The 131,391-nt window shown below is 56.2% G+C and overlaps 4 protein-coding genes across 9 annotated transcripts; 3 read left to right on the forward strand and 1 right to left on the reverse strand.

The window, feature by feature from the left end:
- The first annotated feature begins 3,710 nt into the window (after positions 1–3,710).
- TFDP1 (transcription factor Dp-1) lies at positions 3,711–44,202 on the forward strand. 6 transcript variants are annotated; one of them, XM_042930798.1, is made up of 12 exons: positions 3,711–3,735; positions 4,516–4,587; positions 23,180–23,246; positions 31,552–31,658; positions 34,393–34,514; positions 35,689–35,854; positions 36,206–36,349; positions 36,907–36,975; positions 38,626–38,777; positions 39,467–39,633; positions 40,308–40,383; positions 43,094–44,202. In XM_042930798.1, the coding sequence occupies exons 2-12, from the start codon at positions 4,576–4,578 to the stop codon at positions 43,239–43,241; spliced, it is 1,230 nt and encodes a 409-aa protein (XP_042786732.1). In that variant the 5' UTR covers positions 3,711–3,735; positions 4,516–4,575; the 3' UTR covers positions 43,242–44,202. The 6 variants fall into 6 exon arrangements, with proteins under 6 accessions (XP_042786732.1, XP_042786723.1, XP_042786742.1 ...); XM_042930789.1 differs by lacking the exon at positions 3,711–3,735 and adding an exon at positions 3,742–3,830; XM_042930808.1 differs by lacking the exon at positions 3,711–3,735 and adding an exon at positions 4,214–4,268.
- A 96-nt stretch (positions 44,203–44,298) lies between these two features.
- Positions 44,299–51,486, reverse strand: ATP4B (ATPase H+/K+ transporting subunit beta). The gene is made up of 7 exons (XM_042954647.1): positions 51,380–51,486; positions 50,551–50,708; positions 48,633–48,746; positions 48,322–48,521; positions 47,391–47,447; positions 46,059–46,157; positions 44,299–45,505 (listed from the first exon to the last, which is right to left on the reverse strand). Exons 1-7 carry the CDS (start codon positions 51,484–51,486, stop codon positions 45,344–45,346), a joined length of 897 nt encoding a protein of 298 aa, XP_042810581.1. The 3' UTR covers positions 44,299–45,343.
- Positions 51,487–58,958: 7,472 nt separating this feature from the next.
- On the forward strand, positions 58,959–72,067 carry GRK1 (G protein-coupled receptor kinase 1). Its single transcript, XM_042904884.1, has 7 exons — positions 58,959–59,657; positions 60,956–61,083; positions 63,863–64,020; positions 64,733–64,816; positions 67,559–67,683; positions 69,576–69,777; positions 70,833–72,067. The coding sequence occupies exons 1-7, from the start codon at positions 58,959–58,961 to the stop codon at positions 71,129–71,131; spliced, it is 1,695 nt and encodes a 564-aa protein (XP_042760818.1). The 3' UTR covers positions 71,132–72,067.
- A 13,271-nt stretch (positions 72,068–85,338) lies between these two features.
- On the forward strand, positions 85,339–125,073 carry TMEM255B (transmembrane protein 255B). The gene is made up of 9 exons (XM_042904897.1): positions 85,339–85,384; positions 89,845–89,984; positions 92,587–92,649; positions 104,980–105,069; positions 113,394–113,474; positions 115,730–115,815; positions 116,931–117,090; positions 119,699–119,842; positions 124,270–125,073. Exons 1-9 carry the CDS (start codon positions 85,339–85,341, stop codon positions 124,402–124,404), a joined length of 945 nt encoding a protein of 314 aa, XP_042760831.1. The 3' UTR covers positions 124,405–125,073.
- Positions 125,074–131,391: the final 6,318 nt, after the last annotated feature.

Consider the following 131,391-nt stretch of genomic DNA (forward strand, 5'->3'; position numbering starts at 1 on the left):
CAGCTAGAGGCATCTGAGCATCAGAGGGGCTGAAGATTATCTGAGGCTGTCTGACTCTTCCTGTCAGCTTCGTTGTGGCAGGTGGGCTGGGGGCCCCTCTCTGACCTGGGAGGTAAGCAGATAGGTAGCAGGGAAGTGCCTGGAGGCACTCAGTGGCACATAAGGTCAAGTTTCCCCAAACCGCCATATTCTCTGGTGCTTTCATGCCCCATGACAGTATCTGGATTCTATGGAGGAAGGAAATGACATAGGGGGACATGGGTATTTCCACCTCACATTGTAGGAGTCCATAGAAAAGAATCTTGTTGACATCTTTTTTTTTTTTTTAAGTTTTTAAAATTTATTTTGAGAGAGAGAGAGAGAGAGAGACAGAGAGCAAGTGGGGGAGGGGCAGAGAGAGAGGGAGAGAGGGAATCCCAAGCAGCCTCTATGCTATCAGTGCAGAGATCTGCACAAATCGTGAGATCCTGACCTGAGCCAAAATCAAGAGTCGGACACTTAACCGACTGGGCCCCCCAGGCACCCCGAATCTTGTCGACTTCGGAGCCAGGGTAGTGTGAAGTCTCACAGAACGAACTCTCTAGAAGGACTGTGTAGTTAAAAGGCGAAGACGGATGGGGATTTCTCTCACCGCAGAAGCCAGAGAACATTGCAGGGGAGGAGTAAAGGACATGTGTCCAAGCAGTAAATAGGCTGGGGAGATAATCGGAGTGAGTTAGATGCCTTGGTCTAGAATCTGTCAGATCTGAGGACTTCTTGCCAAAGGGCTGGGGCTTCAGCCTGCAAACAAGTGCAAGTCTTTTAAGATGTGAGTAAGTGCTGGGAGCATCGTACCCAAGAGGGTCCAGGACTGGCCCTCCTCCCAAGAGGGGGACTTTGAATTTGACCAGACATTTTCAAAATGAATCATGACATAGGACGAGTTGGGTGCCTCCATGTGTGGGGGTGGAGGGGTGGCGGCTACAGAATCTGTCACTGGGGCTTGGAAGCAGTGACCTCTCTGGAGAGGGCCAGAGATGTCCCTCCAGGTGAAGTAAGCACACTGATTTACTTCTGTTTTATGAAACACACAATGAGCAGACAAAGTTTTCTAAAGATGTCCGTATGTTTTACCAAAGAATGAGAAAATGTCACTTGTCCATATTGGGAACATTCTCCTACATACCTCCCATGAGCCTCTGTCTTCCCACCTCTTGATGTCACCATGGCCACAGTGACCCAAGAAGGTGGAAAACAGGAAACTGAAGACAGGACCAGTGTCATCAAGGAGGGAACCAAAGGCAAATCAGGTATTTAACAAACACAGCATTACAATTTTCCAGGGATTAGAAACTGTTCTGTCCGTAAAGGACAGTTTAATGGGGGTAAGGGTGCAGGGGTAAGGGTTTGTACCATGCCCTGAGACTCAACAGGGCAGGTACACAGAGAAAAAGGGAGCTTTCTGGGAGAGGAGGACTTCTGGGAAGGATCTAATCATTTTGTTCTCATGAACCCGGAACAGAACCACTTTCACGCGGTAGCCTGCATGACAATCACGGCTGAATGCCAGCTACTTGAGGTGGGGGTAAGTCAACGCCTGAATGAAAGCATCGCTAAAAGTCATGCTTCCCGAACAACCCCTGCCCCAGATAGAGAGTGGACACTGGGGGGTCAGGTGGACGCAGGCAGTCACAGGCTCACTGCTCATCAGGAAGGAGGCATTTCTGCAATCTAGTCTAGAGACTTCAAGGCAGGGCAGTGGCCACAAACATTTGGATCTTCAACCAAAAATTTTAGGAATTATGCTACCTTGGAACACAGAAATAGGTGTTCAGCGAGAGGCAAAAAACAACTCCAATTTTTTGCTCTTTCCCCGAGGAAACCAGGGCCTCTCGAGCTGTCTCACTGCCATGGTAGCTCTTGCGAGTTCGGCATTGTCTCACTCACTACCGTGATTTCTCTACAGACATCACTTAGAGTACTGGGGGTGGCTGTCTTGTGTGAATATTGTGGAATGACCAGAATCTTGAATTCGTGGGGGGATTAAGATTCTGATCCTGTCTCTTTCTGAGCCCCCAGCTCTCACCAAGAGGCTTGATGCCCCATGTACAGGGTCTAAGGGCTGAAGTGGGGCCTCTAGCCTGTGGGCAAATACTCAAATACAGCAAAAAATAAAGACATACTGTGCAAGGAGAATGGAGCTAGGACATGTGACCACTGGAGGGACAACACGGAGGTTGCGGGTTCGGATACCCCAGGGACCTGCTAAGGGGCCAAGAACTGTATAAGCTGCACCAGCAGAGAAGTACGACGTCCTCCAGGCAGGAACTTACAGGACTGCCTCTCCCCATCACCTCCACCATCCACGTTTCTTTGGTGCCCATTGTGTGCTAATCAGAACAAAGAAGGTGCAGCATTCTGCTGTCTTCCAGAAGAAACCAATGCTGAGTGTGGTGTTAACAGGTGAGGTGGCTGGTCAGGCAGCAGGCAGGGAAGCAGGACTAGACGTGAAACGGAACCACGGCTGCCCCCACAGGGCAGAGAGGCCTTTGCGCTGTGCTCCTCACCGCACACTATGCTGCAGCCCTGAACTTTGGACTCCAGCCGGCCCTCTGCTGGGTCTCTAGACCCTGGGGGCCCTGGCCCTGCCGGTGGTGGGCTCCAGGGAGAAGTCTCCAGAGCCTGGGGTGCACCAGGCCCACCCAGCGATGAGAAAACTGGCTGCCTGATTTTCCTCCTGAGCACCCCACCAGGATGTGGGGACTCGGGCTCAGGCTGGGTGTGGGCATGATCGCTGGCCCGGCAGGGACAGGTGGACACCAGGTGGTCAGGGCCCTCTGGACTGTGGGCACGCACCCCCAATCTTCTCTGTGCACCTACACACGCACATGCGCAAATACAGTCACGGCACAAACCCAGCTGGCCTTTCTCTTCCACAAGCACGCGTACACACGTGTACACATACACTGCCCACCTCTTCTCCACGTGAGCACACACCCGGCCTTTCTTCCTCTGTGTGCAATCACACATGCACACAGCTGGCCTCTATCAAAACGTCCACACACCTCCGCCTCTCTCCTCCAAGGGCATGCACGCCTGCACGTGCACACTCCAACCCCCCTCTCCACGTAAACGCCTGTGCGCACAAAATCTACCCTCCTTCCGCCTGCATGAACACACACCCACAAATACACTCATGTGCACGTGCACACACCTGGCCTCCTCTCTCCCTGGCGTATACCCGTGGACCCTCTCTCTCCTCCACCCCTGCACACACCTGGCCCCTCTCCAAGTCTGTGCGCACACTGGCGTGTGCACACTCCCGGCCCTTCCCTAGGTGTGCGCCCACCTCCGACCCCTCTCTGAGCGTGCACGCACACCGGCACGTACACCGGCACGTACACTCCGCCGACTCTTCTCCCAGTGTGCGCGCACACCGGCACGTGCACACCTCCGGCTCCGATCCAGGTGTGCGCACACCTCCATCCCCTCTCCAAGAGCGCGCGCACCGCGGCGTCTCCGCGCCAGGCTCTGCGTCTCCGTCCCCGCCCGGCGCGCACGCGCACACTCACCCGCACCCGCCCGCGCTGAGCCCATCCCCCTCGGAGCGCGCGCGGGCCGCACCGGCGGGAGGAGGAGGAGGAGGAGGGCGGCGAAGGCGCGAAAAGGCGCGCAGGCGCGCTGCGGGAGCCGGCCCGCCGCCCACGTCACGTCGCCGCGCCGCGCACGTCACGCCGCCCGACGCCCGCTCGCAGGGTGAGCCCCGCGCGCCGGCGCCTCGCAGGGCAGGGACCCCGGGGCCGAGCGCGCCGCCGGGACCCCGCCCGTGCCCGCGCGCCGGAGCGAGCCAGGTGCGGCGGGCCGGGGTCCCGCGGGGGGCGCAGGCGCGCGGGGCGCCCGCCCCGGTCCTGCCGCCGTCCCGCCGCGTGTGCGCGCCGGCTCCGCGGCTCCCGCGCCTTGGGCCCCGGGCGCCCCGCTCCCGCGCCGCCGTCGGGGACTCCGGGGTGGCCCGGCGGGGTCGCGGTCGGGTCGGGGGTCGGGGTCCCGGGCGGGGCCTGCGGGCGGGCGTCCCGCGGAGCAGCGGCGCGAGCGCCCGGCGGGGTCGGGGGCCAGGGTCGGCCCGAGCGCGGGGTCGGGGCCCCCGCGGGCGCGGCGCGGGGTGGGGGCGGTGCTGACCCGACTGCCGGTTCCGGCGCGGGAGGCGCGCGCGCGCGCGGCGGCGGCGGCTGCGGCGGCGGCCGGGTGACAGGCCCGCTGGGCCGGAAGACCACCTGTCACGGTGGCGGGGGGTGCGGGGGGGACCGGGGGTGGCAGGGTCTTTGTGTGGGCCGGGCGGGGTGTAGGGGGGGCTGTATTTGCTCTCGGGCGGCGCCGGCGGGCAGCTGCCCCCAGGGTGGGCTGCGGGTCTGGAAAGCAGGGCTCCTGCCACCCGGAGGGTCCCTTGGGGGTGGCGGTTCCGGGGGGCCAGGCGTGAATGATTTATTCACTTGGTTTTCGGTTCTTACTCATTTCTTGGTTTGTGTTCCTTCTTACCAGGAAAATTAGTCTTCTCTGGAGGGTGAACGTTTATAGCATCGACTTCACGGATCTGGTAACATGGCAAAAGATGTAAGTATATCTGCTTCGTGCTACAGACACGTTTCCCTGGCACCACGTCCTTCGTACTTTCCCCACCTGGTTCGGCGCCATGACGCACAAGCTGCGGTGCAGTTTCTGTTCAGACCTTGGAGCAGGTGAAACGGGTTCAAGGTGGAAGGATGTACGGAACCCGGTGGGCTCTGTGGACGTGCGTGTCTCGCTTCTGCGGCGCCTGAGTGACACCACGGACTTTCTTAGTCTTTGCAGGCAGCGTGAATTCTAGTTCCATTGCTATGTAGAATGACACCCTTAGGTGAGGTCAGGTGCCCAGACTGGGGCTGGCCATGTGTGCAGTGACCCTGAGCACCTGTTCTGTGTGGGGTGTAGGCAGTTAATTCACCTTTCATCCGTAAAGCGGTAAGCACTTGCTTTGGCCGCCCCTCCCCCCCTTTTTTTTTCTCAGAAAAATGAAATTTGGTGAGTCATGAAAAGTGAAAAATTCTACTTTAGGTTTTTCTGGATTTGTCACAAAACTGTAGAATACACTGAATAATTTTTTGAAACTTTTTCCAAAAAACTGGCTTTTAGGTTCAAAAATAGTGTGTTTTATTGATCCCGTAGCTCTTTGCTGCGCTTTCTTTCGCCCAGGCCTACCTTCCGTGCCTCTGGGGATGTGCTGTCTTGTCAGCATCAGGAGAAGGGGGCTGCGTGTCTCTTACCTGTTGCACAGGTTGCAGGTATGGTCCAGATGAGTTGCGTCTGCCCGGAACATGAGATGTAGAGAAAATGTGTCTCACGTCTGTGGAACCAAATCATAGGTGTAAGCCTTACCTTTAGTTCAGAGGTTTTAACGTTCTCCAGAAAGCCTAAGTGAACATGTGGCTTGCTCTCAGTGACGGTCGGGCACGCACTCATGTTAGGCTCCCACTCTCCAGCGCTGGGGTTAGTCCGGCAGAGAGTGTGTGAATACATACTGCATCCTGTGCGCTGTGGCTGAGGTTCAAGTCATGATCCATACACGACTCAAGGCTGAGGTTATCGCCTCTGGTTACATTTGTTGGTGGCCATGCCCTTTTCTCTGGGAATTATCCCCCAAAGGTGCCCGGCAGTGGTATGTGCTCAGGGGCAGGTGATGTCGGTGTGTCGGAGGGAGCCTGTGCCAGAGTGCGGATTGTGCGTTATGGGAACCACGTTTCTTTATTAACTGAGTGACTCTTTGGAGTTCGTGGTGGCCTCTGGGGATGCAAAGACAGTCAAGGCCACTGCCATCTCCTCTGACGGTCACAGAAGTAGCCTCTGCACCGTCCTTTGTTGCAGCACGAGGGGTGGCGCGGTGGAGGCTTGGGGGCCATGAGCATAGTGGAGCCGTTTGGGCTGACAGGTGGTGTGAGGAGAAGCAGAAATGAAGTGCTTTACCAGTCCCGACAGCTGGGGACGTCAGGTGTGGCTGGAACCAGGTCTCAGCAGGGCTGGTGGACTGGACTGGAATGGGGTCGTGGTCCAGGGAAAGGCATTTAGCCTTTTCTCAGCTGCCTTACGTGGGGTGTGATGTCTAAGTTTGGGCAGGTGACTCTGGCAGCCAGGGGTGGGGAGTAGTGGGCAGTGTCAGCAGTTGGAGCTCAATGTAGGGTCAAAGCCTAAGCACAGGCGGGAGCCCAGCCCCTCGGGTTGGAGAGCGTGGGTTGGGACCCCGGCTTTACAGAGTTCTGGGGTCTCTGGAAGGCTGGAGGGGGCTGGAGTTAGGTCCTAGGGGTCACCGTGAAGGAGAACAAGTTCAGGAGACGGGCGAGGGCTCAGCCAAGCAGACTTGGTGCGGAGGATGAGGGAAGGTGGCATGGCAGCTTCCTCCCTCCAGTGGAGGCCCAGGAGCCCCTGCAGGTTTTGGGGGTGCTGCCCAGGAAATAGGCAGACGGCTTGAGCCTGTTGACTTGGGGTGGTGGGCGTGGGGCCAGCGACAGTGATGGTCGTCCTGACAGGTGAGCCGTGGGCCACGCTGTGGCCTGGATGGGCATCTAGGCACGCAGACTACTGTTGCAGGCTAACCCTGCAACCTGCGTCTCTGGTGGAGGGGCTTGATGCCGGAAAGACTTGTATCTTTTCACTCGTATAGTAGGTGTGTCTCAATTTGGAGTTGACAGGAGCCAGGCCCCCTGGTTTCTGTGTGCCATGTGCCTGCCTCACTTCTTGGCCTGTGGGCACAAGGTGGAAATGCCCGAGTCGAGGGTGGCCTGCTTGTTTTGTTGACGTGTCCATCCTGTCCGTCCTTTGCTATTTGTGGAGTGCCTGTGCCCAGCGGGGAGCACGGTGTGCTGTTCTGCTCTCCTGAAGCTCCTGGTGGTGGGAGATGGCAGACGAGTTGGGGTGCTTGGGGCATGGGTGAAGGGCGGAGTTGGGGGCATGGGGAGGCCTGAGGGCAAGGGGTCCGGAGGGGGACTAAGGACATGGAGGGGACCCAGGGGGATTATGCGGGGGCCCTGGGGACAGGAGGTCTAGAGGCAGGGGTCTAGGGGCAGTGGGGAGGTATGGGAGGCTGGGGCACGGAGGGGCCAGGAGTAGGGCATGGGGGGGGGGGCGCTCTGGGACAGGAGGGCATGGGGAGGGACCTGGGGGCGGGTCACTGGGCTGGGGCATGGGAAGGCAGGGCAGGGGTGACTGGGGGCCGGGGCCCATGAGGAAACAGTGCTGTTTCATGGAGATGGGAGGTCAGGAAGAGCTTGGAGGTGGGTGTGTGGGGCTCCAAGAGCCTGGACCTGGAGCCTAGGTGTTCTGGCACCGACTGCACTTTGTGTCTTCTGTCTCTAGAACAAATAAAGATTTGCATGTGTTTAAAAAGGAAATCAAGACACAACACTGTAATTCCTCTGCTTAAAAAAGCCTTGCGTTTTCTAGCAACATGTGAAAATCAGCCTGATTCCCTGGTAATTAGTAGCTGGCCTTTTATCTTGCAAGCGTGTCTCTTCACCTGGAGGGGTGCATGGCTGAAGTGAGTGGGCTGCAGTTGGGTATCCTTGTGGCAAGGCCCCTTCTCCCTCCCGCGTCCCCAGCTTTACTCTCTGGCCGGGGCAGCGTGTGAGGGTGGAGACCTGCCACTTGTCTCCAAGGAGCCAGCTGGGAAGCAACGACCAAGTGGGCCCGAGGTCTTTGACGTTCATTTATTCTGATTATGTCGGTATGTGCTGGCGATGAAGAATTCAGATAGTAAAAATCCAAAGTCAGTATTTGTACCTGGTGCAGAGGTGAGAAAACTCAGCTGGTGCAGAAGCATGCAGTGAGCTGGGGTCTGGTCACTCCCAGAAGTGGTCACAAGCAACGGTTTTGGGGGCTGCTTCCAGAATTTCGTAGAGTACTGGCCGGTCCTGGGATCTGGGGCGGAAGCTCCCTGGCCATAGAGGCTGGCTGCACAGTGACGGCAGTTCCTCCTGTGGTCCCGACAGCCTTCAAGGCCGACACCTGGCTGTCAGTGCCGACAGAGACTGGCCTCGGGGCCTCCTACCAGCGTTCACGCAAGACCCCCTCACCGCACGCAGGCTGCCTCCTGCTGTCAGCCCTGAAGCTTTGGGACCCTCCTTAGATGTGCATCATGGGCGATGTTTCTGCTCAGAGTCCCAGCTGGGCAGGGCCCACAGTGGCTTGCATTTCAGTTACACCCTGGGACCGTGTGGGTCTCTGCTCACAGCCGTGGGCCTGTCCCTCTATCATAGGGTCTCCTCATTTGGGGAGGAGGGAAATGTAATTGCTGTACTCATTTATGAAACTAGCTATCTGAATTCAATTTTGTGCCAGCCACAGCTCCCGTGAACACAGGTCACGGTTGGGAAAGTTGGCCAGGCTGAGAAGACAGTCATTTTCAGCACCAAGAAAGCCTCCTGAAGGAAATGGCAACTTCAGAGAAGATCCAGAAACTGTAATTGTTTAATACATGCTCATTGTAGGAGAAACTGCCATTGTGTGAAGTCAGGGGAGGACCTCTGCCATGAACACATGCCCGTGTGCGAGCTGCATGTGCGCAGCATGGCCCCGTGGGTGTTTCACAGGCAGAGCATGAGCTCCCCGTGGGCCCCAGACCCTGCAGGTCCGTGAGGAATGGGGAGCCAGCTGGTCGGTCTGTAAGGTCGCGGAGGCGCTTTGTGGGCCACTGTTAGGAGGTGGCTGCAGGTGTGGGAGCGGTGGGGGACCAGTCCTGGGCTGGGGCGGTGTATTGCCAGCTCCTGGTGGGGGAGCTGGTCCGCCTGTGTGCAAGCTGGTGTGAGTCCGCTTTGTGTTCTGTGATAGAAGATTCTCTACAGGTGTTCTGGAGAGCCGCAGAAGGCGTCCCATGTAGGCTTTGGGGGGATGATACCGAGGCCTGGTTCAATACCGCTAGGAGACCAAGAGCTTATCTACAAATACATGTACTGGGTATGGTTTTCAGCCCCAGACCTCGAGGGTAAAATGAGGGCTGGAGACATAAATGTGGTGACGCAGCACCGAGCCGTCTCCCTCGGTGTTGGTTGGAGTGCATTGTGGGACCAGGTGCTAACTCCCAGAGCGCCAGCCTGTCCTGTCCTGGCAGTGACACCCCGGTGGGCATGGGGAGGGGGGTGTAGCCCACACGGGTCCCTGTGGTGGTGTGCTCACTCTTACACGGGCTCTGCGTGGGCCAGAGTGGGGTGGGGAGCAGAAAGCTGCAGCTTGATGAGGAGACGCCCTGGGTGTGTTGCTGTGGAACAGGTGTATGAATGAAGGCGTGCTGTCAAATTCACAAGGGACACGAAAGGGACATCCTTCTCCTAGAGGCAGTTCTGTGCCTTGGGCTTGTCACGAAGCCGCTAGGAAACGGCCCTGGCTTGTAGTGTGGCTTGTGGGTGATGCTTCCCTCACAGAACTGCCTTTCTGGAAAGCTGTGCTCTTGAGAACGTTCTCGTGTGGAGTCAGTGCCAGCTTCCTGTGTGTTGGGCTTTGCAGGGTCTGTTAGGAGGGACAGGGCTTGGGTCAGCCAGGGAGGTGCTTGGTGAGGGCACACAAGTGGGGTGTGGCCGCATCAGGGGTGATGCCCCTTCAGGCACCCACCGGTGGCCCCCAACCACCCCCTAGTACCCCCAGGCATCCCCCCCCAGGGCCCCCAGGCCAACCCCCAGACCCCCTTAGGAGCCCCCAGCCACCTCCAGGCCCCACCCAGCCACCCCCCAGGTGCCCTGTGCCTCAGTGTCCCGTGACTTGGTGTCATGCCCCAGGCAGGTCTTGCCGGGACACTGTGCTCCTTGGGGCCGTGCCTGGAGTAGCAGCTGTGCATGTATGCAGCATGTTGGGCTGTGGTAGGTGGTCAGCTATTGAAACAGGTGAATTGGGAGATGAAAACGGCTACAGACCTAAACATGTCATTGTAAATTCAAACGAACATTTACTCCCCAATCCTTTGCTGTAGGTGCGAGCCTTTTCTCCATGAATGGCCCGCTTGCTTGAGTCGCTTGTCCATGATGCCATGTTCGGGGAGGGGACAAAGGACACAAAGACATCAAGAGATACTGAATGTGGCCTTTCAGAGAGTTTGCAGGTTTTCCAGGGTTTTAATGATGCATGGCAGGGCATAAATGGTGCTTAGGGACCACACAGCAGAGTCCTACTGCACTCTGCCCAGATTTCTGGAGCGTGGAGAGCCCATCCCACTGCGTGGACGCACCCTAGGTCTCCGTCCTCCAGCGCCAGGGCTTTCGGGGCTTTCTGGCCACATCTCCACATTGTGTGGACCCATCATAATGTCCAGGGAGGAGTTCTTGGACGTGCAACTGCGCGGGCACACGCATGAGTGTGTGCAGGCGAGTGTGTGCATGGGTGTGGGCGGGCGTGTGTGGACACAAGCGGGTGGGCATAGGCGGGCACGAATGGACGCGGGCGGGCAGATACATGTGCTGTGTCTTTAAGATGTCAGGTAACTTGTCAGAATGATTGTGCCAGTTTATACTTTTATCGTTATTGTGGGGGGAACTCATTGTAACGACCCCTTTTTGAAATTCAGTTGGATCACAATTTAAAAGCCCACAAAACTTGGTCGATTTGCAGGTAAAATTTTAAATTGTGTTTTTAGCTTGCATTTCTGGATATAGAAGTTGAATCTTTTCCTTTTAGAACATGTTACTTTGTGAGTTGAAAAGCATCTCCTGTGTTCGCTTTCTGTCCTGGTGTTTATTTCCTGTTGACTTGTATCCGCGCTGTATAAATTAACGATGTTCAGCCTTCGTTGGTGATTTCATGGCAGAATGTTAACATTAGGTTTGCTTTTGTCGTTTTAGTAAGGGTTGTGAATATAAAATGATTTCGACATAAACGTGCAGGAAATACACCTTGAATTTGCAGTTTGAATTTTAACGTTAGGTACAGACAGTTCTTAGGTAGTTTAAGCGAGTTTCCTGCATTTGATTGGTGAGTGTGTATATGTTCATCCTCATTCAGTGAGATCACCAGGACTTTCTGAGGCCCAAGTTGAGGTTAGTGGTCAGTACTCTTGTAACTTCCTGGGCACATGACTGTGCAGCGTAAGTATAGCCCACTAGATCTTTTCAGCCTTACACAATGTCTTCCTTCCTCTGCTGGGAAGTGTTAATAACTGGGATTACTTTGAAGGGGTCTTATGTTTCTCTTGTTTTACTTGCTTTTCAGAAAAGTGAGGATTTGAGTGAAAGATATCTTATTCTACCTGTATTGACAGGACCTCAATCCTGGTCTGCAAATTTGCCCCAAGGCTGAGTGTGGGCATCAGTCATGAAGTCATACACGGCCATGGCTTTGATCTGGTGCACTTCGAAATTAAGCCAGCTCGTCTAGAAGGTGTTTATTGTTCCTTCATTAGTATCAGTTCTGAAACATGTTCTTTTTTTAAAATTCAGGTGCCGTGTTAGGAATGATGTGCAGCTTATAAAAGACAGATATTTGCCTTAATGTCATCTGAGAAAGTAGTTCATGAGTTAGGATAGCTATGGGTTATGAGGTGTCTCATCCTTATTTCAGGGTGCCCTTGGTGTGCCCTCCCCCAGCACAAGCACAGCTCCAGCAGAAGGGAAGTCACAAAATTAAACAATGTCATGGGGTTTTGCAACCGCAGAGAGCTTTGAAAGCCTGGCCTGTAGACCTAGGTGCCAGCAGAGCACCTCCCAGCCGGAAGTGGAGGCTCCCGGGGGTGCCTCCCTCCTGTGGATGTGCCCCCTCTTCCCTTGACACATTGGACAGTGGCCCTCATGGAGCTGCATGACCACGTCTCACTCTGGGGGCAGGAGGGCTGAGCATTTGGTGAGTGTGCAGGTCAGTTTCTTGGATCCTGGACACTCTGACCTCTCATGCATCCTGGGTCACTGTGTATGGCTCGCGTGTGGACGGTGGTCCGAGAAATGGTGCTCACTCTGTTTTTGAGCTCTCCTTCCCCTGGGAAGGAAAAGGCTGGTGGTAGGGGATGAGGCTGTCCTGTCTGTCCATCCCTGCGGCTGTGGCCCACCTGGGCCCTTGGAGGTTGTGAAGGACAGTGGTACTTGTTCGAGCTCCTGGCCTCTGTGACTTGGTTTTTGTTAAAAGGAAAGTTGGGTTCTTTCTGAAAGGGAGAAATAATTTTTCCAGAAGAGAAGTCAGATCAGTGTGTTGTTAATTTTTAAATTAGCCAATAAAATAAGGCTACTCTACGAACAGAAAACGTCTCTACCTCTGGCTGTGTTAGTCCTCTGCTTTCCATGGGATGGCGGGTGTGTCCGAGTGCACATGAAGCCACGGGACCATGGGTATTTCCTGGAACCGGTTTCTGTGTCGGGACAGACGCAGCGATTCCGAGTGGATCCGCGCTGTGTGCTCTGAGCCCAGCTCTCCCTCGTGCTTGTGGGGCAGCCTCAGGCAGAGTCTTCTCTGGGGGTTGGGGACTCATCTGCGGAACGAAGGTGACAAGCATACCTTCCTCTCAGGGCAGTGAAGGTGGAAGTGCCAGCCGCATCCTACGTGTGGTCCAGCCTGGCAGCACTGGGTGGGTCCTGAGAACAGGCCAGTGGCTCTGAAGGACTTGGGAGCTCACCGCGGGCCTGGGTCTCTCCTCCGTTCGCACACACACTTCTGTTCTAACCAGAGCTCCGGGGAGAACCCCACTCCTAGTGTGGCTGAGGGGACCAGCTCCTCCTTAGGGCCTGAGCTTGGGAATGAGTTGGGGTGCAGGGGGTCGGCAGGCTCCCAGAGACGGGGTGTCTGGGGGTGCTCCTTTACCGTTGAGCGCCCAGGTTCCCTTGGTGTGTTTTAGCTCCTGACCTTGGTCCCCGTCTCTCTGCTGACGGCTCCCTGCCTCCTCCAGCTTGCCCCGACCACGGTTTGGACAAGTGGAGTGGAAGGTGGGCAGCAGGAATTGGTCCTGGGTGGATGAGTCCCCGACTCCGGGGGCTCCCCCTTCACGGGGCTGAGGCTGGGGCACGGCCGTCCAGAGGGTGGGTGTGCGGGAGTTAAATAGCAGGGACTTTGGTTAAGGAGAAAAGCTCTTGGTGTGGCCATCTGGTTGGGTCAGACTTTGCTATTATACAGAAGGCAGAATCCTGTTCTCCTGGGCAATAACTTACTGATAAATCACATCCCAGCCTGCTATTAGTGTCCCTGTCAGGCCCAGAATGGTCTCCCGCCACCACTCAGCAGGTGTGAAAATGCAGTACGCACCACCCAGAGCTACCTCAGCGTAGACCTGCTGTAGAAACACCAGAAAGCAGGTGGAGGCAAATATTTAAAAATTGTGTTGGAGTCATGTTACATTGTCTTCCAGGCAATCTCGCATTTGTTTGTGTGTGCCCAAGAGTAAATTTGACGTTTCTCTGGCAAAAAGGCAGAGGGTGAAGTGCAGAGTGCAGATACGGAAGAAAGCCGATGTCGTGGTTCCCGCTGCGTCTGTCTAGGAAGGGCTGTGACCGCGGGGAGCGAGGGAGATGATTCAGGGAGAAACCCAGCAGTGGGCTGGGGGTGGTAGTGCCACGATTCTGCACTCAGTTGACATTCCGGTTTGGAGCGGTGGTGGGGTCAGGCAGAGGTGGACGGGGACGCTGATTTCTGCCGGCGTCTCTGGTGGCGCTCACGGGAGCCAGAGAGCGCGGGCATTTCTGCACTGGGAGAGACATCCTGGAGTGCAGGTAACGAGAGCGCGGGAGAGGCCCACCTGGGAGGGGGCGGGGCAGCAAGGACAGCTGTAACTTGTGTGTCACTTGCGGGGTCGTGGCCCCTGACAGAGGAAGCCAAGTTCTCACCTAAATTTCAGATCCTGGTGGCAGTACTGCTCCATCTGCCACACCCACTTGCTCCCCTCCCCCCTACCTGTTGGAAGTTGCAAATTTGACTCCTGCCTCCTGCATCACCCCTCACTGGTGGACTCTCTCTTGAGGATGTGTGTCTCCCGTGGCCGCTCCCTGGAGTGTGCACTCTTGGTGTGAGTGTGCGTTTCTTCCGCAGGTGTGCTCTCTGCTCTCCAGCTGCCACTGCCCTGCCTGTGGCTCAGGGCCAGCGCTCAGTGACCCTCTGTGACCTTGTGTCCTGTTCTGTCCAGTCTGTGGATGTGGACCTCTTCTCCATTCGCTCCTGCTGCCGTCTTGGTTTCTCTTCTGTGGTTGCCCCTCAGGGTCCTGACCTCAGACGTGCGGCCTAGCCTGTTCCTTACCTATCCCTTGTCATGTCTAGATCTCATTGTCCTGCGGTTCTGTGTCCTTTGTTCAGAAAATAACAGCAGCCTTATGCATATCCACTTATAGAACACAGTCTTTCGTTAAGAATTCAAATGTCAGGGGTGTGTGGCTGGCTCAGTCACTTGATTGTCTGACTCCTGATTTTGGCTCAGGTCACGATCTCACAGATCATGAGTTTGAGCCTCACATCGGGCTCTGCACTGACAGTGTGGAGCCTGCTTGGGATTCTGTCTGTCTGTCTCTCTCTCTGCTCTTCCCTTGCTCTCTCTCAAAAAATAAATAAACTAAAAAAAAAAATTCAAATGTTAGAAAGCTGACAGTTGTTGAAAATCATAGTCCAGGTGATTCTCTGGTCCAAATCTGGTGATTTTGGAGTTGACTCTCTAGGTACCTGTGTTTGAACGTGCACATCTGTCACACAGCTTTACGTAAAAGGACTCCCACACTGTTCTCCGCTCTTTTACTCCACAACTTGGCCCTAAACAAACTGGTAACTGTAAACATAGATCATTACAAAGACACTTTTTTTTTTTGAGAGAGGAAGGAGGGAGAGGGAGGGAGAGGGAGGGAGGGAGAGGGAGGATACACTTGCCTCACGAGTTGGGGAGGAGCAGAGGGGAGAGAGAATCTTAAGCAGACTCCACGCTCGGCGTGGAGGCCCAATCCCACGACCCTGGGATCACGACCTGAGTCGAAATCAAGAGTTGGATGCTTAATGGACTGAGCGTCCAGGTGTTCCTCTGAAGACACTTTGGTGGGACATTTGAGACGAATGCAAGCGTAGGCAGAGAGGATGTGGTGGTGACGCCTTGAACCCTGTCACTGTCCTGAGTGATGGCTGGCTGGCTGGCTGTGCACACTTGTCCGCCCGCTGGGTGGTTGTGAAGCTGGTTACAGACATGTTGTCCTGTCATTCACTATTCTAGTATTATCTCTGAAAGATGAGAACTCTCTAAAAGTGCCCCAAATAGCGAATAATCGTTTGTTAGTATCGTCAGAGAGCTAGTAGCTGGAATTCGGAAGGTTTGTGTCAGTGTAGAGCTGGTGGGTTGGATGTGCCCTTGTTTATGTAGGCCTGCTGATGGGCTTTTAGGTTGTTTCCGGAACCTGCCTTCACAGCAGAACTGCGACTACTACGCTGGCTGGTGGGCCCTCACAGCAGTGCCACGGTGTGGGTGATGTTGCGGCTCGGCAGCACCCTCCCTGCTGGAAGCGCTGGTGCCCTGGTGTCGGCCCGTAGGTCAGGTGGAGGCAGAGGCACCATCCGAAGCCCTGTTCTTCCACTGCCAGACCCAGCGTTCCTTCTTAGGTTGTTTCTACCTGGTTCTCTTGTCTGCGTGGCTACTTGGAACTGGTTTTTATGTGACGAACCGTAGCTCTACCTGAGACACGTTTGTGTAACATGCCACCTCCGATGGCTTTGTGGTGTCACTGTGGTGCCCTCTCTGGCGGGTGGGTAAGGCGGGAAAGTGCCCCACTTGGTGTCATCACGGGCTGCCCAAAACAGTGGCCTGGGACCGTGGTTTTGTTACCCACGGCTTCCGTGGCTTGCGAGTTTGGCTGCAGCTGTGCTGGCTCGCAGCCCAGGACCTGAGAGTGTCACACACCAACACGTACCCTCAGGTCCCTGTGGCAGGACCATGTCCACTAACTCACCTGGTCCTTGGTGGGCTTTGTTCACTTCTGGGCTTTTGGCCGGAGAGTGCCCCCAGCTCTGGCCTCGTGGGCCCTCTGCCAGGTAGCTTCCATTGCCAGAGCGCGGGAGGGAGGGGCTGGAGCGAGGTCCATGCACACACAGGGAGAGAGACGAGCCAGCCGGACCCCAGCCTCCGGCTCCTGAGACCGGACGTGGCCTGTGCAGATCCGGTCACCAGGGCAGGCCATGCTCGGGGAGGGGATTGGGTGGGGCCGTGAAGTGCCCCCTCACCTACTGTGCTGGGCGTGCCCACAGGCTGTGTCCTTGTGGTGGTGCTCGGGGCCTGGGGTCCGTTTGCTCTGGAGACGAGGGAGGGTCTCTGCGGGAGCCACAGGGTGGGGTGAAGGGCCAGGCCTTCAAAGTATATCTGGACTCCGCTCCTTCCTTTGATCACCCTTGCAGCTCACGGTATTGATGAGCGCTCTGTTACACGGTATGCTTGCAGCGCTGATGTCTTCTGGTGGGTGCCGGTGCACTGTGCCCCTTGGCGAGGCCCTGTGTGCTTCCGTGATGGGTGGTCCGGGATTGCCCCTCAGGTAGGTGCTGTTTGTATGGCTGCCGTGCAAGGGCTCTGCCTCTAGTGGTTATACCGGGTCCCTTCGGGCACGGGAGAGCTGGGCCTCACTGTTCTTCCCATCCCTTCGTCTCACCTGCTCGAGGCAGGTGCCAGCCAGCAGCCACAATGCACTTGGTGCCCCCGCAGGCCCAGATGTGCTGCTGTGGTCAGGACGCTGGCTCCCGGTGCGTGTGGGGACTCAGAAGGGGCCGCTGTGATGGGAAAGGTCAGGAGGGTTGCCGAGGCGCGAACAAAGGTTCCCTTGGACTTCCCCCCAGGTGCCTGGCCGATCACACATGCTGCTGTTTTGTGTAACTGTCGTTAGGGAGCCGGGCCTGTGGTTGCTTTCCTGGGTCTCCAGGTCCTTCCTCTGCTGCCTGAGGCCTCTGCTCTTTGCCCCTTCCTGACCCTGTCTTGCTGATTTTTGTGTCTGTCTTTGAATCAGCGGAATTGCTGGCCCACTGCCTCTCCGTGTAGGTACAGTTTCATTGGAGCACAGGCTTGCCCTTTGTTTGGTACTGACTGTGGCTGCTTTGGTGCCACTGGGCACTCTTCAGCTGTCCCCGGGCCGGGAGCTGCTTCGGTCTGGACGTGGCTCTGGTTTTCTTTCCAGGCACGTGTCCTGCCCTCACTGGCGTTTCTGTTCTAGTGGGCCCATGGGGGCGGCAAGGTAGGACTTGTATAGAAAGTAGGCAGCCACCAGAGTGGTGGTGGTCTCCCAGTGGCTGGCCCTCCCTCCCCCCTGCCCTGAGCGGCCGGGGCAGCGCCTCTGATGGGCCCCTCAAAGGTTGTGGGCGGGCACTCAGCCCTGGGTGTCTGTCCTGCCGAGGGGTCCGCACCCTATCCTGCGGTGACCAGAGGGGTCTTGGGGAGGGTGTTCTAGAGAGAGAAGGAGGGGGATCAGGGTGTCAGGGTGTGCAGCAGGAGTGGGGGGTCCCGGCCACGCCCTCTGCGGCTTGTGAGGGACGCAGGGCACAGAGATGGGTGGCATGGGTGAAGCTGGAATGTGGTCATTACTACTTTGGTTTGGTAAGTAAAGACCCTAGTTGGTGTTTCAGCGTCCACTTCTAATTGGCTCAGCTTCCTGTGTAGCAGCTGAGTTTTACTGCTTTGAGTGGATCATTGTATCCAACGTCAGAAAATACACAGTAACTGGGTTTACTTACCTTAAGTACAAACCCAAAAAGCTGAGTAACGAGTGTTGTAAGAAAAACTCAGGTTAGGGGCGCCTGGGTGGCTCAGTTGGTTAAGCAGCCGACTTCGGCTCAGGTCATGATCTCACGGTCCGTGAGTTCGAGCCCCGCGTCGGGCTCTGTGCTGACAGCTCAGAGCCTGGAGCCTGCTTCGGATTCTGTGTCTCCCTCTCTCTGACCCTCCCCCGTTCATGCTCTGTCTCTCTCTGTCTCAAAAATAAATAAACGTTAAAAAAAATTAAAAAAAAAAAAAAAAAAAAAAAAGAAAAACTCAGGTTAGTTGTGACAAATGAGTGCCTTCGCCGTTGGTTTACATGTTCATTCGTTCAGCGTCTTGGTGTTTCTTCCTGGAGGGAGGTTTGCATCTTAAGTATAAAGAGCATGCAGGGGAAGGAGTTCTGTGCACTTAACTTAAAACTACGTGCAGTATAGGAATACCGTTTATAGCATCCCAGCAGCCTGGTTCCGGTGCTGGTCCCGGCGTCCCTGCGGGCTTTGCCCCAGGCACAAGAGGGAAGGGGCGTGGGAGGTGTGGTAATGTTTTCCTGGGTCCCAGTTTGTAGTTGTAAACTAAGGTCCTGTGGTGTTGACTGTGAAGCCCCTGAGGACGGGATGGTGAAAATCACAAGGAGGCTGTAATGAACACGTTAGTATTTCCCTGTGCTCCCGACGGTTGTGTGCTGTGTGGCCTCAGACTGTCCTCCCTAAAGAACTGCAGGAGCCAGGAGCAGGGCGCCCCGGGGGTCCCTGGGCTCCAAGGGAAGGAGGTGAGCACCTCGGTGTGGTCCATGTGCTCAGGCCTGCTGCGTGTGCCCGGCCTCGGGGCCTCTCCCTCTTCACGGGGTCACAGGCTCTTGGGGCCACGGGCTCTTGAGCCCACGCAGACAAGAAGCAAGTGTGAGATTACAAAGTGGGAAAGAGCAAACTCCATCACGGGACCATTTCCAGGGCCCACTGCAAATTTAACACAAACGTCAGTGTTGACGGACTCCGTCCCGTGTGATCTGAGCTCGCTTTAAGTTCATACTCAGATGGGGGTCTCACTTCATGCACAGAGTGGACCGTGTGCCTGGTCTGCACCTGTCAGGCTCATACACCAGAACCAGCGGGCGGCTCCGTGGAGGTGTTGCTGACTCACGAGGGCCACCTTGCAGCTAGCCTAGGGCTTCCTGCCTTGAGCCCTGGCAGTCCTGTGCCCCAGGGGCTTCCCAGAACCCCGTGGTCCCAGGCAGACGGAGATGAGGGTCACCGGCTGCAGGTGTTTAAAGGTTTGCCCGTTGTGAGGCTGCGAGTGAGGTGGGCTGGCACTCCTGTCCTGCGGGTTGCGGGGACTTGCCTGGGGTCCCACAAGGGCCTAGGGCTGGCATCTGGGAGGGGAGGGAGCAGAGCTCCGAGTGGGCATGGCTGCGGGTGGATGCTGGCGGGCCAGGTATTGTAGCACTGGCCACAAGGCAGGGCAGCACCTGTGGCAGTAATACCCTGCTGTGCTGCTTGTCACTGTCATCCAGAGACGTCTCCTTAGGGTGTTCAGTGTCCTTTGGGGTTCACACCCACGAAGGTGGTGTTTTAGAAAAGCTCTATTGTGGGAAGGCGAGGCTGGGACCCCGGGGGTGGATTGGGTTATGGGTGACAGCACCAGTGACCTTCCTATACGCCCCTGAGTAAGTTTGTGTGGTTCAGACAGACCTGCTTCTCTCTTGAACTCCACGCTGTCCGCGTGCTTCTGCCCAGTGCCGCCCAGTGCCATGCTGGCCCCTGCGCCTCAGACGAGGTGGACACACGCAGCTGGACCAGACGAGTGTGTCTCTCTGAGTTGGTCATTAGGCTCTGAAACGAGTTCCGTCACCTTTACAGAGAGCACGGTTGGGGGGACGAGCTGGGTGTGGCCTGGATTCAGGCTTGATTTGGGGGCTGTGTCGTGCACTGTGTCTGCACAGTAGGGCAGGATAAACCAGCTCTGGAACCGGTTTAGGTCAGTCGTATGTGGAAGCTGGTTGACCTCGAGAGTCTGTCCTGCTCTGGTATCGCTGGCTGCCAGGCCTCTGCTGGCCGGCTGTCCGCTTTTCCGCAGCTGCCTTGCCTGCGTGCCCCCAGAGCTCTAGCTCCTTCCAGGCGGACTTATGGAGCGCTGCTGTCGGCCTTCGAGGTCAGGAACCCTAGATGCGTCATTTTGGTCCTGACCGATTGTCTTTGGTCATTGGCAGTCAGTCATGTGGCTCCAGGAAATTTGGGCCAAATCTGCATGCAGCTGTTAAAGTATGCTTCAAAAATACATTCAGTGGCTTCCCAGATGAAAAGAAGGACTTTTTATGTTCTAGAGAAAAATCGGTCACCACTGTCTCACTGCAGAACAATGACCTCAGAGTTCAGGGGTTAAAGCGACAGTAACCCTTTATCCTCCCGAATGGTTTCCGTGTTTTGGAATTTGGGCGTGGCCAGGTGGCAGTGTGTCCGGCGGCAGCCCCCAGGGAGGAGAGGGTGGCAGGAAGGCAGGCCCCCACCCTCTCCAAAGCCTGACTTCCCAGCCCCAGCTTTCTAATTTCCTTTGTGAAAACCGAGCTTGCGCCACTTGTGATTCCGACACACGTTGTGTTGCGAGATAGAATTCCTGTGCCCGTGAGACTTGCTATGGGGTACCTAGTCACGGTCCCACATACGGACAGTGTGGGCGTCAACGAGCTGCCAGCCGCCAGCTGGCTTCTTCCTATGTCACTGTTACTGCCCTCAGGTTTACGCTCCGAACTGGAAACCAGGCTTGGGAACAGGGTGGGTATGGGAAGACGGTCCTGTCAGACGTGGTGCCCACGGGCTCCCAGGTGGTGTCGTGGGGAGGGGGGTGGCAAGCACTGCCAGGCAGCCTGCTCTGGACGTTGCAGCCCCTCGGTGCTGAGCCGCCACGCCTTGTGGGACTCCCACGGGGCTAGACTGGGGCTGCATGGGTGGTGGGTGGGAGGAGCCTGTTGAAGACTCCAGCCCCCTTTCTACATGAGGTTCTTTTGAGCGACAGAAAGGAGGCCTTACAGAGCACGAGTATGCGGAACTTCCATCAGCGTCCTCCCCGTGGCTGGGAGGGTGTCCGGGAGCAGACATGATGCCGCTGGGTGCACCTATGGCTCACTCCAGCCTCTCCTCCATGTCAGCCGGCTGTCTGCCTCTGTCTCCTGCTCTCTGTGTTCTCCAGTGACTCCCCAGCTTTGGATTCTGACCCTGAGACTGGCAAGAAGGGACTGGCCTCTTCGTCTGTTTCCAGACTTTTCTGGAAAGGGCTGGGCTGGCCTCACCGCCCAGGCCACTCATCCGGTGGCCATGGTGGGTTGCGTGTGGCCAGGGAGGACGAAGCCCTTTGGCTCTGGAGAGGATGGGCTAGTCTGATCACTTGAGTTGGACTAGACCTCCTCCAGAGTGACTGGGGGCTTCCTGGCCTGGTTCCCTTCCTTCCACATTGTGAGGGGTTGCTGGGGCTGTGCCGCTGATGTGTGGACTGTGAGTGTTCCCTCTGTGAGAGGGGGTTTCCCATGAGTGGCCTGTGACCGCCGAGCTGGAGCAGCACGGGCAGTGGCCCCAGGTTGGGCAATGCTGGGTCCCACCCAGGCAGACCCATGAGGACAGTGACAGGCCCTGTGTGATCTTGGGGCTCCGTGGCTGCCAGCTCAGGCGTCCAGCCACGTGTCCACTCTGGTACAGGACAGTGGACATGGAGCCCAGGGCCGCTGTCTGGGATCAAGGAGCCGGCAGCACCAATAATGTGCTGGGAGCCTGGGGCCGTCTGACAGGTGTATGGGGGCCCTGAGGCCCTCTCCTGCCACGGCTGTGTCCTCAGTTCTGTGGCAGCTGATGTCCCGTGTCTCTGGGGCACCCTGAGCCTGTTTGCTGGGACCAGCCTGGTGCAGGCTTCCTGGCCCAGAGAGAGTCGTGCCGTTGAGTCTGGCGGCTCCTGGCCAGCAGTCCTCTAGCCCAGCCCGGCCTCAATCTGCTGCCATCCTTGTGGGCATGTGCTTGGCTCCCTCCACTTCTGTGGGAAGGTGGAGTTTTGGAGAGTCCAGGAAACGTGGCCCATGTGGTGTTGGCACGGGCCTGACTTCCGTCTCGGGTTCCGTGTGTGGATTTGTGCATTTTGGGTGCATTTGGTGTGTTTTCTGTCCACCACGTGGAGAGAGGGAACCCATCCCTGCAACACCGCAGGGCCTGACATGCGGCTTCTCCCATGCCAGGCCCAGGCGAGCCTTGCCTGTCTGCAGTCCAGCTTGTTGCTGCCCGTACGTGCTGCCAACCTGAGGCTCCTCCTGGGGTGGGAACGGGCCGCAGATGCCCTGGGTTCCTGGACAGACAGGACGATGCTGGAAAGTGCACTTGTATCCCTTCACGGGCGGCCTGGCCTGCGCTTACACACCTGTGAGGAAAGTCCAGGCACACTGCACAGACGTGTGAGCGTCTGTGAGTGCATGGCTCGTGTGGATGTGTGTGAGATCGCTGTGTACACACAGGCGTGGGTCCCCGAACACCGGGGCGTCCTTAGCCGGTGCTCCCACTGGGCCAGGAATCCCACTGCCCGGGTCACTGGTGGTCAGAGGCCTGGGCAGGAGGCAGAGGAGGCTTGTCTGCCGGGATTGGTTGACCTGCGATGTGGCTTGTGTACACGCGTGTGTGTGTGTGTTTATGCACATGTGTGCACACGTATGGGTGTAGGACGTGTGTGCGTGCATGTGTATGTGTGAGTGACCACGTGCGGATGGTGTGCACTGGTGTGAGTGTGCGTGTGGCAGGGCTGGTGTCTGGTGAGGCTCGGTGTATCAAGACCGTCTGCCCTGGTTTGGTGTGCAGCAGGCACATCTTCGATGTTTGGTGAGGACAGACTCGGGTGCGGGCGTCCAGACGCCAATGGTGTGCGGTGCCCGTGACGAGCTCATGCGAGCCCTGATTCTTCCCATGAAAACCCAGGAAAGCGGACACAGGACGCGTGTCAGGGGTCAGTCCCAGACATGGCTCCCTGTAGCGGCTCAGGTGCGTTTGCACACCTTGGGGAGTGATATCACTTGCCTGGTGCCCCAGTGAGCTGCGTGGTCAGTGGGCCCTGCGCGTGGTCACCCTGCTCAGGACATGGGGGTGCCGGGTGGACCTCGTATGCTGCCTGGCCCCGGCCCACACTCCTGTACACAGAGGTGCATCCCCCGATTTCTGGTGGAGCTGCCGCGTCCGGGGCTCTGAAGAAGCCCTGTTCTCAGGTCGGATCGCCCGTCTGCTCTCACGACAGGTGGTCAGATGAATTTTACACCCACCCGAGGTGCGCCTCCACTAGCCGCAGGCACTGCCCCTTAAATGCGTGTGTTGACTTAATGCACAAAAGCTGTATCTCATTAACGTCACAAGGGTTAAGCTTTGAAGTTCCCTGCATGGGCTCCTGACCATTCTGTCTCTTTCATGCCGTATTTTACACCTCCCTCACACAGCCCGGCTTGTTACGAACTGTAGATCTGTCGCTCTTAGACCCCCTATTTACTGTCCTTGTTGCTCTCTGCAGGCCGGTCTAATTGAAGCCAACGGGGAACTCAAGGTCTTCATAGACCAGAACCTTAGTCCTGGAAAAGGTAAGGCGCCTCTTTTCCAAATACAATTCTGTGGATGAGAGTGTTAGGGTTGGTGTACTCGTGAATTTCTGTGGGACGAAAGCCCCTGTCAAGTGTGGGGCCCTTGCTTTGGGAGGGCTCCTGCCTGGGGCCGCCGACAGCCTGCAGGCACCTGTCAGTGGTGGGCTCACGCTGTTTGCAGAAATTTGGGGACGTGGAGAACGCAGGTCATGTGCTTTCCTCTGCCTCACGGGCGCCATGAGCCTCCAGGTGTCTGCTCTGGACCCGGGCGGCAGCCCAAGGCTGGTGGTGCCTCCCTTGCGTGCGTCCGGGTTCGTGTCTTGCCCATCAGGAAGCCACGTGTGTATGTTCGGTGGCTCGTTGGGATTCAGGGCCGGACATGGAGGTGGACAGGTCCAGGCCACTGCCCCCTGCTCTGGGGTCCCACGGTCTCCCTCCTGGTGGTACCGTGATGAACATCTGCCCACGTGTATGAGCGTGCTGGCTATTTCCCGGGATAGACTAGGTGTGGAAGTGCTGGACCAGAGGGCATGCCCCTTCCAAGTTGATGCGTGACACCTGGCCACCTGTGGCATCCCGAGCTCAGAGTGGCTAGATTACCACTGCCGCCTCCGCCAGGCTGAGGCCCTGACCGGTGACTTCTTGGCTCCTGCGGTAGCTTTGGGGGAATGTCCCAGCCCCTTCCCATCCATCTGTTGCTGGCGAGCGGGACAGGAGTCCAGCTGTGTCCTTCCCCGTGGGGCCCAGTGGGCCCAGCCCATGTGGTTAGGGTGGTGGGCTCAGGCCCTGCTCCCTCTTTTGCATCAGGATGGCGCCTTCTGATGCTCATGGAGGCTCTCCTCTCCTGGCTCAGTGGGTCTCCCTCGTCACGCTGGCCACTGTCCCCTGGATGGGCTGTGGGCCCATGTGTGCTCTCCAGGTTTCTGTGTTTGGAAGGTCGTAGGCAGCGTCCTGCTTTTCTGTAGATCCCATCCTCTTTCCCTTCCTGTCCAAGGACAGGGCCCTGCTGAGGGACTCAGTGTTTGCAGATGGTTTTAGTTCAATAGCTTTTACCGTTCACAGGTTGCTTGAGCGAGGTGCTTCAGTGTAACTAATTGGACACTTAGAATTTTAGGATTTACAGGCATGACGTCTTTAGTAAAAGTGACTAAGCAGAAATAGTAGTGAAAACACTGTGATCTCTGCTCCCCTGGAAACAGTGGAAGCCTTTCGTTCTGGTGTTTGTTTTGAGTCCCTTTATTGTTTGGACGGTCCCACAGGCCCCTCCCGTGATTAGGGGCTGCCTGATCTGTGCTTGAGCCCTTATGGGGGTTGCAATGGAGAGATGAGAAGACAACAGCTTCTTGAGTCTCTAGAATATCCTGGTGCCAGTTCCCTGCACTGTTCAAGGATTTTGCGTGTTCTTGGGTGTGGTCTGGCCCGCCGTGTCCCTGGCTCCGCTCGCAGCTAGGACTGCTGTAGTTCGAGGCTCCTGGCTCCTGCCTCTGCTCCCGCCTCTGCTGGGACCAGCACAGCCTCCCAGGCACTCAGGCTCCTGCCCTTGCGCCTCTGGCATGTTCTGGGTATGGGGAGGCCCACGGCCACATCTCTGCAATGTGCTCCCTGCTCTGACCCTAAGAACGCAGGCTGAGCGCTGGCAGGCTCCTGCTCCTTCCAGAGAAGTGCTTTTTCGTAAACGGAGCCGTTTGTCTGTTGGACAGGCAGTCCGGTGCTGTTTCGGCCACAAAGGGAGTAGGACCAGGCTGCCCAACTGCTGTGCTCACCCGTGGGGACGGTTCCACGCACGGCCACCTTTGCTTCTGGCTCAGGAGCTCCGATGCTAATTTTGGGCGGTGTGGTACTGACTGGACCTGCGCACTCTGGGCTATTCAGTGGTGTTCGTGAAGTTGGGGAGCCCATGGGTGTCAGACTGTGTTGTCTGACCCCGCTGTCATTGTGGGCGCTTCCCGAGGAGCGCTTGGCGGAGACTCAGCCAGGGTTATGCTGAGTGAGGCCCAGACCCCTGGCACGGGCTTGTCCAAGAGCCCGGGAATGTGGCCTCAGTGTGTTCCCAAGAGCCTGTCTCTCTGGAGGGACCGTGAAGGGCAGGAGTTGGCTCTCGCTGGGGGTAGGGGTGGGGAGTCAAAAGGAGGGCCATGCAGGCCTGGTGGAGGCTGGGCCATGAGGGGGCAGGGGCCCGTCCCGCTTCCTGTCCGCATGCGCCACGCCTACAGGGCTGCCTCCCAGCTGCTCCTAGCTCCACCTGCTGAGAGTTTGGGAGCCCCAGTGACCCTGCTGCCCTCGGCTGGGGCCAGTGAACCCCTCCTGAGGTGAGGCTCCCCGTGCCTGCTCCTGCCTAAGCTCTGGCTGTGATGCCCGCTCACACTGGGGTCTTGCGCACTCCCGTTCCCTGGGTCCTGGCCTTGACTCTGCTCCTGTCTTAGCCTCCAGAGCTGTCCGTGCTTCTTCACCTGTCTCTTCTGCTCCTCTGGCTGCTGCCTGTGGCCCATTTCCAGGTGCCAGTGTCTGCAGACTTCTCCAGAGGCAGAGCCTACGGGAGACGTGTGGTGAGTGGGAGGGAGGTTCGTTGTTGTGGGATCGGTCCCTGTGACAAGGGGGCCAGCAGGCCGGACACAGGCAAGAAGTGGGGTTGGAGGCGTCTACTCCTTCCTCGTGGAGGAGACCTGAGGATTTGCTCTGAAAGTCTTTGCCTGGTTAGGGGGCTCTGGAGGGTGGTCTCCCCTACCTAATGGCGGCTTGCGGCTGGTCTGTGATCGGATAGCTGGGGACAAGCGCCTTGGTGCTCACATCAAGTCGGTCGTCACGCCTGTAAGATTCAAAGAGCTGTTTTCCCCAGAAGGTGTGCTGAAGTCACAGCCTCCTGTGCCCACGGGCCGTGAAGGCCAGAGGCCCCAACGCGGTCCAAGACAACGAAGGCTACGTTGTTTGCTGTGACAGCCGTTGGGTTGCTCCCAGGGCTTCGCCGACGGCTTTGATGCTGTGTGAGCCTTCGCGTGCACATTTGTTCCTATGTTTGGGGCAGGCGCTCTGGAGCGGGAGCCAGGGCACGAGGTGCGTGTGTGTGGCTGTACCAAACATGTGGGCGCCTGGCGCCGCACAGCTACAGTGGCGCCTCCTTTGCCTATATTTCAGGTTCTGGTGGCCCGGTGGGTGTGGGCCCCCTTGCTCCTGGGCCTGCCCTGCTGGTAGGGGTTTGGCCAGGTGCTTTGCTGGCAACATTTTGTTGCCGCTGTTCCTGCTGGAGCCTCCTCTTCCAGCCGTGCGGCTGCTGCCCTAGGGTTCAGGCTGTGGGCCCTGGCACGTATGTGCCCACGCCCTCCCGATGTGCCCGCTGCTTGCCTGCCCTCCGCACAGAACCAGTCCGGGGCCATGGCCCGTGTGCGGCCTCTTCCTCTCCTCTGGCCTCTGCGTACATGTTGTGTGCATTCGCTGCAGAAACGGCTCACGATGTAAACGTGTGCTTAAGCATGTGTCCTGACACGTCGTGTGCGTGTGTGTGTGGTATCTGCACGCACCGATCCTCCCTGTGGCTTTGTGACTTTGCTCATCTGCAGCCGGGCCATTTCTGGCAGTTTCCGGGGCTGCCTTTTGTCACCTGGCACCTTGATGGAGTGCTCTGATGCCTGCTGACTGTTTTCCCTGAAGGGCTGTGCGCCCCAAGCGCCTGGTGCAGGAGGCGGCTCCCGCAGAATGTCGCGGGATGTGGCTGGGTCTGACTGGTGACAGGACGTGTCCTGTGATGTCTGCCATTTTCCTTCTGCTTCAGAGTTGCCCTTCCCCTGAGGACGGGCTCCCAGGCAGGAGAGATGAACACCAGTGACAGGTGGCCGACAGCCTGGCATTGTGGGATCATCCCAGAGACGCGGGAACGGCACCCTCGCAGATGTGCGTGCACCTGCACACACGGCTGTTGCGGGGAAAGCGGCCTGGCCCCTCTCGGGGAGCGCAGAGCAGAGGCGCCATCGTTTGAACCCAGACGACATCTGGAGCACAAAGTGATAACATGTTTCACACGCCAAACCCTTCTGCCGGGCTGGCCAGGAAGACCGGTCTGCAGAGGAGATGCGCTCGCAGAGGAGCGGTCTGGGTGTGGTCGAGGCCCTGAGACACTGGGCACCTCGGCTCCCTCCCACCGGGAGGTGCCCCTGTGGAGCCTGCCTCCCTCCTTGGGCCGCAGGGCCATTCTGGCGCCTGCTGTGCAGGGGCAGGGCCGTGCGGGGGCCGCCGTCTTAGCGCTTGGGGTATTTCTAGCGTGGCGGGCAAGAGAGCAACTCTTAAAATACTAGGTTCTTAGAACTTAGAAATGGTTGAAATTATTTTCAAGAAGACATTAAACCTTATGGTTTCATAATCTGTCTTAAAGCCCATAGGTATTAATGAATTGTGATTGCTAATTGTAAGAATATGCTTACGGAATACTTCTAGAATCCTTTTCCTGTTCAGGGTTATAATAGCTCAGACCACATATGTTCTAACTCCTTTTCTCGCCAAGAGAGGAATTCTCTGTTTCGTGATGTTATAGTTGAAAATATTTCAGGGGAGCCGGGGGAGGGGCTCAGTGGGTAAAGCGTCCAACTTTGGCTCAGGTCACGATCTCGCAGTTCATGGGTTCAGGCCCCACGTCGGGCTCTCTGCTGACAGCTCAGAGCCTGGAGCCTGTTTGGATTCTGTGTCTCCCTCTCTCTCTGCCCCTCCCCTGCTCGTGCTCTGTCTCTGTCTCTCAAAAATAAATAAACATTAAAAAAATAATAAAATATTTTGTCACCTAGTTCCTTTAACAAAAGGCACTAAAGAGAGCGTACAGCTAAAGTAGTTGTGCTTCTAGTGAGTAAACTCTAAGCTGTGTTACAGGTTAGCCCGTCTTGTAAACAGGAGTGTAAGTAGGTCGAAGTGTGGTGGTCTTTGTCAGAAAAGTGTGTTAAGCATTCTGATGTCTTTGGTCAGATTAAACTAAAAATGAATCACATCCTTGAGATTGTTAAAAAGTGACGTGTCTTCCCTGAGTCAGCAGTTGGTAGGAAACCTAGAGAGGGGGACACAGGCTGCCTGGGTGCACACGTGTGTGGTGCATGGTGTGTGATGTGCACGTGTGTGCGCGTGGCGTGCATGTGTGGTGTGCGTACATGTGTGTGCCTTGCACACACGTGGTGTGATGTGCACGTGTGTGTCATGCATGTGTGGTATGTGTGTGCTGTGCATATGTGTGGTGTGTACATGTGTGCTCACACATGTGTCGTGCATGTGGTGCACGCGTACGGTGTGTGCATGCATGTGTGGTGCACATGTGTGGTGTGCGCACACGTGTGTCGTGCATGTGTGTGCGGTGCACTGTGGTTTGTGTGCACATGTGTGTCATGCATGTGTGCGTGTGTATGTGCTGTGCACATGTGTAGTGTGTGCATGCATGTGTGTACACGTGTGTGCAGTGTGTGTGGTGCACATGTGTGGTATGTGCACACGTGTATGTTGTGTATGTGTGTGCGGGACGCGTGTGTGGTGTGTGCAGAACGGCCCTGTGGAGGTGCCATGTGGAAGCTCATAGCACAGATGGTCCTCTTGGCGCACCTGCGTGAGGGCACGCCAGCGGCAGGAGGAGGCCAGACGGCCCGATGTTACCTGCGGTGTTTCAGTAGGAACATTTGTGTATTTGTATAATCAACGTACTGTAACGGAACAGCACAGATTCAAGGAATCAACTAGACCTTTCTGTGGACAAGTCTCAGCGACAGTGTGAGCAAAGTTATGTGAGATGTAGATAATTTTCTGGGTTTCAAAGGCCCACATGAGCAATACTTCTGCTTTCTTGGATTTATGGATGTGCATGGAAAAGTACGAAAAATGGACAGAGCACACCCATTAAGCCCTGATGTTTGCAGGCAGGGCCAGGTGGGGGCGCAGCTGGGGCAGGTCTCTGGACCGGACGGTGAGCTTTGCTGTTTCAGCCTCTTGAGCAAATAGGATAAAAGGAAAGTAGTTAATTCTAGGTCATACTGGAGAAAGATTGTGTGGTAGTTCTTAGTGTTGAAGAGTGTCTCAGAGAACAGGGAGACCCTGGTGAGAACCAGAGGGGGCCTGGCCCCGATCCACTCTGCCTCTCAGCTCTGCCGTTGCCCTGGCGGGTGAGCACATGGTTTTGTAGGTGGACGTTCCTGTGGTTCTGAGCGCTCAGTGTTGTCCTCTGTGGCCGCACCCGCAGCTCTGGCCCAGATGTGGCCGTGTTCTGACCTCGTTTATTTTACTTTATTTTAATATCTTAACAGCTGCTGGGGCTGCTGATGTTGACGGGGTCATTTGTAAAATAAAGGAAAAAAAAACCTAAGTTTTATCGTTTTATGAATCAATTCAGTATTCCTAAAAACCTATTAATAACCTGATAATAATCTCATGTGTGACTTTGAAATGACTAACACGTTTGTGTTTTAAATCTCTCTGTGCAAAACAGAATAACTTTATTTTTGTCTTTTAAACTGTCTTTTATATATCTAAAACAATCATTAAAAATTTGCTTTTGGGGGTGCCTGGGTGGCTCATTCGGTTGAGCGTCTGACTTCGGCTCAGTTCATGATCTCACGGCTTGTGAATTCGAGCCCTGTGTTGGGCTCTGTGCTGACAGTTCAGAGCCTGCTTTGGATCCTCTGTCCCCCCTACCTCTCTCTCTGCTCCTTCGCTGCTCATGCTCTGTCTCTCAAAAATAAACATTTAAAATAATGTTTGCTTTTGTTAAGATACAGGTCTCTGTGTTTAGAGAAAAATAAAACTTGAAGCAAACAAACATTTACAGAAAACAAATATCTGCTGGTGTCGGTGAAAACGCTAACATTCAGTCAGTTGGTTTGATGGACGAATGTCTTGATGACTTAGGTTATCAAGAGAAATTATTCAGTATTTGTATGTGGCAGTAAGATTCATTGTGTATTGAAATCTGAAGTCTGTTCTTCTTTTTTTTTTAATGTTTATTTTTGAGAGCGAGCGAGTGAGCAAGCATGAGCTGGGTAGGGGCAGAGAGAGAGGGAGACAAAATCCAAAGCAGCTCCAGGCCCCAAGCTGTCAGTACAGAGCCCGACATGGGGCTCGAACCCACGGGCCGTGAGGTTATCACCTGGGCTAAGGTCAGACGCTGAACCGACTGAGCCCCCCGGGCGCTCCTGGAGTCTATTCTTTAAAGCGTGTGGACTGTTAAAAGGTTCAAAAATGAAACTTAGACCAGGCTGGATTGAAGACTGTGTCTTACTGTTATTTGGAGGCGGTCATGAGGCAGAGCCTGTGAAATGAAGGAACGCCATTCGAGTCTGCCTTGTGCGAGACCTGCCCTCGGTGGCCACAGGAGGCAGTTCTCCTTCAGGGGCCAGGGATGTGGGGCATGACCAGCGCAGAGCTCTCCTCTCCCCGTGTGGCAGGGACTGGGGTCTGGGCGGCTCTTCCCCCGGCAGGCTCAGGCCCTTGTCTGTAAGGACTGCGCTCACCCTGCCCTCAACCACCAACCCCCCCCCCCCCCCCCCCCCCCCCCCCCCCCCCCCCGGCCCCGGGGCTCCTTTAGGGCCACTGCTTCCTGTTCGTGTTCTCTCTGCCTTCGATGCCAGCACCACAGGGCTTTATTTTTTACATTTTGAGTTTTTATATTTCTGCTTTATTTGATTTTTTTATTTAATATGTAAAATGAAATGTTTTACCATTTTTATTCTCTGTTGTGTCTTCAGCACCGAGGACAGAGCAGGCACACAGAACTCTTTGCAAACACCTGTTGAAGGAGGGGATTTGTCTCCTCATGTACCCTCCCCCTCCTTTGTGAGGAGACTGACTGTGTCTTCAGAGAGGCAGCAGCATCCTCATGGGGCATTTTTCTTCCTAGAAACAGACACTTGACTCTACTGCTCCAGGAAAAAGAATGTTAGATTTCTAAACTAGTTTTGCAAACATATAGTGAAATGCTGGAATATAGTGGCTTCTAATTTGAAGACTATAATTGTCGCAGAATTGTAGGCTTTCAGAGCTGCTCTCCCAGGCTCTCTAGTCCCCCTGGAACATTCTGTAGGTGAGCAGGCAGCCCCCTAGGGCTCAGGGCAGGTTGGTGATGTGCCTGGGGCTGAGCCCCATCCCAGGGACATGAGAGCACCCAGGAGGGCCTGGTGGTCACGTCCACACGGACAAGGGTTCAACTTAGTAGCAGGATCTGCAACTGACCCACAGATGGGAAATGATAAAAGTAGGGAAGGTAAGAATCTGATTGGAAGCGTCATCATCCTGAAGCTGTCCCCTGCAGCCTTAATCCAGAAGGGCCCTCACCTGTTACCTCCTTGTCTTGTAGGCGTGGTGTCCTTGGTCGCCGTCCACCCCTCTACGGTGAGCACGCTGGGGAAGCAGCTCCTGCCAAAAACGTTCGGACAGTCCAATGTCAACATTGCACAGCAAGTGGTAAGGGGCCCTGGGCTGGCGGGCTGGAGGGTTCTGGATGGAGATGCGCTCCCTCTCAAGTGCCCACAGCGCTGGGATGGCCACCTGCCTCACGCTTCAGGAGCATGTACCTGTGGAGTGTGTTGCTTTCCTGGCTCGGGCCCTGCGTCTGCCCCACAAGCTCAGAGGGTACATCACTCCCTTGCTTAGGAAATGAGGGTGGTGTCCTTGTGGAGCCTGCAGTGGTTTCAGGGCTCTGTGGGCCGTCAGGTGCCAGGACAGGTGTGTCCCTGCTCTGGGGACCATGCTGGGTGCCTCCCACGGATTGATCCCCTGTGGGACTCGGCCCTTGCTCACGGGGCTCTGGTCACACTGAAGCAGCCCCAACTCTGGGCGTGAGCAGCATGGAGAGCGGATGTTCGCTGCCCTCCTGAGTGCCCGCTTCTGGGTTAGCGTCCCCTGCAGCTGAGGACGTGCCCTGTCACTTACCCTGTCAGTGAAGCGTGACTGCTTTTCTAGCAGAGTTGCTGTGGGTTTTTCAAAGCAATAGTATGTCGAAGTCCTAGACCATTTTTGGCTCATCACACCCTTTTAATAAATGTCTTTCTGATATAAGTTAAATATTCTACTCTATGTTTTATTCTGTAACTCATTTTATTTTTAGGTGTTACGTATTCTAGCAGCTTCAGCTTGTGAAACCTTCTTAATTATAGGATCAGTTCTGCTTTCACGGCCAGGGTGCATAGTATGGAGGAGAGTTAACGAGGATTTTTCTAACGGTGCCTCACCCTTGGTCAGTCTGGGAGTTAAGTCCCAGTCTGGGTCAGGCTGTTTCCAGGTGGAGCTAATGATGGTAACTCCTCCTTGGCAGATCCAGCGCTAGGAGCTACAGCTCACACGCTGTAAGGCGTCCCTCAGCCTTCATCTGCCAGCGGGTTGATGGTGAAAGGGTTGGCACATTGTGACCCGAGAGCCCAGGCTTTGTCTTCATGTGATGTGAATGTGCTCAGGCTCTCGAGGAGCTCTGCCCTGGCCCCTCCTGAGGCAGTGCCCATGGGCACGGCTTCCGGGAGAGTGGATAAGACGAGCGGGGCAGAGCGAGGACAGTTTCCTTTTCCCCCAGTGAGGCCATGCTCACAGTGAGCAGCTCAGCGCGCCTGCTGTGTTCTCATTGTAGAATAGATGCACCGAGAGGTCCAGCTGAGGGAGGGGAAAGGGCGAGGGTGCCAGCTGCGGGGCCCAGGCCAGATGTCAGGAGCCCTCTTGTGACTCTCCTGCCTGTCCACGTGGGCGCTGGTGTCCTAAATCTGCTCTCCTGAGAGTGTAACCAACCAAGTCCTTGTAAAACGTGTCCAGTAATAGCCATGAGTGACGGGTGTCCGTGTTTCCCAAACTGTTGACCCTGAGCCATGGCTAAAGCACGTTCTCCACAGTGACCTAGGGCCCCGTGAACACACGCATTCATTTAACAGAAACAGAAGGTTCACAAGGCACATCTCCTGTCTGGGGATTTGTTCTGTCTTGTCCTCTTTTTTTTCAGAAAGCTTGCTATTTGATTTCATGGCTTTTGAACAAGGGTGGTCCCCAGTTTGGAAAGCACTGTGATGAAACTTTGATTATTGGAAATGAGAATTAAAATAGAAAGAAATTGAGTTGAGCATTTTTCTTTCTATGGTTGATAAGTCTTTAGCTCTGACAGGAGACCTGTCCCATGGCCACAGCACATTCATCCCGCTAAGAAGGGGTGCAGGAAGCATCCCCCTGGCCTGAACGGTGGGCCTGGTGAGTCCCTAAGGCTGCACCCGTCCCCACAAAGGGCTGCCCTGGCACCTGGTGCCCCAGCACCTGGTGCCTGACCTTGACTCGTTCGACAGTGTCCTCGTGTCGCTAAGCTCTTGGCTGTGCAGAAACTGGGAGGTACTGTTCTGACCGTTCTTGGTGTGGGTGGAGTCTCGTACAAGATCCTGGAAAATGGACATATTTACTGGGCTCTACGCAGCAATGACTGTGTCCCCCATGTGAATATTTGCGTATTAATGGATGGGGCCAAATTCTAAGTCCTTGTCAAAGACAAACCAGGCTTCCCCTTCCTTTGGTGTGGAGATGGCGTGGGGCGCTCAGACTCAGCCGCCCTGCATGCAGGGTGGGTCACACTTGCTCCCAGTGCTAATTGCCTCCCTCCTCCCTGCCCTGCACTATTTGGGGTGCCGGGCCCCCACAAGCTGCCACCGGGATGAGGCTCCCACATGTGGATGGGCTGGTGGGGCACTGCGAGCCCTGCCCTGTGACCCCTCTGTTCTGAGAGTTTTTCTATTTGCGTTTTGGCCTGACTTCACGCCTGGAAGACAGAATTTCACCCTTGTCCATGTCATGAAAAGGATGGGGAAAGTAAACTAGGGCAAGCGGAATGGGGGGCGTTCCCTGAGGCTTGCGTGGCACGCCCCACTGTTAACCACGTCAACCACCATTAAGCACGGCCTCCTCGGGTGGGGCGTTTTCTGCTGCTCTTGTTGGACGGGGAGGACGCCTGAGGTGGCTGAGGGAAGCGACGGTTCAGAACCTGAGAACTGACACCTGAGATAATGGCGCCCGTGGCTACAGCATCAGCCGTTGGGTGTTGCTCACACACCGTGTTCTCCCCAATCTTCGTGGCTCGAGAGACTCAGCAGTGGCTGGAGATGATGGGGAGTAAGAATGGCAGGGTCACGTGTGGGAGATTTCTGATTGTGCTCTGAATTGTCTCTTTTGACTGTAGGTAATTGGTACGCCTCAGAGACCTGCAGCGCCCAACACTATCGTGGTAGGAAGCCCACACACCCCTAACACTCACTTTGTCTCACAGAACCAGCCTTCAGACCCCTCACCTTGGTCTGCCGGGTGAGCACATTGCCTAGACTTGTACCCCCAGCTCTCTGGGCCACGCGGGCCAGCCGCCACAGCCAAAGTCAGGGCATGCTTTTCCTCAAAAAGGAGAAGTCTGGCTGCAGGGGAGCGCCCCCACGGTTCGGGGGGGCCACACTGTAAAGGGTGGGGAGTCGCCCCTGCCCCACGGTTCGGGGGTCCACACTGTAAAGGGTGGGGAGTCGCCCCTGCCCCCATGGTTCGGGGGTCCACACTATAAAGGGTGGGAGTTGCCCCTGCTCCATGGTTTGGGGGGGGCCACACTGTAAAGGGTGGGGAGTCGCCCCTGCCCCCATGGTTCGGGGGTCCACACTGTAAAGGGTGGGGAGTCACCCCTGCCCCCATGGTTTGGGGGGTGCTGCACTGTAAAGGGTGGGGAGCTCTTGGCGGAAGAAGAGGAGGAAGCTGGCTTCTCCACGCTGCAGTAACTTTGACGCTTTTTCCGTTGTCTGCACCGCAAAGTAGCGTCTAGGGAGCACGGATCTCAAAGCAGCCTCACCCGCTGCAACGCTGTAACTCGGCTGTTCCACGGGTGACACCCCATTGGATGGTCCCACCACACTGTCACTTTGACCCTTTCCTCCAGTAAAGGCAGCCAGTGAGAAAACGATTGTACTCGAAGGTCAGCTCTGTGACTTTCCTTAAAAACAAAGACTTTTGGAATTATGTCTGTATTGGTCCTAAAGCAAAAACCATCATTCCCTGAATCATCCATTGAGAAACTCAGAGCCACCCTTTCCTTGCTGTGGTGACTTAAGTTGAGATGCTGGGTTCCCCCCAGTCTGAAGTGCCCTCCAGCCTTCAGTGTCGGTGGCTGAAAGCTCACATCCTCCCCCAGAATTCTTAAATTTGCAGTGAAACGCCCACCATCCCTGTGTCAGTTGATGTGCTCTTAAGCAGCGGTGTCAGTGCATCTGTGCACATCCGGCGTCCGCCCGTCCCGGGGGCCGACGCATGTGTGAGGCCTGGCCCTTAGAGGAGGGAGCCTCGGCCCCATCACCGTGCGCAGCAGTCTGCAGATGAGCCAGGTCCCTGGGTGTGTGCGTGGGGGCTCGGCCTCGCCCCGCTTGCCGGGCCTGTGGGTGAGCGTGTTGCTGCGACACGGATGCTGAGGGTGCTGAGGGCGCTGCCATTCCTCTGTGTTTTGAAGGAAGCGGCACCGGAAAGGGGAGAAGAACGGGAAGGGCCTGCGACACTTCTCCATGAAAGTCTGTGAGAAGGTGCAGAGGAAGGGGACCACGTCCTACAATGAGGTGGCCGATGAGCTGGTTGCCGAGTTCAGTGCCGCCGACAACCACATCCTACCGAATGAATCTGTGAGTGTGCGCTGCGTGGTGGGGAGGCCCGGTGTCTCGGCGCCCGCTGGTGTTTTCTGAAGCAATTTGAGACACACACACACACACACACACACACACACACACGAGTCAGAGAACCACACTGAAGAGTGTTCCTGACCTACCTGGGGTGCGGCGCCCTCTCGCCCCAGATCCAGTCGTGCGCGGGCTCTGACTCTCCCTTCACATTCCGTGGGGACGCGAGGAGTGAGTGACTCACCACCGCTGGTGGGTTGCTGGGTACCATCTTGAGTGTGTCCGGGTCTGCTGTTGAGGTGTTTCCCTGGGAACTGTTCTGGATGGTCTGGAAAACTCCTGCTCTGCCCTCCCCAGGCTTATGACCAGAAGAACATAAGACGACGAGTCTATGACGCCTTAAATGTGTTGATGGCCATGAACATCATCTCTAAGGAGAAAAAGGAGATCAAATGGATTGGTCTGCCCACCAACTCGGCTCAGGAATGTCAGAATCTAGAGGTATGTGGCTGACCCGTTATTTTCCATGGTGCCCTGTAGGTGTACCCCAGAGCAGCGTGTTTGGTGCGGACGTTTGTGTGGGCGCCCCGTGGGTGCCCGCTTGGGGTCTGGTGCTGTGGGTGCCCCGTGGGTGCCTGCTCGGGGTCTGGTGTTGTGGGTGCCCCGGGGGTGCCCGCTCGGGGTGTGGTGTTGTGTGTGCCTTGCCTGGACCAGGGGTCCGCCTCTTCCCCGTGCCCCCCGCTTGCCCACCAGATGTTGGTGTGTGGCCCATCCAGCTCGTCTGTGCTCTGTGGGCCCCAGCCCAGTCGAGGGTGGTGCACCCAGCGGAGGTAAATTCTGAGTCCTGGCTTGTGGGATTTGAGTTTTATATCAACCGTGTCCAGAAAACGAGAGAAGACAGAGAAGGGTGTGTTGTTCTGAGACTGAAGAAACGCCCCCGTGTCCCATCCCACGGGCCACGTCCCTTCTAGACTGTTTCCCCGCCAGGAGATTCCTGGCAGGCCTGTCCTGCGGGACACTGTCAGATGCGTTGTGACGGTGTGGTCTTTGTCTTGAAGGTGGAGCGGCAGAGGAGGCTGGAAAGGATAAAGCAGAAGCAGTCTCAGCTTCAGGAGCTCATCCTGCAGGTAACGGCCCTGCTCGCAGCAAGCGCCCCTGCGCCCACATAGTGTCCTGGCCAGCTCACGTGCAGGACGGAGGGCGGGAGGGCGCGTTCACACGGCTCACCAGTGTTGTCCTGAGCGCTGTGTGTCATGCACCTCGCTTAACGGACTCTGTCACAGGCGCACGAATAGGAGACGTAGTGCAAGCAGGGTCGTACTGCCCGCAGCCTCGGAGCGGGTCCTCAGTGGGTAAGAAGGGATCCGATCGTTCATGAAATCTCTGCTTTGAGAGTTTGAATGCACCCGCTGGGCTCCTGCACAGGCGTCGCAGACGTGAACTCTAGACGTGGGCCTTGTTCCCAGAGAGAGTGCGTGTGAGCAAACGTGTAGTGTGTGTGCTGGTTGTTACAGAGTCTAAGTGGCAGGAGGGATGCACTTTGGAGGGTAGCACGTGAGCCTTCCCTAGGACAGGTACGAAGCACGTTCTGGGGTGTGATGGCGAGTGTGGGTCAGAGGTCAGCACCCGTGGTCGGTGGGTGGCACCGTCCCCTGCACCTGCAGAGATGTCCACAGGTAGGGCCCTCGTCCCTGTATGGTCCTGGAGATGTCTGTTCTGGGTTGGAAGGAGAAACGGAGCTTGCTGGAGGGGTGGCCAGTCCCTGGATTGAGGCTGTGGTGTTGGGACCGTCTGGCTGGGCCCTGGGAGCAGGGTGGGGGGGGGGGGGGGAAGTCCAGTGCAGGGAGGTCAGCTGCCACAGAAGTGCTGGGTGGTCAGGAAAGGGAAGATAACTTAGTGATTTATTGAGGTGCCCTGTACCCCAAGGGCAGTGAGACCACAGGCCCTGTGGTCAGGTTGGAGGGTGTGGGGGAGCCCTGGGACCCTGGGGGGAAGTGTAGGGAGGTCTCAGGACAGACAGGCCCAGCAGCTGAGGTTGGGAGATCTCTGAACAGGGAAAAGTCCAGGAGGGGCCAGCAGGGAGGTTGGGATGCCTGCTGGCCCCGCACCTGCAGACCATGGCGGAGGCTGAACGTCTTGTCCCGCTGGGCGGTCTGGGTGTGGGGGCACCCTACCTGAGCCTCAGTGTCTCCTTAGCCCCAGAGGAGGTCTCCTGTGGTGGGAATGCTTTGCTGGGCAGGAAGGCGGGAAAGCAGCACCCCCGCCCCCATCCTTCTGCTCGGTGAGCACCGAGGCACCAGGCCAGCTGGGGAGGGAGGGGCGCTTTCTGCCACAGCAGCGGGAGGGTCATCCTGAAGGTGCTGTCATTTTGGGGCTGAGCACCTGTGTCCCCAGAGAGCCCTGCCCCGGCGGTGTGCTGGCATTTGCTCCTCTGGGAGGTTCTGGGTGTGTGGCTGCATGTCTGCCTTCTGGGGTGGGGTGCATACAGGGGACAGGCCGGTCTTGGGGATGTTTCTGTCTTAGAGGTGTGAGCACCTGCATCCGTTCTCCTCGGGGTGTGTGCTTTTCTTCAGGGTGTGCTTTCTCTGCTGGGCCCTGATGCCCTCCCCGCCCCCCCCCCCCCCCCCCCCCGCCCACTGTCCTCTCTGACCTCTCAAGGGGCCGACCCCTGTTTCTGTGCTGTGCGGCCGGGGGTGGGGTCGTCGGGGACTCCTGTGGACAAGGCCTTAGATCGAGGCAGCTGGTGTGAGCGGCTGGCGGTGGCTCCTCTTTTGTAGCAAATTGCCTTCAAGAACCTGGTGCAGAGGAACCGCCAGGCAGAACAGCAGGCCAGCCGGCCGCCCCCCCCAAACTCGGTCATCCACCTGCCTTTCATCATCGTCAACACCAGCAAGAAGACTGTCATCGACTGCAGCATTTCCAATGACAAGTAGGTAGTCCCCGGAGGGCCCTCCCACTCCCCCAGGTTCCAGCTGAGGCTCAGGTCGGAGTGGAGGATGCCACTCTCACAGTTAGGAAAGACAGAGTGCGTCTGCTTGCTCGTTTGTACAAGTACTAACTCTGATTATTAAGTACAGTCTTTTAGCATAATTAAGTTACAGACTCATTTCTCATGTCCCTGGTTATAAACATTTGTCTTTTAAAAGGAAAACAGGGGCCCCTGGGGGGCTTAGTAGGGTGAGCATCTGACTCTAGGTCTCGGCTCGGGTCATGATCTTGGGGTTCACGAGTTTGAGCCCCTGCATCAGGCTCTGCTGACAGCAGGGAGCCTGCTTGGAACTCTCTCTCCCTCTCTTTCTGCCCCTCCCCATTCACATTCACTCTCCCTCTCTCAAAATAAATGGATAAACATTTAAAAAATACATAAAAGGGAAACAGATAAAGTCTGAGGTGTTGTTACTAGCACACCTGTTTAAACATCCAGAGAGCTTGTTCACTGGGGGGGGTGCTGCGGGCAGCGCAGAGTGGAGCCCGTGGGTTTGGCAGGACAGCAGATGAAAAGGGGCCCAAGTGAGGTTGGGGTGAGGGGCGTTCCCGCTGAGGGGACTGGAGCCACTCCTGCCCCTCCCTGTCTTGAAGATGGCAGGTGACTCCCTTTCTGGGGGTGACTGTCCCCAGGTTCGAGTACCTGTTCAACTTTGACAACACGTTTGAGATCCACGACGACGTTGAGGTGCTGAAGCGCATGGGAATGGCCTGCGGCCTGGAATCTGGCACCTGCTCTGCCCAGGACCTGAAGACAGCGAGGAGCCTGGTGCCCAAGGCACTGGAGCCCTACGTGACAGGTCAGTCATGTCCGCGAGCCACGGGGGCCCCACCCTAGCCTGGGACGTCTGGCGAGAGCAGGGACGGCCTGGGCGGGAGGGCTGGGGCTGTGGGGGTAGGGGGAGTGTGGCATGGGGAGGCCACAGCGGTGTGCTGTGGCTTTGCCGGTGTAGTTGACGCGATGAAGGTGCTAAGTGAGGGTTTCACCTTCTGGGTGCAAGTGGGGTGGGGCTGGAGGTCTCGCAGGCAGGACGGCCCCCCCGACCCCCAGAGGGCCGTCGGTGCCCCCTGCCAGGTGACCCAGCGTGGCCTCCTCCTGACTCAGGGGCGAGGAGCTGTGTGCCTGGTGAGCTGAGAGCTGGTCCTCTCACTGCCTTCCCTTCTTGGGACTTCTCTGCTGAGCACCAAGGCCGTGGCCACAGAGGGAAGGGGCTTTGTGGTGAGAGAGCTGTGGCGGGGGCTGTCCCCCAGAGGTGCTGGGCTGGATTGGACCCCCGGGCGCCTGCCACCCCCCAGGGCCCTGGACAAGTCCCTGGCACTGGCTACACTCTGGCACACCCACTCAAGCCGGCAGTCACGGTTGGTCCCTCTTGGGGAGGAAGGTGCTCGGGGGTCCGGCCGTCTGGCCCGTGGCCGCCTGGTTGCAGCGCGAGCCTCCACCTGTGACCTTTGCTGCGTTTTCTTCTCTTCTCAGAGATGGCTCAGGGATCGATCGGAGGGGTGTTCGTCACATCGGTGTCCACCTCCAATGGCACGAGGCTTTCTGCCAGGTGACCGCGGCTCTGGACGGGGCGGGACCCCACACGCAGGCCAGGCGCAGCTCACAACACAACCCTGTTGTTGCCTCTTAACACACTTGGGGCCACAACGTGTACAGAATTTTGTTCCCTGCTCTCTTCAATTTGCCATTTACTGTAGTAGTTTTTGTGTGTCACTAAAGGAGCTTTATTATTTAAACCATTGGGTGTTAGTCTTTGGTCCAGCCGTCCCACGGAACAGAATTATGTTGTTCCTGGGTATTTATCTTAGGTTTTTAAAGATTAATTTTTTCTCTATTGACAAAACAGGGTTTTATTAACTTTCACGGTATATTAGGTTACACGTTACCCATATTACCTTCTGTCAGTCCTACATAATGATAAATGTTAAATTTTTTAAAATATAAGGTAGATAAGCAGCCTGTAGGTTCAACAAAGTGGGATGGATCTGATCTGATAAAGGACAGTGTAGCTTTCTGTGGCCATCACGCGACTCCTGGGTTCTGTGGCACCTGCACTGAAGTCTTTGGTGGGGTGTCTGGCCCCGGTCAGGGTTAGGTGGAGGTCAGCTCCCTCCCTCTGCCTGTGTGCCTGTGCATGCGTGCATGTGTGTGCGTGTGTGCAGTAGTCTGTGTGATGCTGATAACCAGTTATTGCAAGAGGCAGAATTTGGGTATTTTTTAGCTTTTCATGTTCATGAAATTGTTTTTACTGATTAAAGTTTCAGAGATGCACATCAGCTTTTACATGAGGGAAGCAAAGCCATTACCATTTCAGAAGAAAAACCAACTTAAACACCAGCCTGACGTTTACAAAAGCGCAGTAATTTGCTGGGCAGTTGGGTGGTTCCCACTTAGAAAAGAGGCTGCAGTTTGAAGCAGCCTTAGGGCTAAATTTTTGGCCTTTTCTGATGTTTGCGAGGCTGGGTTTCCCAGTTGTGGGGTTCCTTTGTCAAAGAGCATAATGATGAATGGTCCTCATCGCACCGTGCGAACAAATCCTAACTAGCGAGGGGCATGTCTGCTTGCGCGTTAGAGAAAAGCATCGCCGTGCCCCAGCTCTGGCCTGGGGGGGAGGTGGGGGCAGTGCCCTCAGGGCCCCGTCCATGCTGGCCCACCAGAGCCGTCCACGCTGGCCCACCAGAGCCGCCCTCGGCAGTCGTTCCGCGCCTAAAACGCGTGTCCTGCACAGCTCTGCCCCCACGTTCTGTGCTCTCAAAGCAGCTGCAGGCCTTCTAGGCTGGTGGTGGAGGGGTACCCGAGTCCTGCATGCTTGCGGGAGGTGACCGGCCAGAATCTGGGGGATCTCTGTGCAGCTCTGCGTTGCAGGCTGGAATCCCTTTAGTGTCTGATGTCTCTTAGGGTACTTTTCTTGTTGCTAGACCCAAATACCAAGGAATCACAGTGACTTTTGACAACAAGTGTCTGAACAGGTCACACGGGTGTGTGCACCTCTTAGTGGGTGTGGGCAGTCACCTTTCGGGGCCCCAGGACTGTGTCTGCTGCCTTGTGTCTGACCCACTCTGTGCCAGGGGCCGCCTGAACCCAGAGGTGTTTCCTCAGGACCCCAGTTTTTAAAATCTCTCTGTTCTAGGCCAGGGTCTTGCCTGAGGCACTGGTGCCATTTGGGGCTAGATGACTGTCCTGCATGCTGCCCGGTGCCTTGTTGATGTGTTTGGTGGCACCCTTGGGCCCAGGTGCCAGTAGTCACCCCCCTCACACCCCATGTGACAGCCAGAGATGATTACGTGTCCCCTGCTGAGACTCTCAGGGCCCAGTGCCAACATAGATGGGTTCCAGACGCACGTCTGAGCAGCCCTGCTTCCCTCCAGCACCCAGCCCTGCGACTCCACCTCTCTGGGCCCCTGCTCCCTGCCCTGCCGACCCCACTGGCCTTCAGAAAGTGCCATTTCATGAAATGGTAGAATGTGTGGGGTCCTGGGGGCTGTTCCTGGAAGTTCAGGTTGCAGAGTGTGTGAGACTCATGTGTTACAGCTCTGCTCCCAGGGCTCCGCACAGTACAGGGCAGGGGGTGGTGGTGGTGGTGGTGGAGTGTGGGCCTGGGGTGTCCTTTACACACGCACGCACACACAAGTGCATGTATATACCATCGCAAGGCAGTACACATGCACGCATGCAACCACACGTGCACATGACTACACACGTGCATATACAACCACATATGTGTATACACGTGCACACAACCACATGCATGCATGCATACACACATGTGCATATACAACCACACACAACCACATACGTGCATACATGTGCACACACAACTATGCACCTGCATATACAACCACATACAGTCACACACGTGCATACATGTGCACACACATACATAGCCATGCACATAACACGTGCACACACAACTCGCTGGGCACCCCCGTGCGCTGCCATCTGGAATGCCTTGCTTTGGAGGGCTCCATGTCCTTTTTGGGGCCCCTTTTTCCTCACCTGTTGTCCCCTCCCTCCTGGAGATCCAGGAGGTCACAAGTACGAGGCCTGGAAGAAGGACCTGTGGTTTCCAGTTTGAGCCCGTCGGGGCTTGGTTTGTGATGTCATGACAGATATTGTGGCCCTGCCGGCGTTGCCTCGTGTGCGGTGATCTTTGTCTTGAGGAGGGGCTTGGGGTGAAGCGCCAGCTCGGCGGGAGCGGACGTGGGGGCGCCCCACTCGGGCTGCGTGCTGCTGACCGCCTTGTCTCCTCGTTCCCACAGCGACCTGACCAATGGTGCGGATGGCGTGCTGGCCACGAGCTCCAGCGGGTCCCAGTACAGCGGCTCCCGGGTGGAGACCCCCGTGTCGTACGTCGGGGAGGACGAGGAGGAGGACGACGACTTCAATGAGAATGAGGAGGAGGACTGACACCCGCGGCCGGCCCTCACAGTCCGCGTCGGGAGAGACTGCTTTTGGTGTGGGCTGGGTTCCTCCTTGGCCCCTCCCGAGGAGACGCCAGAGCGGGCGAGGGCTGCGTTCCACGGGGGCTTGGGGCGCACTGGGGCGCCGGCCACGACGCAGGGCCTCTCTCCGCTGTCCAGGATCTTGTTTGCGTTGTCTGTCTGTAGCTCAGAGTTCACTTTGCCCCTTGGTTCTTGCTGAGTGTGCCTCCTCCCACAGCCCGCCGGCAGCCGCGGACGGTGCCGGCCGAGCCCTGCTCTTCAGCCTTGGGCCACGAATTGTATTAGGACTTTATTTTCCCTTAAATTATATTGACTGTGTGACTCCATCAAGTTTGTTCATTTTTTTTTTTCCTCTATGTTGCAGCAAATTGCGAAGTTCTTTATTTGTTTTTGTTTTGTTTGGTAAAAGTTCACTGCCGTGCTGGTGCAGCTACGAAAACTGGAGGGCTTGGAGCGGCGTGTGGCTTGCGGTGAGGCCTGCCTGATTTCTCACAGGCAGCGTCTGCAGACTTTACTATATAGTTGTTTACACACCTACACGTCTGTCGTCTAAAGACGCAAACGGAAACAAACGTATTTGTTTCGTGAGCATCTTCCTATAATCTACGATAAAGTTGACATTAAATATAGAGAATGTTCTAACAGTTTTTTAACTCAAAATTTGTCAATCATTTTTAATAGTTCTTTTTTTATAAAAAGAAACGGAATTTCAGGACAGGCAGTAGTCCCTTTTAAAATTTATTCACAAAGAACCATTAACCGCACAGTTGCTGTTAGCTGCCTGTTCTACAACAATAGTCTTTTTATTGAAACACAAATAAACTTTTCTGTAATATTTTATGGAATATAAAGAGACTTTAATTGTTTGACTTGTTTAACTCGGCACTGTTAGTTTTTATTAATAAAACGCGCATGGGCATTTTAAACCAGCTCCGTGTTCCTCTAATTCACGATTATTGTGCGGAAGCTGCAGCGTGTGTCTTCTCGCTGAGCGAGGACAGTCACCGGGCTGCACACAGAGCGCCCCTCACCCTCCTCCTGCGTCCTCAGAGCTGGGACAGGTTCTGGGCTGTTGAGTCTCAGAAAGAATAAGATCGTCAGAGAAGAAAGGACAGTTCACCATCTTAACTTGAACCAGCTGAGAAAACCCACCAGTGTTTTGAAGCCACAGGCCTTGCAAGGGAGCCCACAGTCCCGTGGGTGGATGTGGCCACCTGCCTGCTCTGGCCGGTCATGACTTCCCTCAACTGCCCTGAGGGCCAGGGGGCCACTGAGTTCTGGCGCCCTTTGCCTGCTGTGTGCGGGCGGGACCCCCAGACAACGTGTGGGGTGCTTGCATGGGAGTAAGACACCAGGCCGCATGCGATACTAGGGTGGGAGGCGGGGTTGCTCTGGGACAGGGGGCTTGTTTGGCCACAATGCTCCAGGTTTTTCTAGAGCAGCTGGCGGAGGCGGAGGTGTGCACCTTGGCAACCGCAGCGCCCTGACTTCCTCTGGGGTTTGCTGTGCCCCACCCGCCACCTGATCGCCACCTGCTCGCCACCCCTCCTTACCAGCCAGAGCTCTGGCTCCTCAGCGTAGTCTGATTTCCCTGACTTGGGATTGAAACTTTAATAAGAGAGTTCTTAAAGAAAAAGTGACTTTTTTGTTATTTTTCCCCTTATCAGGAAAGACGTGACTGTTGTATGTAGAGCAAAGTGTGACTTTAATGTGCTTTATTTGTACAGGGTAGGAATTGTGTCTTTAAAAGCAAGCCTTCCGATCGTCCGTCCTCGTGAGGCGTGTTTCTTGCTGACGTGGGTCCCAGAAATTGCAGAGGTCAGGGAAGCTGAGGCCCAGTAAGGAGAGAGAAGTTCGCTTGGGGCGAGTATCTGGGCATCGTTAGTGGGTAACCACTGCCTCGGGGTCACCGTGTTGGCCCAGTGTTTTGATCCTCACTACGAATTCTGTGTCAAGGAGCAGAGAAGACTTAGCGAGAAGCTGTCGACTCCAGTGCTAAGTGCTTACAGGTCACAGCCTGCGGCTCTGGGCTGGCTTCCAGTGCTTGGCGGCCGGGCGCCCTGCTCTCTACTGCTGGATTTTGAGCTTGAACTCCACCTTCCCCTCGTAGGGATCGTGGGGGTTGTCAAATGTTACATGATCGGCCAGGATCTTGCACACGATGAGGACCTCCGTGTTTCTGGGGACGTTGAGAAGTTTTACAGCGACCAGAGGGTTGCTGTAGTGGGGCTGGAACAATGTGGGAAGACGGGAGGAAGCGAGAGTTAGAAACTGTGGCAGACATCCGGGCGGGCTGCTCGGAGGCGGTGCCCGCCTGCCCTATCTGAGCATGGCTGCCCTCACACCCTCTGCTGTGTGCCAGAACTCACAGGGACAGAGGGGTCTCTCTCCATGTAGGAACGAGGAGAGTTGGTCTGGGGGGTGAGACAGCACCAGTGACAAAGTTGGCCTCAAATTGTGCTTGATGAAAATTAGTTTAAAAATAAAACAGGAAAAATTAAGAGACTTGGAGGAAGTGCTTCAAAATGGATATGTGGTGTCACAACAGGATTTGGGAAGTGCTCGGAAGGTTAGAAGAATTAGGCTTGATATTTATGTTTTGTGTGAGAGCCTTGTGCTTTCCGGTAGTTACGGGCGGTGGGTTTGGGAAGTGCCCAGGGAGCTGTGTGGTCAGGATGGGCTGAGGCAGCCTGGTTTGCGGTGCAGGTGAATGTTGATGGCTGTCCTCACACCGAGCACGTTGCTAACTTTGAGACGGTTCTGCGGCTGGTGGCAGGCCTACCTGTGCTTTGCTCCCGTAGTAAGGGAAGTAGTGGAGGCTGAAGGTGCCGTTGGGTGGGAAGTACTCCACCTGCAGGGGCTGGGCGTCCTTTTGCTGGTCCTGGGGGCAGAGAGGCCACCACCTGGGTGAGGCAGGAGCTGGGTACATGTGCGTGCAGCTTGTGTGTGTCCTGCCTGGTTGTCTGTGTGTGTGTGCACGCAAACAGTTCATGTGCAGTTACCAGAGACCAGATCTGGTCTTTAGGATCAGTACTGAGATCCCATCGGGCACATAACCTATTATTTTGCCAAACTAAGGTCACTTTGGTGACCTATCAGAGTGAAGAATGTGCTGGTCTGTCCGTATACGGCAGTGAAAGCCGTGAGGCTGGGTGGGCCGGTTTTGCCAAAACTGGCCAAAAGTTTGTGTGACATTCTGGGGTAAGCACTGCTTTCTCGTTTCTCGTCATTGTCAGAGTCTGCGAACTGCCTGGCGGGTGGCTGGATTTCGTCAGAACACAGATGGAGAACACTTTGGTGTCTGTTAAAGCTCAGGTTGGCCTACATGTGTGGTCGAGTGACTACAGGAGGGCCCAGAGCAAGCCAGGGACTTGCCCACAAGAGACAGGCCCTGGAGGTAGGCGCTGCCCTAAGGGAGCCTCCTGTCGCAGCCACCAGGGAAACAAGCTTTAGAAAATGATGAACGGAAGCAGTCTGCTTTTTTGTGCTTGAAAACTGGTTTTGCAGCGGGGCGGGGGTGGGGGGTGCTCAGCCAGTTAAGCGTCTGACTCTTGATTTTGGCTCAGGTCGTGGTCTCATAGTTTGTGACATGGAACCCTGCTTCGGGCTCTGTGCTGACAGTGTGGAGCCTGCTTGGGATTCTCCCTCTCTCTCTGCCCCTCCCCTGTGTGCGTGCTCTCTCTCTCTCTCTTTCTTTCTCTCAAAATAGGTAAATGAAAAAATTTTTAAAAAGCTGGTTTTTAGAAAAACTGGAGTGAATTCATGCCAACTCTTAGGAGCCCGAACACGTATGCTGTTAAACATCCATGGCTGTTGGTCACCTGGCATACGTGTAAGTAAATAAGAGAAAAAAAATGTAAAAAGGTACCTCGGTTTTTTCTAAACTGCCACCAAATACTTTGAAGCGTGTTAGTAACGTACTGTTCCAGACGCTTCTGGAAGCAGAACAGTAACAATGATACACTGTTTTTCTTACTCGGTTTTTGTGCCCTTAATGAAGCTGCTCTAAGTGATGGTTTGTGACGGTTGGTGCGACTGTGGATCCGGACGGTTGGGCTGGCGGCTGAGAGGAGCTTGGGGAGAAGTGGCTCCACCGCCACGGCCGCGCACTCACCAGGAAGGCGCAGTCCACCCTGGGCGCCGTGCTGTTGCTGGGGAGGAACTTGACGATCTGGAAGGGAAGGGCGTCCTTGTAGCTCTCCCGCCGGCTGTGTGTGTGAGGGGCCTGTCTGGCCTGGGGCTCCGTTGTCACCGCCCGCAGAGCCACTCCCTGGTGCTCCTCGGGGCCCTGGAGCGGGCGCGGCAGCTGCCCCCGCCGCCCGCAGCTCACCTGTGCTGCTCCCACGTCACGCTCTTTCAGTCTCCTGGGGTCTTGGCCTTCGGATGTACCTCCTTGTGCCTGGTGCCCAGGGCAGTACTGCCCTCCCCGCACGCCCTTCCCCTGCCAGGCGGTGACGAGACCCAGCAGGGACCCAGGAGCGTGTGTAGGGCACACACTCGTGGCCTCCCCGTCTCTTGGGAAGGGAGATAAATAGCGCTGGGCAGGTGTGGGGAGTCCCCAGACCGCACCTGTCGCCCAGTATGGAGCAGACACCCCTGGCCCTTCTGCCGTCGTCAGCCTCTGGTGGGATGTCCCCGTCCCCTGCACCGAGGCTGCATGGGCTGTGCTCTCCTGCGGCTCTCACACTGGCCTGTCCAGCCTCCCTCATGCCTGGCAGAGGGTCCCTGGCCCATATTGAAAACCTCTGCTCTGGATTGTGTCCGGGTGCCCTCCCAGCACCTGTATGTGGCCCGGCTGCTGTCGAGCTGTTGTGCACACGAGCTGGACTCTGCTGCCCAGTGTCGAGGTGCTGCTGCTGTGTGAGCTGTTTTCAGGTCGTATCGGGGGGGAAGCTCAGGGCACGCTGAGCATAGGAACAGAGCGGGAGGGAAGAGCGGTGCGTGTCCCAGCCCCACCACCGTGGACAGGGGCATGTGGGTCACGTGAGGGCCAGACCCCCGGCCTCCATGCCACGGCCGTCTCCACAGGCACCCTCAGGACTCACCCTGTTCATTTTAATCACAAAGCACGGCCTTCCTTCTGCGAAGCCGAAGTTGGGGTCCACCAGCCCTGAGCAATTTTGCAGCATGTCTGCTGTGAACTTGCAGGAGAACTTGGTGTGGTTGGGGGCCATGAACTTTTCCTGGAAGAAGTACTTCTCGGAGGTGCAGTTGATGCTGTCCTGCTGGGACTCTGGCGAGTAGCCTGCGGGGACACGTGCACTGGGGCTGGCTGGAGGGGGGCACAGCCCAGGCCCCTCCACGAAATTGTCTTGGAAGCGGGAAAAGCAGAGGCTGGAATCTTGTTAAACTTCACCTGCCAGGAAGGTGTGGAGGGTGTGCACGAGGTCCACCCAGGTCCTGTTGTCGGAGACATTGTAGGAAATGTCCAGGCCCTTGTCCCCGTAGACATCTGGCCTCAAGGTCACCCCTGGGAAGAGAGCAGGATGCGTGTGACTCAGTTCCCCCCAAGGTGTTGGTCACACCCAGCCACGTGCTGCAGACTCCCACACACCGCTGTCTGGCCCGGCGGCCAAGCATGGGTTGCTGCGGTCCTCAGGGGCCCCCGTGCGAGGGGACAGTGTCTGTGTGTCCTCCGCAACAGTGGCTCCGCAGGGGCCCTGCCCGACTTGTCGGAACCATGCTAGGCGGAGTTGTATTTGAATACACATTTGAAAAATCTTCACTGGTTTTGATTAAAAGCAATTGACAACATGTTAATCGTACAAAAAGTCAGGATGCACACGTGTAGGGAGCGGCAGTGGTTGCCTGTGTGCGGGGGCGGTCCTTGCTTCTGTGAGCGTCAGACGCGCGACCCCGTGTGTGCCATAAATTGGATAAATGGGGTCCCACCACCCAGATTCCACTCTCCTCCTTCCGTGTCCTGATGCTGTCGTAAGTGTGTCGTCATCGAACTGTCCACAGATACCACGTGCTGTTTCCCTGTGTGAATGAAGCTGGCCCCTTTGACGTGGGGACTTTTTAGATACGTCAGCCGGTGTTCTGTCCTTTTGTGGACGCTGTGGGCGCAACGTCTGTGTGCAGATTCAGGTCAAACCCTGGCGAGGATCTGACCCAGGGGAGCTTGGGCACGCTGCACAGGGTCCTCTCTGCTGGCGCTCTCAGCCTGTTCGTGCGTGTCAGTGGTGGCTGCTCCCCCCCACCCCCCGGGCTCCGGGCGAAGCACGTGTGTCACGCATCACGCTCTGTTCTGCGGCCACCGTGAGCTTACCTGTTGCCTGGCTCTAAAAACGACGCCCAGTAGAGCACTGTGGTGTTGTGATGCCGGGTGAAGGGATTTCCCGAAGACCCCTGGGGTGGAGGGGCCTGCCTGGGGGAACACACGCCCCCCGGCTCTCACTGCTGGGTTTTCCTTTCCTCCCACAGGAAGCGGTGTGGCCGCTGGGCGTTTCTCGGGCTATTGCTTCCGTGGGAAGTGTAGGGACGCCACCCACGAGTGGTGAGAGTCTCCATAGTTGTGCTGGAAAGTGCGTTTTCCTCCTTCACTTCTTCCCCCTTCTCCCCCTGCCCTTTCTCGTTTGGTCTGTGCAGGCAGCTGGGCTAGGTCCAGAGGTGACTCCGGACACGGGGCTCGGCCTTTGTTCCAAGCGTCCTTCCCCACACGGGACGGCAGACCAGCTGCTCTTAGAGAACAGTGTGTTCTGAACCGAGCTCGTGTTTGTGGACGTGGTAACAGGAGAGGCCTCGGTGCAGACGTGCGTCCAGTGCAAGACAAAAGCCCTTTCCTCCCACCAAGCCCTCTCCTCTGGCTCCAGCCTCCCTGCTCGGTGCCTTCTCCCAGACGGGCCCTGTGCACCTTTGTCGGCATCTAAAGTGAGCGATGTGAACATGGTCCCTGTAACAAATCTGTTTTAACAATTAAAACAACAGCCAAAGTCTGACCGTAACCTGGGGCCACTGTCCTCAAAAGAAGCTGAGGGGCTGTCCATGCCTGGGGGGGCCCCTTTAGAGTCCTGGGGCCCAGGGTGGGGCAGGAGGGTGTCCCCTTTAGAGTCCTGGGGCCCTGGTGGGAGGGTGTCCCCCTTCCGAGCCCTGAGGCCCCAGCGGCGATGGGAGGGTGTCCCCCTCAGAGCCCTGGGCCGTGGCATGAGTGGCCCCTCCTGATTGCCTCTCTGGGCTTTGTTCCTGAGGGTCTGTGTTCTGAGCCTGGGGCTCCCAGACTGCATGTGGCCTGACGCACTGGGTCCTGGGGTCCAGGCATGAGCCCCCCTTACCTGGTGACTTTAGCTGGTCTTGGTAGTCAGGTGTGTACGGGTCGAGTGTGCACATGAGTGTGTAAATGCACAGAGCAAAGATTGCGGTCATCACCACGTAGAAGGCCACATAGTAGAGGCTGATCCATACTGCAGGGAGGGGGGTGCGCAGTGTAAAGCTGCAGGTTTAACCACCTCAGTGCGCAAGGCAGTGGTGTTCACAGTGCATTCACACACAGTGCTGTGCAACCATCACGTCTGTCAGGTTCTAGAACGTTCTCCTCACCCAAGAGGTGCTCCGTACCCCTTAACAGTCTAAAAATCATAAGTTTGGGGCGCTTGGGTGGCTCAGTCAGTTAAGCATCTGGCTTAGTTTCATCTCAGGTCATGATCTCACGGTTCGTGTGTTCGAACTGTGCGTCAGGCTCTGTGCTGGCAGCTCAGAGCCCAGAGCCTGTTTGGATTCTGTGTCTCCCTCTCTCTGCCCCTCCCCTGCATGTGCTATGTCTCACTCTCAGAATAAATAAACATGAAAAAAATTTTTTTAAATAAAAAAATAAAAATCGTAAGTTTTAGGAGCATAGCTTCAAAAATGCTGTTCTCAAGTCTGTGGCTGAACCTTTGCGGCCAGCTCTCAGATGATCCCACTTTGTCAGGGGGGCGTTGGAGCCAAAATGGGCCTTGGGTTATCTGGTTGGAGACAGGCAGCCTCCTGGGTCCTGGGTGCCTGGACAGCACAGCGTCCCCGTCCCCGCGGGCACACCCCCCACCCCACCACGTCCCCATCCCCGCGGGCACACCCCCCACCCCACCACGTCCCCGTCCCCGTCCCCGCGGGCACACACCCCACCGCGACAGCGTCCGGCCCAGCATCTGCCCGGTGTCCGGGTTCCAGCAGTAGCGCTGAAACTCCTCCATCCGCTGGCTGCATGACTTCTTCTCCTGCAGCGCCGCCATCGCCCCTGCGGATCAGGGAGCTCCCCACACCTGGCCTGAGGGGAGAAAGGTGGCCTGTGGGTTTTATAGTCTCCTCCCCTGAAGGTCAAGTCTCCGGGGAAAGAACCAGGGCGGTGATCACGCCTTGCTATCCAAACACAGTGGCTATCAGATGCCTCCTCGCCTCGCCACCCCTCCTCTCCGGATGCCCTTGGCCAAGTCCTTGTCTGCTCTGGCCCCTGGCACCTTGTTGAAATGCAGATTCTGACCCAGCGGGGGCTCCTGGTGGACTGTGCCTGTGGCTTTAGGACCCCGGTGATGCCCGGGGCATGCGTGGGCTGACAGCACGTCGGAATCACCGGGCCATAGGTATGCCTGCCGCCTGTCCCAGGGCCGAGTTTCTGAATGAGCTGACCTGCCAAGGCGGCCTGACCGCCCAGAGGGCTGCAGGCCCCCTGACCACCCTGACACAGGACCAGAAGCAGGAGACCTTGGCGGTTTATGTAGCTGGGGCCGTGACATCTGCTCACCGGGGTACCTACCGCTGCCATGAGACAAATGTACCACAGAAGTCTTTTCACAAATATCCAAGTCAAAGCCTGATTACAATAACAGGTATTGTACCCAAGGACCTAGGATTTCATTTGCTGTCCCCTCTAGGTTTTCCCTCTGAGGGGACATTTGTAGCCAAATTTGACGGTTTCATTTGGAAGAAGAATAATGAAAAGTGCTCTTTTCAGTTGTTCTGACTTATTTTAACATGATTTCATTTGTTAGCAAAATGAGCCCCCAGAGATTCAGATGGAGTAGCACCATTTTAGCTTGGACTCGTAATTTTTTAATGGACCAAATCTGTGTGTCTTTCGTACGCTGTTCTCATTCACAACTTGGGGATTTCAGGTCAGTAAGACACAGTGACGTTAGGTTGCTAATTGCCCACGGCCCATGGGCCTGGGACCCCAGCCGCCGGGGCCTGAAGACAGAGAAGCGACCATCCCCACAGAATAAATGCCACCCTCACCTGGGAAGTATAGACATGTCCTTGAAATGAGCAAGAAGTGAATCCTTTCCAGAAGTCGTTGAAAGAAACCATCCACATTTAGTCTCTGGAGTCCCAGATGTGAGAAAGTGTGGGCTGAACTGCACACACATGATCACAGTGCCCTCCGGATGTGTGCCTGCGGGGAGGAGAGGCAGGGGAGGGAGGCTCCCACACAGCATGCTCTGAGAACGTGCGACAGATGCCCCACAAAGAGCGGGCTCCAGACGATGTGGGGAGCCCAGACTTCTCCCCCACCTGGCAGAAAAGAGGTGGGGCCCACCCCCTTATGCTGCTGGGGTGGAATAAAAAAAAAAAGCCAGCTAAAACTGAAGGATTAAATGATAGGAAAATATCCAGGTTTCAACTGATAATCATGCATTTTAGTCAAGAACCAGGAAGATTTCAAAATGAATTAAAACAAGGCAATCAAAAGGTGCCAATATCAAAGTGATAAGGCTGTTGGAATCAGAGATTTTAAGGCAGTTGTGATAAAAATGCTTGAGGGAGGAATCATAAACTTGTGAAACAAAGAAAAAAATAGTCTCAACAAAAAGTTTAAGGAAAGAAACAGAAGATACAAAGAAGAACCAACGGAAATATTATAAAAAATACAATAATGAACATAAAAAGCTCAATGAATGGATTCAGCTGCATAAAGGAGGGGACAGAGGAAAGAAATCAGTGACATGGAAGAAAAAATAATAGAAATTACGTGATCTGAACAGTAGGAAAAAGATGTTCAGTGCCTCAGGGACCTGGGGACTAATGGAGATGTAACATCTGTGCGATCAGAGTTCTGGAAGGAGAGAAGAAAGAGGACAGGGCTGAAAACTTCCAAACACAGCAAAAGATATAAACCTGTGTGTTCACAAAGCCAAGTGAAATCCGAATAGGGTAACTCCCCAGATCCACAGTGCATCATGATTAAACTTCTGAAAATTGAAAACATACACACACAAAAATCAAGAAAGCAGCCAGAGAAAAAAACATTTGAATTACAGATTACTCTTCAGAAAGCAGAGTCAGAAGGAAGCTGCAAAATATATTTAGATGCTGAAAGAAGAGATCTGTTACCCAGATCCTGAACCCAGCACAAATAGCAGGGATGAAGGGACCCCAACATTCTCAAATGAAGGAAAAGGAAAGGAAGATAATTTGCCAGCAGCAGACTTATCCTAAAAGTATGGCTAAAGGAAGTTCTCGAAACAGAAAGACGGTGTTGAAAGAATATGGGAGCATTAGGAAGGATGAAATAACATGGTAAGCGAAACATGGGCAAATACTATAAGCTCTCCTTTTCTTCTTGAATTTCCTTTTCTCTTTTTTAATAATTTATTCATTTTGAGAGAGAGCATATGCATGCTTGAGCGGGAGAGGGGCAGAGAGAGAAGGAGAGAGAGAGTCCCAAGCAAGCCCCGCACTGTCGGCACAGAACCCAAAGCGGGGCTTGAACTCACAAACCGTGAAATCATGACCTGAACTAAAACCAAGTGTCAGACACTTAACCATCTGAGTCCCTCTTCTTGAATTTTCTAAATTATGTTTGATGGTTGAAACAAAAACCATAACATTGCCTGATATTGTTCTAAATGTATGTAGATGAAATAATTAAGGTAATTATAAACAGGAAAGGATAAAGGGATGTGATATTTCTGCACTTCACTTGAACTGCTAAAGTGACAGCAATAGAATGTGATAAATTATGTACATATGATACCAACAGCAACCAATAAAAATATGCATAAAGAGATACACATAAAAATACTATAGATAAATCAAAATTGAATCCTAAAAATTTTTCAAAGTAACCCACAGGAAAAATGCCAGACCTCATCAACAATTACATTAAATGTAAATGCTATAAATACATCAGTCAAAAACAAAACAAAACAGAGACTGACAGAGTAGATTTAAAAACAGACCCAAATATAGGCTGTCTACTAGAAGCTTATCTCAAATAGAATGATATAGGCAGGTTGAACACAAAAGGATGAAAAAAGATACATCATGCAAATAAATACTAATCAATGAAACAGGTGTGGTTATATTAATATCATATAACTTCAGAGCAGAGAAAATTCCAGGAGACATTACGTAATGATAAAGGGTCAATCATCAAGAAGATATAGCAATCCTAAATGTGTATGCACCAAATAAGAGAGATGCAAAATGTGCAAAGCAAACTAATAAAACTGGCTTCAACAGTTCTCTCTCGATAATTGATAGAATAGCTAAATAGAAAATCAGCACGGATATAGAAGAATTCAACAATATTGTCAATTAACAGGACGCCATTGACATTTGTAGGCTAGCCCACCCAAGCACAACAGAATACACTTTCTTTTTAAGTGATCTTGGAACATATACCAGAATAGAGCATATTCTGAGCCATTAAACAAAGCTCCACAAAATTAAGAGAATTGAAACCATGCAGTGTGTCCTCCAATCATGATACAATCAAAGTAGAAACAAATAACACAAAGATAACAGGAGAATCCTCAAACATGTGAAAAGTAAATCACATTTCAAAGAATTCCTAAGTCAAAAGGAAGTCTTGAGGGAAATTTAAAAAACATAGGACTGATGAAGACAAAAATAGAACATCAAAATTCATGGGATGCAACTAATGCAGTGTTAAAAGAAAAATTTAGGGGCTCCTGGGTGTCTCAGTCGGTTAAGCATCTGACTCTTGCTTTCAGCTCAGGTCATGATCTCGTGGTTTGGTTCGAGCACCATGTTGAGCTCCATGCTGACAGCACAGAGCCTTCTGGAGAGTCTCTTCCTTTCTCTCTGCCCCTCCCCCACTCAAGCTGTCTCTGTCTCTCTCAAAAATAAATAAACTTAAAAAAAAAGAATTTATAGTTCCAAATGCATGTATCAGAAAAGAGAGAGAGTCTTAATAATCTCAGTTTCCACTTGGAAAATTTAGAAAAAGAGGCAGGGAAAGCAAGCAGAAGGAAGAAATAAAAGCTAAGATCAGAAATCGATGAAATTAAAAACAAAAGCAAAAGGGAAAATCAGTGAAAGAGCTGGTTCTTTGAAAAGTCAATAAAATTGACAAATCTATAGCAAGAGAATAGACATAAATAACCAAATTAAGGATAAAATGAGATATTACTACAGACCCTTCAGACATAAAGAGGAAATGCCACACACAACTTTATGCACGTAAACTCAACAACTTAGATGAAATTGGCCACTTCCTCAAAAAACACACCTTGTCCCATTTGAAATAGAGAATTTGAATCGCCCTATAACTATTAAGGAAACTGAATTTATAATGTAAGGTCTCCCAACAACAAAAAAACCCTTCAGGCCCTGATGGTTTCACTGGAGAATTCTACCAAACAGGTAATGAAGTAGCACAAATTGTGTACTGTATCATTTGGAAAATAGAAGGGGACTTCCCCACCTGATTTATGAGACCAGCATGCCCTTCACCGAAACCAAAGCCAGCGCAAGAAACACAAACAACTACAGACCAAATCCCTCACAAATATAGACACAAAATTCCTTAACCAAGTATTGATAAATTGAACCCAACAATGTATAAAAAGCATTAAACACCATGACCAAGGGGGATATATTCTAGAGATGCGGAGCTGGTTCAATATTAAAAAATCAATCCGTGTAAAGCCCCACATTAACAAGCCAAAGAAGAAAAATCCTGTGATCATACCAGCTGATGCAGAAAAAACACTTGACAAAATTCAACATTCATTTATGACTGTTGACTAGGAATAGACAGAAATTTCATTAAAAGCATTGACAGAATCTTTACAGCCAACATCCTCTCTAGCGGTGAAGGACTGGTGTCTACCCCAAGATCAATAATGAGGCATGGACTTCTGCGCTCACTTCTCTGTGTCAGCCTTGTGCTGGGCGGGCGTTCCAGCTAGTGGAATAAACAAGAAAAGAAAAGGCAACAGACTAGAAAGGAAGAAATGAAGGTCCTTATTTTCAGACAACAGGATTGTTATGTGTAGAAAATTCCAAAGACTCTGCAAAAAATCTAGAGTACATGAGTTCAGCAAGGCAAAGTCTACGAGGTTAACGCCCCCAAATCAACTGTGTTTCATTTACTAGCAACAAGCACATGGGTCCCAAACGACACTATGATTGACATTTGCTCAAAACAAACAGGAATATTTAGGTGTTAATCCAATACAACACGTACAGAACTTGTGTGCTCAAATATTCACGATGGTGAGGGAAGACAGGTTACAGATTACATTCATAGGTTGGAAGATTCAGCGTAGTAAAGATGTCAGTTCTCCCCAGATTGACATATAGGTTTAATTCCTATCAAGGTCCGAGCTAGATTTTTTTGTGTAGATACAGAGAAGACTACTGTAAGACTTCTATAGAAAGGCAAAGGAAGTGGAATATTTTCTTCCATGTTTTGAATACTTAGTTTTAAAAATTGTTTTTTGAAAAATATTTTGGAAAAAGAATAAAGTCGAGGCTCCATTTACTCAGTTCCAAGCCTATCATCTGTTCTGTGTCTCACGTACAGTGACGGAGAGGAGGGTGCCGGAGCAGAGCGGACCGCGCTGACGTGCCCACTGCACCCCCGAGCAGCTTAGAAGAGGCGCACAGTCGCAGCCCCACCCCCAGGCCGCTGAAGCGGAGTCTGTTTTGGCAAGGTCTCCAGGCGATTGGTGTGCCTGGCATGATTGGGAAGTGTGGTAGGCAGTGCGACCCCTGTCCTTTGAACCCTGCCGGGTAGGCAGGGAGGAGTTAAAGGCAGGGGACTCTGCTCATACACAAGTCCTCACTTCTGCCTCCCCTGCCTTTCACCCACACCCCTCTCCCAAACATCCTCTTCTCCCCAGAGGAACAGGGGGTGGGCTGGGCAACCTGGCCCCTGGGCTCAGGCATTCCTGTTTCTGCAACCCCTCACTTCCTCCCCTCTTTAAACTATAACCAACCCCCATTGGTTCCTTTTCTTCCCCACACGTTTACTGAGTACCTGCTGTGTACTAGATAGACAAGGCCATGCCTTTGCAAATCTGACACTTCTGTTGGGCCTGGCATCCCCAGATGTGCCCCAGGTGTCTCCTAGATGTCCCTGTGTCCCCCAGGTGTGTCCTCCAGTTGTGTCCCAGATGTCCCCCAGGTGTGTGCCCCAGGTGTGTCCCCTAGGTGTGTACCAGCTGTGTTCCCCAGGTGTGTCCTCCAGATGTGTGCCCCGGGTATGCCCAGGTGTGTGGGACACCTCCAGGTGTGTACCAGATGTCCCCTAGATGCCCCCCAGTTGTCCCCCAGTTGTGTCTCCCAGGTGTGTCCCCTAGGTGTGTCCCACATGTCCCCCAGGTGTGTGCCCAGATGTGTGCCCCAAGTGTGTCCCAGGTGTGTCCTCAAGGTATGTCTCAGATGTCCCCCACGTATGTGCCCCAGGGTCCCCTAGGTGTGTCCCCCTGGTGTGTGTCCCAGGTGTGTGGGACATCTCCAGGTGTGTCCTGATGCCCCCCAGATGTGTCCCCCAGGTGTGTCCTCCAGGTGTGTTCCAGACGTCCCCTAGGTATGTGGCCCAGGTGTGTCCCCCCAGGTATGTCTCTAGGTGTGTCCCAGATGTCCCCCAGGTATGTGCCCCAGGGTCCCCCAGGTGTGCTGCTGGCCTCTGCACCCCTCTCTCACTCCTGTTTCTGTGTGGGGCCTCAGCCCTGGGTGTAGCTGGGGTCTCCTGCTTCGGTCCTCACCTCACCTGAAGCTTCTACAGGCATTCTGCTTTGCTGGCACAGCCCAGGAGAGGGGAGGGAGCGGACGTGGAGCTGATCCCTGGGCAGGTGCCGGGGTTACCTTAGGTCTCAGAGCTGGCAGGTGACCTGGGGGCAGGCTTCTGTCCGTGTCAGGCCCGGTCCCCACATAGCCACAGTTGCCCTGCCAGCGGGGAACCATGGACACCCCAGGAGGCTGTTCTCCTGTGAGCTCTCACTGCCTTTTCTATGTGAATTTCTATGATCACCTGTTTTTCTTCCCACTTGCTTTTTTTTTTTGAGACAAAAATGAAATATAGTGGGAAAACCACCAGCCATCTTTACTAAATCAGGGTTTCTCCTGGGCCCCTCTGCCTTCTGTTTGGTCTCCTGTTGTCTAGAGAAAACAAACGTGTCCCCGCCTGCCTAGGCTGAGGGCAGCTTCAGCCAGATGCAACGGGGCCCGGGTTTGTCCTTTCTGTCGGGCCCTCAGAAGGAGGGAGCCCCGAGGACGGACCGTCTAATCCGACTGGAAGCCGCTTAGGGGATTGTCTTTTTCTGGCACCTGCTCTGTGACCCCGGGCTGGGATTTGGCCAGAGCTGCGTCAGCTGGGTCCCCTGGGCTCCTGGCACGGCCTCCAGTCACCCTTACACCTGCTGGGACTCCTGCCATCTGGGGAGGGCAGGGGGCACGGACCCAGGGCGGCAGGTCAGGCCCCTCGTGCCCGAAGCGGTGGGAGGCCAGCGCCAGGATGGATTTCGGGTCCCTGGAGACGGTGGTGGCCAACTCAGCCTTCATCGCTGCCCGGGGCAGCTTTGATGGGAGCAGCGGCCCATCCTCTCGGGACAGGAAGTACCTGGCCAAGCTGAAGCTGCCCCCGCTGTCCAAGTGCCAGGGCCTCCGGGAGAGCCTGGACCTGGCGTTCCTGAGTGTGTGCTCAGAGCAGCCCATCGGCAAGCGGCTGTTCCAGCAGTTCCTGGGGGCCGACCAGAGGCATGCGCCGGCTCTGGAGCTCTGGAAGGACATCGAGGACTACGACACCGCTGACGATGACCTCCGGCCACAGAAGGCTCGCGCCATCCTGGCTGCGTACCTGGACCCCCAGGCCGAGCTCTTCTGCAGCTTCCTGGACGAGGGGACCGTGGCGCAGGCCCGGGAGGGGCCCGTGGCGGGCGGGGATGGGCTCTTCCGGCCCCTGCTGCAGGAGACCCTGGTGTACCTGAGCCAGGCACCCTTCCAGGAGTACCTGGACAGCCTGCACTTCCAGCGCTTCCTGCAGTGGAAGTGGCTGGAGGCCCAGCCCACCGGGGAGGACTGGTTTCTGGACTTCAGGGTCCTGGGGAAAGGCGGCTTCGGGGAGGTGTCTGCCTGCCAGATGAAGGCCACCGGCAAGTTGTATGCGTGTAAGAAGCTCAACAAAAAGAGACTCAAGAAAAGGAAGGGGTACCAGGTGGGCAGCCGGCCGCTCACATCGGGCAGGAGGGAGCGCCCCGAGACCTGCAGGGGGCCACCTGGGACCGCGTCCAGCCCCACATGGGACGCTGGGCCCTCCCTGTGAGCAGCCTTCTCGCCCCAAGCGGAGCACAGGCCCCCTCTGGCCCGGGCCTCGGCGTGGCCGCTCTGAGCCACCGGCCCCGGCTCTCTGCACACACACGCGAGTCGCCGTGGTCCCTCCTCAGAGGGGGGCTTTGTGTTGTTGGTGTGGACGGCACCGTGCATCCCGCTGGCCTTCTTGTTTTCACCAACACCATGAAATATAGGAGCTGGTGTTGGAGGGAGGCTGTTGACCCATTAATCTGGCTTTCTGGGGCTCTTCGGGCCCTGACTTGGGCCCTGACAGACAGAGCACATGGGGGGTCCAGCCAGAGCTGGCAGTTACTAGAATGTTTTCCTGGCTCAGGTGAGCCAACGTGCCGCTTGGGGTCTGCTGTTCCCAGCTCGGGTCAGACTCCCTGTAGGGAGGACAGGGAAAGCTGAGCTCATCTCCTGTTGCGCTTGGTTCCTGTCCTCTCCCGCTGCATAGAGCAGACACAGCTTTTTGGGGTAAACGGCAGCCACCAAGGGTGCCTGCGTTTCTTGCCAGCGCTCCCCACTTGGGGCTGCGGGAGCAAGCAGGCGTGGTCTCACTCGATGGTGTCTTCTGTCCCAAGTTCAGGGTCCTCACTGAACTTAACACTCGGCAGGACAAACCCAGAACCTGCCCACGCAGCGTGGGTGCAGAGGGGCCTCCTGAACCATCGAGGGTGCCTCCTTGGAAAAGGAACTCTGCTTTCCTTGCCCAAATGCAACTTTAAAAGACATTCTAAGTGCACATCGTGAGGTTTGAAAATGAAGATAGAAAATGAACAGACGAGGGTGGGTGCCCAGCCGTCTGCTGCCCCGGGGCCCGGCGAGGAGGGCAGGGTGGCAGGGGGCGAGCCGGTTGGACATAAGGAAGGACTGGAAGGAAAGCCTCGAACAGGCAGCCACAGACATGCCGGATCCTCACCTGGCGTTTTTAAGGCTGGCTGTCTGACTCCCGCCTCCTCCCGGAGGCTCCAGGAAGCCCGAGTCCTCTGGACTTTGTCTCTGGGGATGGGGTGAATGAGACACGTGTGTAGGTTACTTGTGGTTGCTTTGTGTTGCGCAAGCTGCTTCAAATGCGTTTGTAACTCTGTTTCTGTTTTCTGGCTTGTGGGGCTTGGGCTTCTATGGTGACATCACATTCCTGCTTAAACCTGGGTACTTATTCGAGATCTTGTTTTTCAGGGTGCTATGGTAGAGAAGAAGATTCTAGCAAAGGTACACAGCAGGTTTATAGTCTCGCTGGCATATGCATTTGAAACCAAAACCGACCTCTGTCTGGTGATAACTATCATGAATGGAGGCGACCTGAGGTAAGCAGGGGGCAGGCTTGGAGAAGGGGCCCTGGGGCCCTGGGGGCTGTCCCACCTGCACAGAATATGCTAACACCCGAGGAGAAGTCCTGCCCCCCATCAACATGCTCCTCTCTGGCCCCTGGTTGCCGACTCTCCAAGCGGTGAAACGCGGGGATGTGGGGAGGTGGCTCACGGCTCTCTAGTTGCCGGTGGACGTGGGGTTTGTGTGGCGGCGGGCGTGGGGCACAGGTGCCGTGGGTCAAGCACTAGTTGGGGGGACAGATGAACGGAGGGTGAGCGAGGGCCCTGCTCTTGGGGATGGCGGCAGAGCCGGAAACACGACATGGCCGACTTCAGGAGCTGTGGCTTTGCTGTCAGCGTGTCTTGTGCCTGGACTTGCCAGAGGCCTGACAGCCTGGCTCCGGGCTCCCGTGGGAAGTCAGACCACTGGCCCTCGGCGGGGAAAGACCCAGATGCAAGTCGGGCAACCTGCCCGCTCTTGCCTCAGCATGCTGGTCTGTAAAATGGGGATGAAGAATAACACTAGTGTTCTCAGGGCCTTGTGGGGAGTAAGTTAATACTGTCACACACCTGCGGGAGAGTCACGTGGCACACAAACAGGGCCATCACTCTTGGTGTTGCCTGCAAACCCTCTGCCTTCATTCTTCCTGCTGGATTCGTCGCCACTGAAGCTCCGTCAGGTGTTTGCCGGCCGCATTTCCCAGGTGCGGATTCTGAGCCTTGAGTAAGGAACCCGTGTGAGGCCACACGGAAGAGGAAGTACAGGCAACGTGACTGAAAGCGCAGAGAAGGTCATGACATTGTGCTGTACTGCACTCTACTGTATGACATCACACTGTCCTAAGCTCGTTGCTCTACACGGGACTGGACTGGACACACCACACCGTCCTCTACTACACCATCCTACACCATGTTACACCACGCTGTCCTGTGCTACACTATACTACACTATGCTGTCCTGTGCTATGCCGTGGTACCCCGCACTATACCATACTACCCTACGTTGTCCTGTGCTACACCCTACCACACTATGCCACACTGTGCTACTCTACACGGTACTATACGATGCCATACTACCCTATGCTATACTATGTTACAGCACAGCGTCCTCTACTTTGCTGTGCTGCTCTACTCTACTGTATTGCATCACACTACACTGCTGTGTACTGCACTACACCACACTGTGCCACACTATGTGACATTGTACCACGCTACACCATACCGCGCTACAGCACACTGCACCATACTACGGCACTATGCCGTACTAGACTGTGCTGCACTAGACTCCCGTAACATAGCACGCTACGTGACACTGTACTGTACCGTACTAAACGACCCAACTCTACCCCAGGCTGAACCACACTAGACCAGACTATAGTATGTTACGCTACACCGTACTACACTGTCCTGTACTGCACGGTAGTGTGATACACGCCATACCATTCCATATGACACTGAACTACACTGCATGATATGATACTGTGCTACGCTATACTCGACTATATTATACCACAGTATATTAGACCACAACCTACTACGTGATATGATACGTCTCACTGTACTATACGATACTACACTATGCCACCCCATGCCATGATATGCCATACTACACCGCTCTATATTATACTGTACTACATCGCACTACGCCATCCCGCACCGCACCACGCCATACTACGCTATACGACCGTGTCATTCCCTGCTACACTACTGTATACCACCCTGTGCCATAACATGCCACGCCATACTATGCTACTCTGTATTACGCTACACTACACGACACCTTCTACACTACACCACACTACACTACACCATACTACACCGTGTGGCTCTCTACGCCACTATACTACTCTATGCTACACCATACCGTACTATACTGTGCCACACTGTGCTACACTGTACTACGCTGCATATTCCACAGCACACGACCACACCATACTGTGTTACACCACACTACACAATACCACACCACGCCACACCATCCTACGTTACACTCCGTTACTCCGTTATGCTTGCTCAACTCTCCCACGCTGCATCCTACTACACGCGTCATGCTGTACCACGCTACGTTACACTACGTTGTTCTGTGCCGTGCTGTTCTGTACTATACTTCACTACACTACGTTATACTACTCTGTGCACTACACTATATTATGATACCAGTGCAATGTAAACGCCATTTATTTTGTTGTCCTGGCTTTCTCATGGTCTGGCTCACGTGAGGTTTCCTCTCTTGTTTTCTGAGTCTGCCTCTCCCTGGTTGCTATCTGGTATAAATAGTTTGTTTCCTTTTATCGGTAGGTCGTTAGGTCTTGCTTCTGCGCAGGATGTGATAGTGGAAAGATGGGGAGGAGGGAGCCAGGAAGGAGACCGTCCCGCGGGCCCACCAGGAACCTGCGTGCGTGGGCTTGGTGAGGTGGCTGCCACGCTTGCCCGGGCGCCGTATTGAGTCCTCAGGCCGCTCACACAGGCTTCCTTCACCGCCCTCTGCCCTTCCTCCCTTGGCTGGCACGGGTGAGATGGCTTTGGGGTCCATTTCCAGCTTTGCAGGCCAGTGTGGGGGAGGCAGGGACAGCCGTGCACTCTTCTGTCTACCCTTCCCCATGGCGGTGGCACTGCAGGCTCTTAGGGCTGGTGCCGAGGCCCCACAATGACCACTTTGCCGACACAAAACAGGATTTTGAGGCTCTCACTGTTTCCTGAGATCTTACTTCCTATGGAAACTGGGGGCACGTTGTTGTGCCGGAGAAGCATGGGCATCTGCGTGGTCTGCCCCCAGATACCACATCTACAACGTGAACGAGGAGAGCCCTGGCTTCCAGGAGCTGCGTGCCGTGTTCTACACAGCCCAGATTGTCAGCGGCCTGGAGCACCTACATCAGAGGGGCATCGTCTACCGAGACCTCAAGCCTGAGAACGTACTTCTGGATGATGACGGTGAGGTGGCCTCCCTCCCCTCCCGCCCTCCCCCTTCCCAGTATCTCCGTCCTGACTTCCCCTCCAGACCTCCCCTCGCCAGACTCTCCTCTGTGGCCGGACAGGTCATTGGTAGGGAGATGGGCCGGTTTTGATGAGTGTTATAACTTTAAACGGCACCAAAGGCATCTTAAAGTTTGTTGTTCATTTCACACATTTTGCACAATTGTCTCTAAAGTTTTTGATGGATTTAGTTGAAATTTGGTACATAATTAGGCACCAAGGATTACAGGGAGTTAACTCAGGAGTTAACTGTGGAACTCTTGGTGAAGGGTTAACATTTTGTTCCTGATCATAAATCCTCGGTCTGTCACTCGTTCTGCCTTTTATGGGATTGTCATCAGAAAGCGACATTGAGATCTAGGTTTCCTTCATGTCCCTTAGATACCCTCCCTTTGTGTCACCAAGTCATGCAAACGTGGGCATTCTCAAAATGGGGTTTGGGTGGATTGTGCCCCCACTCACAACCGCAGATCTGCTGGGACCCCTGCAGTCTGGCCTTGGCACCCTGGGGTGGGCCTGTGCTGTGAGTGTGTGCCCGTGGGCACACGTGTGCCCTTGTGTGTGTGTGCGCATGTGAGCAGAGACTGCCCTTGGTTCCTGCAGGCTTGGGAACACCAGGCGCCTTTGTTCTGTGGAGCTGCGTGTGACCTCAGTCCATGTTTGCTTTCAGGTAATATCCGAATATCTGACCTTGGGCTGGCCGTGGAGCTGAAGGACGGGCAGACCAAGACCAAGGGCTATGCAGGAACCCCAGGTTAGCACCTGAGGGCAAGGGTGGGGGCTGAGGGCCTAGGGGTTCGTGGGGGTCCCCATCTGTCATAGTGAATAGCAAAACCACGGGGCCTGGCCAGCAGGCATGCCCGGCAGCTCGAGAGCTGCACCCACCGCAGGGATGACCCCTCCCGCCTGCTGGTCCGGACGTGTCACACCCTCTGAGATAGAAGCTTCTGCCTTCAGTGGCTTTCCGGACATCAGCGGAATGTGTTTGTCTGGAGGGGAGCCCGACCATGTTGGCTGGAACCCTGAGGGTCTGCGCTCAGTGGATCACCGGCTGCACCCCCACCGAGGCAGGCAGCCTGGGAGAGCCCCGAGGGGTACCCAGCCCCCACCGCAGTGTGGCCAGGGCCTTCGCTGTCCAAGGGAGCCCTGGGTAGGGTGTGAGGCAGGCGGGGTGGCCTCAGGGGAGGGGGCTGCCCTCGTCCTGTGTGTGTGCGTGGCTGTGTATGTGCGCACGCACACGTGTGTCCGTGTTTGCTTGTGTATGAGTGTGTGTGCACTGTGTGCGCATGTGTATGTGCGTGCAGTGCACAACACATTCTGCTGCTCCCCCACGTCCCCCAGCCCAGGCCTGCAGAGAACCCAGGAGACCCTGGGAACGGGAACAGGGGCGGGGCGGGCATAGCACAGCTGCCCAAGCTGCAGGGGGAGCTCAGTGCCGGCAGGCCAGGGGCACCTGAGGGTCAGCCCCCTGCCCCACCCTGTCCCGGAAGGTCCAGGAACCCTCAGCAGATCCTCTCCTGGGTTGATCTGGCTTTGGGGAGGAGCTGCCACGGTGGGTCTGTCCTCACCTGTGGCTTTGTTTAGGGAAGGTCCTATCTTGAGTTTTCCAGGTCCTTGGCCAGAGTCTATGAAGTTCCAGCCCTGAGTGTGAGTGTGTGAGTGGAAACATCCCACATATTTTGGGGTGATTCACATCGTTAGGAGAAGGCTGTGGAGAATAAGGCACCGCAGGCTGGATTCCAAGTGGTCTGACTCCAGGCCCTGGTGGTATCCAGGCCCATGTGTGAGGGCCCCGCCGGCCAGCAGAGGGCCCCACAGGCTTTCCTGTGGCCGCGGCCCTTCTCTGAGCAGAGGGTCTCGTCTTCTGTGCCTTTGGGGGCAGGGGCAGGGTGTGACCCACAAAGAGGCCCAGCAGAGGTTACCGTGGAGCTTGGGGTGACGCCTGCTGGGTCCTCCCCAGCAGCCACTCTCCACCCTGCCTGCTATGGCCGCAGTCAGCAGGCTGTGACCCCTGCGTGGAGGAGATGTGAGCGTGCCCTCCGACCCCATGGACGTGGGGCTGGGTCAACGTGGAGAAGAATTAGTAACTAGACAGTGGAGTGTTCACTCATTCGTTCATTCATCTGCCCACTCACTCATTCACTCACTCACTGACTCACCTGTGCATTCAGGTGACAAATGTTCATTGGTGCTTGCTCTTTCCCGGATGCCACATAGGTCCTGGGGATACAAAACGATGTGTCACCCAGACCAAGTTGGGAAGCAGAGCAGAGGCACCACTGGGGTGTTTGCTCAGAAATTGATCCTCTCCCTGTGGCCTGGCTGGCCTTTCTCCTAGACCTTGTTTCAACCTAGAAGTTGTGGCCAGTGAAACACATCTTTCTTATAGCATTTGAGCAGTCTGGAGTCTTTTCAGTTCCTGAAAAGCAGGACCTACAAAGGGGTGAAGGGGTGTCAGGTCCCGGAGGGTCTGTGGGATTTGACTCCTGTAACCTGTCAGGAACAGGTGAATCTCTGGTCACATCAGCTTGCCCGCCTTGCTGAGCACACCACCTATTGGAACCTAGCCGTGAACATGGTATACTGAGGGCCTGGAGGGACAGGAAATCAACAGACACATTAGCTTTGCTTCCCTTGGAGTGTCTGAAGCGGTCAGGAACAGAAGCCACCTGCACCTAGACCATAGCACCGACCCCTGGTCCCCGGGGAGTGGACCGTGGGTCCCAGAAACTGGCCTGTCCACCCTTCCCATGTGCTGGCTGGCTGCCGTACAGTGGCAGGTAGGGAGTGGAGGCCCAGAGCTTGCTTTCAGGGATGTGGACCTTCACAATGTGGGGCTCCCCTACGTGGCCCCAACTTCCCAAATGTGGCTGACCTGACATGGGAACAAGTGGGGCAGTGGTAGGCATCTGGATTTGGAACATCTGGGCCTCACTCTGTCCTTTTGTACCCTTTTCCAGAATCAACTGGTAGTGCCTATCTCTGACCACACACACCCACCACCCCACAGGTCACACTTGTACCTGAGTGGCAAGCGAGGACTGTTACTGTCTGTGTGCTGTGGTCTCAGGGACCACCTCTCTGTCTGTCTGCTGTGTTCAGGGACCATCACTCTGCTGTGGTCTCAGGGACCAATCACTCTGTCTGTCTGCTGCGGTTCTGAGGGACCATCACTCTGCCCATCTGCTGTGATGTGCCACAGGGAAGATGGGGCCTCACAGCTCATGTGATGTGGACGGCAGTGGTTCTCAAGCAGGGGCAGTTCTGCCGGGAGGGGACACTTGGCAGTGTCCAGAGAGTTTGGGTTGTGACACCTGGGGGCTCTAACTACTTACTGGCCATGGGCCGGGAGTGCTGTTGCACATGCAGCCCGGAAGGGAAGGTCTGCGTGTGTAGCCTGTGGTTGTGCACGTGGGTCATCGGTTCCGTGCCCACTGGGGCCGGGTGAGTGATTGCCACCACGTGCTGAGTCTGAGTCTGCGCTGTTGCCTGGCAGGTTTCATGGCCCCTGAGCTCTTGCAGGGTGAGGAGTACGACTTTTCTGTGGATTACTTTGCCCTGGGGGTCACACTGTACGAGATGATCGCGGCCAGAGGACCCTTCCGCGCCCGCGGGGAGAAGGTAGGAGGTCACTCTGTCATCCTGTGACAGCCCACTCGTGGGGGTCGTAGGAGCAGGTGTCCTGCAGCTGCCCCACGGTGACCCTGCTTGTGGCGGGGGGAGGTGCTGTTCAGATCTTGGGCACTAGGCTTCTCGTGGGCAGGGGAGGGGATGTGGTGGCCTCGTGTCATGGAGCTCCCCACACCAAGACGTGTCTCAGGACCAGCCATGCCTGGGCCTCCCCAATCCCCCTCCCCACGAGCAGCGCTCAGCTCACCTGGGGCCAAGCTGGTCTAAAAGGGATGGGGGTGCGGCCTCGTCCCCCCCCTGCCTTCCACGGCAGACCAGAGAGCTCACTGTCGCCCCCTCCAGCACTGCAACCTCTCTGAATAGAGGGCAGTGGGCCTCGCGTCTCTGTGCTCTGCCCCTGGCCCCCCACGCTCTTGCCTGCACCGTCTGCCCCAGAGTCTGCAGGGTGCTGTTACCCCAACCCACCCAAACCACAAACACAGGCTCACCTCAGTGACACCCGGGGTCTAGCTCAGACCACCATGACACAACAGATGCCACAGTAAAGCAAGTCAAATGAACTTTCTGGTTTCCCAGTGTGTGTCACATGTCCACATGCTACAGGCTGCTGAGTGTTCAGTGGCTTTCCGTCCAAAACAGTCCACGTACCTTAGTTAACAAATACTTACAGCTAACTGGGAGCTCAGCAGGTTGTGATCACTGATCACCATAGCAAATAAAACAATAATGAAAATGTTTGAAATACTGTGAGAATCACCAAAATGTCACAGAGACGTGTAGGAGCAAATGCTGTTGGGGAAGTGGTGCCAGCAAGTCTGCTGCCATTTGTAAACACTGCAGCGTCCCCCATAGATGGTATCTGGGGGCCTCGCCGCCTGCTCGAAACCCAGCCTCTTCTGGCGGGTGGGCCACTGGGCATGTGGGGAGCCGGGGCTGAGGAGGCAGGGTGGGCAGGAGGTGTCTCCAGGGCCTGGTGGGAACAGCAGTATTTAGGCGGCCCCGTGCCTGCCTGGAGGTCACACCCTTCACTTTCTTCTGCCGGGGTCCCGAACGTGTCCGTCCCCAGGTCACCCTGGTCCTGAGACACCCAGTCTTCCAGGAGCAGAGTCCTCTCACAGCTAACACAGCCGGCCGCTCTGTGGCTCTGCACGGCCGCCCTGATCGCTACTAACTCGTTTTCTCTCCTGACTTGCAACCACGCAGAAGAGCCAGTGCTGTGGGATCCGCACAAAGCGGGGGCCCCAGCACAGAGCCCTCACTGACCCCACGGCCCTGACCAGAGGCCCTGTTTTCCGTGTGTGCGAGCCTGACGAGTCAGGCACAGAGTGTGCAGTGGGCCCACGGTGGCCCACTGTGTGTCCCACGGCCCGTGGCCAGCTGGGCGTCAGACCTGCGATGGCAAATGAAGAGTAAGCCTGTGTCTGCACAGTGTTAGGAAGGTGGATCTAACGTGTGGTGAGAGCACACGGCCAGCGTTTGCCGAGCTGGGGGGAAGACAGTCTGCAAAGGGCACAGGGCACATCTGGGGTCATCGTAGGGCCCCCTGGTCACTGGGAATGGGGTCCTGTGGTGTGGAAACTATACTCCATAAAGCAGATTCAAACTCGCCCTCAGTTTCCACCCAGTCAGGAGGTCTCTGCCAGCTCTGTCTGCAAAGTTGGCTCCTTCCCTTACCTTTCTCATTTTCACAGTGGGTAAGGAATGGTTATGTAGAGGCACCGCAGCATCAACCAGAGCACCCCAACCTTGACCAACACCGTTGGGGGTCCCGGGGACCACACATGCAGGGTCAGCCATTACCTTGGGCTGGCGTCTTCCTGGGCGGTATGCTGGCCTGCACGAGCTCCGCGGGCCTGACGTGACATGGCGCATCCCCTGTGCAGGTAGAGAACAAGGAGCTCAGACAGAGGGTCCTCTCCGAGCCCGTCAAGTACTCGGACAAGTTCAGCCAGGCCAGCAAGGACTTCTGCGAGGCGCTGCTGGAGAAGGACCCTGAGAAGCGCCTGGGGTTCAGAGACGGGACCTGTGACGGGCTCCGCGCCAACCCCCTCTTTAAGGACATTAACTGGAGACAGCTGGAGGCCGGTACTGTCCTCTCGCCTTTGGATCTGGGGGGCCGCAGGGGGCAGGTCCGGCGGGAGGTCCTTGCTTGCTCTGCCCGCCCTGTTGGCACCTCCTGAGCTCTGCGGTGATGCCAGCAGAGATGCCCCGTGGCCTCCTGTCCCCAACTAACCCATCGTCCCCACTTCTCTGTCCACACAGAGGTTTCTCGGGCTGGTGTTGGGTGGGATGCTTGGGGTGTTGCCCACCTTTGAACTGAAGATCCACCCCTGTGCTTGTGGGTTCCCACACCCTGTACTTTCAAGGAGCCCCTGATCCAAGACAAGGCAGGATCCCTCGAGTCATCGTCTTGGGAGAACCTTGTTCCTTCAGTCAGTCTGTGTTGTCAGGTGTCCCTTATGGGACACACGTGTAGGTGAGTGTGTGCAGATGCAGCCCCAGCCCCAAGCCTATGGTAGGGCGTGTGAGCCGTGACTCCCCACGGGAACCCCAAGCGTCATGCCCAAAGGAGAGGAGTTGCTTTTGCAGGGAGGGGGCTTTATGGCTGGGAGGTGGTCCTGGTGTAGGGAAGATGGGAGCCAGGAGATCTGGGGCCTGGCGGGGGGGTGGGGGTTCCTCAGGCCACGCCACCCGTCTGGCAGGTGGCCCAGCCCGGGGCCCACACTGAAGGGAAGGGTGGGTGGTGCGGCCACGAGGGTCACGTGGCTAGTGTTGTATATTGGTGACTGAAGGACTTCGGCTCCCGAGCGGGCTGGGAGACAAGCTGGCTTTGGAAAGAAATCGAGATGCTCAGCCTGACCGTGCTGGGTTCGAGGTGTTGCACCTGCAGACAAGGAAGCCCCCTGGGAGGCAGGTGTGAGGACACAGACCAGAGCAGGCTGTTCCTTCGCCATGGGCGCCCAGGAGGCGCATCCTGCCTGGACGCTAAGACCCTCACACCCGCCCAGCGTGCTGTGCGGCACCCGGACACCCGTCCTGAGCCTTCGGACACCCCTGGAAGGGCAGCCCTGCTCGCTGAGCACACGGCCATTTCCTTCTCTTTTCGGCATTTCCCATCCCTGTTTTCTGTCTCCTCACAGGGATGCTGACACCCCCCTTCGTCCCAGACTCCAGGACAGTCTATGCCAAGAACATCCAGGACGTGGGCGCCTTCTCCACGGTCAAGGGCGTGGCCTTCGACAAAGCCGATGCCGAGTTCTTCCAGGAGTTTGCGACCGGCAACTGCCCCATTCCCTGGCAGGAGGAGATGATCGAGACGGGCGTGTTCGCGGAGCTGAACGTCTGGCGCTCTGACGGGCAGATGCCTGACGACATGAAGGGGGTTGCCGTGGAGGAGGCAGCCCCCGCGTCCAAGTCCGGGATGTGTCTGGTTTCCTAGGTGTGCAGGGGCAAGAAGGCCTCTGTGAGCCACCAGAGAAAGGCAAGGAGTGGCCAGGTGTCCCGGCCCAGCTCAGGAGCCCAGCCCGTAAATAGTCTGCTTCTTCTGTCCCATTTCACTCAGAGACACAACCATGGTTCTCAGATGGCACGTCCCACGATGCGTAACTCGAGGGTTCTTGCGGACGTCCCCGCCGGCAGCCGGGTCAGCCGTCCGGGCAAAGCATTGCTTGGCGTTTTGGTATATGTTTCCTGCACCTTAACTGCACCTTCCCAGGTGGGAGGCATTCTCCTTGTTGGCTCAGGAGTTGGCAGAGCATGGCCCGCAGGCTCACGGACACCAGTGGAGAGGCCTGGTGCCCCCCTTCATGCCCAGACTGTGCCCCCCGCCACCTGCCTGCTGCCAGGGCCTGAGATACCCACCACCTGCATGTTGGACATGCTGACATCTGCCAGGCGCTGGGGGCGCAGTCTCCCAGGGCTTGCGTCACCCAGGCTGTGGCCCAGTGTCCCAGAGGAGGGAGGACGGGGGCTCTGGGGATGAAGGCGACGGCAGCAGCCTCCCCCTCAGCTTCTCTGTGTCCTGAGAACATCTCCAGCCGATGGCATCTGGGTGTGCCGTTCTCCGGCCCAAGCAACAGCTTACCACCGGACTCTGCCTCCTGGCAAAGCCCTTTCCCGTGCTCCCGTCCTGGGCAAGCTTGGGGCCGGCTGGTCTTGCAACATGGGGTTTTCTGGCCGATGGCTAGGGCCAGACCCTGTCGGAATCCCCAGAGGCAACAGCACTGGAGTTTTGGGGTCCTAACCCTTACGAGCACAAGTATGCCCTCCTTCTGGCCTGTGGCCCCGTGTTCACTGTGTCCGTGTTTCCAGCTTCATCTTTAACCCCAAGAATCCCCACGTGCATCCTGCCTGGACGAACACAGTCTTTGTAGTGGCCTCCAGATGATGTTCACTCCTGGGCTGGGATTTGGTGGCATTGGCCTTGGAACCCGAGACTGCCCAGGGGGCTCAGGTGGGGCCGAGCCCCCTGGGGAGGAGCTGAGATTTAGGGCCTGAAGTTTCCAGAAGGGTCTGCTTTTCCTTAGGAAATAACTTCTGAGTCCCTGCAACTCATACACTGTGTCACATGCTGGTCCATGCAGAGAGCCACATGACGTGGCTGTGAGATGCCGGATTGCGTGTGGGGGTCACGTGGGAAGACTCCCCCTGGGAGTGACAGAAGACACCACAGCATTTACCTGTCAAGTGGGGCTGACGTTGGGTCCAGCCAGGGGCTGCAAAAGAGGGAGTCCTACCTAGTTTTAGCACATGTCCTGGGGTCACTGCCTCCTTTCCCAGCTACCTCATGAGAGTCCACCCCGAGTATTGGGGTGCCCCCACCCTCAGACTGTCAACACCAAGTGTTCAGGGGCCCCCTTGCCCTCAGACTGTCATCCCTGAGTGTTTGGGGAACCCCTGCCCTCGGGCTGTCATCCTCAAGTGTTCGGGGAACCCCCACCCTCAGACTCTCAACCCTGTGTTGGGGCGCCCCCGCCCTTAGACTGTTAACACCGAGTGTTTGGGGCACCCCTGCCCTCGATCTGTCATCCTTGAGTGTTCAGGGAACCGCCACCTTCAGACTATCAACACCAAGTGTTTGGGGCACCCCCACCCTCAGACTATCAACACCAAGTATTCAGGGGTGCCCCTGCCATCAGACTGTCAACACCGAGTAGTTGGGAGCATCTCTGCCCTCAGACTATCATCCTCGAGTGTTTGGGGAACCCCCACCCTCACGGGGTGCCCCCATCCTCAGACCATCAATCCCAAGTATATTGGGGCATCCCTGCCCTCAGACTGTCATCCTCGTGTTCAAGTAACTCCCACCCTCAGACTGTCGACCCTGTGTTGGGGTGCTCCTACCCTCAGACTGTCAACACCGAGTGCTGGGGGGATTGTTGCCTGCAGAAGTCCGTGTGCAGTCCTCTGCTCTCTGCCCTCAGGGGACCAGTGGGTCCTGCAGCCAACAGCTGTGGAGGGTTGCCACTCTGGCCCCCATGCCTGCCTGGCACAGGGCCGTGTCGTGTGTGGCCATGCAGAGGCCAGCCAGGTGGTGGAGAAAATCCGGCCTGTGCTTCAGAGGACCGTATGACATGAAGCCTCTGCCTTTAAAGCACCCTTGGACCAGAAAGATCCTTCTCTCCTGGCTGTGCGTGTGGCCCGCCAGAGGCAAAAACTGTTCTGGAAGGGCCTGGAGAGACGCCCAGCGCTTTCTGGTGTGTGACCTGGAGCATCTCTGCAGGCACCCAGGACCAGGGACATGGGGCTGTCGGCGGGCAAATCACCCTCACCCAGTCTTGCTTTGTTTTCCAGAAAGGTGCACGTGGGCTAGGTAATGGCCATATGTGTCACTGCACTACCTTGTGGTGCAACAAGGACCTGTTTCTGGCTTTTATAAACCCATTTAATCTGTTCTAGGTTCTCATGGCCCTGAACAAAGAGTGATTCCAGCAGCTGTGTGGATGGAGGCCTGGCCTGAAGCCCCTTGGCGTCTGCCAGGGGGGCCCATTTGCCTGCGTCTGATGGCCAGATGGTCAGATAAAACACAGGACATCAGACGCATTTGAATTTCAGATGAACAGCAAATACTGTTTTTAGTGCGTGTCCCAAACTATCCAGTTTGTGATCTGGCGCCTGTTGCTGAAATGCTTCACGTGTAAGTAACTAATTCCTCTGAACCAGCAGGTCTGTCAGGCATAGCTGTGACTTCAGCGGTCTCCCCGTCGTCGGAAGAGGTCTTTCCCAAGCCCATAAAACTCAAGCTGGCCTCAGTGCCCCTGCCCCCTGCTCCCCTACCTACAGGCGACGCTGCACACACTTGAACGGTGGTCTCAAGGTGCTAATTTAGGATGCCCAGTGCCTGTGGAAATTGCGACCTCCTGTGGGACATCCCTCCCCCAGCTCTCCTGGGGGTCCCGGCGGTGGCGGGCGGGGGAAGGGTCAGTGCCTACCAGTGGTTTCTTCACAGTCTCGGGGGATCTCTGCTGTGGGTGGTCTTCCAGTCCCAGTCCCCCAACCTGGCACCCTCCCAGGGGGCTAGCTGTCCCCCACACGTGAGGCCCTCCCCCCAGCTCCAGCCTGGACCGCGGGGCTGGCCCTGACATGGGTCTTGGGGGCCGTCAGGGATCTAGTTAGCCTGCAGGCTTGTCTCTGGCTTGGGGGCTGCCCACACTAGGCCGATGAGGTTCCCCTGCAGAGATGCCTTCATTGCTGCCCCTCTTGTCCCACACCATAGCTGCCAAGGGGTCTTCAGACACCGGCCTGGACCCCTGCCGCAGGGTGCCTGGCACTTGGGCATCTGTGACCCTGGCCACAGCCTGGTGAGACTCACTGTCATGGGGTGTGACATACATCGTGGTGAAGATGGCACCCACTGGGTTTTTCCCAAGGATGGAAGGAGGCCAGGCAGCAGAGGGGCCCTGGGGGTACTGGCATCAGAACGACTCAGCACGACCTTTCGTTTGTAAAAAAGAAAATGCAGTTTCTATTCAAGCAGAAAAAGACAAAAAGGGAAAACATAATGGATTCTGGATTATAATATGAACGCTGGTTATGTTCTTTTTTTTCAAAATCACCTATACAGACACCTCTGCAAACACACATATACACACACACATGCATGCACACACATACACGCACATATTCATGCACACCCACCTGTGCAGATACACATGTACACACATACACAAGCACATATCTATGCACACACACGTGCACATACATGCACACACAGCTGTGCAGATACATACATGCACATACACATATATGCATACACACATGCACGCACACACACATGCATATACACACCTGTGCAGATACACACGTACCCACGATATACACATGCACATACACAATTTACCTCCATTCTCACCTCTTTATGACTACCAGATTTAAAAATTGCTTGCAGGGTGCCTGGGTGGCTCAGTGGGTTAAGCGACCAACTTTGGCTCAGGTCATGATCTCAAGGTTCACGGGTGTGAGCCCTGCGTCGGGCTGTGTGCTGACAGTATGCAGTCTGCAGCCTGCTTCCGATTCTGTGTCTCCCTCTCTCTCTCCTCTCCCGCTCCCGCTCTGTCTCTTTCTCTCAAAAATAAATAAACGTTAAAAAATATTTAAAAAATAAAAATTGCTTGCAGTGTCTCTACTTGTCAGACTGAGAATTCCTGAGCACATGGACACACACCCCTCAACCTGGTCCCCTACCATTGTGACAGTGTGGTTTTACTCTGCTACTCAGTAGTTAGTTTTTATAGGTCTGGTTCCCCTCTCTCCCAAACCTGCACCACACACTTGTCTGAGACACTGCTTAAGTGAGTGGCATTGTGGCTGCCTTGGACAGAGGCCCCCTGGGCAGGCCCTGGGATTTAATGAGGGGAACTAGATGCTATGCGGGGCAGTGCTGACGGACACGGTGGCTGACAGAGACCGGGGCAGGACGTATTGCTGTGCATGGCGGGAACTGCATGTACTGAGTATCATACCAGGTGCTGCAGAGAAGCACGGCACTCTGTCTTTTTCCTGTTTGTGCTCTGCTCTCCACGGGTGGCCTGCGTGTGGCCCCAGGGACAGACCTGTCCCATGCCCCTCTCGTGCCCTGCTGTGCCCACATCTGTGTCAGGTGCTGGGAGACACCTGTCCTCCTGGGCTAGCAAACACTTCCTCCATGTCCTTGGATGACCTGGCAGTCGTTGTAAATTAGATTAAACCCTTTTCCTGCTCATCCTCTGTGAAGGGTCCTAGAAGGCCCTGGACGAACAGGGCTCAGGTTAGTAGGGAGGACACGGGGGCTGGTGGGGCTGTCTTGTGGGCTCTTGGCAGCGGGTCTGGCTGGTGTTCATTCCTGTAGGTCCCCAAGGCAACGGGGACCTTGATGTCTCACTCGTTCTTCCCAACCCTGCACAGGACAGTTCAGACTGGGACTGCGTGTCGCCCTGGGGGCCTGGGAGCGAAAGCCACCTTCCCAGTTCAGGAAGGCAGGAAGCCAACACGGGTTCCGGACGCGGTGTACTCCCGTCCTCCCCCCGCGCCACCTGTGAGGACGCTGGAACGCGTGCAGCACACGGGACGCACCGAGAAAGACTGGGGTGGGGAGGGGGACGTAGCTGGCTGGCCCCGGACTGTGGGTGACCCAGGCCGGCGCTGGAGGGGCCGCTGGCCGGCAAAGAGGAACGCGGCCCTGGGAGGAGGGCATGAAGGAGCCAGCCCGGTGACGCAAGGCCCATCCACAAGGGACGCCCACGGCCCGCGAAGCTGAGTGGGTCCTGCCACCTGCCCTCGGCCGTGACCTGGCGCTGACTGTGGGCCTGAGCTTTCGCCCTCCGCCCCCCGCATATGAGCCCCTCCCCGTCCCCTCTCCTGATGAGGACAGAGGGAGGGAACCCGCCTGGAGCCGGCAGCACGCGGCTGGGACGCCATGGCCGCCGTGGCCGCCATATGTCAGGAGGAGTTACGTACGAAATGTGTGTGCAGATGCGGCGCGAATTAGCGGAGGGCAGGGCGTGGGGCGAGGGCACTGAGCCAGCGTGGCGGGCAGGACATGCGGGGACGCGCCGTCTTGGTTGGCTCGTGGGAGAGCCCACGCGGGCCTGGGTGACGGCGGGACAGAGACGTGCTCACAGGACAGCAGGGGCTCTGGCCAACCCTCGCCCCCGCCCCCCGACCGGCTTCGTCTGCACGTGCTGCTGTGGCCCGCTGGCGCGCTCCCCGCGGTCCTCCTGGGCTCCACTCCGTCCTCGCCCGCAGGCCGGGCCTCACCTGGAAACCTGCTGATGGGCAGGCCCGCTGCCAGCAGGCGATTCGCAGAGTGGACCTCAATTTGGAAACGTGAACTTCATCACTAATGTGAGCTGGGCTCGCAGGCACCACCCAGACCACATAAAATGACGACAAAGAGGCTTCGAGTGTGTGGAAAGTAAACCCCACCTCCCCGGTTACCGTAGAAACGTGTTTCCAAGTTCAGCCCTCTGCCTCCAGGATGCACGGGTGAGGGCGACACGCAGGGCTGAATGGGAGTAGTGGGGGGGCGCTGCAGCCTGGCGCTGGACCCACACGGGCCTGGCCGGGGGCTCGCGGTGCTGGTGCCCTGGTGCCCCCCTTGACTCCGGGGACGCCTGGGGGCGGCTACCTTTCCCTGGAGCGTCACCACTTAATATTTAATAGGTGTCGTGGGCGCGGGAGCCTGCGAGGGGTGCATTCTCCACATCAGCAGGCCAGCATCCAGGCTGCACTTGGCAGGCGGTGTGGTGGAAATGGGAGACATCGGACAAGCCCGCGGCTGCCGAGTCCAAGGCCAGGAAGGGGCTCCTGCTCCAGGGAATCACGGTGGGCTTCATGCTTATGGGGGTGGGTGGTGCGTGAGCCCAGGGACCTGGAAACACAAGACATCTGGGACATGGCTGATTCTGCTTCGGCTCAATAGAGAGATCGTTTTTACAAGACCTTCTGGCAAAGCTGGACAGTGTTTTTAATTTAAAAAATTCATGTCTCCAAGACCGTTTCCTGGCCCACCCCACCTCGCTGGTGAGGACAGACAGGCTGGGGCTGCCACCTGCCGTTTCTCTGGTTGCTTGTCTACATTATTTATTCCCCGAGCTTCATTTCAAGGTCATTTGGTTACAGGAGGGAGTCATGTTTTGCAGTTTGTACTCCACTCCCCTGAGAGCAAGAGCCTGGCTGCACCTGCCTGGGGGCCAGGAGGCCCATGGTTCCCCAACAAACAAAGGAAACAGACTCTGGATGACTAAGGTGGCTCCTGGCTACTTTTGCTTCTTCCAGTCCTGCTCTTGTCAGAGCTGGGAGCCCCCACGTCCCTGTCCCCAGAGCTAGCTGCCCCTGTCTGCTCAAATAAACTGGTTTTCCTGATGTGATGGGTCCCCCAGCAAGTCCTGCAGAGGATGGGGCCGGAGGGTGAGAGACAGGCAGGGGAGGAGTGCTGTGCCCAGCAGGTGCCTGACCTGGCAGGGAGCAGGTGCTGACCAGTGTTGGGAAGTCAAGTGTATGCAGTCTCCTTTAACACGTGTGTGCTGTGGGCCTGCCTGGAGTTGGACGCTGCTTGAACGAGGGAACACCTGTCTTGAGAGAATGTATTTCCTAGTAGAATGGACAGGTATCACAGTCATCCTTCCCGCCACTGCTTCACACACTGCTCTTGCCCAAAAGAATCAAACTTTTGGTTCTTAGAGCCTTTGGAAGGCCCTTCCCCGACTTTGCCGCCCTGGCTGCCCCCCGCCAACCCCGCTGCAGTGTGGGGCCTCCGGCTGGTGCACCAGACTCTTCTACTCCCTTCCTTGTTCAGTGGCTTCAGGGAGGGGGGCCTGTGGCAAGTGGGACAGTAGACATCCCTGTGTCTTTCCATCTCGGTTCCTCCAAAGCCTGAGCTGGAAACCTGAGAGGCAGTGAGACAAGGGGGTGCTGGGCCAGTGTAGGGAGGAGGTGGGCATCCGGGGCAGTTGTCAGCACTGATGGCCAGATGCACCCCTGCCCCACACTGTCCCCCACTTGCATGTGTGTGCCTGTGTGTCCTATGTGCTGCGGGGGGCCCTCAGGCCCAGGGCTCCTGCTGGCTGGAATGATGGAGAAGAAGTGTCACACGGTCCAGAATTGTGGCAGCCGATGTCCTCCCGCCCTCCCATGGGCCAGAAGCCCTGATCTCAGTGTCCCTGGGCCCAGGGGTGCCCGTGGGGGGCGAGGCCGTGCTGGCTGTTGGGAGGCCTGGGTCTCCCTCCGGCTGGGCCCACCCGTGGGGACCCCTGTTAGTTCTGCATTAGTTAGTTAGTTAGTTAGTTCTGGATTCTAACTGCATGTTTACTTCTGTTTCTCACTTCTAGCTGCAGTATTCTTAAAGGGCCAGTCTGTGTGGCCTGTCTGTGGCCCAGCACATGTGTCTTGTGCATAGAGGAATTTAGTAAATATTCTCTGGCTGCTTTGTGAATGTAAGCTTAAATGCCTGCACTCAGGTAAATACATGCTTTCCCACTTAGAAGATGTAACTGTGCTTTGAAATTGGGCTGACCTGGTTTATATCTTGTCTCTGCCGTTAGCCAAATACTTGACTTTGGAAAAATTATCTAAATTCTGGGGGCCTGTTTTTCATCTGTGAAATAAAATCGTACAAATTAAATAAGGCCACAGGGTGCAAAGCAGTGACCACGCTGTGGGAGGTGTGTGGTCAGTGCTCTGTCAGAGCCACATACCCCCCCCCCCCCCGCCAACCAGTCCTAAGGGATGCATGCAGGGGCCATGGCACCTCTGGGCTAGGCGCTCTGGGGAGGCGTGTGTGTTTCTTGTGCTCGCCGAACCCGTGTCCGTATCGGGGAGGTCTGGGGACACTACAGCGTTGTCACCCTGAGCAGGGAGTTTGGTGTTGGGGAGAACAGCCTGCATCTGTCATAGCTGCTTTCCTACATGATCTTTCCCCTCACGTTAGTGATTTTATTAAGTTAGTTGCTTTATTTTTTTTATTATTTTTTAATTTTTTTTAACGTTTATTTATTATTGGGAGACAGACACAGAACATGAGCAGGGGAGGGGCAGAGAGAGGGGCAGACACAGAATCCGAAGCAGGCGCCAGGGTCTGAGCTGTCAGCACAGAGCCCAACGCGGGGCTCCAACTCACAAACTTTGAGATCATGACCTGAGCGGAAGTCGGTTGCTCAACCAGCTGAGCCACCTGGGTGCCCCAAGTTAGTTGCTTTATAAAACACTGCAGGTGTCATAATTGTTAACATAACAATTTACCAAACCATAGTCAACTGGGGAGGTTTGCTGAGTGTGCTTTACAAAGGAGAGGAAATGCCAACCTGTTAATGCTGCTTGTCTGCAGCCCAGGGGGACAAATCGTTTATTCTTCTTCAGGGATGGGAAACCGACTGAGCACTTCCCTCACCCGGCAAAGGAGAGTCTGAGCTTAGGAACCAGAGTCCACAGCTGGGGCTGCCGTCCTGGCCAGGCTCACCTCTTCCCGCTTGGTCACAGAAGCTTCCAGTATGGAGCTAGTGCTGTTCAGCTGCTGGGCCTTTGCCCCCTGGACTTAGTACCCTCGCGTTCACCTTGAAGACACACAAGGTAGAGGAGGGGCAGGGGAGCATGGGGATGCCAGGAAGCCTGTGCCTCTGTCTCCAATTCAGCGGCAGCAGCTACATTAACAGGAGTGAGTTTGTAAACCTGGACGTGCTGGCAACCATGTTCCCAATTTTTAAAAAATGTTTACTTATTTATTTGTTTTGAGAGCGGGGGAGAGGCAGAGAGAGACAGGGAGAGAGGATCCCAAGCAGGCTCCATGCCGTTAGCATAGAGCCCAAAGCAGGGCTCAAACCCACGAACCTCAAGATCATGGCCTGAGCTGAAACCACGAGGTGGATGTTCAGCTGACTGAGCCCCCTCCTCTCTCCCCACCCCCCGAGCGCCCCCCTCCCCCGAGGTTCCCAGTTTTCACCCAGGTTCCCCTATTCCCATGTTAGCTCCCAAGTGTCAAGGGCAAAAGATACCATGGTTCTGGGGGTGGCGGGTGGCAGGATGGACGAACAGGAAGCCGTGCTGTGCGTCCAAAGGGTTTGGGGAACAAAGAAGACGCAGAAGATAGAAAGCTGCGAGCGGCCTTGGGGGCCCCTTCCCCCTGCCCTGGGGATCCCACCTTCCTTCTTTTGGGCTTGGCTTTCTGGCTTCCGGCTTTCACGGCAAACAGCTCACGAAGGCAGTCTCCGTCAAGACCCCCACGTCCAATGAAGTTCACATGTCTTGAACTATGGCTTCCAAAAACCTGGGACAATACGGTGCCTTTTCACACGTGTGATTTTGTGGCTTAGGGACTCCAGGCTGTGGAGCCAGTGTGGCTCTCCCATACACTGGATCACCGATGCCGGACCCACCTGTGCTGACTCAGGGCGCTTCCTGTGGTTTCTGCGGTTCACCTGCTGATCGGCACTCCGGGCTCTCAGGTTCTCTGACTGTTCCTCTGTTGCTCCCCTTTCACCATCACTGTCACCCGGTTATTGCTGTGTGACATCCCTGTCTTCGCCTTCTTGTGGGGCCGCCACCCCCCACCTTCTGCCTTGGGTCTTCCTCAGGGGCAAGGCCACATCCTAGGACTCAGAGCTCCTGGTGGGTGTGTGCATGTGTCTAAATTATCTTCTTAACGTCACTACTAATTTGTCCAGTCCCTTGATTATCTTCAGACAGGAAGAGGACAGATTTCCCCTTAATTGTCTTAGTGAGAGCTCAATTAAATTACATTTAAAAACTTCCCTGATCTGGGGTGCCGGGGTGGCTCAGTTTGGTTGAGCATAAGACTCTTGATTTCCACTCAGGTCATGATCCCAGTGTTGTGGGATCAAGGCCCCCAGCTGTGCTCTTTGCTGAGCATGGAGACTGCTTAAGATTCTCTCCAGGCCGCTGGGGTGGCTCAGTCGGTTGAGTGCCTGATTTTGGCTCATGTCATGATCTCCTGTTCTGTGGGTTTGAGCCCCACGCCGGGCTCTGTGCTGACAGCTCAGAGCCTGGAGTTTGCTTCAGATTTTGTGTCCCCCTCTCTCTCTGCCCCTCCCCCACTCATGCTCTGTCTCTCTGTGTCTCAGAAATAAATGAACATTAAAAAATAAACATTAAAAAAAACACAAACAAGGTGGTTCTAAAGCTAAAATTGAGGAGCACCTGGGTGGTTCAGTGGGTTAAACGTTGGACTTCGGCTCGGGTCATGATTTGTGGGTTCGAGCCCGGCGTCAGGCTCTGTGCTGAAAGCTCGGAGCCTGGAGCCTGCTTCGGATTCTGTGTCTCCCTCTCTCCCTGCCCTTCCCCTGCTCGCACTCTATGTTTCTGTCACATTAAAAACAAAAAATCAAAAACTTCCCGGATCCTAGACTGTCGCTCCCTGCAGAGGTGGGCTTGCTGCAGGCCCCTGGGTCAGGTCGAGGCAGGTAAACAATTGTCATTGGTGCAGTCAGCACAGGAGCTAATGCACCTGTCACACTGGGTGGTCACACTGGTGGACACTTCCCGGTGGGGAGGGGTCTGAGGAATGAATTCTGACCCTCCCTGCAGTTACGCACGCAGCCTTTGGAAGAATTCTGCATCCGCTTGTGGTCACCCAGTTAGCCTCCTGGGACCTTGGTGTCTCCACCTGCAAAAGGGAGCAGCCCTGCGTTGTCCCAGGATGCCCTGCAGTCCGCTGAGCGCTGGGGCGCCTTCCAGAGCCCTTCCTAGCCGTGCTCTTGCAGCCGTGAAAGAACTTCAAACACCTGCCCATTTCCAATCGGCATCCAAAGTTGCCTGTATAGACTCGTCAATCGGAAAAGGCCATCGTGTCTGGCAGCACACACACATCTTAAATATATTTTCAGCAAACTGTGGAGTGCGTTGCCCTGCAGGGTGGTGGGCACAGGCTTTGCTCCCGGCTCCGCCACTTCCCAGCTGTGTGGCCGCGTGCTGCTTGCCTCACCTCTCTAGGCCTCAGTTGCCTCACTTAAAACGGCAACCCCAGCAGCAGCTCATGCTTGCAGCCCCGGGGTGGGGGGCTCTCTTTCTGTGGGAGCACCGTGTGCCTCGTGGCCCCGGAAGCCGGGGAGCCCGCGCCTTTTGGTCCCACTTGAGGGCAGACCTTCCTCTGATTATCTTTCTATATTTCAGTAAATCACGCCATTAAAAATGGCTATTTTTTCTCGTCAATATTTACTGCAGAACGTTTAGCGAAGTCAGTAAAAGCGTGTTATCTCCTTTCACTCTCTGGTCTCTGAATTTCTTTATTTTTCTGGCAGCTCCCGTTTTCTCCCTCTGTGCCTCTGATGGCAATGTCGTGGTTCCCTCCACGTTTCCAGCCGTCCCTCACAACTGAGGTCTAGGGAGGCCATATTGTTTTCAAGTCTTTCAACCTTTTAAAGACATATGATTTTGCAAGTGGAGTCAGAGGTCTCTAGATGTGGTTCCCAAAGCCGTCTCTAGACGTGGTTTCCCACACGAGCGGGGACACTGCTCTGGAGCTGTTCTTGCTTACCACGTAAGCATTCACGTATCTGCACGTCCACGCTTCCTCCGGCTGGCACGTCTGTATGTACACGGACCCCATGGTGTTGCACGTCCACAGCATGAGGCTGCTATGGTCGTGGCTCGTTGCCTGCACTTACCCACCTGGCCCAAATTGCTGTCACGTCTCAGCGGATTCAGCCCCCTAAACCGGGCTCTTTGCTTCTACCTGCCATGCTGCACGGCACCCTGCGGTGGTATTTCTACACCTGGCTGGTGGCCCTCGTGTCACTCTGAGCAGAGCCTGGGGCCTGGCAATGCCTGAGACCCTCCATCTGGCCCGTAAGCCCTCTGGTGTCTTTGCCCACCCCCACCCCCTCCCCAGGCCCGTCCACTTCACCGTGGCCTCTGCACGGGTGTCAGAAATGCTGACTGCTTCCCAGCCTTCGTGTCTGGGTCTGGCCCTCACCTCCCACTCTGACCACGTAATCGCTGCTGGCTCCTGCCACTGCTTCTTCCCTGCTTGGTCTGTGTTCCCCTTTCCCAAAGTGGGTACTGCCTTCTACTCTACTCTGCATTTGCCTCCTTTCCCATATGTACCAGTCGGCATCTCTTCTCCAGGAGAATGCTAGCTCCCTCGGATCTTTGTCTACTGGCTCATCAGTGCTTCCCGAGTGCACAGATCATGTCTAGTATACAGTGGGTGCTCTGCAAATGTGTATTGAGAGGATCAGTGAATGAAGACCATTGTTTTTCAGGTTTAGACACACCGCATAAAGGCTTCCTACTCACCACAACCCCATGAGCCCTCATTGTCGCCCCACGGCCCTTGTACCGATCCATCCCAACCACCAGTGGGGTGCCACGTCTGCGTCAGAGCACGGCCCTGTCCTGGTGTAGGCGTTTAGGCTGTGCCCGTGGCTGTGCTGATGTACATGGGACATCGAGCCACACACGTGTGCAGCGTCTCTCCATCACGGCGACGGCCCCTGTAGAATAGTGGCCTTCTTCACAGCTACCGCACTCCCACCGATTCGGAGTCACTGGTCGGGGTCGAGCTCAGGACCGCAGTAATTAAAACACGCCTTGAGAGGATTGGATCGGGCATACTGGCTCCAGAAGCTGACTCTTGGGCAGGTCCTTTGGCAGGGAGCCCTGTTTGCCCTGTTGTAGGTACAAACCTGCTGTTTTCCTGCCTGTCGCTGTCCAAGGGGCCATGGTGCAAGTTAGTGCAGCAGCAGGGAACGAGGGTCCTTGCCCCACGTCCTGTCCATGTTACTCGGTGTTACTGCGAAGTTCCTGCCTGATGGTCAACAATTTGCCAACACTTTTCATGGGAGTGAAAAGACACACGGTTGTTTGTTTGTTTTTTTAATTTTTTTTAATGTTTATTTAGTTTTGAGAGAGAAAGAGACAGAGACAGAGCATGAGCAGGGGAGGGGCAGAGAGAGAGGGAGACACAGACTCCGAAGCAGGCTCCAGGCTCTGAGCCATCAGCACAGAGCCCGACTCGGGGCTCGAACTCACAGACCGTGAGATCATGACCTGAGCTGAAGTCGGATGCTCAACCGACTGAGCCACCCAGGTGCCCCGACACGTGGTTGTTTTTGATGACCTTCTAATTCCCGGGGAGGCTGGGTGCCTCTCACGCCTGCTGGGACCATTTGAAAATGGCATGAATGGTCTTCACAAGACTGTTTCCTCACCGCCATGTGAAGCACTGGGTCCTGGGACCCCTTCCTCCAGCAGCTCCCATCTGACCTGGAGATTTCACTCACTCTGCAGCAGTGTGATGCAGGCCAAGGTGAATGGGTGGGGGCGTGACAGGAGCCTGCAGCGCCTATGCGTTTGTTCATTCATTCATTCATTCCAGAGCTCACCCCTGGACAAGAACAGAAGCGGGTCCCTGCTGCCCCCAGGAGCCCTGTTGGGGCAGGTGGGCCAACAGGGCCTCCCTGCATCCCTCCCCTCTGCAGCCTGTGACCTGCGGGCACCGACCAGAAATCCAGGGGGACTTTCCAGTGGGTCTGCCTCAGGCCCTCAGCAACCCCCCCCCCCCCCAACACACACATGCAGGACCAGTGGGAGGAGTGGGGAGGGAGGGAGCGCAGCGCAGGTGGGAAGGAGGCGGTCTGAGCACAGAGAAGGGGCGGTGCTCCTGGACACTGATCCTCACTGATCCACGGCCAGACAGAGCCAGTGCTCTCCCCCGAGATGCAGCCGCCGGTGCCCGGGCCCCTGGCCCTGCTGGACAACACAGGTGAGGAGGTACCGGCATGCAGGCAGGTCGTGGGCTGGGGTGGGAGTTGGGAGGGTAAAGGCCAGGTCCACAGCTCCTTCCAGCAACCCTGGGGCTTCACCTTTGGGACCTTGTCCTGACACGGATTCTCTCCTGGCCAGGCTCTGCCCTTTCTCCCTGCTTGCCTGTCTCAGCTTCTGGGTCTCCCCTGTCTGTTCCCACATCTGTTACCACAGACAGCAGGCTCCTACTTCCCAGCTGACACCCACACTGCCCTCAGCCTCCCCTGCCCTCGCTCAGCCTGCACACATTTCTAGAACTTGTTTCAACAACCGGTGGCTTCTTCTCATGGTTTGGTGCAGCTCTGTTCCAATCCCCTACATCCTCTGGCCCACGAGTCCTGGAACCCCGGGTTCTTTGATTGGCCGGACCAAGCCCAGATGCATCTGGACAGGCCCCAGGCCTGGAAGGATGCTGGTGTGTTTTCCTGAGCGGGGAGGGGAAGGTTTGGAAGGAAAAGAAAGGAGGACTCCCTGAGACGCTGGGGGCGGGGGGGGGTCACCAGCCACCTCCTGCTGTTTCCCCCCCATGGGTGATCCCGTCCCCCCCACGGGTGATCCCATCCCCCCCCACACACACCCAGTGGCTTCTGCTGCCTCCAGCATCTTTGGAAAGTCTTACTAAAAACCAGATGAGTTAGTGGTGTTTGAGTTTTGAATAATAGCCAAGGAATCTGGCTTCTTGAAAGAACAGCCCTGCACCTCCGTCTCCAAGGTACAGTGCTCTGCGGCAGACTGATTCCCATGTGTTTCGTCCTCCAGACAGGTTACTCACTAGTGATGGTAATGATGCCTGTTCTTAACTAACCGTCATCATGTATTACACTAGTGGACGCAATGGTCTAACTAGCCATCATCACATATTACGCTAATGGGACGTGATGGTTTAAAACAGTTTGGACTTAGTTAGTTCTTCTGATGAGGAATCATAAACTAAGAAAGTAATACCAGGAGTTGGTCTCTTACTTAAAAATTCTAAACCTTAGTGTGGCCGGGGTGGCCTCATAGGTATTTCCTAGTTCATGTTTCTGCAGTCAGCACCCTGGTGTGTGTCAGATGCCAAAGCAGACAGTGGGAAGCTGATGGCTGAGTCACGCCATTCTGCCTGGGTCTAGTTACAGGGGCATCTCTTTGCCTCTGTGACCGGGTGTCCCAACGTGAGGAAGTGAGCACATTCTTCTCCCTGGGACACCAAGGCCCTGCTGGCAGGGAGGCGGTGACGGGGGGGCTTCCAAGCTCTCCCCCCACCCCCGACACCATCTTGGTGACGGGAACTGCAGCCCATCCAGTCTAGACGTGGCCAGACTGCCACAGGAGTCATGGTTCGGGAGAGGGCTGGGGCTGGGGTGCAGGGCAAGGGAGGGCCTACGTGGCTCAGATGCTCTAGGAGGGATGGACACACAGGCAGGGAAAGACGTGAGCACCACGCAGAGATGGCTGGTGGCCTTCCCCTCAAGCTGGAGAGCCGGCTTAGAGCCGGGACTGTGCTACTGTTCCCTCCACCCTGGCTGATGGATTCACTCCGCTCACCTCAGTGGGGAGTGGGGGGGCTTTCCCCGAGGTCCTCGCGCTGGGGCCGCATGGCCCTTAGGAGGCGGCTAACGCAGGTGTTGCCATCATCTCCACTTTGCAGATCGGGAAGCTGAGGTTGGTGGCTCCAGATCTGCCTGTCTGAGCCAGGCACGGGCTCCAGTGGCAGACGGGCCAGACAGCCCCCACCCCACGGGCTTCTCCTCTGGGCAGCTCGAGACCACACGGCCGGTCCAGGAGGCTGCCTGGGTGTGGCAGACTGGACAGATGTTTGTCTTGAGGGTGCGCCATTTGTAACCACACATACTAACGGCCCTGCTGATGGGTAGGAGGATCCGGGGGTGGTCCACGGGGCGCTGGGGGCTTCCTGTAGTGCACAACCCTTTCGTCTCTGAAACCTGATCTAACAATGTGTTGTAGGGTAATTGTAAAGATGTCCTGCCTTCTTCTTGAGTTTATTTCTCATTCCCTGGTTTTTATGCCATCTCCTGTATTTATAAGGAGCATTTAAGGTCAGGATTCTGCCTCTCTGGAGTCCAGACACCACAGCTGGCCAGAGCCACGCTTTCTGGCACCCTGCACGAGTGGGGCCGCTGTCCTCGGCCTCCCGTTAACTGTCCCCGCAATGCCGTGGGGTGACAGCATCTCGAGGGCCTGAGCCTTGGAGGGAAAGCCGGACTCGGGAGACCATGACGGAATGGGCCTCAGGGGGATGACCACCATCCCGAAGGAGACGTGTTTAGCTTTTTGCTCCGCTGTCATCAGCGTGTCCGAGTGTCACTAGCGGATCTGACGATGTTCCTGCAGGCAGGTGCCACTGGTGCCACTGAGGGGTTAAGGGACAAGGCCCCGGGGGTTGTTGTGCTGTGGTGGGAACAGGTGTTGAGACATCTGGCTGGTGGTCTTGGGCGTAAGATATGCGATGCCTCCAGTTAGGAAAAACGGCACAAGAGAAGCGCGTTGCCTGAGCTTGCACAGTGAGTTTGTCTGTGTAGTTCATGTCTGAGCACGTGACCACCTGGTCATTACTTGACTGGCCGTTGAGCGTTGCTGGCAGGGCCACAGAATTGTAAATTCAGGCACCTTCCAGAGCACACGCGCAAACTCCCGCATGCAGCTGGCCCCCCACTGAGCACACACAGTGTTGACAGAAGAACTTCAGTGCAGGCAAAGACCTGTATTCCTTGCATCCTGATTTGGTTCTGAATCACAGGGCTCAAGATCGCTAAGCTTCCAGAAAGCAAAAGCCTGGGGCACCTGGGTGGCTCAGTGGGCTGAGTGTATGACTCTTGATCTCAGCTCAGGTCACGATCCCAGGGTGGTGGGCTCGAGCTCTGCATGGGGCTCTGTGCAGATGGTGAGGAGCCTACTTGGGATTCTCTCTCTCTCTCTCTCTCTCTCTCCTCTCTCCCTCTCTCTCTCTCTCTGTCCCCTCTCCCCCATCTCTCTTTCTCTCTAAAAAAATTAAAATTAAAAAAACCATTATAAAACAAAACACAAGCCAACAGCCTGGTTGGGCTCGGAGTGGAGTCTTGCCTTGACCTCTCCTGGCAAACTGTCTCCGTGGTGTGGCTGCTGCTGGTGGGGCACGGGGCAGGGGGGTGATTGCTGTAAACGGGGCTTCCCTGCCTCCCCGAGACACACCACAAAGAAGAAAGTTAGGGCAACGAGAAACCCAGAATTCGAGACTTGAGGGAGGGTCAGGCAATGGCAAGTTCTCCTTTCTGGCTGCCTTCTTGAGTTCTGTGCCACCTGGAATTAGGTTTGCCTACAAACCCTGGGACATCCCAAGTAGCAGCCATAGTCCAGGGACTTTATCTTGCTGCTCAAGTTCCGAGGCAACAACCAGGGCCATCTTCCTGCTCTGCCATTCTGCAAGTGCTGCCTCTGTGCACAAGGTTCCCTCATGGCCCAAAATGGCTGCCTGGGGCTCTGCCTTTCTGCTCATATTCCAGGCAGTGGGAAGGATGACTGGGAGAAAAGCAAGGGGCAGGCTCCTTTAAGAGATGTCTGCTGGGCCTATGGAGCATCCTTTGCTTGGACGGACGGACGGACGGACGGACAGATGGACGATTATTTGGCAAGAATGTAACCGTACAGCTGGAGCAGAGGCTGTAGGATGCGCCCTTCACACTTCCGCATCCCGTAACGGTCTGTTAACAAAGGCAAGGGGATGGGTGTCCGGGTGGGCAGTGGCAGCCTCCGATGCGCTTCTGAGTCTTTTCTGCCCCCCGTTCATGTAGCCATTCACGGGTTTGACACTGAGCAGGGTCCTGGGGGTGGATGGTGGGTGGGGACAGCTTGGGTGGCGCTGCACGGAGCAGAGCGGCCTCTGAGTGCAAGGTCCCCCCTGCAGTCTGGAGCAGGGCAGGCGTGTGGGGTTCGAGGACGAGGGAGGGTCTGCACACAGTGGGCGCTCAGTAAGTGGCTGAGCACGACCTCTGCTGTGTGGGCTGCCAGGATGAAGGCTTCGGAGGGCACTGGTTTGGGGGTGAAGCCTGGTGGCATGGACCCTTGAGCACCTAGCCTGCAGGCACGGTGTCAGGTGGCAGGGAGCAGGGAAATCACACCCCACCTGCCCGCATGAGGTTCATTGTCTGGGGTTCTGGGACCTGGGCACTAAATGCTGGAGTGAGGGTCACTGGTTGCAGTGGGGGCTGCAGAGCAGGGGAGGCGGATGTCAAGGAGTGGGTGGGTTGGCAGGTGACGAGGGAGACCCCGAGTCCCCACCCAGAGAAACAGGGCAACTGGGAAGAGGGGGTGGCCTGTGCGGGTGGTCTGGGGTCCTCGGAGCCTGTGGCCCGAGAGCAGCATGGCGAGGAGGGTGCTGTTGGCTGGGCCCCACTCTGAGCCCATCCCCTTGCTAACGGTTCCTGTTTGTCCTCCTTCCAGAAGGGTTTGCCAGAAGAAAGACCTCACTTTGGTTTGTGGGGTCGCTGCTGGTGGCGTCCGTCTGTATCCTGACCATCGGCCTCGCGGCCACCACCAGGACAGAGAACGTGACCGTGGGGGGCTACTACCCAGGGGTCATTGTGAGTGCGGCCACCCCCGGGGGTGTGCGGGAGGGCTGCGCCATGTCGGGGCTTGTGGCCGGCAGAGTCTGTCCCCAGAGGCACCCGTGTCCCCTCCCGGGCCCTGTGTGGGTGGTGGTTGCTGATCAACTGGTCTTGACGGGGGCCTGGAGCAGGGGTGGGAGGGGGTGCAGAGACCAGCCCTGACGGCCGGATTCCAGCCCCGAGACAGCGCTCTGACCACAGCTTTAATTGAGTCCTGCAAAGACCCCCCTGTGGAGGGTAGTATTCCTCACTCCATCTTGTGGGGGTGGCAGCAGAGGGCGTCACCAACCACTAACTTCATATTTCGGGCAGTAATGCCACGCGGCAAATTGGGGACAGCCTAATCAGATCTGGCAAGAAGGGCCACCCAGATTCAGAATTACCAGGGAGATTTTTTTGAACTATGAATTCACATCCACTGTTGTTAGCAGTAGAATTTGCTCCAAGGGCATACACTGGACAGGAGTCTGGAAGGGGCCTTTATCAGCTTTGAGGCCCTTAAAATGCACCAGAACCCAGAGCTGCTGTGTCAAAAATGCTAAATCAAGGTTTTCTTTTTTAATGAAGATCTTTTAATCACATTACTGTCACTAAAAGTATCAAGATTAGTAATAACATTAGTTATTAGATAATAACATTCTAATAACATTAGTTATTAGAGTAACATTAGTCCGACATTTTTAGCAAGGATGGAAAGGTTTTGACATTAAATATTTAAAAATATTTCACATACATTGTTCACTTTATCTCTATTAAAATTTTTTTTTCAAGTTTCTTTCTTTCTTTCTTTCTTTTTTTTTTTTTAATTTTTTTAACCTTTATTTATTTTTGAGACAGAGAGAGACAGAGCATGAATGGGGGAGGGTCAGAGAGAGGGAGACACAGAGTCTGAAACAGGCTCCAGGCTCTGAGCTGGCAGCACAGAGCCCGATGCAGGGCTCGAACTCACGGACTGTGAGATCATGTCCTGAGCCGAAGTCAGACGCTTAACTGACTGAGCCACCCAGGCGCCCCTCAAGTTTATTTATTTCTTTTAAGAGAGATAGAGGGAAAGAGAGCTCAGGGGAGGGGCAGAGACAGAGGGAGAGAGAACCCCAAGCAGGCTCTGTGGTGTCAGCACAGAGCCCGACATGGTGCTCGATCCCACGACCCTGGGGTCATGACCTGAGACGAGATCAAGAGTCGGATGCTTGACCGACTGAGCCACCCAGGCGCTCCCACTTCATCTTTATATTAATACTTTATTTTTATTTTTTGTCTATGTTTTATAAGCCTATATTATCTACTTGTGTGTTGTTTATGAGTAAACACATAGGGTCTGTGCAGAAAAAGTTTTATCAGTAAAATGTTAAGAGCTGCCAATATGTTGGGGCCCTACTTTTCTGCCGGGTGTTGTGGGGGAACCCCTGGAAATGGGGCCAGGGCTGTGAGGACCCACCCCCCAAGGTCAAGCCTCTGGCAGAGCTAGGTTCCCGGGCAGTGGCCAGTTCTGAAGGTGAGCTACGGAGACCAGATGAAATCCACCTGAAGACGATGTGGGTAAAGGTCCCTTCCTAGGAGACCCCGCGTCCCACGTGGGCATGACAGCAGCAGTTCTCAGGATGAAGCCACGGCTGGAGGCACATCTTGGAAAGAGCATGCCAGTTGGCGAAACTTAATGGAAACACCTTAATACATTATGTTGGCCTGGAATTCTGATGCTTTTGAGCGGTGGAGCTAGACGTGAAGAAAACGTTCACCTTTCCTCCTTGAGAATTCTTCAGTTACAGGTGGAAACTTCCTCTGTGCACATGTGTCCGTCTCCACAGGCACTGTTCACCATTACAGATACAGGCTTCTGTAGCCGTAAGGCGGTCAGACTTTCAGGGCATTAAATTTGACACCGTGGACTTGAGCGCCCACGGAGGTGCCTCCCAAACTCCGGGGCAGGCGGGGTCCCTACCCAGCTGCTCACCTCCGTTGTCCCTTGTCCGACGTCGCTCAAGCTGAGGGAACCACACTCAGTGGAGGGTCCAGCCTGGCCCTGGGTCCCTGGTTTTGAGGTGAGGAGGCCGGGAGCTGAGGCTGTCTCCAGGATAGGGAGACGCCCCTCAGCATCCTCCTCCTGCTGGAGCCTCCTTCCCTCCTTTTACCTCCTCCCCTCTCATGATTACCTGTCTGCCGGCTCACCTATGGGCGCCTGGTCCCCACACCTTCCCTGAGGAGCCAGCCTCTGACTTGGACTGCTGCCAGGCCTGGGGGAAAGCAGGTGGGCCCCTCACCCTCTGGGTAACCGTGAGGAGCTGTCCCTCAGGCCAGAGGTGAGGGGCCTGTGCTGCCCTATTCTGTGATCAAGAGTTAAATTGTTTGAACAGGTTGCATTTCAGTGGCTTGTATTCCCACCACTGGCTTTGGTGGAGCCCGAGACGCCACCCAGACGGGCACGAGCCTGTGGGCCGCTAGGTGGTGAAGGTGGTTGGGGAGGGGTGACTTTGCCCCTTTGGTAAGATGTTTTCGAGGGGGCGGCCTCCGATTTGCTGATCCCTGCGAGCTCTAAGCCTCCGTGTGCTAACCGGGCACGTTCTCCGTTTCCCTCTAGCTGGGCTTTGGAGCTTTCTTGGGGATTATCGGCATCAACCTGGTGGAGAACCGGAGGCAGATGGTAAGAATGTTCGTAGTTTCTTTCAAACGTGGGCAGTAAGAGTGTGTTATGTTATGGCTACAGCTAGTATTCCTGGGGAAGCCCCCGGCCCCAATCCAGCAACCGAGGATCCGGGCCCAGGTTCCCCAGGCTGTGCACTGTACAACTCTGGCCTCAGGGCTTATGGGCGTCCTTCACAGTCTAAGTGACAGTTGCTTCTAGGATTGTAGGGTGAACCCTACAGACTCACATGGTGGTCCTGGCAGCTGAAGTTGAGGCACAGAAAGAAGAGTTTGGGGTATGGGGTGGGTTGGGGATTAGCAAATTAAAGGATGATGTATAGGCTCCCACAGGCCAAGGAGAGGGGGGAGATGCAAAGGCCAGAGGAGCCAAACTCACTCAGACTTGACAGAGAGGAAGTCCAGACCTTGCCCGGCCCCCACGCTCGTCCCCCATGTCTGGTCCCTAGTGGACCCCTGTCCCCCACGTCCTGGAGTAGATTACCGCCAGCCTCGATCGGTTTTGTGAACGTGGTGTTTTTAATCAATGATTTCTATTTGGGATCTGTTTGCTTTGGGGACACAGCTCCAAGAGTAAGCAGTTAATTTTGCCAGTTCACTGTGGGCTGGTGTTGAATTGTGACAGCAGTTCAGGGGGGCTTGGGGCCACATGGCCGGTTCCCACTCACCTCTAACGCCTGCCTGCATTGGCTTCATCTTACTTATTCCCAAATCTGCGGTCACCTGCCCTGGGGTCCACTGTGTGAGGGGCTGCAGTACATGACCCCACGTGCCCCCCATTCCCTGGCTGAGAGGGAAGGCCTGTGGCTTGGCTGTGGTGGCCGCTGTCATAACTGCGCGATGAGAAAGTGGCCCCTGGTGCAGAAGGAGCCTGGCCAAGTGAGGGTGGTCCTGGGATGGGGCCAGGGAGGAAGCATGACAAAGAGGTTTGGATTCTGGCAGCAAGAAGTGTTTTACCCTGAGTCTGGGGGAGAGGAAGGGTGGGTTGCCACCCTGGGCCGCTGGCTAAGAAGAGGGGGACAGAGGGACCCCACGCTCCTGCCAGGTCCCCAAGCGGTGCGTGACCCCACCGTCCTTGCCTGGCTGGTGCTGGTGTAGGGGGATCTGGGGGATCAGCCCTCTGGGTCCTTGAAGCCCTGGCCTCTGGGTGGATCTCCTGCAGGAGGGAGGCGTCCAGAATCCAGAAGGAGCCCTGGAGGTGGCGCCCTTGAAGATTCTTGCCAAGGTCTTTCTGTGCCCCCGCTGGGGCCATGGTTAGGAGTCTGCAGCGGGAAAAGCGATTTGCTCCCAAGCTTTAACACATTCAAGTGTTGCTGTCCCCAGGAGAGGTCAGGGATTTAGGGCTGCCAGGAGCGGTCAAGCACAAGGCTCGATCTCTTCAGCAAACACTGCTTTTGGATAGAGAGGGCCTCCTGGTGGGGGTGGGGAGAAGCTGGAACCCCGCTGTCAGGGGTGTTACCAGGTCCTGGGCCTTGGTCCGGTTTCCCTCCCACCGCCTCTGGTGTCTCCGCCCCGCCCCTGCCTCCGTGCCACGCCCCCTCCGGCCCCTCCCCTGCCCGCTGGACCCCTCCCTGCCTGCTCTCCGGCCCCGCCCCTGCCTCTGTGCCCCCTCCCTGCCTGATCGCCTGTCCTGCTGAGGTCTCTGTCAGTGCTCCTGCCTGGCTCTGCAGGCTGAGAGCCTCCTGACCTGCTTTTCCACGCAGTTTCCCCAAGGCTCAGAGCTGGCTGTGAAGCCGGAGGCCAGGCGGCTGCCACGTGGGTGGTGAGGACCCAGTTTGGTCCAGGGACGCCTGTTTCTTTACCTTTTAAAAAGAGCTTTATTGAGACATAACTCACCCCTTTAACGTGTAAAATGCAGTGGCTTTAGCATATAACGGGTGTGTGCAACCACCAGCACAGCCAATTTGAGGACATTTCGTCCTTTCAACCAGAAACCACCCGCTGGCGCCTGTGTCCAGCCCTGGGTGACCACTAACCTGCTTTCGGTCTGGACTGTGTGCACGGCCTGGCCCACATCTGTCACTCAGCATAGTGCTTTCCAGGTTCATCCCCGTGGCTGCCTGTGTCAGGACCGCGGTGCTTTATGGCTAAGTCATGTTCCAGTGAATGGATGGGGTACATTCTGTGTCTGTTTGTCAGTGCTGGTCCCTGGGGAGGCCGCCGCCTTGGGCTTCGAGGCGAGTGTGAACGTGGGGCATGGTGCTAGCAGTGGAGTTGCTGTCGTGGGGCCACCGTCTTACATGCCCGCCAGCGCATTCGGGGTCTCCAGTGTCCCCAGCCCTTCCCAGCCCTCCTGGTGGGAACGTCGTGGTATCTCACCGTGGTATTTCCTCCGTGACTAGTGACTTTGGGCTTCTTTCCGTGACCTTCTTGGCTTTCTCTACATCTGTTTTTAGACAAACGTCTATTCAGGTCCCTTGCAGATGTTTAAACTGGGTGACTTGTGTTCCTCTCCTTCAGGGGTCAGACCCTTTATGGCCAGAGGCCAGTCCTTTGTCAGGTATGTGATTTGCCAATATTGTCTCCCTTGAGCACAGAAGCTTGCAGTTTCGAGGAAGCCCCAGGTGTGTATGTTCTCTCTCGTCGCCTGTGCTCTTGGTCTAAGTGTCCCACGCCAGTTCCAAGATTGTGAAGATTTACCCCCTGTGTTTTCTGAGTTTCGTCACTTACGTTTAAGTCTTTGGTCCATTCTGAGTCAGTGTTTGCATATGTTGTGAGAAGGGGTCCACATTCTATCTTTTTGCCGGTGGCTGCTCCGTTGTCCTGGCACCAATCGCTCCGAATGGTCTCGGTGGCCTTGTCAGCCACAGTGCTTTTTCTCCATGGGCCAGTGTTCGTGTCGATGTGTGCTGTCTCGGTCACTGGTGCTTTGTAGTGAGTTTTGAAACCAGAACTCAAGTCCTCCTACTTTGTTCCTCTTTTCCAGGACTGTTCTGGTTATTCTCTGTCTTTGCAATTTCACACGAGTGTTAGAATCAGCTTGCCAGTTTCTGCGGAGAGGTCAGCTGGATTCTGCTTAACCTGTACATCAGCTTAGGGAGTGTATCTGGCTGAGAGATGTTAAGTATCCTCACCCATGAACTTGAGATGTTTTCCTAGTTTTTTAGATCTTCTTACGTTGTCCTCAACAATGTTTTGTTAAGTGTCTTAAGTTTCGTGCTCCCTTTGTTAAGTTTATTCCTAAGTGTTTTATTCTTTTTGAGGGTATTAGGAATAGATTTTTTCCCGTAACTTCATTTTTGGATTGTCCATTAAATGGGTGTAAAAATACAATAAGTTTTTCTATGCTGATCTTGTATCCTGTAGCTCTGTGGAACTCATTCATTTGTTTTAATCGTTTCAAGTGGATCCCTTAGGGCTCTCCATCCGTAAGATCATGTCGCCTGCAGACAGACATAGTTTTGTTTCTTCCTGTCCAGTCTGGATGCTGGAGGTCTGTTTCGGAGGCTTTAGTAAGAGAGCAGTGTGGGGCCCATCTTACCTGCAAGCTTCTGTGTGCCTGGCAAGATGGGGCCCCGGCTTCCCAGACCAGAGCCTGCGGACGGGAGTCGTCTGTGACCCTGTGCAGCCCCATTTCCCCTGGTGAGGAGGGGCTCTTCCGGACTAACTTTGTAGGGTGAGCGCACCGCACTCTAACGTTTGACTTCATGTTGATGGAGACTGAGACCTGTGTCCACCACTAGGGTGGTGTGATCTTGGGAAACTTACTTGACCTTTCTGGGCCTCAGTTTCCCCATTTCCAGGGCTGCCGGGAACACCTGTGTGAGGAGGTTCAGTACAGTGTTGGCCCGGAGCAGGTGTCCGGGGGCGGAGGGGTGGTGCCAATGTCACTCACTGTTCCTGAGCCCCCCGGGTGCGGTTGCTTCGAAAGGAGTCTGTAAATAGCAAGCTGAGAAAATGTCAGCGAAAGAGAGAATACATTTCACGTGCATCCACATATGTAAGAATGCTTTCTTCTTTCTTGATTTCTTTTTGTTTTTTTACGATAAGAAATTTAGGGGCACCTGGGTGGCTCAGTCAGTTTAGCATCTGACCCCTTGATTTCGGCTCAGGTCATGATCTCATGGTTCGTGTGTTCAAGACCCATGTCAGGCTCTGTGCTGACAGCTCAAAGCCTGGAGCCTGCTTCCAATTCTGTGTCTCCCTCTCTCTGCCCCTCCCCTGCTGGCACTCTCTCTCTTTCTCAGTAATAAATAAACATTAAAAAAATTAAACAGGGGCACCTGGGTGGCTCAGTCGGTTAAGCGTCCGACTTTGGCTCAGGTCATGGTCTCACGGTCCGTGAGTTCGAGCCCCACGTCGGGCTCTGGGCTGATGGCTCAGAGCCTGGAGCCTGCTTCAGATTCTGTGTCTCCCTCTCTCTCTGCCCCTCCCCCGTTCATGCTCTGTCTCTCTGTCTCAAAAAAATAAATATACGTTAAAAAATTAAAAAAAAAATTAAACATATACAAAAGTAGGCCCTAGAGCCCAATGAATCTCATGGCCAGTTATCTCTCACCCATTTCTTCCCTTCCTGTATTATTTTGGAACAAATACCAGATAGTGCCATTTCATCTGTAAATGGTTTGTTCAACTCGAGTGGTGGGATCCAATTGTTACAGTGGCTGCACCATTACCTTCTCCCATCACCACGTTGGCTTCCTGTGATGTCCAAAAAATGCCCCAGAGTGAGTCAGCTTTTCCTATTTTCCCACTGATGGTGAGTTGCTGGCTTCTCCTCACCCAGACGGACGCACAAATCATCAAGTTCAATATCAGCCCAGCCATCCACACAGCCCCAGAGGCAGGGGGCGGGGGGGGCTGAGAGTGGTGTGCAAACTGTCCACCTGCCTCCATGTGTGTGCACACGGACACACAGACACACACAGAGACAGAAGGACACACAGAGACACACACAGACACAAATATAGACACACATAGACATGCAGATACACAGACACACATGCAGACACATATACAGACGTACAGAGACACACACAGACACACATAGACACACACAGAGACACACATATAGACACACACAGACACACAGACAGACACATACAGACATGCAAACACACAGACAGAGATGAGACCGTGCAACCCTGGAACGTGGTGTAAAAACATCAGCTGAACTAATGGAACCACCAGGAACCCGCAGGTGCCTGGTCCATAGGGAGCCTGTCGTCCTGTGCTGTGTGATGGGGTCCCGGCTGGGTCCTCCCTCCTCTCCTGCTTTGCTTCTGCTGCGGGTCTGGACATTGGGGGCCCTGACGGGGTGTGTCCAGCCTCTCACCTCGTCACACAGAAGCTGAGGTGGCCTGTGCCCCCCAGACCAGCCTGGGAGGGGCGGGGGAGAAGGGACCCTAGGCCTCCAGGCACGGTACTCCGAGGTCCTGGACTGGGGACCTGGAGGTCATCGGGAGGAAACCTGCCGATGTCCACAACAAACGCCTGAGAAGCAGGTGGAGGGTGTGGGCCTGCTGGACCCCACGTCCACTCTGCAGGTCTCACTAGTGACTGGTGTCCTGGAGGCTGCCTGACCTTGGATGCCCTCGCTCCGCCACAGGAGCCTGGACACAGACATAGGGAGCCACGTGCGGGGCATTTGAGGGCGAGCCCTCTTTGCAGCGTCTTACAGGCTGCCGGCAACACTTTGGGGACAGGAGTTCATGGCTTCTTCACCCTTCTCCTCTCAAGCTTCTGGGGCCATGCCTGTGGGGTCTAAAGGACTAGGGGCTCTGGATGACACCCTCCCCCAGGATGAAGACACCATGGCCTACACCCTCCAGAAGTCTGGTTGATTTCGGGAGAAAGGTGGTGGAAGAAGTGAGTGAAGAAGCCACGGGAATGACCACCCTCCCTGCCATCTGGTTGACTGTGGCTTTGGAATAGGAAAACCGTTCTGGGTTTTAAGCACCCAAGGTTGGAGGCCCACAAGAGTTAGTAGCTGCCACGCAGGAAGCGGACTCAGCAGCTCCAGTCACATAAAAACTGGTTGGTGGGTGGCCCTGTCCTCTTATCGCTCCACCAGGGCCACCAGCCACACCCTGCCCTGTCACTTGCTGACACGGGAGCCGTGAGGGCTGTCTGGCCGCTGAGGCCGGCCTCCGTCCATGGCCTTGTGACTGGTACAAACCCTCCTGTTCCTTTCTGCCCAGGAATCCGGGCAGCGGGGGCTGGGGCAGTCCCCAGGCCAGCAGGCTGGGTGTGAGGCACGGCGTGGTTCGTGGCACTACCCGGAGACGTCACACTGGGGCCGCGTGCGCCGCGTGCCGGGACAGGGTGTGCTGCTCCGAAGGGAGTGGTCCTGCAGCCCGACTCCTGGTGGCGTGGGGAGCCAGCTAGTGTGTGAAAGCACTGTGCCCTGCCCTCATCCTCTGTGACTTTCGCTCACTGGTCCTGGGAGCCGACAGCTAGTGACCACTGATTACACGGGGAGGATTCTCACAGGACCAGGTGCGCCTGGGTCTCAGTTTCCACAGATTTCGGTGCTCATGGAGGGGCTCCATCTGAAACCACCGCCTGGAACTTATGTTTCAGTTGCCACGAGTCCACACAATGTCTGGTTGGAATATCTGAGCTGCTTTCGGGACAGGCCCCCGTGTCTCCGTGTTTAGATAGGGCCCTGGGGCCTTTCTGATGGGACGCCACACCCTGGGCTGTCTAAGCTGCGCTCCCCAGAGAATGACATTCTCCTGCAGCACTTTCAGCATGTGCTAGAGACACTGGTGCACGCTGGCCTGTGTCGCAGGAAAATGAAGTTACTGATTCTGCGTCAAAGTAATCTGACTGCCCCCAGCATGACCACCCGGGACCGTCGCTATTGCTTCTGGGGCACCGCCTCTCCCGAGCTTCCCGTGCCCTGTGTGTGTGTTGCTATGTGTCCATTTCTCCCCCAGAAACATTCAGTGCACACGTCCTGTGCACGGTGCTGCTAGGCACGCGGTGGGGAGTCCTGATCTCCTGCCACGGATGCACAGGGAGCACTGCCCAGGGTGCATGGGAGGAGCTGTGGGGAGGATGGAGAGTGGCAGTCAGGCAGGGAGGCCCGGAAGGATCTGTCCTGAGGCTGGGATGGGGAGGTTGGGGTGCTTGTGGGTGAGGGCCGGAATGCCAGCTCGCCAAGCAGACATGCCCCCTGTGGCGGCTGTGATCCCCGGGGCTCTCCCTGCAGCTGCAGGACAGGGAGTCCCCTTGATCTCACCTCTGCCCCAGGTCCTGCACCCGCCCGCCTCTCTCCCTGCACACCACCAAGGAGGCTATCTGGTCCTTTGTTGGAGGCTTTTGGTTACTGATTCAGTCTTATTTGTATGTGTCTGTGGAAAATTTCTATTTCTTCTGGAGTCAGTTTTGGTACTTTGTGTGCTTCTTACAATTTGTTCGTCTAGATGATCAACTTTGTTGGTGCACAAAAGCTCACAGTATCTTCTTATAATCCTTTAATTTCTGTAAAGTTGGTAATACTGTTCCCAAACTTATTTCTGATTTTAGTCACTTGCTTTTTCCTCTTGTTTTCTTAGTTTAGCTAAAGATTTGTCAACTTTATTGATGTTCTTAAAGAACATTGATTGTCTTTCTTTTCCGCCCGCGTCTTTTTTCTCTGTGTTAACCTTTATAATTTCCTTTCTTTTGCTGGCTTCAGGCTTCGTTTGCTCTCCTTTTTCTAGTTCTTTAGGGCGGAAGGCAGCTGATCTGAGAGCTGTCTTCTTTTTCAGTGTGCGTGTTTACCACTGTGAGTTCCCGGAGAGCCTCAACCGCACTGGAGTGGGGCCCCGGTGTGCTTTCATTTCATCCTGTTCACCCCAAACTGGTGTGCAGTCCCCCTGGTGGCTTCTTCTTTGACCCATCGGTTGTTTAAGGGTATGATGTTCGGTTTCCACATATTTGGACTTTCCATCCATGATTAATTTCTACCCCATCCACGTGGTTGGGGGAGGAAGGTATGGACAGCAGGAGTATGGATGGAGGACACATGAAGTCCAGCCTGGGGTCATGGGGTAGGCAGGGTGGTCTGCATGGTGACATGCACTGGGGCCTGCGGTGTCTCCAGCAGGAGGACCCCAGTCAGGACTAGAGGCAGACAGTACAAAGGGGCTGAGGGACACCTGGACGATGGATGTGGGAACAAAGAATACCTGGGGATGAGGAACACTTGGGGACAAGGGACACAGGGAGGATGGACGTGGGGACAAGGGACCCGTGGTGAGGGATAGCCTAAGAGTCCTGACTCCCTGCTTGGGGTGTTGGGACTGCCTCAGGGCTCCCTGGTGAAGGCCTGGTGACATTCTCCTTGGCAGACGGCGTCCCTGCCAGCCGCATACATGTGACACTCCTGGGCGTCAGACTGCGCCCCTCCACCTGCACTGGGGGCCATCTTCCACCTGGCCTTGTCATTAATGCCCCCTCCACCAGCACAGATGTCTCTCCCAGACCGTGGGCCCAATGGCTCTGCCTCTCCTGTGTCCCCTGGATGCCACCATCAGACCAGCCCCTTGCCCTGCACTGGGCCCCACCCTGGTCATCACCTGCCTGGGTCGCTGTCACCAGGAGCTAACTGTCCCCTTTCTACCTGCCCCAGTTCAGCTCCCACAGCCAGAGGGCTCTCACGCCCCAGGGTAGGCCTTCTCAGATCCTCCGGGCAAGACCCCGATCCCTTGCTCCCTTGGCGGCCCTGACTCACTGGGTCTGTCTTATCCTTGGATGAGAGGCCTGCCCACCTGGTGACAACCTTCCCACCTGGTGACAAGCTCACACCCACTGTTTTCCCGATTTCCATGTTATCAACATGACCTTGTCTACTGGTATTTCGTTTTTAATCTGCCTTCCCTGTTGCGATATAAACTCAGAGCCACGTGGAGATGTGAAGGTGACCTTCCCCCTTCCCAGGAGAAGGGCCCTATAGGGCAGTGAGACCTGTTCCCTTCTGTCCCTGAGGGAGTAACAGCTTCCATGCAAAGTCTGTCTGTGTGGTGGCCTCACACAGTGTGGAGAGTGATGTGGCTTGTGTCCCCTCAAGGCGTGATGAGTTCTGCCTCCTTGTCCTTACTGGCACCTGACAGACCAGACAGACCCACAGGGCATCCCTAAGAGAGCTCTTCTGTCTCTGTTCTGGAACACTTCCTACTTCCAGCCCGAACGTTGGAGGAGAGAACGTCCAACATCTTTCCCACCATGATCTCCTGGACCTGGGGGCTGACGCACTAGAGGATCTCAGGCAGTGCCACCCCCTGATCTCGCTGACTTAATCCTGTGTGTGGTCACACTAGCACTTGACTTACCGCGTGTGTGTGATCACGCTAGCACTGAATTTTAACTTTCAGGAGCAGTGGGCAGAAAGACAAGGTCAGTTGAAAGGTGATGAGGATATTCAAATGGTGGGGACAGCTTGTACAAGACCAAACAATGTTTTGTAAGTCTGGATGATTGAGGGCAGTCAGGCAATGTCAGAGGATACTACACATCCTGTGCTTCTGCGAAGTTCTGGGTGAAATCAGGTGGGGTGTCAGGGAGGCCTCTCAGCTCTCCAGGACTCTGGCCAGGCCACCGCTGGCTCAGAGCTGGTCGCATGGCCAGGAGGGGGAGTGTGATGTTCTCTGAAGGGCCATCAAGTTGGTGCATGGTAAGCTTGCTGGGACAGCAGTCCCCACAACGCTTTGCTTGCACATGCACAGTGAGAGAAGTAGCAGGGCCACTTCTGGAAGCTTCTCAGACAATGGGCAAGTGCTTGGTGGATGCTCTGGGCCAGCACCAGAGCTAGAGTGTGGGTGCACAGGGCAGGCAGACACCCACTCCCAACCACATACCCTGCCAGGCTCTAGGAGAGTCCTCTGTGGGGACAGCCAAGGCTGCCTGGGATCCCAGAGTGCCATGGGCCAACAGGGCTCGGTGTCCAGGACAAAGCAGGAGCCCAGGAGGCATTTGCTGGTGGAGCGGCTCTCCCTGCTTTTGGACTTGTCAGAGTCTGACCCCTTCCTGAGTTCACCGGCCACTCAGGAGGTCTGGCAGGCAGGTAGGAGGCTGCATCCTGGGATTGCAGTGTGGCTAGACCTCCCTGCAGCTGACAGTAATGTCACAGATGTCAGGACCGGGAGGGTGTGTGCTAAGTGACTCTGGGTTCTAAGGTGATCCTGTTCATCTTTGAGTCTGTTTTCCATTGGCCTCCTGGCTGGGGATTCTGCGCAAGGAAAATTGGACGCAGCAAGCGGCAGGGACGGACTCCCGGCTGATGCAGCCTTGGGGTTCAGGCCATTAGGAGGGACCCAAGCTGGGCAAGGGCCAGGATGTCCCTCTGGGGGCGGCAGGACGGTCAAAGCTTGAAGACTCAGCAGCCAAATTAGATGCAAGCTTTTCATTTTTTTTGGAAAGTGAGGTGCTGGGAAATTTGAAAGCTGCCATCTGAATCGTTTATATATGTTTTAATGCATTTTTTCACAACAGCAGTACAAATGCAGGAGAGTTCCGTCAGTACAGTTTCTGCAAATGATGTTCACGTGACTTTACACACCCATCCTTTTACTTGTGCAGTGGTTTCCCCGAGGAAGTGACCAGTGTCTTCTCCTTCCCCAGCAGAATGAAGGAAGTGCTTTTTTCTTTGGCTACCTTTGCGGTGGGCGTGGCAGGTGGGCAGCCCCTGCCTGGTCTCACACCCTCCCCTGCCCCCCAGAACTTGGCTTGTTTTTCCAGGGCCTTCCAGTGCCCTCAGGGTAAGGCGAGTCCTCCCTGTCTATGCCCCAGGGTGCTGGGTTGACGCCTGGTACCATGGAGGGGGGGTGGTTAGTTCTCAGCGCGGGGGAGGCACCGTGGTCTGGTTGTTGCTGAGTCAACGGCCAAGCTGTTGTGCAGAACAGTGGTGTTAACACTGCAGCTTCTGTGGGGTAATAGTTCTTCGTTGTGCAGATGAGCAGGCAGGGCTTTCTGCACACCTCCCCTCGGGGCCTCAAATTCTCTGTCAGTTCATCACAAAATGTCACAAGTGTCAGACCGTGGGGAACAGCCAAGGACCTCTGTTGGTTTTGTCACGTCTACCGGCCACACCAGAGAGGCAGGCTGCGAGGACGCATGGCAAGAATGAGTCGGAGCCAACACCTCTGACTCCAGGTGGGGAAATTGAGGACCAGACAGTCACCAGTTCAGAGACCCCCAAAGGACTTAGGCACAGCCCCGATTTGCAACATCAGGGGACCGTTTCCACCGGGCGCTGGTAGGGCTGGCGGCTGAGAGCGGGCCCGATTCCCTGCGCCTTGGAATAGCAGCTGTGGGGGGTGGGGCCCAGCACCCTGCCACACTGTCCCCTGGAGTGTCAAGCCAGCTCCCTGCGCCTTGTTGAACAAAATAACTCAGGTTAACAAGGACAGAGGGGGAGCTGGTTGCGTGGAGCCGTGGCCAGTGAGCCTGACTGCGTTGTCCAGAAGCAGCTCAGATGCTTGGGAGAAAGCACCCTGAGTGACTTGGGGGACAGTCTGGGGCCTGTTTCCAAGGCTGGAGACCCAGAGGACTGCTCACAAACACTGGGCACTGCTTACAGTTTGCCAGTCACAAGGGGTGGGTGGTTCCAAGTTGCTTTATGCAGAGTCCTGGACCCGGGAAATAAATATGCTGCCATGGGTCATGTGGGCGGGGTTCTTGCTGCTGGAAAGGAGTTGCAGGTGACAAGGCTGTTGCAGTGGTTTGGACGGTGACAATACTTGGGGAAACTCAGGGAAACGACATGTGGGAATTCTTTGTACTATGTTTGCTACCTGTTATGGGAAGTTTAAAATTATTTCACAAAGATAGTTTAAAATATGTAGAGAAAGTGGCCGACAATGGAAAGAAAGGTTTCTTCAGCTAAGAGAGACGTGGCTGGAAACAGCAGTGAGCCTGTGGTAGCCAGCAGATGGCTGACACTTAGAAAATGAAAGGGAGGCATCACTTGGGTATAAGGAGGTGCTAGGCCTTTGGAGTGAAAACTGGCAAAGCCTCGTTATGGACGAGGTGGCGTTTCTCAGACCATAAGGCGCACAGACCTGAACGTGTCCTGTCTGAATGTGAGGGGTCTGTCCCGCAGAGACGCCCACCCAGAAAACCAGATTCAACACGGATCCTATTTAGGGTCGTTGTGGCAGAATTTGTAATAGCAAAAAGCTGCAGACGGTCTGATATTCTGATTATTCATGAGGGGGTGTGCGGAGGACCCGGGGGCCCGTCTCCCACCACAGCGCAAGAACACAGCCCGCGGGCTGGGCTGAGTCATGGGGCGGTGGGAGCGGCGGTGGGCCCGGGGCGGCGGGGTGGGACTCGGGCAGCTGGCATCTGGAGGACTGTATCGGGAGCGTGTAACGCCCACTCGCTTCTCTGCCCTCTGCCCCAGCTGGTCGCGGCCATCGTGTTCATCAGCTTCGGCGTGGTGGCGGCCTTCTGTTGCGCCATCGTGGACGGCGTGTTTGCTGCTCGGCACATAGTGAGTGTCCCTTCCTCCATTTTGTTCTCCGTCACTGTCGGGGTTTGAAAATATCTACAGAAGCAAAATTTCATGTTGCAGAACTCAGCTCACTGACCTTCCGGGTCCTCCCTCCCCAGGTCTGCCAACCACTCTCTCTGCCTTGCTGGCTTTTCCTCATTCTCTGCAAAACTGACCCAGCACATGCACATACACACATAGGCAAACACACACGTGTGCGCATGCACACTCATGTGCATGCATACACACTGATGGTCACACACACAGGCACACACGTGCACACGGACACACACACACATGCACACACTCATGGACACACACATGTGCATGCACACTCACACACTGATGGTCACACGCATGCACTCACATATGTACACATGCACACGGATGCATGCACACTCGTGGGCACACATGCACACACTCAGGTGCGTGCACATACTCATAGGTACACACATAGTGCCCTCACACACTCATGTGCAGTAGTTCAAGTATGTGTCTTGAGGGGTGATGTTGGCATTTTCTCACTGGCACGGTAGCTGTGAGACCCTTATGCTTGTTTCATCTCCGTGTGGACGGCTGAGTGGGAGAGTCCTTCATAGGGGCTGAGGGCCCAAGTGTGAGAGTCCTTGGCAGTGGCTGAGGACAGAGCCACACCAGGCACACGCCCTGGGATCTGGGAACTCCGGCTTGTTCTACTTGGAGCAAGCAGGTTCGAGTGAGGGAGAGAGCCAGGCCACGGAACGAGGAGCATAGAAATAAATACTCGAGTATGCTGAAGTCAGTCAAGGCGGCCAAGGCAAATGTGGAATCCGTTGTCCAATTACGTAGGACATTTTCCTAACCAGTTTGTATGTTTAGAAAAGCTTTGTTACAATGTCGGGAAATGGCTCTTGTTTCAAACTGGGCAGGTGGAAGTGAGATTTTTCTGCCAACCTGGGGGCCCAGCAGAGATAGCGTTATACCCTCAGCTGAAGCCTGACCTGTCCTTCGCCTGCGTTTCTTTCTGAACACCTGTCATGGGCAGCTGCCTTTGACCTTGGACTCTGGACTCAGGAGGTGGTGGGTTGGTGCTGCGTTGACCTCTGCGGGGCAAGCTGTCCACCTTCCTGGCACCCTGTCCTGCTAAAGGACTCTGAACAGCTGGTTGTTCCCCCAGAACGCCTGACACATTTATGGCCTGAGGGCAATGGGCTGGGAGCAGACACACTTCACGTTCCTTCTGCCTGGCTGCCTTGAGGTTGCCAGTAAGCCCCCCACTCGGTGAGCCCCATGACGGTGCTGTCACCGAGTGCCGTGTCCCCATAAATTCTCATGTCGAGACCTGGCTTCCAGGGGGATGGTGTTTGGGGTGCAGCTTTGAGAGGTCACAAGGTGGAGCGTTTGTACAGGGGCCTGTAATGCTCCCCGGCCCCTCCTCCTCATGGGTGAGCGCATGCTGTCCCTGAACCCGGAGGGGGCCCCCACACACACTGGATCTGGCAGCCCCTCCTGACCGTGGACTTCCAGGCTCTGTGCTGTGAGAAGCAAATTGTTTATTGTTTACCCCCTCCCCTCCCTGCCAGTTTATAGTATTTTATTGTAGCAGCTCGCGTGGACGAACAAAAATTGGTCCAAGAGTGGCGTGCTGCCGGGGGGCTCCCCAGGGCCGAACAAAGCCCCTGGCGGGGTGGTGGGGGGAGGCGGCCCCTCTTGGGCCTCTGTGGAGCGTGGCTTGTGCCTCTGCCGTCAGATGCAGGCACAGGAAGAGTGAGACAGAGAGCATCACGGCGGAACTGCCCAGGAGAGCCCTGGCCTGCACAGGTGGCCAGGCATCTGTGGGTCCTGAGTGGCCCTGGGCCATGAAGACCCGCTGGTGCCTGGAAGGGGCACAGGCTGGAGCCTGACCAGAGCCCCATGGTCGTCCCCGCCCCGGGTGTTCACCGGCATTTGTTAGGTCTTTACATTTATAGCACTTTTTAGGGGTCTCTGTACGTGTACTTTGTCCCAGACTTCTGCTTCTTGTTTTTTATTTCTGGAAAGATCACTTGAACTGTGAGTCCCTGACCAGTATTTGCTGCCATGGTTCTGGCGCGCTGCTTGGTTAGCACAGAAAGCGTATCCTCCGATCCAAATCCAGTATTCCTTTCCGAGCCTGTTGCCGATGTCAGCAGGTCGTGCTGGACGGGAGACCTGGCCTTCTGCAACGCCTTCCAGCCATCAGCACCCACCGAGGGCTCCCCAAGCCAGGACGCAGGGATGGGTGGACAGAAAGCCTCTTGGGGCTCAAAACAGGCCTGCCAGGGGGTGATCATCTCAAGGCCTTCTCAGGAGGAAACCCCACGTGTGCCCTCAGAATGCAGCTCTGTGGAGAGTGCCCCGGAGACAGATGCCCATCTGTTCAGTGACAAGCCAGTCAGTTTAGAAATGTCTAGCAGACAGTGCTTCTCAACATGGGCTCCACCCTGGGGCGGACAGAGGAGTGAGTGGTGTCTGTCTGGGCCTGGCCGTACTTTTGTGCTGGTCTCTCTGTTCCAGGTGTTTCCTGGGTAATGAGGCCCGTTCACCCAGTGGCATCTGGTACAAAGAGTTAATCGCAGTTTTCTCCTGGCACGTCGGTGGGCTCAGGTCTTCAGTAGGCCCAGACAGGGGGCAATATGTCTGATGCTGTGGAGAACGGCGTCCCTCATGGGGCAGAGGGCAGAGTGTGCCAGGGAAAGGTCACTAGGCTTCTGCCGGGGGCTTCGTGCAGAGCCCAGGTGGTTGTGAGGGCGCCCTCCCCAGCAGGGCCCAGCTCTCCGCTCCACAGGCCTTGGCGGGTCAGTGTGCCACTCTGCCTACTAGCCAGGTGCTGCCGGCCTGGAGGCCTCAGGAGTGTGTGTAGAAGCGTCCCGAGTGTAAATATGCCCTTTGTCAAAGTTCTTTCCCTTCTAAAAATGCACAATTAACATCTCTTGAGAAGAAGGTGTGATGATCCCATTGTGGTGTGAGTGTCCCTCTGCTTCCAGGAAGGACAGGGAACCCTGAGAGGCAACCACCCCATCCTATGAGCCAGCATGCTGGCAGACGGAGGCTGGCACTCGGCCCCCTTGGCCATAGGCCCAAGTCACCAACACAACAGAAAGTAGAGCCTCATGGCAGCAGGATGTGTGACCGTGGCAAGGACCCCAGTCGCGGCCTGAACTGTGACACAGAAGCAGCTGTCCCCATCCCTGCCCTACACGCAATCTTCAAGCACGTACTTACGGAACAACAAGACCCAGAGGCAGATGCTTAATAATAAAGGCAAATAAAGTGGAAATTTAGGAGCTGGGGGACCCTCTGGCCTGCCTGAGTCCTGCCTGCCATGCGGGACCTGCCTCCATCCTGAGGAGCAGGGCTCCCCATGGCCTTGACCTGGATGGCAGAGAGCACGTTTCTGCCTGAGGCCCAACACGGGGACACTCTCTGTGCTTGTTCTGTGCGATGGGACATCCATTTCCAGCAGTGAGGACCCATCTCCCGAGGAGCAGCTCAGCTCAGCCTTCCTGCCGTCAGAAGAGGCAGCATCGACTCAGGAAAGTGGAAAGGATCTTGTGCCCGAGGTTGGCCCTAGGGGGCTCCAGGTGCCTGGGCCCCCTCCAGCGCACTGCACCCCCATGGCCCGAGCCTCTGCCGAGAGGACCCATCGGCCGCGGAGCCGGTGGAAGTCAGGCCAGCTTCCTACTTGTGAGGGGGGTGCTCCTCTCCCAGGGAGTGGATGAGGATGAATAGAGTCATGGGTCCTGGTAGGGCCACGTGAAGGAAGGACCACCCTTTCCTGGGCAGACTGCGTTCCTTCCGTTGAAACAAGGTGTGGACATTTCGGAAACCACAGGCAGAGTCTGGCCGGAGGGTTTCACGTGACCAGTCTTTTTTTTCCCTCTGTTTTTCCCTCTATTAAAAACAAAGCCAGTAAAAGCTGGGTTTTACTGAGAAGGGTTACGGGGTGTTTGAAGATGGGTGTCTTCCCTCGGCTCCAGTCCCTGCCTGGCTGCTGACCCGGGGGAGAGTGGGGCCAGGGGAGCGTGGTGAGGGTGGCTGGACACACCTTTTTTCGTCCGGAAAGGAGCCCAGGCAGTGTGACCGACGGCTCTGGGTCCCCAGCTCCCTGCGGGGCAGAACGGGCTGGGGAGGGGGGCAGGGGTCCAGACTCAGTACCCTCACCTCTGCCCTCAGAAGGCAAAGCACTCAGCATTCTCTGTCCTCAGTGCGTCCTGCATACATTTTAAGGTTTCTTAGTTTTTTTTTTTAAAACTGCCGCACCTGGTGTTAATCCTGGGCTATCCTACGTGTGCCTTACAGAACTCTGTTCTTTCCACTTTTCTGCAAGTTTGAAATTATTTCCAAACAAAAGGTTTCAAAAACGCCAGGACCAGGTGCACGTCCTCATTGTCCCGGTCCGGTGTGGCTGTCCCAGCCTCTGCAGAGCTCGGGCTCCACCACACGCTGAGGGGTCGCTGAGCCCCCCCACCACGTGACGTGAGGGCCTCCTCCCTACAGCCTCCCTCGCACACTCCTGCTCATTTATTCCTTAGCTCGGTTTCCTGCCTTCCTCTGGCTGCACACGGCCAGCGTCTGAGTGCCGGCCAGTCCCCCTCACGGGGCATGTGCACCGGGGAAGACGTGAACAAGGGTACGAAGGAGCTGAGTTTCCAGGTTGAAAATGTCCAGCCTGACTCTGCAGGGTGGAGAGTGATTGTCTAACAGGCTAACAGGTGAAAAAACCAATTCACCAAAGGCTCTTTCCTACCCGCTTTTTTTTTTTTTTTTTTTTTTTTGAGAGAGAGAGGGCATGTGCATTGGTAGGGGAAGGGCAGAGAGACAGAATCCTAAGCAGGCTCCACACCAAGCCTGGTTTGGGGCTCGAACCCACGACCGTGGGATCGTGGACTGAGCTGAAATCAAGACGGAGCCCCCCAGGTGCCCCTCTTTCCTAGAAACTTGTAACCGGCTTCCAGCACTTCTCAAAATTATGATTTTGAGATGCCAACACTGGGGGACAAAATGTGGGGAAAACGTGACCAGGATGACAGGATGTGGTGCCGGGTGTGGTGCAGAGGCCCAGCGGCACTAAGCCTGCAGGACTCACGTGGTCGCTGTGGCTCCTCCGCGTGGCACACGTCTGGTCTGACACACACGTATGAACAGTGACCGTGTGACTGGACCTTGGGGACTGGTGTCACCACCGGGTCGGACCCAGCCTCACCTCGGTCCACGTCTGGCTCATGTTCTCTGTTGCAGGCTCTCTCCCTGTGCACTCGCTCTTGCTCCTAAGCTGAGCCCCGAGGGCTTGGGGGGTGGGAGATGGCTTCTGGAACCCCGGTTTCTGAGTGAAAATTCCAGCCCTGCCGTGTGCATGGGAGTCTCCTGGCCTCGCCTCCCACGCGGCACTCATTGGAGAGAAAGTCCCTTCAAAACCACTTGCTTCTCAAGGGGGGCTCTCTGTGCAGCTGCAGGCGTGAGCAGAGAAGGCATGTCTTCCCTCAGCCTCTTTCTCAGACGCGTGGGACTTCTGGAAGGTCGCCCCTGGCAGGACATCTGTCAGCTGTCAGCCCACCTGTTTCCACCCAGAGGGGCCTCCGGCAGGTCTTCTGGGCTGCTGGACTCGTGGCTCTGGTCCACCACGGGGGCCACGGCAGATAATGGGGTCAAGACGGACTTCTCTTTAGCACAGCCACTTTGCGGTTGCCCCAGAGTGTTTAGTTTAGTGCTGGTTTGGGACACCTGCAGGGACTGGACACACTGCGCTGATGGTAGGGGGCGTGGTGTCCTTCTCCTCCTGCTGGCCCCGGTGCCTCTGTTCACAGCTGCTCACCAAAGTCCTGCCCTGCCAGGCGTGCTAGGGGCTGGGGTGGCGCATTAGATCTGTGGCCATGTGGCCTCTGCCATGGCTACTGAGTTCAGCTGCTACAGCACAGAAGCAGCCACAGACGATATGCAGACAAATGTGCATGGCTGTGTGCCAATAAAACTTTATTTACAAAATCAGGTGGTGGGCCAGTCATGGCCTGAAGGCCACTGTGTCCCCCTACAGGAGACACACGGGGTTTTAACTGAACTTTAGTGACTTAGAGTCTCATGTTAGTATGTAGAGGGTCTTAACACTAATTTACGTAGAACGGTCAAGAAATAAAAACCGTGTCATAGTGGTCTTTTTTGGTTTTTAAAGTTTACTCATTTGAGAGAGAGAGAGAGAGAGAGAGAGAGAGAGGATCCGAAGCAGATTCCACACTGTCAGCACAGAGCCCGATGTGGGGCTCAAACTCATGAACCGTGAGATTATGACCTGAGCTGAAATCAAGAGTCAGCTGCTCAACTGACAGCCACCCCGGCGCCTCTCAGTGGTCTTCCTGAACACCCACTGCCCCTTTTCCTGGGCCAGAATGACGCTGACTATGGCCTCTGGCCCCAGAGAAACGCTATTTCCAGTGTGATCGTAAATTCGGAGAAGTCTATGTGGCAGGTGGAACTAAAATGGTCGCAGTTGTATTTAATTTGAACTATTAAGAATTTTTTCACCCTGATTGGACACTGAAGGTCAGACAGAAAATGAAACCAGCCACTGGTGCTTCTGTGTCAGCAAGAGGATTTGCGGCCAACTCCGAGTCTCACACCAGCTCTCCGTGTCTGACTTAATGAGGTGCGGAGCCAGGAGCTGCCGCGGCCTGGGAGTCTGTGCCCCCGGAGCCCTTGTGCGTGGCGGCCTCAGTAGGCGGCCTTCAGGAGGTGATCAGGGCCAGGTGAGGCCCCCCTTGTGGGATTCCTGTCTGCAGAGAGAGACCAGAGCCCACGGTCTGCCCGGTGAGGACAGGGTGGGAAGAGGCTGCCACCACGAGGGCTGTCAGAACAAATGCCTGCTGTTCAAGCCTCTGCGACTTGCTACTGGGCCCAGCCGACCGAACCAAGAGCAACGGTGGGATGTCTCCCAGGCCGGCGGCCAGGCCTCGAGGGGGCTGGACTGGGACCTGGACAGGGTGGCCCATGTGTCTGACCCTTCCAGACTCAGAAAGGGCGTTTCCCTGTGGTTGTCGGCGGGAGGAAGGGCACTGGTCTAGCAGAGCCGGCAGGATGCCGCTGTCACTCGGTGCTGCCGGTGGTGAGAGTCAATGGGACACTGAGCCAAAGCTGCTGGAACGAGGCCCTGTTGGCATGACATCCCAAAAGGTGGGGCCGAGCAGAATCGGCAGGTGCCTGGGGGTGAGGGGGGCTCAGGGGTTGCAGGCCCGTCACCGCTGCTCACCGCGGGACCTCAGGGCACCAGCCCCTCTACCCTGCCCCCTGCACAGCCCCATCGTCCGCCCGGCACCCATCTGCCGTGCTCTGTGTCCATCTCCCTTGGGCCGCTCAGCGCATCCAAATGGGCCTGGTGTGCGGGCCCCGTCCTCATCTGTTGCCTGCATTGCGGTCCCTGGTGGTTTCTACGCTCATCTTGGGTCAGAGATGGGAGTGCACTGGGAAGTAAGAGCGGGTGTGAGGCCCTAACTGTGCACCTCACCAGTCGCACAGGCTCCCGGGCCTCACCAGTCTCTGCCACAGCGGGTACAGGTGCCTTGTCACCTGGAGGGTATGTCTCCTCCAGCGGTCAGCTGGGGTTGGGGCCTGTGTCTAACCCTGGTACCATCAGAGTCTGGCTCTGCATCTCCTCTGTGAATGCTGGGCACAGGCTTGTGGTTGGAAAATTGAACAGGGCCATAGGTGGGTGTGTATGCAGTGGTTGGTGGATGGAGGGAAGGACAGAGGGACAGAGAGAAGAAGCGGGGGGGGGGGGCGGGAGGGCAGGGAGGAGGAAGGGTGGGGTGGAGGAGGGCAAGGAGAAGGAGGGAAGAGTGGAGGGAGTGCGGGGAGAAGGGGGTGGGGTGGTGGCAGGCATGGTTGAATGGATGGTCAGGTCAAGGACTGGGTGGGTGAGTGAATTAACAAGAATCCTTTTTTCTCCCTTCCTAGTAGAAAACAAATGTTTTGTTTTAGAGAAAGAGGCAGGCACCAAGGGGTGTCCTTGTTCAGGGCAGAGGACTGCACCTCAAAATATCCGGCAGCCGCCTCCTCTCGGCTGCCCATGCGATGCTGGTGGCGGGGGGAGGGGGACGTGTCAGCCCAGCCTTCCGGGCAGGTGTGTGCCCCCCGAGGCATCTGCTCTGGTGTCCTGGACACAGTGGCCCAGCTGCCCTGGAAGGAGCCGTGGCATCTCCCACTCTGTGGCCCCCGCCTGGCAGACTCCAGTGGCTTCCTTAGGCTCAGAGCCTGGGGCAGATGGGTCTGAAATAGCCAACGGCCACCCCTGGCCCAGGGATGAACCTCCTCTATCGCTCGTGTGTCTTTGTGTCTAGGAGCCCAGGCCATTGGCTGCGGGAAGATGCCAGTTTTTCTCCAGTGAGGTGGGTTATGTGCATGACGCCTACCAGACAGAGGTATGTAGGGCGGGGGTCCGTGAGCTTTTGCTGCGCTAATCCGTGTCCCCCAGGCATTCTGTGCCCCAGGCCGGGGTCTGGATGCACAGCCTCCTGACTGCCAGCTCTCTGTGAGCACCCGCGCTCTGTTCCAGCCAGCGCTGGCATTTCATGCATCGCACCCCTGGGGGGTCGCAGCTGCTGGCCATCCCGTGCAGGACGCACAGCAAGCTAGCAGCCCTGTCTGGGTGGGTGTGGCACTATTAACAGCTGCAAAGCACAGTTGGGTCAGCTGCATTTACCTTGGCTGAGAGGCTGGTCCCTGGGCCACTCCCCATGCACAAGACGCCAGGAACAAGAGTGCAGGATGGACGGCATGCCCTCCCTCTCAGGCCAGCCCCGGCAGCCCTCTTGCCCCAGCTCTGCATGAATGCATCAGCTGCACTGAGCATGGCCTCCCAAACTGTGCAAATGTCCAGGAGGAGCTGAGAGCCTGGATCACACACCTGGACAGGCCCCCACGTGGCTTGTGCAGGTTCCTCGACCTCAGGGCCTGGAGGGTCCCTGCTGCCCCTCCAAGGGGGCGGCATTTTTCTCCAAAGGCTGACCCCAGCCCTCCTGGCCTTTTGCCTGGCGGGGGGAGCCCGGGGACTCGTCCTGTCCGAGGGCATCATGGGGCTCTCCAGGCCCTACCCGTGCACCCCACCTATCCACAGACACTTCAGCTGGCTGCCCTTCCTTCCTGCTCCCCTCTACTCCTGGCGTCAGGGAGAGGCAGGACCCCTTCCTGAATCCCATCAGTCAGGCTTCTGAGGACAGGCCCACGTGTCCGGGGCTTGCCCCTTGCTCCCGACCCTCTGTCTCTTAGAACCAGCCCAGGGGCTTGAGCAAATCCTGACTCTGGGTCCCGCCTCAGTTTGTTGATTCAGTAGACACAGGATTTGCAAAGCTCCCTGAGGACTCAGGGACCCACGCTGCCCGCACCGCTCTAAACCAGGGCCGGCAGCTTGCCCCATAAAGGGTCAGTAATATTTCAGGGTTTATAGGCCAAGTGGTCTCTGTCCCAGCTACTTGACCCTGTCTCTCTGGTGTGACAGTGGCCACGGGCAAGGTGTTGTCAGAGGAGCGTGACTATATGGAGCTTCGCCTGCAAAGCAGGCAGTGGGCCAGGCTGGGCTGGAGACCCTTGCTGGCTGACCAGTTCTAACCCCCGTCCCATGTGGTTGCACACTTCTTGGGAGGGGACGCTTAGGGTCAGGCCTCTTGACCTCCAGATCTCCGGCCTGTGGCGCTGACCTTCCCATCAGGCACGTGCAGCCCTCCCTCCTCCCCATCAGCCTCCAGCCCTGCCCCTCCCAGGGCCCTTTGTCATTTCCAGTGAGCCTCCCTCCTGCCCTTGCTTGCACACACCAGAGCGTCCCATGGCCTGCAGCCACAGGACCCTGAAAGGAAGTCCACGAGTCCAGTGGTTCTGGAGGTGCGGCCAAAGAGGGGCCGGGGCGCCAGGGACGGTCCGAGGGCCTCTGGGGTGGGGCCCTGCTCCCTCACCTGTCCTGGGCCAGCTGAATCCTTGATGAGAGTCTGGCCCACCAGCCCTCAGCACACCATCCTCCCTCAGAAGCGTCTCCTCCCCAGATGGCACCGTCTTCCTTCTGAAGGGGGGTGGTCTCCACCCCGGTTACCTCCCACGTGTGGGCGGCATGGCTGTGTCACGTGTTGACAGTCCTGGGGGAGGGAGGAAGGCACATGGTTTTGCCTAATTTTGCTCTTTTAACATCAAGTCTCCCAACCACTTGCCGTGTCTTTGCAGCAGGTGCCCAAGGGGAGGCCTCCACGTGGCTTACACAGGGCTGGCGTGGCAAGGTCGGGCTGCTGGGAGCTTGTGGCCCTATGTGTGGTCACCTGGAGGTGTCCCCACCTGTCCCACCTGTTCCCACCTGGAGACGTTCCCACCTGTCCCCACCTGGAGCCGTCTCACCTGTCCCCACCTGGAGGTGTCCCCACCTGTAGGCACAGAGCCTAGAGCCCTCTCCCTCTCCTTGTCCACCAGATGTTGGCTGCCTGGACTCCCTGGTGGCCAAGCCTGGTCCTCTGACCCTCCAGCAGGGGAAGGTCCTGCCACCCGCAAGCATGTGGAGGGTCAGGAAATCTGGCTCAGGAGGAGGAGCTCCTGACTGACCCAGGCGCAGTGGCCGGGCCCTGGCCCCGGGGGAGGCAGCCCTGCCCACTCCAGGTCAAGGAAGGACAGGCACCTGACAATGTCTCTCTGCTGGCAGGTCACCTGTCACTCCTTTAACGGCCAGTGCCCGCTGAAGGTGAAAAGCAGCACCTGTTACTGCTGTGACCTCTACAATTGTCAGAGGTGAGGGCTGGGGCCCAACTGGGCAGCAAGCAGTCCCTCTCCTGGCCCCTGCCCCATGCCTGTGTGAGGGAGGGGTTCTCATCTCACAGATGGGAAACTGAGGCTGCATGGGGGGGGAGGGACAGGGAGGGACACGGCCTCCTGCCCCATGGTTGCAGCTCTGCCTCGAGACTGTGCATCTGGACGCCCAAGTTCCTCAGTGCTTCCTCCCTGCTTGGCTGGGGCAGGCAGCTGGGGTGGGCTGCAGAAGGTCCCCCTTCTCTTCATCTGCGGGCAGCAGAGGACACTCTTCTGTGATGTGGACTGTGAGAGCCTCCCCAGGACAGGCCCTGGGTTCTTGGCGCTCAGGCTCGCCCACACGGAGCCGCCGGTGTCCGTCCTTAAGGGTCAGGCTTCCTACTAAGGCCCTGGGCACCGGTTTTGTGTTAATAGCTTGAACACCTACATTAAAACCAGCAGGCTTTCACGTATGCTTCTTGGGGATGCCTCTCTTGAATTGCTGAAAACTCCGGGGCTTTAAGCTACAACCTCCTTCCCCCAAAGATGGTTCCCTCCCATTTCCAAGCAAGAGTGGCTAAAGCAGCACGTGTGTGGGTCACCGTCTCCACGCAGTCCTGAGGGCCCGGCTGCAGGCCCTCGGCCACAGCACCGTGGTCCAGCTACGCACAGATGGCCTCAGTCCCGTGTGGGGAGGGCCAGGATGAATCCCCTGTGGGCTCACCTTCCTGTGCTCCCTGCCAAGGCAGCCGGGTACAGAGAGCTCCGTGTCAGGCCTGCTCGCTCTGAGGGTGCCCTTCTGCCTGCGCTTGGGTTTGGGGAGTGGACTTGGGTGGTCCTTCCTGCTCTTTGGGGGCCTTCCTGCTCTTTTGGGGGCCAGGCCTGCTCTTGGGAGGCCTGGGCTCTTTTCCTGGAGGGATGTCCAGATGCCCTGGGGAACAGCTTTCTCACCATGAACTCAGGGTGCAGCTGGGCTGGTTCATGAGGGGCAGTGTCCCCCAACCCGTCCCCCGCAGCACCAACAGAGCTGCGGGGTTTTATGGCCAAAGACTACAGCCTGTCCGGGAGCAACTCGCAGGCTGTGGCACTGGCTGTGACCTGTTCCCCTCCACCTGCAGCGCCGAATCTTCTCCCACCTACTACGAGTTCGTGGGCGTGAGCAGCTGTCAGGATGTGCTTCACCTGTACCGGCTACTCTGGGCCTCAGCGGTGCTGAACGTCCTGGGTGTGTTCCTGGGTATCCTCACGGCAGCTGTCCTGGGGGCCTTCAAGGACATGGTGAGTAGGGCCCCCTGGTGCTGGCCCTACGGACAGGTCGGGGCTCTGGGGCCTGTGTCCTCTGAGGTGGGCAAGGCGGGCCTCCTTATCGTCACTAACAAAGGAGGAAACGGAGGCTCATGGAAACTGCCAGCCGTCTGTTAGGGCGACAGCAAGCCTTCACTGGTCGCTTCCAGAAGCAGCTACTCTAGGACATGTGCTGCCATCTAGGCAGCCTCTAGGGCATGTGGGGACATGCCATTGGACAGCTGTAGGGGTGGGCACTAGGGCGGGCGGGGGCGGGGGCATGCTGTCTGGGAGCTGTAGGGCCGGGTGCTCCCGGCAGGGATGCGGACGTGTGATGGGAGAGCTTTAGGGGTGGGCGCTCTGGCAGGGGTGGGGAGCCTCTCCGCAGGAAGCAGCTTACACGTGGGGCTGGGCTGTGCAGGACACTTGTCCCCTCTTCTCCCTGAGACTGCTTGTTCCAAACTAGAATTCCTGCACTGCTCGGCTGACCCCTCCTGGGGCGGGTCGTCCTTGGCCGTGGAGGCACGCCATGGGGTCGCCCCCACCTCAGGTCACGGACTCCAGAGAACACCCAACACCCATGTGAGTTGGGAAAGGGTTCCGTGCCTTCCATGCTGGCAGGAAGTGGTCTGCACAGGGTCATGGATGTTTCTGCGGAAGCCCACTGCATCCCAGTGTAGCCGGTTCAAAGTGTTCAGTCTTGCCAGTTTCTGGCTAAAGAGGGCTAGATCGTAGACGGGAGGCGGGGTGTGTCCGCTTAGACCTTTGTCATTCCCGAAAACCTGGTGAAAGTTAATGGGCCGCCCCAGGAAGGACGTCAGCCCCGTGGGTTTTCTGGAAGGGACTGGAGTTCATCAGAGTCTACAATAAAGCTGCTGGAGTGTTTTGTCAAGAATAAAATGATGCCTCGAAGGGCCACCAGTCACAATGGGCCACAGAGCTGTGTCTACACTCCACTCTGGACAGTTCTCTCATGCACACCCACAGCTCTGGGGCATTGAATGAAAGAGGGAAGGTGATTCCTTAGAGGTTTACACCTACTGAGTAGTCTTATACGTCTAGTGGATTTTATAGCTTAGAAATCATCTTGAGGAATGCAGGAGCTTCATGAGCAGCCCAAGCGGCAAGTCCTCACACACAGCCGGCCCCGGGCAAGAGGGTGGACCCGCTGGGGCCAGATCGGCAGGCACAGGAGAGAGAGTAAGGCCAGGCTGGGCCCCCAGTGTCCCCCGCAGAGGGCTGCCCATGCCGACCCCAACCTGCCCACCCTCCCGAATCCCGAAATGGCACAAGCACAGAGTAAGATCCAGCGAGCCCCTCTCCAGCCCACGGCGTCATCTGCGCCCCTTACCCTGTGACCAGCCCTGTGGGCCCAAGCCCCCAGGCCACCAGAGGCAGCTGTTCCTCCTACCGGATGTCCCCCAACCCCTGCACACCAGGCCTTGGTCCCGGGATGCTCTGCGCACACCCCCTCCCCCCAGCACACCAAAACTCCATCCCGTGATGCTCTGCGCTGCGCCCCGCCGCCCCCAAACCAGGCCTGGGTCCTGTGATGCTCTGTGCGCCCCTCGGCATGCACAGCTCCGGTCTGCCCCGACAGCCCTTAGCTCAACCCAACACACACAGTAGGCACACAGTAGGGTTTGTTCATGGACGTGGCAGCAGAGCGGTCAGGCCCGCGAACTTAGCCCTGAGTTTTCCGTCTTCCTTCCGCACCCTTATTCGCCCTTCAGAGTGTGCAGAGGCGGCCTGGGCAGGAGGGGCTGGGAGGTGGCAGGTGCCAGACCTTGGAGCTCCACCTCCGGGGGCCTGCAGGTGCGGGTGGACCTGGGTGCCCTCTCTGCTTCCACTGCTCCCTCCCCTCTGCTCGTGCCCTGCACCCCCACTGCTCAGGACCTGCCTCTGCTCCCCATCAGTGGGGGTGGTAAGTTTCCAGATATGCTGTCGGCTCCCGAGGCCCCTTCCTGAAGCATGGGGGCTGCCCGTGGTGTCAGATGGGAATCCAGGTCTGTCCTGGTGGGAGGGATGCACCTCAGGTCCGGGACCCCTTGAGCCTCCCTCTGGGGAGGGGTCTCTCCCACGGCCCCCCGCCTTGGGGCCACAGGTGGATGGCCCAAGTCCTGTTTTCCTCTGGAGAGTTGGAGCCATCTGGGTGAGCTAACAAGAGCAGGGCCCTGAGGGGGTGGGACGCTCTGGTGTTATTTGCACATCTCTGGAAATCCCCACGACCATGCAGTCTAACCCTGTGCTGTGCTGCCTGGGGAGCACATGTGGGGGGTCAGCCCTCTGTCGCCGCAGCTGGGCGGAGACTCCCGGGACACGAGGCCCCTGGAGAGGAGAAGCCAGCATTTTCCTTGCCTTTTCAAATAGAAACCAAAGAGATCCTGGCCTCATCTGGCATCTTGGTGGGTCCCTGGGACAAATAGAAAGGAAAAATAAGCCCTACTTTTAGGTGTTTAGTTTTGATCTGAGGGCATGGTCTCTCACTTGCAGGTGTCAGATGGGGATGGTTTGTGGATGGGGCTCTGTAGGCTTGAAGCCAGGGGCGCCCGCCTTCCGGAGGGCTGCTGACACGTCTCCGTTCTCTCCATTCTTTCGGCAGGTCCCTCTGTCCCAGCTGGCCTATGGCCTCTCCGCTGCACCCCAGATCCTCTGCAACCCTGCCCAGCAGGTCCTGGCCTACACGGGCTTCTGCCCACCATCCGCACCCCTCCCCACCTGCTCATCCTACCCTCTGCCTCTGCAGGTAGGCTCAGTATCTCCTGGAGGAAGCCTGTGTGCTCACATCGTGGGCAGTGGTCATCCAGGACAGCTGTGGTCAGATGAGACATGAATGGGGGCTCAGGTTGAGGGAAGATGGGGGCCCACAGCCTTCCCTGCCCCCAGTTTAGTAACAGGGTGGCGAAGCCAGCCTGGACTGGTGAGAGGGCTGGGAACGATGTGAGGGGGGCATGGTGGACAACTCCAACTGTCCTCGCCCTTCCTGACGTTTTGAGCTCCTTTGCTCCTTGTGGCCCTGGTGACCCAGCCTTTAGTGTTGCCCGAGCTGTGAGCCTTTTCTGAGCCAGGCCCGGGTCCTGCAGAAGTTCCCACCACATCCTAGCCAGCCGCGGGGGCCTGTGAGTACTTATTTACGGGGAGCCGTAAGCCTTGCCCCCAGCCATACCTCACCCCCAGAAGTGGCCACCTCATAGGGCAAACCCAGCAGGACACGTGGGCCTTGGGGCTGTGTGGCGGGGGCGAGCCCTTGTCCCTGGATGGGTGCTCCCCTGGGGCTCCAGTCGTGGCTTTGTTGGGGAGCCCACGTGCCTGCCAGCTGGCCGCCCTGGGGCACAGAGGCCTCACCAGTCTGCCAGCATGAGCAGGTGGGCGTGGGTGCGGGGGGCTCTCTGGAGCCCAGGACGTGGGGTGCATCACGCAGAGGAAGGGCCGTCTGGGGGCAAACTGAGTGGTGTTCGGGCCTCCTGGTCCAGCAGGGCGGGCCCCTGTTCCACGTGCCTTGACCATGAGGCTGGTGGCTGTGCTCTCTGGGAGTGGGTGTGTGTAGCCTTTGAATCCCGAAGGGGACCCGACCCAGCAGTACCCCCAAAGCCCAGCCCCCTCTGGTCTCTGCAGGGACATGCCATGTGGCACCCCCTCCCTCCCAGGAAGCATCGGCCGGGTCCTGAGTGACGCCAGGCCCTGGTCCTATGGGGACACTAGGGTGCTCGCTGCTGCGTCCATGTGAGGCCCTCCTCGAGGGGTCCAGAGCATCTTCTCCACATCTGTGACACAGGGAGGGATGAGATCAGGGCTCAGGAAACGACAGTGTTTGCCCACAACCCTATAGCGCTCACCCCCAAGGACAGGCACCACCCTGAGGCACCGGACACCACCTTCCCAGATGCCCAGGTGGCCATGCGTGGCAGCATTATCTTCCCAGGAGTATCGCCCACATCTGCCCTTGGGTATCCCCTCTGGTCCCCGCCATGGTAAGGACCACGTGGCCTTGGCTGTGGCCTGTGTCCTAAAGGCTCTGCTCTGGCTCCCCATCCCCTTAGTCTGCCAAACCCAGAGCGTGAGACCCACAGCTGTAGGGAAGCTGGACCCGTGGGCGCTGGGCCCCTTTGGTGACCAACCACAGTGCCGTGTCACCCACCCGAGTGTAGGCAGGACTGGCCCAGGTGTGGCTCATCTGCTCCAGGGAGGGGAGGCGTGGCCTTGAGCTGTGGTGCGTGCTGTAGGCTGGGAGGCAGTCCTGCCAGGGCCCTGGCCCGTGTCCGACGTCTCCCACAAGCTTGGCCCCGGGTGCACCCCAAATGCCAGGCCTGACTTGCCCTGGGGGCCTGCCGGTCTTTGGGGCAGGCAGCTGTGGGGGGCCCTTGCCGAGTCTGTGTCCTGACCTCAGGCCCCGGGGCGGGTGTCCTGCTCTTACAGGTTACGGTGCGTCTCCTCAGCAGACGTGCTCCTTGTGGGAGCTGGGCATGGCGGGGGCCTTCCACGTGTGGCAGTGGCCTTCCACGTGTGGCAGTGGCCTTCCACGTGTCGGCTTTATTCCTGTGCCACATTCCACCCCCAGTCACCTTCAGGGCCTCTGGCTTGTCACGAACACAGATGCTCTCTCTTTGCCCCGGGGGGCTTGGGTCCCCCCCTGCCTCTCCAGCCTCCGTCTGCAGCGTGTGCGGGGGCATAATTACATATGTGCCCACGCCGAGATCTGGGGAGATGACCAGTCAGGGGCCTCCAGGTGTCCCCCGGGGAGAGAAGCAGAGCCAAAGCGGTCTCGTGACCAATGGAGAGGGAAACGGGGTGCTCCAAGTGCCATCATTGGCAGCAAAGTACACCCCACGCAGTAGCAGGGAGCAGACGGTGGTCAGGACCAGCGGTAGTCAGGGCTGTTTGGAGCCATTCGTCAAAAGGAAGACCTTCAAGGGACCCCACCTCCCTGCTCCCCAGGTTGCCTGGCCAGGACATGCAGGACGGCTCATCTGCTTCCCTGATGGGGCTGCCTGTGTGGACAGAGCTGTCCCAGTGGGGCCCTGTCTGCCAGTGGTCTTCCTCAGGGCTCACAGAAATTTCCTTGGTGATCTGTAGTGGTTTAGTCTGTGGTTCACGGTGGTTTAGTCTGTGGTCTGTGTTTACTCCGTTGGTGGTGGTTTTCTCTGTGGTCTGTGGTGCTTTAGTCTGTGGTCCATGGTGGTTTAGTCTGTGGCCTGTGGTCCTTTTGTCTGTGGTCTGTGGTGCTTTATTCTGTCCTCTGTGGTGGTTTATTCCATGGTCTGTGGTGGTTTAGTCTGTGGTTCATGATGGTTTAGTCCGTGGTGGTTTAGTCTGTGCTCTGTGGTGGTTTATTCCATGGTTTATGGTGGTTTAGTCTGTGGTTCATGATGGTTTAGTCTGTGGTGGTTTAGTCTGTGCTCTGTGGTGGTTTATTCCATGGTCTATGGTGGTTTAGTCTGTGGTTCATGGTGGTTTAGTCTGTGGTTCATGGTGGTTTAGTCTGTGGTCTGTGGTGGTTTAGTCTGTGGTCTGTGGTGGTTTTGTCTGTGCTCTGAGGTGGTTTATTCTGTAGTCTATGGTGGTTTAGTCTGTGGCCTGTGATGGGTTAGTTTGTGGCTCGTGGTGATTTACTCTGTGGTCTCTGAGCTGCTCATTTCCAGTGGAGGGCAAGTGGATATAGGCATGGGAGAGACTGGGAGCTACCAGCAGAATACAGGGAATGTTCTCTAGAAGTTTGCTTTGTCCCCCCACAGTCAGAAGGGAGAAACAGGGGTGGGCAGGTCCCCGACCATTGGATTCTGAAGCCCATGCTGTCGACTCTGAGCAGGGTGGTATTCCTGGGTTCAGCTATGGCCTGTGAGGGCATTCTTCTTCCAGAATCCTGAGATCCCAGGGCCCCTGGGGAAGGGGAGCCACAGTCCAGGAGGCTGGCCTCTCAAGAGCCCCCGGCACTGGTGGGTGGGGAGTAGAGGGGCCGCAGCAGGGCCAGGAGATCAGGGCTCTTACACACCCTGGGTATTTCATAGAGGGGACTTCTAGCTTTATTTATTTACATATTGGTTTTAAGTAGACACTCATTTTCTTTTGTTTTTAAGGCTTATTTATTTATTTTGAGAAAGAGAGAGAAAGTGAGAGGGGCAGATAGAGAGGGAAAGAGAGCGAATCCCAAGCAGGCTCCACTCTGTCACATGGAGCCCAGTGCGGGGCTGGAACTCACAAACTGTGAGATAATGACTTGAGCCAAAACCAAGAGTCGGACACTTAACCTCCTGAGCACCCCCCCAGGTGCCCCTTAAGAAGGCATTTCTAACCATTAGAATTCAAGGGGGAAAATTTAAGAGTTTTGTTGGTAGGTGGAGAAAAACTGGAAATTTTATTGATTTAAAATATGCGCCATACCCAACATTTTTGTTCTCAGAATCACTTTTACTTGAGTCTGTGTGTTAGTGGGGGTTCCTCAGGGAAACAGAACGGATAGGATTGTGTGCATATACAGATGATACAGATATTGATACACAGAAAGAGGCAGAGAGACAGAGACAGACAGAGACTGAGAGACAGACACAGGCAGAGAGACAGATCCCTGAACGTCCAGGCCAGGACAGATGTAGGCTGCAGACCAGGGGAAAACAGATCTTGCATGTCTGGTCAGTCTGGAGGCAGAGCCCCTCTTCCCAGGGAATTCAGTCTTTCCCTCTTATGAGGGAAATTCAGCCTTCAACCGATTGGACTGATGTAAATGCCAATCACATCTGGAAATACCTTCGTAACAACATCCAGACTGGTGTTTGAGCATCTGTGCACGAAGGCCTGACCAAGTGGACACCTGAAATTAACCATTGGGCTATGATGAAAATGTTGATGTCTTATTTTTTCCTTCAAATACAAAGTGGTGGGGAGCCCAGAGCGCTGCCCACCACCCCCCCCCCCTGCCCCCCTCCCCAGATGCTCTAGGCAGCATCTTCCTTGGACGTTGCGTGGCCAGGAGCTAGGAATTTGGAAGATGGGCACCCCTGTAGGCGGCTGCAGGCGCAGAGTGTGTGCCCGGGAGGCTCCTGTGGTCCGATCAGGGGGCCTGCGTAAGGCGGATGGCCCTGGGTGTGGAAGGACCCCAGGCCCCAGGAAGGCTCTGTGTAGACTGTGTGTGGGGCTGGCCCCTCCGCCGACTGAGGACGCCTTTCTGTTCTGTTACAGCGCTGTGGCCATCTCCCAGCCTCGACTCCCAGGGACCCTCCTCTGTCTGAGGATTTGCAGCCTCCCAACGACCCCCCTCTCTGTGCTCCAGCCCACTTCCTTCCAGGAGAGAAGCCTCCCCCCTACACTCCCTGACACACAGGGGGTAGATTGAAAAATAGGTTTTTGGTTAAAAAAGCAGCCGCTACAAACCCTGCTTCTGTGGCCAACCTCCTAGAGACGTCAGGGGAATGTTCCAGAAGTCCACACCCTCTCTCCCCTCCTGGGCGAATCCATGGGCAGAGAGGCCAGGACCAGTGGTGGGGACGGAACCCCAGGTGACTGAGACCCCCCCAGGCTGCACCTCTGCTCGGCCACCCAGCCCAGAGTGTAAGCCGGACACTAGACAGATCCAGCGTGTCCACCTGGAGCCCCCTTGGTCTGGTCCTCTGTCATCGCTCGCTAAAAAGCTGCTTCCTCACTGTCCTCTTAATGAGTTAGTTATTATTTTGCAAAGGGAATACGGCTCAGCATATCCTGTGTGAGGATCATGTTTCAAGGACATGTGTTGTATGTTCACATGTTTATATGGTGTCCTCAAGAAGTGCATGGTCTCCATGCTCAGAGCTGTGTTCTCTCGGCATTTACTTGCTGGGGATAAAAAGATGCTTTGGCTCAAATTCCAGCACTGCTTGTAAAGTGTGTGTTCGCTGAGGTCTGTGCACGCTCCGTGTCCAAACCCGCCGTCCCACCTGCAGAAAGGCTTGCTATCCCAGGCCACCTGTTTCCTACCCAAGGCATCCGGACTTCCGGCTGCCGCATGTGCGGTCCCCCTTGCCTGCAGGGCAGATGCCTCTAACTCCAGCCTCTGTGTTCCGAGTGACCCCTGGGGTGCGCAGCTCCTGAGGCCCTTCCACAGAACCTGGAGTGAGCTCTGACTTACGGACCAGCACTAGTGACCCAGGCACCTGGTGCTGCTGGAGGGCACACCCCTGGGAAATGACCAAATCCTGGTTGAGTGACAGGCCCGAGTCCTAAAGTACAGTCCTGGGTCACTGGGGAAAAGAGATAAGTCAGTCGGGGGGGGGGGGGGGGGGGGGGGGTGGTGGTGTGGGAGGGGCGACAGGAGGGGGAGGGCGAGGGGGAGGGAAGAAAGGAAAAAAGAAGAGGATGGTAAGGAGCCGCGGTCTCCGGCCCCCCCTGCTGGCTGCGAACGCAATTCGAACAGACCTTATCCTCAGCCTGGTGCAGAAACGCCTCATCCTGTTGTCTGAGGACACGGAAAGCTTTCTCTGCGGAAGGTGCCACCCGCGTGGCGTGCGGGCGACACGGTGGGCCAGGCCACGGAGCTGGCTGGTTGGCTTGGTTAGAACGGCAGTTTGCTCGGAGCCGACTTTGGCTACTGTGAAGTGAGGCTCCTGCGCCCTGACCGGGTGGTGGCCCCACACAGCCCTGCGCAGACTTCCTCCTGGAGGGGGGAGGCGGTGCCCACCCTCGGGGTTTGCACCCCGGAAACAACAGCTTTGTCCTTCAAAGGAAGTCCTGCTTATTAGTGGCAGGCAGGAAACAGGGCCGCGTCCTGGCCCGCAGGCAGCCTGCGCTGGGGGATCTGAGGAGCAGACACAGAGCGGGGGCCCCGGGCACCAAGGCCTGAACCCCAGGCCTCTGTCTGCAGCTGCTGCATCTGGGGCCCCCCTCATCTGCCTGGAGTTTAGGAGCCAGCACGGTCTGGCCAAGTCAGGGGGCCTTGGCAGTCTGAGGGGTCGGACCCACTTGGTGAATTCTCTGCCGTGTGGGTGCCTGCACGGGGAAGAGAGGCTGGCCCCCAGCCCTGCCCCCACTCCCCCCCAGCACCCGCTGGGCCTGGGGCTCCTGCCTCATCAGGACCTGCCCTGCTCGGAGGTCGCAGAGCCACTGGGCGGTCCATGTGGCCGCAGGCTGGTGTCGACTGGAGCCAGGCCGCCAGCTCCAGACGGCGTCCAGGCGCCACGAGACACAGGGACAGCATGCGACCTCTGCGCTCAACCCGGTTAGAGCCACGTGGCTGTGTCACTGGTTCCCAATATTGTTGATGCCAGCATCACCCAAACAGCTTCTATCTGCCCTGTGAGTCCTAAACTGATAAAATCTATCAACTCCGGGGCCAGCGGTCTGGCTCTTGCCCACAGGAATGTCTTCATCCTGGGCCCTGGCCACAAAGAATGTGAACAATTCAACTCCCAGCCTGGTGGTGGCTTCAGGCTGCCCCTCAGTCCCCAGGACAGCGCCTCACCCCTGCACGCTGGATGTGTCCCCACCTAACCCCCCCTAGTCATCAGGGTATCTCCTCACCCCTGCACGCTGAATGTGTCCCCACGTGACACCCCTCCCCCCACCAGTCCCCAGGACACCTCCTCAACCCTGCACATGCCTGCTGGTGCCTGGCCTGCGGTGCGTTCTGGGTACCATCCCCTGAGAGAACCCACCTCTGCCAAAGTCTTTCCCTTTACGTGGACAGACCCTGGCCAGTCTCTGCCTGAGTGTAGATGCTTCGTGGGACCTGGCCTGGCAGCTCTGATGGGGTGGGTGTTGCTGGGGCCTCTCCCTCAGCCCCTCCCTCTACTGAGCTACCACACTTTCTCAAACACTGACTGCTGTTGGCACTCAGCAGACCCCAGCTGGAGGCTGGGTACAGGGCTCCCTGTTGGTGTGATGGAAACGTTCCGGAACCAGATGGTAGTGATGGCTGCACAGTCTTGTTAATGTATAAAACCCACTGACGTGTACATTGTTGAAGGGGCAGTATTATGGCATGTGACTTGTATTTCAGTGAAAAGGGGGCAGAAAATACGGTATCAACCCACGCGAAGCATACAGAGCAGAGCCAAGAGTGTGGCACGTGCCTGGTTCACAAGAACGAAACTCTCATCACCGTGAAGAATGACTCTTGGCTGAGCGGATGCCCTCCGAGCTGCAGGGGAAATGCTCGGCTGAGCTGCCATCTGCCCTACAGAAAGAGGAAAAGGTCTAGGAGCAGAGGCCTTGTTCAAGTCGTGGCTTCCCAGGTGCCCATGTTACATGTGCAGGTGTGTCCTCTTCCCGTGTCCTACCTAAAGCCATTGAATTATGGAATTTAATATACACGAAAGAATGCTTAAAACAAACGTATAAGGCGGTGCTGCTGACACAGAAGGGATGATGAGACGGGCCAGGAGTTCAGGCGCCCCGGAGCCCAGTCGCTCCCTCCTCTGTCCCAGTGCGGGATTTTGTGTGGACATGTTTCCAACTCCTTTGGGTCAATGCCAAGGAGCGTGACTGCTGGACCAGGTGCTAAGAGCGTGTTTGGCTTTGTGAGAAGCCCCTGGACAGTCTGGCGAGGCGGCCGCACCGTTCCGCACTCCCAGCAACACAGAGCAGGGCTCCTCAGGGCGCTGTGTGTGCAGCGGGGTCCTCGGGGTCCTCGTGGGTGTGCGGCAGGGTCTCCCGGTCGTGTCCGTGTGCCGTCCCTGTCCCCGGAAGGCGAGGAACGCTTCTCATGTGCTCAGCTGTCAGCTGCATGCCTTTCAGGGTGAGTGTCTGTTAGGTCTTTGACCCATTTTTTAACGAGTTGTTTTATTGTTGAGTTTTGAGAGTTCTTTGTATATTCTGGATCTCAGTCCCTTACCAGATGTGTCTTTTGCAAATACCTTCTTCCCAACTATGCTTGTCTCCTCCTTCTTCTGATGCTGTCTTCTTCAGAAGTCTTTGCTCTGTTAGAGCCCAGCTTGTCCATTGTCTTTCACGGATGGTGCCTTTGGTGCTGTGTCTACGAAGTCATCGCCGTGCCCAGGCCACCCAGGCTGTCTCCTGTGCCCCCATCTGGGGCGCTATACTTTTGCCTTTTCCGTGTAGTAGGTATGTGATCCACTCTGAGTTGTGAAGGTGTAAGGTCTGTGTCTGGATTCATTTCTCGGCACGTGGACGTCCAGACGCTCCCGTGCCATTTGTGGAGGGGACTGTCTATATGTCTATATGGGTTCCTTTGCTCCTTTGTCAAAGACCAGTGACTGTGCTGATGTGGGTCTGTCCATGGGCTCTCTGTTCGCTCCGCTGACCTGTCTGTTCTTTCGGCAGACCCAGCCTGTACTGACCACTGCAGCTTTGCACAGGTTTTGAAGTCAGATAGCCTTGGCCTTCTAACTTGCTTCTTCAAGTTCTTGATTTTTAGTGTAGCTGAAGTTTTACATCTTTTCCTGTTATTGGAGCATTTTGTGTTTTATTTAAGAAATAGTTCTCTACTTCAGGTCATGGTAATACTCTTCTGTCACAAGGCTCAGACCAGTCTGTGTAAATGGCCACAGAGTAAACATTGCTGGTTTAGGGGGCCAGGAGGTGTGTGGCAACCACTTGGAAGTGCCATTGGGGAGCAAAAGCAGGTGTAGACATGTGGCTGTGTTCCAGTGAGCTTTATTAACACAGAGAGAGGGATGGACCACACTGGGCCCACAGGCTGTAGTTTCACATTTCTAAGTGCTTTATAAATTACTTTTAGATTTAAATATATTCTCTACCTTGTGTTATGTGAGATGGAGGTAAAAATTTCCTTTATCTTTAATGCAGTGGTTTCAACAGGGATGATTTTGCACCTGGGGGACATGTGGCAGTGTCTGGGAGGGTTTTGATGGTCATGAGTGCTGTGGCCAGGCCAGGGGGTGCAGCCAGCTCCCAGACGGCAGGGATGCCACTAAATGACCCAGAATAGCCCTGCTCGTAAATAAGACTCCCAATCAATAGTATCCTAAACACACAGAACAAAAAACAAAATTATTGTGGCTCTTCTCATTAAAAGCAAAAAAGCACCTTAGACCATAAATGTGTAGACAGCATAATCCATTCCTCACTCTATCTCCATGGTGCAAAATCAAGTGTGTCCTACCCTCCTCCATGAGGCAGATTCAGGCTCATCCAGCCCCACATCCACGGCCCACAGTCAGGGTCCCCCCAGCCCCACGTCCACGGCCCACAGTCAGGGTCCTCCAGCCCCGCGTCCACGGACCACAGTCAGGGTCCCCCCAGCCCCACATCCACGGCCCACAGTCGGGATCCCCCCAGCCCCGCATCCGCGGCCCACTGTCGGGGTCCCCCCAGCCCCGCGTCCGCGGCCCACTGTCGGGGTCCCCCCAGCTCCGCGTCCGCGGCCCACAGTCGGGGTCCCCCCAACCCCGTGTCCGTGGCGCACAGTCAGAAGGATGGAGCTCCGTATGCTGCAGACCCCTCAGCAGCTGGCCCGCCTGGACTGGGCAGAGGTGAGGACACCAGTCTGCCGGCACAGCTGGGGAATGCACCCTGCCCTCAGCTCCGTGCTGCTACCTATGAGCTTGTTCTCGGCAGCAGGGGTCCTGCTGGTGTAGTCTCAGGAAACACGTTTGTGCCCATGTCTCCCTGGACAGAAGAGGACTCCGTGGTGGTCAGAATCCCCCTGAGCCATGGCCTCGGTTGTGTGTGTGCTCTCAGCTCTGGCTGCCCTGGTCTTCTCAAGAGATTGGGGCTGGCTCGGGAAGCATTCCACAGGAACATTCCAGAGCTGCCTCCACGGTGAGGGAAGCCAGACAGCACCAGGGGAACGGTGCAGCAACAAGCCAATCCGGCCCCAAAGCTGCTTTGGGCTCCCAGGGCCTCATGAGACCAGCTGGTGGGCAGTACAGGGCTCTCCTGGGGGCGACAGGCAGAACTCGTCTTCCACACTGAGAGTTGCTGGTGCTGGGGTCGTCTGGCTTGCAGGGGTGGTGGTGAGGGGGCCTTCCTGCCTGTTGAGCAGGCAGTGTCCAAGCCTTGGTTGTCCTGGTCAATGCCAAACCCCCAGGAACTGAACTCTCACCCCCCAGATGGACGGTGTCTCCAAGTCCTGGCCTGACCAGCTCAGCCCCACCCGACCACCTGCCCGTTCCAGAGCCCGTGGATGGGCTTGGGGTCCCCATATGGTGCAAGCTGGCATGCCTGTCCACCCTGGTCACAGACCACAGAGCAGCCCGTGAACACGTGGCCTTCAAGGTCACGGTTCCCCCCATCCCTTGTTTCCCGTGTGGAAACCTAACTGAAGAGTCTCAGACTAGTTTTTTCAAGTCCTGAGTCAACAGAACTTGTGCCCCGATGCTGCCACTCAGGAAAACAACAGAAAGGACGCAGCCGGGAGGGCAGTGGTGGTTGGGCCAGGGGGTCCCAGGGACACAGTGAATGTGCTGGGACTAGTGGCCACCCTACGTGGCCAGGCCTGCCTGCCAGAGCCTGTGGGCCTTGCCGCGTCCTTGCCCTGGACCTACGGCCTTCTGCAGTTACCTCGAAGGTGAGCTTGGTCCGGGGAGGGGTCCCTGCGGGCAGGTGTCTGTGATGGCCATCAGCTCCCTGAGTCCTGGAGAGCTCTCCAAGGGCAGGCCAGCTGTGGGTGCACAGGGATACTCCCCCCGCCTTCACCAGGGTGCAGTGGGGGGTCACCCGGCTTGCCGATCCAGCAGGGGCTTCTGGCACAGTGCTCAAGGCCATAATGTTTTCTAGAAATCTGGAAAGAGGCCTCTCTGCTTCCAGTGGTGCACGGCTCACTTTGCCTCTCGTGTGAGGATCACTGAACCCTGCTTCCTCCGACTTCTCTTGCTTCTCTCTGGGTCAGGTGGTGACTTAGACTCATTCGGCACAAGAGACCGTTCGGTGCTCGGCTGATAGAGCTTTCAGGGATCACTCTGTCCTGGGGAATGACAGGCTGGGGGACCCTCGGCTGCCATCTGCAGGGCAACATGTAAAAGGAAACCCAGAACCTGCCCCGCAGCCCAGAACATTCTCTGGTGTTTGGTGTTCGAAGAAAAAAAATCTCAGTCTTGAAGAGACTGTCATTGAGCGCGACGCCCAGCGGACACTGAAAACGTCCCTGGCACATTCTGCATGAACACCACATGGCCACCGGCCACGGGGCGGGCGCCCTCCGGTGACCATGGCGTTGGGCAGACAGACAAGCTGTAGCCCTAACCTTGGCGCTGCTCTCCGCACCCCCACCCCCTGCCAGGCCTTGGTGACCTTGGTGCGTGCTGGCAGCTCTGGGGCCCCAAGTGTGTTTTCCAGGGGGGGGGTCTTCCTGGGCTCAGTGGGCTACGGGTCATTGCCTCCACTCCATCTCCTGGTGCCGATTCCAGCAGC

Source organism: Panthera leo, chromosome A1 (genome assembly GCF_018350215.1).
Source record: "Panthera leo isolate Ple1 chromosome A1, P.leo_Ple1_pat1.1, whole genome shotgun sequence".
NCBI lineage: Eukaryota > Metazoa > Chordata > Mammalia > Carnivora > Felidae > Panthera > Panthera leo.

What these genes read in the sequence shown, in the direction of transcription:
- TMEM255B (XM_042904897.1), top strand. Translation starts at nt 85,339, where the DNA reads ATGCAGCCGCCGGTGCCCGGGCCCCTGGCCCTGCTGGACAACACAG. An exon ending in TGGAGAACCGGAGGCAGATG is followed by an intron (nt 92,650 to 104,979) that starts GTAAGAATGTTC and finishes CCTCTGCCCCAG; the next exon opens with CTGGTCGCGGCCATCGTGTT. An exon ending in CCTACCCTCTGCCTCTGCAG is followed by an intron (nt 119,843 to 124,269) that starts GTAGGCTCAGTA and finishes GTTCTGTTACAG; the next exon opens with CGCTGTGGCCATCTCCCAGC.
- GRK1 (XM_042904884.1), top strand. Translation starts at nt 58,959, where the DNA reads ATGGATTTCGGGTCCCTGGAGACGGTGGTGGCCAACTCAGCCTTCATC. An exon ending in ATGAATGGAGGCGACCTGAG is followed by an intron (nt 61,084 to 63,862) that starts GTAAGCAGGGGG and finishes GTCTGCCCCCAG; the next exon opens with ATACCACATCTACAACGTGA. An exon ending in CGTACTTCTGGATGATGACG is followed by an intron (nt 64,021 to 64,732) that starts GTGAGGTGGCCT and finishes GTTTGCTTTCAG; the next exon opens with GTAATATCCGAATATCTGAC.
- TFDP1 (XM_042930771.1), top strand. Translation starts at nt 11,779, where the DNA reads ATGACCACGTCTCACTCTGGGGGCAGGAGGGCTGAGCATTTGGTGAGT. An exon ending in AGCATTTGGTGAGTGTGCAG is followed by an intron (nt 11,833 to 23,179) that starts GTCAGTTTCTTG and finishes TGCTCTCTGCAG; the next exon opens with GCCGGTCTAATTGAAGCCAA. An exon ending in AGGAATGTCAGAATCTAGAG is followed by an intron (nt 36,350 to 36,906) that starts GTATGTGGCTGA and finishes TTTGTCTTGAAG; the next exon opens with GTGGAGCGGCAGAGGAGGCT.
- ATP4B (XM_042954647.1), bottom strand. Translation starts at nt 51,486, where the DNA reads ATGGCGGCGCTGCAGGAGAAGAAGTCATGCAGCCAGCGGATGGAGGAG. An exon ending in CCTCCACACCTTCCTGGCAG is followed by an intron (nt 48,522 to 48,632) that starts GTGAAGTTTAAC and finishes GTGTCCCCGCAG; the next exon opens with GCTACTCGCCAGAGTCCCAG. An exon ending in TTGTGATTAAAATGAACAGG is followed by an intron (nt 47,448 to 48,321) that starts GTGAGTCCTGAG and finishes CTTCCCTTCCAG; the next exon opens with ATCGTCAAGTTCCTCCCCAG.